Source organism: Entelurus aequoreus, linkage group LG27, assembly GCF_033978785.1.
Source record: "Entelurus aequoreus isolate RoL-2023_Sb linkage group LG27, RoL_Eaeq_v1.1, whole genome shotgun sequence".
Taxonomy (NCBI): Eukaryota; Metazoa; Chordata; class Actinopteri; order Syngnathiformes; family Syngnathidae; genus Entelurus; species Entelurus aequoreus.
Window position 1 is genome coordinate 19,242,994 of NC_084757.1, and position 144,179 is coordinate 19,387,172.

A 144,179-nucleotide genomic window follows, 5' to 3' on the forward strand; every position below is an offset into this window, starting at 1 on the left:
CACACTATAGTCCGTGTTATATGGATTTTGATAAGAACTGTTGCACTTTATATACTACAGCACTTTAAATGATGCTGCTAAAATATTGCACACCCATTTGAAACTTGCACTTTCTGTATGTATTGCACTTTTATTTAAAAAATTTTTTTTTTCATTATTTAATTTTAATTGTGTCATGTGTTTTAAAATGTGTTTTGTTATTTAAATTGTGGATGCTAAATGTGCCGAAAATTAGCATGGAGTGGTGCAGCCATCTTTTTAATATAACTACACAATGTCCTATAAATAAATAAAAACATGTAATTGTCCAAGCAGAACCATACTGTAATATGCTCCTTATTGTAATTTAATTGTAATTGTAAATCTAATTGTAATTTTCAAACATGTTCAAAATAAACCAAATCCTTACCATCACAACTAAAATGTTAAAAAAAAAAAAGAAAGTAAATAATAAATATTGTTATATACACAACATTTAGGTGTAAAGTAGGCCGGATCATGTAGGGGAAAAATGGCTCTTTTTTTTCTGCTGTACTTCTTGTACACCTCTCCACAGCGACCTCAGTCAAAGCCTCAGACTCTGTTGAGTCGAGTGGGGAAAAAAACTCCACCCACCCACTCACAGATCGACTTCTAGGTCCCTCAGAGCTGCAGACAAGATGAGAAGAAGATGATGCAAATGTCGCTGAAGGAGTTGGCGCTGGTGTTACTCAGTGGTAAGCTATATAATATACTACAATTGTGTTAAATAGGAACTAGACAGTACTGATCTAGTAATTTAATCAAGGGGACAAAATTAAACAGTAAAAAGTTGGTTAAGTAATTTATCCATGACATTAAATGTAGTTTTTAGAGACAAGTTCCTGCTTTATGTTTTTTAGCCAATCTTGCAAAATTTTATATGCATGTGCTTGTCAGGCCTTAAATTGTGTGCTAAATGTGATACATTTCTAGTCAACCTGACTTTAGGATTTAATGACAGCACCACTGTGTGTTGTACTTCTCAGGGCAACATTGTAGGGGAGAGGCGGTTCAAGGGTAGAAGAGTCTCCATTCTCGATTTAACAGATGAATTCATAGCTCGAGATTTTTCACTGTTGGTTAAAAATGGTCATAGTTGTTTATGTACTATATGTTCCATTTACGGTTCTGTGGTTATAGTCACACTTTTCATTTGCGGTCGACAGTGAAATCAAATTAAAAACATCTTTGCAGTTAGTCCTTTGATGCTCACTGAGCTAAAGTCTCGCCAGATTTGATTCAATAAGGAAGAATTGAACTCTGAGTTTTGTTTGACTTTTCAGGCACAATTTTCTAGATTTAGGTTTACCGTATTTTTCGGAGTATAAGTCGCACCGGAGTATAAGTCGCACCGGCCGAAAATGCATAATAAAGAAGGAAAAAAACATATATAAGTCGCACTGGAGTATAAGTCGCATTTTTTGAGGGAAATTTATTTGATAAAACCCAACACCAAGAATAGACATTTGAAAGGCAATTTAAAATAGATAAAGAATAGTGAACAACAGGCTGAATAAGTGTATGCTGGGTTTTATCAAATAATAAGTAATCAAATGTTTTTAATTGAACAAATTAAATAAATAAAAATCACTATTACCGGGTTCAAATCTGGTGGTGAAACTACATACCTGGTTGTGTGCAAAGTTTTTAGAAATGAGCTGTTCATAGGACTGCAGATTCTAGGTACAAAGTAAGCATTTGGTCTACAGTATTTAATTATTTGGCCACATGATGTTTTTTCACAACTATAATTAAGACTAACCTGTTTATTTCCATTACCGTATTTTTCGGAGTATAAGTCGCACCGGAGTATAAGTCGCACCGGCCGAAAATGCATAATAAAGAAGGAAAAAAACATATATAAGTCGCACTGGAGTATAGGTCGCATTTTTTGGGGAAATTTATTTCATAAAACCCAAGCCATTTTGTAGGCGGTTTTATTTACGTGCCTCCACTTTGATTGCATATTCTCCCTGCCAGCCATGTTGTAGTTTTTAGCACTTTCATAGCAAGTCTACTGACAGATATAAGTTCTAGTTATACGCTACTTTATATAAGAAATGGCAACAGCTTTTTAAATATTTGTATAGCGCCTGTCTGCCCCACAACAAGAGGATAGAGAAATTATTGACCCCCGCATCAGACTACAATTGTGGATGCGCTTCGGGTAAATATCTACCGTATATGGAGATATCCATTGACGTCACACCTGAGAAAAACTTCACCAATTGGGCAAATTCCAAACAGCTTATTTGGAGGACGTTTTTTGAATGTGTCCGCCATGCCTCCATGGTTTGATGGAAAACTTTCAAGACTTATGCAGAGACCAAATACAAAAAAACAGGTCCCAATAGGTAAGAAAAGTTGGTGTTGAATAATAGATCCTCTTTAAATCTCCCGGGCTTGTTGTTTGACACACCCAAAAGCGTCTACTGCTGAATAAAATTCAAACCACCCCCGTACGCCAATAACTTGATGTTCTGTTAGTACCGTATTTTTCGGATTATAAGTCGCTCAGTAGTATAAGTCGCACCTGCCGAAAATGCATAATAAAGAAGGAAAAAAACATATATAAGTCGCACTGGAGTATAAGTTGCATTTTTTGGGGAAATGTATTTGATAAAACCCAACACCAAGAATAGACATTTGAAAGGCAATTTAAAATAAATAAAGAATAGTGAACAGGCTGAATAAGTGTACGTTATATGAGGCATAAATAACCAACTGAGAACGTGCCTGGTATGTTAACGTAACATATTAAGGTAAGAGTCATTCAAATAACTATAACATATAGAACATGCTATACGTTTACCAAACAATCTGTCACTCCTAATCGCTAAATCCCATGAAATCTTATACGTCTAGTCTCTTACGTGAATGAGCTAAATAATATTATTTGATATTTTACGGTAATGTGTTAATAATTTCACACATAAGTCGTTCCTGAGTATAAGTCGCACCCCGACCAAACTTTGAAAAAAACTGCGACTTATAGTCCGAAAAATACGGTAATTGCATATCTTTCAATACTACTCATGTATTTGTTTTAACTTTCTTCAAATATGTCGGTTAAAAAGGTAATATTTTTTAATTGTGGTAAAATCACAGGACAAAAAAATGTGAGTATCCTCGATTAGAAATTTGGAGTTTTATGAAAATCAGCTGGATATTTATAATGACAAGAGTAAGTTTGTACAGTTAACATTTATCATTAAAAATGGTTAGAAATATGCAAATATTTTTTTACCTAATACTTTTGGTTGTTAAAGGCCTACTGAAATGACATTTTCTTATTTAAACGAGGATAGCAGGTCAATTCCATGTGTCATACTTGATCATTTCGCGATATTGCCATATTTTTGCTGAAAGGATTTAGTAGAGAACATCAACGATAAAGTTCGCAACTTTTGGTCGCTGATAAAAAAAAAGCCTTGCCTGTACCGGAAGTAGCGTGACGTCACAGGTTGAAAGGCTCCTCACATTTCCCAATTGTTTACACCAGCAGCGAGAGCGATTCGGACCGAGAAAGCGACGATTACCCCATTAATTTGAGCGAGGATGAAAGATTTGTGGATGAGGAAAGTGAGAGTGAAGGATTAGAGCGCAGTGCAGGACGCCAGGGTGTATCTTTTTTCGCTCTGACTGTAACTTAGGTACAAGGGCTCATTGGATTCCACACTTTCTCCATTTTCTATTGTGGATCACCGATTTGTATTTTAAACCACCTCGGATACTATATCCTCTTGAAAATGAGAGTCGAGAACGCGAAATGGACATTCACAGTGACTTTTATCTCCACGACAATACATCGGTGAAGCACTTTAGCTTCGGAGCTAACGTGATAGCATCGTGCTTAACTGCGGATAGAAACAGAAGAAACATGCCCCTGACTGGAAGGATAGACAGAAGATCAACAATACTATTATTACTTCTACTATCAGGAGACACCGAACCAAACCCTGGACCAGTAACCCCACGGTTAATGCTGTCCAGCCTGGCGAAGCCTAGCAATGCTGTTGCTAACGACGCCATTGAAGCTAACTTAGCTACGGGACCTCGACAGAGTTATGCTAAAAACATTATCTCTCCACCTACGCCAGCCCTCATCTGCTCATCACGATCCGTGCTCACCTGCGTTCCAGCGATCGACGGCGCGACGAAGGACTTCACCCGATCATCGGTGCGGTCGGCGGCTAGCCACTAGCGTCGGATAGCGCGTCTGCTATCCAACTCAAAGTCCTCCTGGTTGTGTTGCTGTAGCCAGCCGCTAATACACCGATCCCACCTACAGCTTTCTTCTTTGCTGTCTTCATTGTCCATTAAACAAATTGCAAAAGATTCACCAACACAGATGTCCAGAATACAGTGGAATTATGTGGTGAAAACAGACGACTTAAGCTGGCCACCGTGCTATTCCAAAATGTCTGCTTCAACCCGTGACGTCACGCGCAAACGTCATCATACCAAGACGTTTTCAGCCGGATATTTCCCGGGAAATTTAAAATTGCACTTTATAAGTTAACCCGGCCGTATTGGCATGTGTTGCAATGTTAAGATTTCATTATTGATATATAAACTATCAGACTGCGTGGTCGGTAGTAGTGGGTTTCAGTAGGCCTTTAATGCTGCCCCAAGAAGTTTTTTTTTAACTATTATTAGAACTGTTAAAAAAGAGCTACAAATTAAAACATGACCCTAACATATTTCTTTTTTTCCCCTCCTCAGCAGTTTGTGTTGCAACCGCGATGCCGTGTACCGCTGTTTTAAACGAAACACAGACAAGAGTGGTTGTTCCTGCGGGTTCCGATCTGATTTTGTGCTACCGACTGGAGAGTGGGCCTCCAAAAAGAGTCAGGCTCGCATGGCATTTTAATTCAACTGAATCGTCATTTCATGGCTCTGAGAAAATCTATGAATCATATGTTTCTAATATGTCAAACAACAAGGACAACGACACATTTCAGAGGCAACTTATACGCAACATTACATACAAGAACAGTGGATGGTACTTTTGCAGCATTACAACGGACATTCCCACACTGGAGAGTGATTACTGCAAAGCAACACAAGTGTTTGTTCGTAAGTATTTTTTGCATCACATGAAGAGAATTGACTTTGATATTTGCTGGTGTTTAAAGTCGAAACCCCAAAGTCAAACACAACAAAAGTGGTGATATTTGGATTTCTGGAAATATATGCCTTAAAAGTCAAACAAAACGTAAACGTTCAATCCATTGCTATCCAGCTTAGCTGAGTAAGCACCTAAAGTTCAGCTATTCAACTAAATTGTTCAAGGGGAGGACACATTTTCAAAAAGGCTTTACTGTACCAGACACATTTAAGTCAAGGAGTAATTGTCGTGTCTACTAACATAGACCAAGGTCAAAGATTACCATGAATTGATTTACGTGGACCCCGACTTAAACAAGTTGAAAAACTTATTCGGGTGTTACCATTTAGTGGTCAATTGTACGGAATATGTACTGTACTGTGCAATCTACTAATAAAAGTTTCAATCAATCAATCAAAGATGGCCTATAAAGCGCTTCATCTACACAATAAAAAATGTTGGGTTAAAAAATAACCCAATTTTAACCCAACTGCTGGTTCAAAAAAGGACGAGCCCCTTATTTATAATAATAAATGATAAATGGGTTATACTTGTATAGCGCTTTTCTACCTTCAAGGTACTCAAAGCGCTTTGACACTATTTCCACATTCACCCATTCACACACACATTCACTCTCTGATGGCGGGAGCTGCCATGCAAGGCGCTAACCAGCACCCATCAGGAGCAAGGGTGAAGTGTCTTGCCCAAGGACACAACGGACGTGACTAGGATGGTAGAAGGTGGGGATTGAACCCCAGTAACCAGCAACCCTCCAGTTGCTGGAACGGCCACTCTACCAAGTTCGCCACGCCGTCCCCAACTCAACATTTTGTGTACATTTTTTCAACCCAACTTTTGCATTGAATTATTCAACCCAAAAGTTGAGTTATGCTAACTCAATGTTGGTTGATTCATAACCCAACTATTGGGTTGAATTTATTTAACACACAAGCTGAGTTATGCTCACTACAATGTTGGGTTATTCCAAACCCAACTATTGGGTTGCGCAATTTAGCGCTCCTTTACCCAATAGTTGGTTAAAAATGATATATTTTACTGCTGGTTTGTCCTACTCCATCCCAACTACTGATCAAAATTATTTTTATTACATTACAATATACTCCAAAGCAAGATATGAGAGTGACATTTTTTTTTTACAAGAATTGCCGTGTATGGTCATAGTAGTTGTATACAGCATGCTCAAATATTTTCATGTACATAAGATGTGTGGTTGTAAATAATGTTAATTGGATTAATCCTTAATGAAATTCCCTTCAAGAAAAAAGTAACTTTTTAATGATAAAAAAAAAGCCTTTTACCCAAAAATGCGTTACTCATTGAAAAACAACCCAAAAATGGTTTATCATTTTGAAAACCCAGAAATTCAGTTAAAATTAAAGCTGCAAGCAGCGATGGACGGGACCGACTTTGAGGGCTCATAAAATCCAAACCGGAGCAGTAATTAAAACTCTTTCATCAACTTTTAATCACAAGGGTTCAATCTCTCTCCTGTGCTAATTTGAAGCCGACACGACAAACACGCTCAGAGGAGTTCATATGTTTGAAAAAAGGTGACTGTTTTTACACAACTTTTGTTTTGAAGGGGGAATTGCAAACTTCCTGTTGATTTAGGTCTAAGTGAGACCTACATAGAGGTTTTTGTTTCATGTCTCTACGACATTCCTACTGGGAGTTACAGGCAGTTTTGTCTGTGTTTTCTTCCTAGGGGGCGCTAGAGCGCAATTTTGAGTTTTGAGGTTTAGTTTTTCGATTAGACAGCAATTTTCGCCAGTCCTGATGTGTGTGTCCAATTTGGTGAGTTTTGAAGCATGTTAAGGGGGCCAAATTACAGCTCAAAGAGGCGGCGGTATGATAATAAAACGTTAGAAATACAATAGGGTCCTCTGTCCCAAAGGGACTCGTTCCCTAATAATACCCTTATAACCTCAAAAATGGATTGCTCTTCATAAAAGTAACTCCAAAATTTAACCCAACACTCGCAACTCATAAATTGGGTTATCAAAATAACCCAACATTTTTTAGTGTGTTATAATTAAACAATGTTGTTGGGGGACATTAGTTTTTAAAATTATGTGGGATGTTTTAAATTGTAAGTGTATACAGAATATACCTCATAGATAGAATAGAAAAAAAGAGTAGTTGCTACTCATGTCAGTTGATAGATAGATGGATAGGTAGATAGTACTTGGTTGATTCCTTCAGGAGAGTTCCCTCAGGAAAATTAAAATTCCAGCAGCAGTGTACAGAATTGAGATCGAATTTAAAAAGTAAAAAGGAAATACTGGGGGTATAAATGGAAATAAAATAGTGGTCTGAGATGTGGTAAAAAGGGATTACATTAGTGGTTTTTCTACCTTCAAAACACTTCCTTGTGGTCTACATAACATGTAATGGTGGTTCTTTGGTCAAAATGTTGCATAGATGATGTTTTACAGGCCATCTCAAGCCGCTTTCTGACAGTCGCTTCAGAATGCACTGTTTTGTGGGCGGTCTTATTTACGTGCCAAAGTCCTCCTCCAGGCCAAGCCCCTGTGACTGTGTCTCCACCTTCTCAGCCATTTTGTAGTTTTTAGTGCTTCCATATCAAGTCTAGAGCAGTGTTGTAACGATACCAATATTTTGGTACCGGTACCGGTACTACAATTATTTCGATACTTTTCGGTACTTTTCTAAATAAAGGGGACCACAAAAAAATTCCATTGTTGGCTTTATTTTAACAAAAAAATATTAGGGTACATTAAACATATGTTTATTATTGCAGTTAAGTCCTTAAACAAAATAGTGAACATACAAGACAACTTGTCTTTTAGTAGTAAGTAAACAAACAAAGACTCCTAATTAGTCTGTTGACATATGCAGTAACATATTGTGTCATTTTCCATTCTATTATTTTGTCAACATTATTATGGACAAGTGGTAGAAAATGAATTATTAATCTACTTGTTCATTTACTGTTAATATCTGCTTACTTTCTCTTTTAACATAGGTATTCTATTTACACTTCTGTTAAAATGTAATAATCACTTATTCTTCTATTGTTTGATACTTTACATTAGTTTTGGATGATACCACACATTTAGGTATCAATCAAGTAGTTACAGGATCATACATTGGTCATATTCAAAGTCCCCATGTGTCTAGGGACATTTTTCCTGAGTTTATAAACATAATATAAAAATGTTTAAATCGAAAGAAGATGTTGTGATGCTAAAAGAATATCGACGTAATCATAGTAGTATCGACTAGATACATGCTTGTACTTGGTATCATTACAGTGGATGTTAGGTGTAAATCCACCAATGGCGTTTGTTTACATTGTGACGCCGGTGAGCTACGGTGTGTAGTGAAGCATGTTTAGCTATTCCTCGTCCTGCAGGGATGATACTTGTAAGAAACTTACTTCATTTGTCTCATATGGAAACGGGGTTTGTACGAACGTTTGTACTTTGGCCAAGAATAGAACGTGCACATTCTGAAAACGTACAAATCACAAATAATCCTCTGGACAAAACACTTCAAGTTTGTTGAAAATTCTGACGAAATTGGTGTAGCTTCAAAAACACAATGAGCTTAGACTTTGTCTCAGTGTATCTACATAGCCAGGATTAAACTTTAAATCAGTGTTTCAGGGATTGAACAAAAAAGCAAATGTAAACTCTTCGATGTATAAAACACCTCCTTTGTCATGTCCACGTATCAATCCAGTGCTAACTCAACAAACCGTAAGAAAAGGAGGTAAAAACTAATCAAAAGGGTTAAGTTAACTTTTCTCGTGTTTGACAGAGACATTTTGGGGGAGCGAGGGTGCCAAATGACGATGTGTTCGAAGCAGAAGACATAAGGTTTTAAGTAGGGATGTCCGATAATGGCTTTTTGCCGATATCCGATATTGTACAACTCTTTAATTACCGATACCGATATCAACCGATACCGATATATACAGTCGTGGAATTAACACAATATTATGCCTAATTTGGACAACCAGGTATGGTGAACATAAGGTACTTTTAAAAAAAATTTATAAAATAAAATAAGATAAATAAATTAAAAACATTTTCTTGAATAAAAAAGAAAGTAAAACAATATAAAAACAGTTACATAGAAACTAGTAATTAATGAAAATGAGTAAAATGAACTGTCAAAGGTTAGTACTATTAGTGGACCAGCAGCACGCACAATCATGTGTGCTTACGGACTGTATCCCTTGCAGACTGTATTGATATATATTGATATTTAATGTAGGAACCAGAATATTAATAACAGAATGAAACAACCCTTTTGTGTGAATGAGTGTGAATGAGTGTAAATGGGGGAGGGAGGTTTTTTGGGTTGGTGCACTAATTGTAAGTGTATCTTGTGTTTTTTATGTTGATTTAATAAAATAAATAAACAAAAAAACAAAACAAACAAAAAAAATGATACCGATAATAAAAAAAACGATACCGATAATTTCCGATATGACATTTTAACGCATTTATTGGCCGATAATATCGGCAGGCCGATATTATCGGACATCTCTAGTTTTAAGTTTAATGTGGGTCGAGGAGGAGGAGGCTCTACTGTGCACCTCCTGCTTGGCCTCGGTATAAACCGTTTGCTTGCCTAAAAGAATTGCTATTGTGACATCCAGTGGACGCATTTAGAACAGTTTCTTACGTTAAAAAAAAAAGCAGCTAATTTTCATACTTGGCAAACTCATCATGCGGGCCGGATAAAACCAGGCTGCACGTTTGACTCCCCTGGTCTGGATCGTCAGTTGGACAGAATCTTAATTTGTGTCGATATTATCCTAACACACCACACACACACATACCAATCGAGATTTTGTTTGTATCGTTATGTGATGAGTCTGTTAGAGATTTAAAAAAATATCCTTACATTTGGAACATCTTTATGTGAGTACCATCCTTTACCACATGTTGCAAACGAGTTCAGTGTGAGATTTAAGATTAGTTAATACTCTCCTTGACGACCTCCATGTGTTCTTTGGCTACATAACCAGACACTAGAACTACAAATATAACTTACTAGACTATAGTTAAATGTGGGGTAGCTCAGTAGGGTAAATCCTACAAAACAACTAATAGCTTTACAAAAACCTTTTTGTTTATCTATTTATTTACAGACAGACATAGTTTTCTATTTCATTATTGTTTCTTTTGTTGATATCAGAGTCCGTTCTGCAAAATGTCATCCCTAGAAGCACACATCTTATGGACAGGGACCCACAGTTAAAATATAATATACAGTACAATATAATAGATTTCAAAATCTACCCACCAAATACCCATTTACAATTTCATTTATAGATAAAAAAGGAATCTCTAAATCCACCAAATCAGTCTCAATATCCTACTATTCAAATTTGATTAAAAGTTTGCATCTTGAGGATCTGCGATAATCTCATCATCAGTGTTAGGTTAGTTACTGAAAACCAGTAACTAGTTACAGTTACTAGTTACTTTATTTCAAAAGTAACTCAGTTACTAACTTAGTTACTTGCACCAAAAAGTAATGCGTTTCTGTAAAAAGTAACTATTTAGTTACTTCTTTTTTTCTTCTTTTTTTTTTAGCCTTCATTTCAGTACTGTTATTGCACTGGAGAATAATACAATCTGTTGATCAACTTGACATGCATTTGCATCACTGAACTCTGCTAAGCCATGTGGTCTACATACAACACACAAGACAAAGCTATGTTTCAAAGGGCCAATTTCCTTCAGGCCAGAACAAATTGACACAACTATTTTAAATAGCTGCAACATAACATACATAAGTAACAAACAGCATAATAACAACATAGTTGTAAACCTGGCTTCACCCAAGGAAGGCACACATGACATACACAAAGCCTAACGAGGCATTTTTTTCTCTCAAGGAATTGTGAAATAAAATCACGTCTTCAGGAGATCAACACTGTACTGAAGCCCAGAACATTCTACGCATTTCCCCAGTTTTAGTTTAGAGATAAGGAAAGATTGGCCTGGCCTACTAGCATCCCTCTTTATGTTTGTGAACTTTATAGTCTATACATTTAGAGTGATGTGATAATCAAACACTCTGGAAGTCTAGAATGAAAGAGTATATATGAGAATTGACAGAGTGTGTGTACCTTCAGTGCTGAATGATGAGCAGAGGTAGAGTTTGGAGAGTTTTCTTTAGCTCGCTTTCCATTTTTACGAACTCACGGTCCAGGTACGTGGAAAATGTTTTCCGTGCCATTTGCTGTTTGACTCCAGTATCATGCTAATTAGCTGCCTGAAATCGGGTGACTCCACTGTAGAAATAGCCTGCATGTCTTCTAGCACAAACGCTGCAATGGCTCTATCAATGTTGTCCTGGCTAGCAGTGCTTACGTTAAAATCCTTAGGTGGAGGTGGAGGTGGAGGTGGAGGTGAAGAGGCATCAGAGTCTGTGTCTCTCTTTACTAGCTTCGTCGAAGCATGTTGCTTTTGTAGCTGTTTCAGTAGATTTGAATTGCTGTTTTGGGCAGTAGATAGGAACTTTGATCCAAGACACAACTTACATTTAACTAAAATGTTCTTTTCTTTGTGCTCGACAAAAGAAAAGTAGTGAGAATATCTCCATATTAAGAAACTCAACTTCAGCTCCGCCATGATGTCTTGTTAGTAAACACAGACACGTCCCCCCACCCCCCCCTCACACAGTGCGCCAATAAAACAAACTCAGATCTTCTCAGTTTCTAGCCGATACTACATAAAAAATAACGTAAAATAACGCAGTAACGCATCATGTAGTAACGGTAACTGAGTTACTGAATATAAAAAATAACGCGTTAGACTACTAGTTACCGGCAAAAACAACGGCGTTACAGTAATGCGTTACAGTAATGCGTTACTTTGTAACGCGTTAGTCCCAACACTGCTCATCATACATACAGATGTCAAGACCCAAATTATGCAACTAATGTGAATTCCTCAAACATAAGGGGTGTGTTAAAAGTACTAAGCATAACCTTCTTGTCAGGATTCATCAAATGATGAGTAGCTTTGCTGTATTTTAGTTTAAAATACAGTGGTTACGCTCTCTTTACATTGACAGCTAAGAATGTCAATATGTTATGTGTCACCTCAACTATACAAGTAAAAACGTTTTTAAAAAATTCAACCTAAAAGGCCAACAGTTGTGCTCGACTTTGGAAGTTACACTTGTTTTTGTGCGCAAAGCAACTTGCATGAGTGTTTTTTTCTTTTAGAAGGTGTTTCTGTGCCTTCCACAGTTGGGGCCTCGCGGGACACCTGGTGGCTTTGGGTCTTGGTTGGAGTGTTAGGACTCGTCGTACTTGTTCTGGTAGTCCTGTGTGTGCTTCTCACCTGGCAACGTAAACACAGAGGTAGACCTTTTTTAATTACTGCACTGTTTAATGACTTTTTTTCTTATTTCTTATATATTTTTTTCTTATTTTTTATTTAGTTACACCTTATGTTCTCTTTTTTTCCCATTTAATTATTAATGACATCCAGCATCAGACATTCCTATCCATTACATCATATTTAATTACATCATATATCTATTGTCTAACCAAAATGTCAAAATATTTTTTTGTTTATATCCCAACGATGCCACCCTAGCAACAAAGTAATAATAAGTTTTACAGATAGATCAATTAAAAAATATATAATAATAATAATAATAATCAGAAATAAAATAAAACAATATAAACAGATAGTAAATAATAATTTAAAAAATATATAAATAGACATGTAGGGAGTAATCTTTTTTTTAAACAGTACAATCACTAATTTGAGAAACTAAAATCAGGCTTATGGGGCGTGACATAATTGACCCCGTTTTCCCAGTTTGAAGTACATTTCTCCAATTTATAGTTAATAAAAGCATTTTATAAATGTCCATTGTGATTTCCATCCATTGCTTCAAAGTTGGGCTCTCCTGTGATATCAATTTCCTAGTAATGATCTTTTTACAAGCCACTAGTAGGATATTCATAAATGTTTATCTTTTTTCCAGAGTTATACCTTATTTTCATCAACTATTTAGCGGGTTACCTGGGTGAAAATCTGCCTCCTAATACTGAAGCACATGGCACCCATTTCAACCTAGGATTTCATAACCAGTGTGTGACAGACACAGGCCAAGGCTGAGTGGTTGTTGTGGTTGAACTGGTGTTAAGCTGAAGTTATATAGGACACACGTTGGCTCGCAAGTGTTATCCTGTGTGGTCTTTATCGTCTACCATAGAGCAGAGAGAACAAGCTATATTTTGTGTTTGCTTCCTTTAGCAACACAGACTCACTGCAGCAACCACAGGGCTCAGTTCTCATAAAGTCACAGCATATAGTAACAGTTGTACACCACTGCAAACTTCAACCGTTTCAATTACGACCACTCAGACTTGATGGACTTGAATAGAGCCATAAAAAAACACAAAAAAAATAGCAGTACAAATATATACATATATATATATATATATATATATATATATATATATATATATATATATATATATATATATATATATATATATATATATATATATATATATATATATATATATATATATATATATATATATATATATATATATCAAAAAATTATTTTCAAAATAAGTTTTTTTTTAAATTTAAACAATAACAAATCAGTTGGGTTTTCTGGCTCTTCGAGTTTCTTTGTGTAGATTTCCATTTGTTTTCTCCATAAACACACTTTTCCCCCCAATTGATTGGTAAAGTACATTGTTCCGTTCACTTTAATATAATTGATTCTCAAGCAGAAATATGAAAATAAATCTTTATTTTTTTAATTATATTTTTATAATATTATATTTTATATTTAATGCTTTAATCAAAATGTAATATATTTTTCCCATGTTTGTTTATATATATATATATATATATATATATATATATATATATATATATATATATATATATATATATATATATATATATATATATATATATATATATATATATATATATATATATATATATATATATATAGTACAGGCCAAAAGTTCGGACACACCTCATTCAATGCGTTATTTTCATGACTATTTACATTGTAGATTGTCAGTGAAGGCATCAAAACTATGAATGAACACATGTGGAGTTATGTACTTAACAAAAAAAGGTGAAATAACTGAAAACATGTTTTATATTCTAGTTTCTTCAAAATAGCCACCCTTTGCTCTGATTACTTTTTTGCACACTCTTGGCATTCTCTCCATGAGCTTCAAGAGGTATTCACCTGAAAGGGTTTTCTCTTATGAGCTTCAAGCACACCTGTGAAGTGAAAACCATTTCAGGTGACTACCTCTTGAAGCTCATAAAGAGAATGCCAAGAGTGTGCAAAGCAGTAATCAGAGCAAAGGTTGGTTATTTGTTCAGTTATTTCACCTTTTTTGTTAAGTACATAACTCCACATGTGTTCATTCATAGTTTTGATGCCTTCAGTGACAATCTACAATATAAATAGTCAAGAAAATAAAGATAACGATATATATATATATATATATAAAACGTATCAGAATAAAAATAATACTATTTGCTAATGTTAGAAATTATTATTTTTACTTTATTATTGCCTTTTTAATTTTCTGTAGAACACTTTGAATTGCCTTGTGTTCAAATTGTGCTCTATAAATAAAATGCCTTGCCTTGCCATTGCCATTAACGTTTCACGATAAGTCCTACTTAGTTCTTGACTGTTTTTTTTCATGTTCTTCTAGAACGGAGCTCTCCAATATACATGAACACACATCCTCGCCCACGCCAACCCACAACCGCTCAGCTGAAGGTGCCTCAAAGCTCCAAGAATCTGCGCACCCCGAGTCCTGCTAGGGGCAGCAACAGCAAACAAAGCCCCAAATAGGAGCAAAGATCCTACAAATGATCAAATATTAGTATTAAGATGGCTGTGTGCTGGGATACAATATATGATATATTTAATACAGAGTAGTGATTGATTCTATTGTGAAATCAAGCAATGTATAAATACACTTCATCATGTAATCCTTTCCATCTTTTGGAGTATTATTATTCTCTATCAGAGCAGCCAATAAAAAGTGCCATTTGCTAAGTCTGCAATGATGGGAAAAATTAAGACAATTCTTTTTACAAAAAGGTGTGAGCACAACAAAACATTGTTTTCATGCAAAACGATGAAAATGGTTGATTCACCAAATGCATCACCATGCAGAAATATATAACTGTATGTTGAAACCAAGAAGAAAAACTGCCTCTTTGGTTCGAGCAAAGGTCTTTAATGTCGATTTTAATATACTAAACTGTAAAAAAATGTCTGCAGAGCTATAAACTATTTTACATTTGCCTCATTGCTCTCATCTAAAAAGCAGAAAAAAATAAAGAATAACTAAATTGGCAGTGGATAACAATTCCATTGCAATAAGAAGCTCTTGTGGCAAATTGTTGTCAATGGCAAATATTTAATGCAAATTATTTTTGTAGGTCTCAGGCAGATATATGATATTGTAAAAATAAAGTCAATGAAAATGGGTCAACAAACTTGATAGAAAAAAAATATTATATTTAATTCAATAATTAAATTTTGTTGTAATTTAGAATGTTGATGAGTTAGACATGGAATTTAGAGTTGTTGTACAAGGAGTCAGTTTAATAAAGAACATTCCAATACCTATAAAATCCTTGGTCACACAAAATATACTATTCTTGAAAAACAAATCCTTGTCTGACAAAACTTTAGAAAGATGTGGGTTTTTGTCTTAGGGGATGCACCAACATATATATGAAGAATACGCTATTAAAATAAAACTTTCCAGCCACAATTAAAGAAGAATATACACTTAAAAATGGACTAAAGTATAAATACAGACAATTAGGACAAATACTTTACATATTCAATACTTCCAAAAGTTAATGAAATACAATTTAAGATCCTTAAATTAAATTTTCTGAAGCAAGAATGTAACCTTATGGTTGACTTTTGTGGCTACTTTTTGTAATGTTAACATTGAATATGTGGATTTTTTATATTTGGAATGTGATACACTTTATTCATTTTGGCAGGAGATGAGCTGCTGGCTTCATTGACTGATGTCGGGGCATATTTGTAAAAGACAGCAACTTGAAAATGATTAAATCATGTAGATTATTTAAGGGAAAACATTATTCTTTATGTCAGACTAATGAGTTCAACATGGAACATTTCAAAAGCTAAAAACATTCCAAATATATAAATATATAAATATATAAATATATATATATATATATATATATATATATATATATATATATATATATATATATATATATATATATATATATATATATATATATATATATATATATATATATATATATATATTTTTTTTTTAAAATTTATTTTATAAACCTTTATTTATAAACTGCAACATTTACAAACAATCGAAAAATATTATTATCCAAAATAAGGTACAAAAACAGTACAAATCAGCGCCAGGGGGTTGTAAACTCATTTAAAGTAACTAAAATACAATGCAAAAAAATTAAAATAAAATACACTTTAATTTGGATTAATCATAATTAATCAAAGGTTACTTGATAGCATAATTTAAATAAAAAAACAATTATTAACAAAGGTAAATAAAAAAATTAAATTAATTTATATTTGGATGAATTAATATCTCATAAAATCCCCCTGGAGGTCCCTCAAGGCACTGTTATTCACAATGCAATGTATACACTTTTAAATCCATAAACTGTGCCAGTAATGTATATATACATATATATATATATATATATATATATATATATATATATATATATATATATATATATATATATATATATATATATATATATATATATATATATATATATATATATATATATATATATATATATATATATATATATATATATATATATATATATATATATATATATATGTGCAAAGCCATAGGCTTGTGTGAGCCTATGGCTTTGCACTTTCTTGTATATATGTATATATTTTGCATTCTATTTTAGTTACTTTATTGAGTTTACAACCCCCTGGCGCTGATTTGTACTGTTTTTGCCACTTTTATTTTGTTAGTGCAGTGACATCCGATGTGTCGTAGCGCTATTATTGTGAAACCGGAAGTGTGTGTGATTGTTTCGAGAAGAGGTATCTCTTTCTGACAAGAGACGTGACTTTTGAGCTCCTGCCAACCGGTTTACCTTTCCGATTAATTTTATCCAATTTGACTTAACTCTTTGTTACACAACCTCCTTTGAATATAATTGTTTATTATATTCTATTTTACATTTTTTGTCATATTTTATTTTAGTTATTAGCCTTTTTTTATTTTGTAAATTATTTCTTCACTATTTATGTTCTTCTGTATGAATTAATGTTGTTCTATTTTAGTATTGATACGTCAATTGTTCATCGTACAATGTGCCAGGATATCGGAATAAAAATGTTTTTTTTGTTTGTACACTAGCTATGTTCATTGTTCAAAAAGAGAAAAAGTTAGACATGGAAGTAACATATAAATGTTTGTCAACATTATTATGCTCCAGGCAAAATTGTTTCTACATAAATGTCGATTGATGAAAGTAAGGCCTACATCTTCTAATTGGCTTTTACAATTATCAATCAAGAGAATGATTAAGAGTACAAAAGCCCTTAAATTGATGTATTTGTTAAAAACATTTACAGTCATTTAGTGTCTTTTATTTTTTTAATTTTAATTTGTATTATTATTATTTATCAATATTTAATCCTTCATCTGTATTTGCTTTTGTTTCCTTTCCTTGTTGTTGAAAGTGCCTTGACTGTTGAGTGAATTATAAATGTATGTTTTTTTAATAAAAAACAAAAGTTCGACACGGAAGTAAGCGGCGTGGGCCGTGACGTCACATCCTGTTTGAGCACAACGCGCGAGACGTTAAACTAGCAACTTCTCATATTCGACATGATTATAAATTGTGTTGTTGACGTGAGGTGAAGCTACTTCACAGTGTATTGATGCTGTTAATGCTATACTTAGGAAAGTGACGACAGCAACTCTCGACAAAAGCCGTAAGTACGATAATAATGTGTTGCTATGGCGTTACATTAAAGACAGAGGATGTTGTTTAACACACAACAAACGAGCTAGCTAGTTAGCAATGTCTTCCTCTTAACACTATCAGTGAATTATAAACATGCTATTTTTGTTTCATCTGACCACGGAACTTTCCTCCAGAAGGTCTTATCTTTGTCCATGTGATGTCAGATGAAACAAAAATGTAGCTGTTCGGCCACAATACTCAGCAATATGTTTGGAGGAGAAAAGGTGAGGCCTTTAAACCCAGGAACACCATCCCTACTGTCAAGCATGGTGGTGGTAGTATTATGCCCTGGGCCTGTTTTGCTGCCAATGGAACTGGTGCTTTACAGAGAGTAAATGGGACAATGAAAAAGGAGGATTACCTCCAAATTCTTCAGGACAACCTAAAATCATCAGCCCGGAGGTTGGGTCTTGGGCGCAGTTGGGTGTTCCAACCGGAAAATGACCCCAAACACATGTCAAAAGTGGTAAAGGAATGGCTAAATCAGGCTAGAATGAAGGTTTTAGAATGGCCTTCCCAAAGTCTTGACTTAAACGTGTGGACAATGCTGAAGAAACAAGTCCATGTCAGAAAGCCAACAAATTTAGCTGAACTGCACCAATTTTTTCAGGAGGAGTGGTCAAAAATTCAAGCAGAAGCTTGTGGATGGCTACCAAAAGCGCCTTATTGCACCTAGTGTGTGTGTGACAATCATTGGTACTTTAACTTACAATGAGATAAAAGACTGTAAAAATATATTCCAATTGAACAAAATATATAAAGACAGAGCAATAAGATCATATGGACAGCCATAAGTGTTTACATTTTGCTTTATATTTATTATTTTACTTATTTTTTTGTCTGGTTTTGTATTTGTTTTGTGTCTTCCCGTGAGGTGTATATTACTTTTTTTGTTCGGTTTGTACTTCATGAAGTTTTGCACTTGTGTTTTTTTGTTTGTTTTCATTATATTTGGATGTATTTATTTGGTTTGTATGATATCCATTAAGTAAGACTACATATTATGTTGAAGGGGGCAGGAAAATATAAGATATGTCTTCATCCTGCTCCTTCTCAGGCATTGGTGTGTAAATGTGTGTTTAGTTGCTGAGGTTTAATTGTCTATCGATCAAAGATGCACATCAATGAAGGAGATAAATAAAAAATGAGAAGAAAAAAAAGAACTTTAACTTTAACAAGGGACATGTAACCAAATATTAACATTGCTGTACGTATACTTTTGACCCAGCAGATTTGGTCATATTTTCAGTAGACCCATAATAAATTCATAAAAGAACCAAACTTCATGAATGTTTTTTGTGACCAACAAGTATGTGTTCCAACACTCTATCACAAACAAATAAGAGTTGTAGAAATTATTGGAAACTCAAGACAGCCATGACATTATGTTCTTTACAAGTGTATGTCAACTTTTGACCATGACTGTACGTCACTCAATAATGAACTTCCTTTGACAGCTTCCTGCTGGTTGACCGGCTTCATCATGTCCCAGACCAACACTTCTCTCCTGGAAGAGGTGGTGCAGTGGAGTCAGGAAACATGCCGCCTACAGCTTAAGTCTGTCTTGCCTAAACTTACTATATCCTACTATAATGTTAAATAATTAATCACAGCACAGCAAAATGCACAATTTCTTTTTCTAAAGGTTTGTTGAATCACAAAAATGACACCAACTGACTACTATACTTATATAAAGTCATGCAGTTAGAAATTAGAACAGAAAAAATATTTTATGACAGTGTTTTCTTAAGGACCTGCTGCAAAAACTAGTCAAAGATCTTCTGTTTAAAGGGGTACGACACCTTTTTTGAATGTTCTTTATCGTTCATAATCCTTATATAAAACAAGGACATGTTTTTCTTTTTTTAAGCATTCATTAAATGCGATCATAAGTCTGCTTACAATGGAGCCTATTGGAGTCGCTCTATTCTGTCCATAAAACCCTTAAAAAACATCCAAACACCTCCATTAAGGTTTTATATACATGCTGTAAGTATATATGTTATGTGGTAACAGGCACATTTATGATATTTATTATTTATGTATTTTGATCATTTTAAGCATGCTTTGCATTCATTTGATAAAATGCATCAGAACATTCTTTTTTTTTAAAACATCACTCACTCTACAGTGTCTGCTGTCATTAGGATGTCGACTGATAGGATGTTATGTTTCCGTTTAGATGAAGAATGATTCACTGAGACATGACTTGGCACTGGCGCACCTCTTCTCACCAAGGCTTCCCCACCAAATTTTAACTTTATATTTTCCACTGAAGGGGGCAGAAGAGGAGGTGTGACTGCATCAATTTGATATAACTTACTGACATTAATTGCAGTGTATTTTAACTTAGACAAACATTATTGATTCACAAGGGAAAGTTCCTAACAGTAGCTCAGTTACAAAGGATGGAAAGAATAATACAGGTATAAAGTAGGCTAAAAATGTACCATAGTAGCAAATATAACATATATGTAATATTTACATATTATGTATACAGTATATAATATATACTGATATGTTATTATATTGTATTATATTTTTATATAATATATACAATTTATAACAAGTCCCAATTACCAAGTACAATATTACAGTATATGTAACAGCTGCAGCAAAAAAAGGGCAACATAAAATAAAGAGTACATCCACCAGAACATATACATTATAAACAAAGAGAAGTAGCTAACATAGAAGCGGTCAGGTAATAGACAGTAATAACAACACTTACACATCATTTGAGCAAAGCGGACTTAAATTTATGTTTATTCACGAGTTTGAATGCATTAAAAAAAATACATCCGTTGTCTTGTCTTTCATAATGATTGTGAACAATAGGCAACATTCCCCCAAAAGCTCTGTTCTTTAACAGAAGTGATTTGCTGTTTTTAAGGATCTACTGCAAAAAAAACACTAGTCAAAAATGCTATATAGGACAGAAGCATGTTTGCTGGTTTTAAGGACCTACTACCAAAATGCTAATTATAGCTTCTTGATATGACTAGTGCTCTGGAGATTTTAGGAATGTGCTGCAAAAATTTTAGTCCATCCCCATTTTTTAACTTAACTCAAGGGAAATTATTGTGTTTGTCGGATTTGACTTGCGTGCTGCCAGTTAAAAAAGAGATTAAAACATGCCTAGTAAAAGCTATGGTCTTCCAGCGACATTTTTATTTTTGCCTTTGAGCTTCCTGCCAGAAAACATCCCAAGTTTTTATAAATATTTGCACTGGCCAAATAATAATATACCAGATTGTAATCTGTCCTGTAACTCATAATATTAATAACTCAGGTTTTCAATTTCAGCTGTTGAGATTTTGTTAATATTTCCATAAACAGTAGTGTGTTTAAAACATGCAAATTATATGCTCATGATTTTCCTTAACTGTTCACACTCTTTACATAACAAGTCTGATGGTTGGGATGATCATATACGTAAGTTCTACTTTCAATAGTCTTTATTTGCAAATTTTAGATCTGTTTGTGATTATTGTGGATCGTTTATTACATTATTTTCCCACAGGTGTACTGAAGATAATCATAGACTTGTTCCTCCCTCATATTGCTCTAACAGACGTGGAGAATGAATGTTTCTCCAAGATCCTACCAAAGGTTGCCTTTGTATTAACTTTGTAAATCCAGTTGCATATTCTAAACTGAAATTTGAGGTTTAGAAAAGGTATTTTTGTCTTTGTGATTGGTTTTTCGTCTTTATAACGTTTCCAGGCAGTGACGATTTTTGACAGTATGAGGAAAGACATTTTAATCCAAGTTGGAGGCCTGTCGAGTCAAAACACAGAGCTGTGTTCCTTACTAAGGAACATTTTGAAGGTATATTACTGTATATTTCACCAAATCTTTTTGAATGACTTTCTCTCGTTCTCCCAATGTGTTGACAAGTGCTTATGCCTTATTTTTAGTCAATGATGCAGATCATTGATGCTTTGTCTACATGCGTGCGTCATGTTGGCACATACGAAGTCCTAGACCTTGTGGCTATTCGCACCTTACCAACCTGCATTCTGAAGGTGTTGCGAGACACTTTCCAGCACTGCAAGGTGAGTTTAATTGCCAGTGCAACACTACACTGCCAATGAAACTAAACACTTTATAATTGTGGTTCTGTTTATTGATATGTCCCGTGGTTTGCATTTTGATACACAGTACAGTACAACCTTGATTTACGAGCTCAACTGGTTCTATAACCAAGCTTTTAATTAAAAATACTCAAATCAGTGCCAAATATTGAAATTAGTTGAATCAATCAATTTAATCGGGGCTTTGCCCCCCCCAAAACACCACCATTTTAAAATGTAACATGCTTTTTGAAGAAAAAAGGACAAACTTTTAAATAACAAATATTGTTTTAAATGCAATACAATGTACTATAAACAACTACAGTGAAGTAATGTACGGTAGTAAAAATGTACAGCATTTATCTCTTCCAGCAGACTGAAGGACTTAAAAATAATTTTTTGACTGTTCTGATTGTCATCTTGCGATTTTATTAGATCCAACATGGATGATGAGTTACCAAGGAGGGAAGAATGGTCAATAAGGCAGGGAGAGTATTGACAATGCCCAAAACTTTGGATCCCGGGTAGCAGCAAGTAATACTGTTGAAAAAGCGGATACATGTTTAGGCCTGGACCGATAACACATTTTGCTAGACGATATATTGATCTACAAAAAATTGCAGATAAACAATATTATTGACATTCTTTTTTTGAGACCAAATTAACCACTGATATAATACATCCATCCATTTTCTACCGCTTATTCCCTTTGGGGTCGCGGGAGCCTATCTCAGCTACAATCGGACGGAAGGCGGGATACACCCTGGACAAGTTGCCACCTCATCACAGGGCCAACACAGATAGACAGACAACATTCACACTCACACACTAAGGCCAATTTAGTGTTGCCAATCAACCTATCCTAATAATAATAATAATGCATGTATATCCTTTCAAATGAAATTAATGTGTATTTCTCGTATATTTCAACATTGTAATTGGAATGTAAACTTTTAAATATCCAAGTTAAATAAAACAAACAAATGATACTAAAAAATATACTTTGTTAGCCAAATGTTGCACTTGAATAAAAATCACAACCAAAAGCAATTAAATATGTTAAGGAGGGGGTTGGGGGGCCCGTAAATATACACAACCAAAACAATAAATAAAATGGCTAAATAAAGTGTTGACAAAGTTGCACTTCAATTTTGAATATGTAGGTAGAATTGTACATTACTAAACTGACAATCAAGTTAGGACCTTCTTAAACAAAAGTGCAGAGTAACAATATAAACATGTCAATATAAGCAGATGTGTTAACAGGTCTTTAGTCTGGCAGGTTTCAAGTGAGGAACGCTAGCATGACATGACAACATGACAAATGTCTGCAAACGTTTGCAGCACTTTTAGGAAATGCTAGTTTTTCAACAGTACTAAATGGTACAACGTATTTAATCACACTTTCTGTGGGGCGCAAACAATTTTGCACGGTTTGGTTTGCACTCGCCTTGTTCACTAAACGCAAAGTGAGTGTGTACTGTCAGGTGGTTGTGTTTCAAGTCATGTGCAGGTTTGTTGTATTCGCGTATATTCGGGTAACTGCTTCCACTGGGTTGTTACATCTTGTTCCAAAGGTTCAAACTTAAACATTCCCACATTGTTGCGGTGCCATTTGGTTTTGTGCTCATTTTGGCCATGTTCGCTACTACGTGTTGGTTGCCAGCGGCCCCGGCTTCCCCACAAAGACTCAAAGACACCTAAGGAAGGACAAGAGAATTTACACCCTTCTTTTCATTATGCTATGGTACAAACGCGCGCAGCTGCTGAAATTGACGAAAAGCGTGAATGCTCTTGTTTAGTTTAGTTTATTAAGGATCCCCATTAGTCTACACCGCAGTAGAGGCTAGTTTTCCTGGGGTCCAGTCAAAAAACATCACACAATCACAAAACAAAAGATTACAATGCAGTATAAAATGATCAATAATAAAAAATTGTAATACAAATCTTTGAAGCGCGCACATGACTATTTATTAACGCAGGAAAACTTACAGACTTAATTTTCATTTATCGTCTGTTAATTGACTTACTGAATATCGACCCAGGTCTACTAGTTTTGCTATCTCCCACAATCAGAGTAGTGGGGTAGAAGTGTGGATGCTTTTCAGGCAATGTGCTGAAAGGGTCACTATCCCTGGGAGCAGCCAACAAGCCTATGCTGGGCAACAGCAGGACTGGACAAGTAGGACATCACCAGTTCTGAACGTAGCGGAGCGACAGACCGCCTGGACACAGCTTCAAACGTGAGCAGTAAGCAGAGTCGTGGGTAGAAAAGCAAGCGGCAATTTCGGAGAGAAGACTCGAAGCTAGACTGCTGATAATAGTTTTCAATAGTTGGAAAACAAAGTTATTGTGTTGTCCTGATACCAAAATGTATTTCGGTACTTTTTGGTACTTTTCTAAATAAAGGAGACCACAAAAAATTTTCATTATTGGCTTTATTTTAACAAAAAGTCTTAGGGTACATTAAACATATGTTTCTTATTGCCAGACTGTCCTTAAATAAAATAGTGAACGAACAAGACAACTTGTCTTTTAGTAGTAAGTAAACAAACAAAGGCTCCTAATTTAGCTGCTGACATATGCAGTAACATATTGTGTCATTTATCATTCTATTATTTTGTTAAAATTATTAAGGACAAGTGGTAGAAAATGAATTATTAATCTACTTGTTTATTTACTGTTAATATTGGGTTATTTTCTCTTTTAACATGTTCTATCTACACTTCTGTTAAAATGTAATAATGACTTATTCTTCTGTTGTTTGATACTTTACATTAGTTTTGGATGATACCACACATTTGGGTATCAATCCAATACCAAGTAGTTACAAGATCATACATTGGTCATATTCAAAGTCCTCATGTGTCCAGGGACATATTTCCTGAGTTTATAAACATAATATAAATTTTAAAAAATGAAAGATTTTGTGATGCTAAAAATATCGATGTATTCATAGTAGTATCGACTAGATATGCTCTTGTACTTGGTATCATTACAGTGGATGTTGGGTGTAGATCCACCAATGACGTTTGTTTATATTGTAGCGTCCCAAAATTTTTGGTGGTGCAGGGAATTCTGGGAATTTGGTCTGTAGTGTTTATGTTGTGTTGCGGTGCAAATATTCTCCCAAAATGTGTTTGTCGTTGTTTAGTGTGGTTTCAGTATATAGCACATGTTTATGACAGTGTTGGTGTTGTTCATACCGCCACCCTTAGTGTGACATGTATGGCTTTTGACTAAGTATGCCCTTCATTTAGTTGTGTATAGTGTGTTCAAAGTTAAGAAGATCCTCTTGATAGTCAATCGGTTACAGTGAAACCTTGTCTTGACTTTGTCAATTACAGACAACATTTAACACTTCCAATGGTGTGCAGTGAAGCATGTAACGCAATCACTCATCTTACAGGGATGATGCTTGAAATAGATGTGCTTGATTTGTTGCCATGGAGACAAGGATTAGTGATTCAGAAGCAGTTACAACACTGCTGATTGCGGAGGGATGTTAGTCGCTAACTAGATAGCCATGTCGTAAAGCACCTCTTCCCAAGGGCGTTTTGGTGTTATAACTTCACCTTTATCTTTAGCTAATAATCCAAAATTCATCCATTCTCCCTTTTCAGTCCACACACATTTTCTGCTTGTAAGTACTCTGTGATTGTGCGCTGCCGAACATGCTCGTCTGCATGACACGACGTGACGATGACGATGGGTGGGGGACCGGTACTTTTTAGAAGCGGTATAGTACCGAATATGATTCATTAGTATTGCGGTACTATACTAATACCGGTATACCGTACAACCCTACAAAGGTATGTTGATTTCTAGCTATGAAACTATTGCATGCTCGTAAGATCGGATGTTTTGGGGCGGAACTTATGGAGTTCATTCTAACAATCGCTATGCCTGGTAGCAGCAGGGAGGCTCGTAACTCACATTCATGCTGACAACTTAAAGCATAACAAAAAGCTAAGTAAGTTTATATCTCAAAATACTCGTAAGTTGAGGTACCACTGTAGTACCATCTCATTAGTCGTGAGAAACTGCAAAAACCCTGTTTGAGAACAAGCAAATAAAAATGTTTTTTTGTATGTTATCAATAGGAGAGTGAGGCAGTCTACTGTGGGCGCCTGTCCCTGGTCGCTGATCTGCTACAGGGACTCTTCAAGGAGGCCTATGCACTCCAAAAGGGTCTGTTGGAGCTGCTGGACAAAATCTCCCTTGATAGCGCTGCCTCTGAGGAGGAAGTCAATGACATCGTCACAGGTTTGCTGCGCAATATTTGCCCACAATAATACTTATTTACTTTTTGTTTTACTAAATTTAAAACATTTTTGCCATCTTTTCAGTGATCCACAGCCTCTTGGATATTTCCTCGGTTATTTCTAACCTGGACATGGCGCTTCATGCAAACACCTGGAAGTTTCTAATCAAGTCAGTCTAACAAACTCCGACACAAAGCCATGTCTACACACTCATATACTGTACATACCGGTAGTTAGGCGACTCATTTGGCTGCAGAGCGACCTATTGTAAATCATCACCACTTTGCTCAGGCAGAGTCTGAAATACCAGACACTGGTGGAGGAACATCTGCATCATGGTGACATCAGCACGAGCCTGTGTAACAACCTGTTGACTTCTTTCCACAACGCTGTAGATCTGGCTGAGCAGATCAACCGTGCTAGTCTTCAGGTCTGTGGCTGCATACTTAGCAAGTATGTTTTGAACAAAGAGTATCTTAACCCTATTAGTTGTTGTCGTTTAGGAGGCAACTCAGAGCGCCGAACACAAGCTGTTTCAGAAAACTGCAAAGATGTGCAGATTTTTTGCCAACACCTTAGTTCATTACATCAAGGTAAGAAAAAAAGCTTCCACTAATTTTGTATTTAAAAATGTGCTATTTAAACACTATCCCTTACATTCTTTGTACAGGAATTCAAGACTTTTTTAACAAAGTCTTGCAGGCACTTTCATCAACTGTACCTCCAGATCGTCAGGTGCATTATTGTCTAATTTATTTTCACATATCAAGTATTATTGACACATTTAAACAATGTGGGATGTCTGTTCAGTAAGTTCCCTCCTAGCTTGTGTGCGCCAACGTTGCCCCCCACTCTTTATGAGGAGCTTAATGTGGCAGCTCTGGTGCCCATGGATGCGCTTCTTGTCCAGCTTCTACCACTCAGGCCTTTTGCTGAAGTGGTTCTCCAGGAGGACTTGCGTAGGTTTACTTGACCAAATTAAATGTACAAATTTTTTGATTTTTGACAATATTCTTTCGCCACCTTGTGCAGACATACCAAAGGAGCATGAGCTTCCTCAGTGCCTTTTGCTCATGAACGTCTTGAGTCAGTTGCCCTCCCAGCCAGAGGAGGAGGTGCTGCAGCTTTGGCACACGGGCAGTCAGTTTTCTGAGGAGACACCGAGGTAAAGTTCTCCCAGTCTTTACTTTGTGCGCATATAACTGTGTTTTTTCCACAAAACAGGAGTACTGTATATCTGTGACGTAGGGGCCTGATGACATTTGCGTAATTCGCCAAGTTTAAAAATATTTTTTTGTGGACAAAACTAAGCTTTTTGGTTTGTGTCGTAAGAATTGTGTGACATTGACTCATGTTTTTACTTACCGTATTATAAAGTTAAAGTTAAAGTACCAATGATTGTCAGACACAAGGTGTGGTGAAATTTGTCCTCTGCATTTGACCCATCCCCTTGTTCACCCCCTGTGTGGTGAGGGGAGCAGTGGGCAGCAGCGGTGCCGTGCCCGGGAATCATTTTTGGTGATTTAACCCCCAATTCCAACCCTTGATGCTGAGTGCCAAGCAGGGAGGTAATGGGTCCCATTTTTTTATAGTCTTTGGTATGACTCGGCTGGGGTTTGAACTCACAACCTACCGATCTCTGGGCGGACACTCTAACCACTAGGCCACTGAGTATATGTCGCAGTTTTTTTCATAGTTTGGCCGGGGGTGCGACTTATACTCTGGAGCGACTTATGTGTGAAATTATTAACACATTACCGTAAAATATCAAATACCATATTTTTCGGAGTATAAGTCGCACCGGCCAAAAATGCATAATAAAGAAGGAAAACAACATATATAAGTCGCATTTTGGGGGGAAATGTATTTGATAAAACCCAACACCAAGAATAGACATTTGAAAGGCAATTTAAAATAAATAAAGAATAGTTATATGAGGTTATATGACGCATAAATAACCAACTGAGAACGTGCCTGGTATGTTAACGTATGGTATGTTAATATTATGGTAAGAGTCATTCAAATAACTATAACTTATAGAACATGCTATACGTTTACCAAACAAACAATCTGTCACTCCTAATCGCTAAATCCGATGAAATCTTGTACGTCTAGTCTCTTACTTGAATGAGCTAAATAATATTATTTGATATTTTACGGTAATGTGTTAATAATTTTACACAAGTCGCTCCTGAGTATAAGTCGCACCCCCGGCCAAACTATGAAAAAAACTGCGACATATAGTCTGAAAAATACGGTAATATTATTTATCTCATTCACGTAAGAGACTAGGCGTATATCAGCAATCGTCACACACACACACGTCAACCAATGAAAATTTGGCGGGGGCGAGTCATGGCAGAAGTGCATTGTGAAAAAAAAAATGCTACCTGCTACTACTTCCGTACCTATGAAAATTGATCAGGAGTGACAGATTGTTTGGTAAACGTATAGCATGTTCTATATGTTATAGCTTTTTGAATGACTCTTACCATAATATGTTACGTTAACATACCAGGCACGTTCTCAGTTGGTTATTTATGCGTCATATAACATACACTTATTCAGCCTGTTGTTCAATATTCTTTATTTATTTTAAATTGCCTTTCAAATGTCTATTCTTGGTGTTGGATTTTATCAAATACATTTTCCCAAAAAATGCGACTTATACTCCAGTGCGACTTATATGTTTTTTTCCTTCTTTATTATGCATTTTCGGCCGGTGCGATTTATACTCCGGAGCGACTTATACTCCGAAAAATACGGTACTAACAGAAAATCAAGTTATTGGCGTACGGGGGTGGTATGAATTTTAATCAGCAGTAGACGCTTTTGGGTGTGTCAAACAACAAGCCCGGGAGATTTAAAGAGGATCTATTATTCAACACCAACTTTTCTTACCCATTGGGACCGGTTTTTTTGTATTTGGTCTCTGCATAAGTCTTGGAAGTTTTCCATCAAACCATGGAGGCATGGCGGACACATTAAAAAAAACGTCCTCCAAATAAGCCGTTTGGAATTTTCCCAATTGGTGAAGTTTTTCTCAGGTGTGACGTCAATGGATATCTCCATATACTGTAGATATTTACCCGAAGCGCATCCGCAATTGTAGTCTGATGCGGTGGTCAATAATTTCTCTATCCTCTTGTTGTGGGGCAGACAGGCGCTATACAAATATATAAAAAGCTGTTGCCATTTCTAATATAAAGTAGCGTATAACTCAAACTCGTATATCAGTAGACTTGCTATGGAAGTGCTAAAAACTACAACATGGCTGGCGGGGAGAAGATGCCGTCAAAGTGGAGGCACGTAAATAAAACCGCCTACAAAACGGCGCATCATGAAGAGACGGTCAGAAAGCGGCTTGAAAATGGTCCGTAAAACATAATCTTTGCAACATTTTGACCAAAGAACCACCATAACCTGTTATGTAGACCACAAGGAAGTGTTTTTTTAAATGTAGGGGATAAAAAAAGATGAAAACGATAATTTAACATATGTGGTTGTGGTTAGGGGCACAGTTACGACGTCACCTACTGTACGGTGTTGGAATGACCTGTTGCACAGACAGTCCCATCATAATGTGTTAGCGAGTGAGGACGAACGCGCCAAATCTTAAAAATTAAAATCTTGTGGGGGTAAAATTTTCATTGTGGCATGCCACTGCAAATAAGTGAAGGTATGTGAAACACTGTTTTATCATATATTAGGTTGGTATCAAACTGGTGATTGGGCAGTGTATTATTATGTACATAGATTGAGGAATATTCGGGCATCTGTCTCCAGGCTGCCTCTCTACCAGGCTGTGTTCACCAGTTTCCGGTGTTGTTATGTTGAACGGAAGGTCCCGGTGTCGTTGCCCGGGGTGATGATGAAAGGTCAGGCCCAGGGTCAGGTATCCCTGCACCATCACGTCTGCGTGCAGCTCTGTGCCAGCGTGGCTGTGCTTCCGACACGATACTTCCCTGTTCTGGTGAATTCTACACACAACATAACATTCCTTTTTGGGCAAAATGTGGAGTTGTTTTAGTAAACATATTCTAGGATTTGTCAGTTAAAATTCCATTGTACTGCGTTTTTCTAATTTCATTCTAACATTTCTGTCCGTTTCCCTCTTTCTTTGTCCCAGGAGCGGTGTTTAGTGGAGGCCATACTACAGGCTGACAATCACACAGCTCTTTTGGCCACAGACGTGTGGTGCTTTACTGCTCGGTGAGAAGTAACTATACCCTTTGTAGAATAGCATGTGTGGTCAGTACTAAACATTAGGCTTACTAGGTACAGTGACACACTGCTCAAGTGTCCTCCGCACACAACAAATCTATGCAGCGCTTAAAATAAGTCCAACCTGAACTCTAAACAAAATAAACAACATTGTTTTCTGTACCATTTTGCAGTGCAACTCTGAGTGACAGGTAACAACACATAATCGTGTGGTAAAAGGAAGGGGTCCAACAATCACTTAGCACGCACAAACAGAAGAACTGCAAGAGAAGCAACTAACAATTTGCGGTGATGTTGTTACATTAGGCTATACATTAAATGACAGTTAACATTACCTATGCAAATTGCTATTATTAGCTAATTAGCTATCCATATTGCTATCGTTCGCTAACACGGAAAGATAATGCACGTGTTAAGTACGAACGTAGTTACAGTAGGTAATTATGTGCTGAAAACTAAGAGAGTGGGGATCTAATGCTTAAACCACAGTAGAAAGTCGGCACCCTTTAGGCAAAAGTTGCAAACAGCTTCTTTAACTATCCATCCATCCATTCTCTACCGCTTAGCCCTCTCGGGCTTGAGCGGAAGGCAGGGTACACCCTAGACAAGTTACCACCTCAAAACTAGAGGTAGTGAATTTATAACTTTGACATAGTTTAAGTCAATACACATATTTTAGTCCATCCTCTTCACCGAGAGATGCAAAGGTCAAACTGAGGACATTTATATTCATAGCAATGACAGAAGAACAAAATGTGTCAAATGTCGTCAGGCGCTTGCAAAGGAATCCATGAAGTCAAGACATTTTATTTTACAGTAAGTTCTAACAAAACCCCAAAAAACTTCATGATGCTAAAATTACGTTAGGTTAGGTTTAACTGTTTTAAAACTATGGAACAAACTGGACTTACAACACAAGCAATGCCAAACTATGAATCGATTTAAGCTATTATACAAACATGGGGTCTGGTTCAAATATAGAGATGAGGGTCTTTAAATTGACTTGCTGATGTACTCTGTCTCAAAGTGTTAACATGTGCTCAATGTTTCCTTACCATTATTGCTAAATTGTCTATTATCATTGTTGGTATTTTGTCTATTACCATTCTTCCTACATTGTTAATACAAATTATTGTTACAGTGTAATAATTATTGTTACCTGTGGTAATGCCACCATGATACAACATTTGTATTATATGGGGGATGGCGTGGCGGGGGGACGGCGTGGCGGGGGGACGGCGTGGCGAAGTTGGTAGAGTGGCCGTGCCAGCAATCGGAGGGTTGCTGGTTACTGGGGTTCAATCCCCACCTTCTACCATCCTAGTCACGTCCGTTGTGTCCTTGGGCAAGACACTTCACCCTTGCTCCTGATGGCTGCTGGTTAGCGCCTTGCATGGCAGCTCCCGCCATCAGTGTGTGAATGGGTGAATGTGGAAATACTGTCAAAGCGCTTTGAGTACCCTGAAGGTAGAAAAGCGCTATACAAGTATAATCCTTGAACAAAGTAACAGTGGAGCTCAATGTATTAATCACTGAATGGAAAACTGGGGGTGGGATTAAATAACTTATCTTCTTCTCACTCCCTTTCAGGCAAAATTGGATCATCGTGCTTACATACTGTACATTACATTAATAGATAGTTAATAGTAATAGTATTATGTGTTGTCTACCTTGTACTTTTATGTCATTGCCTGAAATAAATGAAAAATTTGAAAAATACAATGGGTTTGTTCAGACTGTTCCAGTCTAGTTATTTTTTGTAAGCTTTATAATTTGTTACTTGAAAATTTGAATTTAAGTAAATTTTTTTGTCCTTATAGTTTGAGTCACGGTCAATGTTGATTTAGAAAAGAAAAAAAAAGCTTCCTCAACCCCTTTTAGTGTATAAGTAAAGAGTACATGGCTATGTACTGCTGCTTACATGTGACTTTTTGTTCTGTATTAAACCCAGAACTTGTCTTTTCTTGCAGTTATGGCACGGCCGAACTCTGTCTACATCATGTCCTTTTAATTGCCCACTTGGTGCGTATTATTTAAAGACCCTGTGCAGTTTGGGGGGTGTCGGTGCTTTTCTCAACAGGCATATATCGGAACAACAATGTTATTACTGCCAAAAATGATTGTGCTTTATATCATAATATATACTCTCTTCTATTTCTGCATCCTTCCTCAGGTGAAAACCTGTCCAGCCGAGTGCTACCAGTCTTCCCACCTAGGCCTGCTGCTCAGACGCATGCTTTTCCTCATGACACCCACCCACCAGGTGAAGGACATGTTTGATCAATGCTTACTAACAAGTTCATATGCCAAGATGATTAAACATGAGTAATAAACCAGATGGAGCTGCTAGAACGCTTCCCTACATCCAAGTCAGAAAATCTCCCCGTATGGCGCCACGTCCTCTTCCGAGCCCTTTCAAATGACGCCCGTCGGCGCGTGGAGGTGGATGTCATCGCTTTAACTCAAAAAGCTCTGACCGACTGGCAGAGTGGAGGTTACAAACTGGGCCAAGTGGACAAAGTGGTGAGGACAGTAACACACTTGATGCATTGAAGGAAAATGCACAAGTGTCATATTATTGCATGTGGAAAATAAATGCTGTACTACTGTAGTGTTTTTGTCTTTCCAGAATGCTGTGTTACAATGCCTCCTAGTGGTGGTTCGAGGAAAGTCCCCTTCCGAGGCGTCTATGTCGAAGATAGTCACACAACTGTGGGCGAGGATGAGCCCACATCAGGTGAGCAGGGTATCATCTGCGGGGTCTCAAAAAGACTAAAATCTATTTATTTGAATTTAGGCCTTAAAATTTCAAAAATTATCTTAAAATGTAATAAAATCTTGATTTGGGAAGGTCTTCAAATGTGGTACATGCATCTGTGTGGGAATTTTCCAAAATAAAGCGAGCTAGGGCTGCACGATAGGGCTGCACGATTTTCATAAAAAAACATTATTGCAAATGATTGTAATTGTAAATCCAAGAACAATCTTTTCAGATGTTTTCCTCTCCGGTCTCTCTCACCTCTTTCTCCTCCGCTGCCCGCTCACTGTTAAAGACAACAGATGATTAGATCACCACGTACCACCTGTGAAATCTAATCACCTGCCAGCTGTGTCTCGCCGTCCAGCACATGCCCCGCCCCTAGCCGATGGTGCTCCGCCCTCAACACCATTGACAGAGGCGTTGACCTTTGCTCCTGCAGGCGCGCTGATCGCACCCTCCCTCCACAAATGCATAAAACTGTTCAAATCGGCTCAGATCCCACATCAGGGCAAGAAAAAACTCAACCCAATGGGAACGACGGGAAACCTTGGAAGGGACCGCAGATGTGGGGACCCCCGCCCGGTGACCGGTGCAATGGATGCCGAGTGGATACAGTTACAGCCTTATTCCAAAATAGAATACATTTAACTTTGTCCTGAAAATTAAATACACAATACCCCCCGATGCAACCGGATATCCTGCTCGAGAAGTGGCCGGTTAGGCTACGCCGGTTGTAGCTCCCTCAATCGTTAAGAAATTTAGCTGTGAATCCTTAAGTTAATCGAGCGCAGACACATAGACTTTCCTGGCTAACAGTGCAGAACTCTAATATTGTTCAAATCATTAACCGGTAGTAAAACTCCTGCTTTTCTCATGGCCCAAATAGTTCACAGTAGCACTATACATAATCATAATACCAGGGCGTCTAGTGAGGGGCATTTTGTACTCCCTCGTCCCAGGAAGAATGCTTTGCGGAAATCTTTTATTTATAGATCTGTATCACTCTGGAATAACCTGCCTCAAATTCTCACTGGCATTGAAAGTAAACAGGTTTTTGAAAAGAAAGTAATATTTTATCTGAGTCTTTAAATTAGTTTGCTTGTTGATGATTTTGTTTGGTTTTATATTGTGTAGTTATATTTATATGGTAATTATTATTCTGTGACTGTAAATTGTTTGCTTGTTTTCTTATTGATGCTTTTATTTTTTTCCTGTATTGTGTAGTTATAATTATATGCTTTTACTTGTAATTGTATTGAGTTTGTGGACCCCAGGAAGACTACTGGGTTGTTGTGGCAACCAGCTAATGGGGATCCTTAATAAAAATCAAATCAAACCGGTTATCGCGCCAAACTACAAATTAGTTGACGTTTTTTGTCTTTAAAACAAAAATTACTCCATGGTGACGTTATGGTACATTTACGAAACAAACACCACAAAAACAATTAGGTTTATAAGACTAAATAATACTAATACTAATACATGCTTAGCTAAAACTAATTTCTACTCCAATCTTGTCCGCCTCAATAAAAACGGTCCTTAATATTTGTTCAGCACAGTAGCATCGCTAAGCCAAGAAGGGACTCCACCCAATCGGCTGCTGACTTTATGAAATTCTTTAATTAGAAAATGTAACTCATTAGAAAGGAAATCAAAGATAACATGTCCCAGCTCTAACTGGGATCTATTAACTTAGATACGGATGTATATACGCCGGATATTGCTCTCCAATATAATCTCTCTTTTTGAAGAAATAACGTGTTTAAATGTGGAAAAAGTGAAGCGTTGTGAATATTTCCCGGATGCACTGTACATTGCAAGCAATTGGGCCTTATTTCCCCTCATATTTTTTTTTACTGGTATAGTTGTAAAATAAATTACATTTTATTCATCATGGTTCTTAAATCGGACATGTTGATACTTGCAGGGACCCTGGTGAGACACACAGCTGCACCACTTACTGTATGTATCTATTGCACAGGTGCAGACCCATGATGTGCTGCAGTGTACTCTGCAGCTCCTCTTGTCAATGACGGCAGTCTTAGTGAAAAGCATAGAACCTCAAGTCATTCTTCAGGTAAATGTGGTTTTAAAGACTGTTTGCATCGAGAACACACTGGAGATTGTCTGGGATTAATTTTGTGGTGGTGTGTCCTAGGCTCTGGTGTGTGTGGAGGCTGTCGTGTCCCAGAAGTGTGCAGACCAACTTCTCTTGACTGTGCTGGAGTTCCTTTCGTCACTCGGGAAGGTGTTCATCCCTCCTAACAGCCAGGTGCTGACACTATTTAACAATACTATTATCAGCGATGGGGAGTAACAAGCTACCTAACTTAACCACATGTTCCAGTAGCTTGGTGATAGCTTAGCTACTTTTTTAACAAGTCGCTTTTCTTGTAGCTTAGCTACTTTTAGAGCCAAGTGGTAACTTACATCAAAGCTACAAAGAGAGAAACCGGACTGCAAATTCAGGCCCACCCAAAATATGGAGAAAATACAATGACCTGGATGAATGAGAACATCCATACATACGGAGAAAATCCCATGATGATTGGTTGGTGTTTGTGTGATTAGTCACAATTGATTAAGTGTCCTGGGCATGACGTTAAAGTGCATCCGGCAGTGGAGGCTCCTCTATGGGGGTCTTGGGGCACTAGGAGGTTAACCCCTTTACTACTGTTACCCCATGTGGCCCTTGGCAAAGGCCTAGTACCTGACTGCCCCCTAGTCAGGGATACGGTTAAGACCTCAACGGCGGAGCAGGCGGAAGACGGTAGATTTAAGAACTACCACAACGGCTGCGATGGCGGAAGAAGGCTGCAGCAGAATAAGGGTCCCCAGTCATCTTGGTCTCCATGCCACTGGACCCTGACCTGATTCTGTCAAGGATCGTGTGGTGACTGTCTGTGCACCAGTCTCCCCACCTTAAACTAAGTCACGCACAGGCATCCTCCATAAAGGGATACCATATTTTTCGGACTATAAGTCGCAGTTTTTTTTATAGTTTGGCCGGGGGTGCGACTTATACTCAGGAGCGACTTATGTGTGAAATTATTAACACATTACCGTAAAATATCAAATAATATTATTTAGCTCATTCACGTAAGAGACTAGACGTATAAGATTTCATGGGATTTAGCGATTAGGAGTGACAGATTGTTTGGTAAACGTATAGCATGTTCTATATGTTATAGTTATTTGAATGACTTTTACCATAATATGTTACGTTAACATACCAGGCACTTATTCAGCCTGTTGTTCACTATTCTTTATTTATTTTAAATTGCCTTTCAAATGTCTATTCTTGGTGTTGGGTTTTATCAAATAAATTTCCGCCAAAAATGCGACTTATATATGTTTTTTTCCTTCTTTATTATGCATTTTCGGCCGGTGCGACTTATAGTCCGAAAAATACGGTACACCCCTACCAGGAGGATCGTCATACTCGTTCGAGTGACCGCCGCCGATGAGTCACAATTGGCTAAATCAGAGGCAAGATAAGGCGGGTCATTGAAGTCAGACACAGGATTTAATAGTAGCCAATAACAGTACTGGCCTGAATATAAGACAATATGATAAAACTCCTATATTAGCAGTCAACAGATTTAAACACCCAAACCAACATGCCGTCATTGTATTGTGCTTTTTCTTTTTTTAACCCCGCTAGAGTGAAATTGTGCTTTTTCTTTTTTTAACCCCGCTAGAGTGAAATTCTGCCGAGGTTGAGCAGCCTGTTTGGCTCGCTGCTGTCAGAAAGTTCTTGGCTGCTCCATCAACACACTTTGGAGGCCTTTGCTCAATTTGCCGAGGTACAGCTGCCACTCTGCTTCTACTACGCTCTCCTCAACCCTAACTTTCACACACCCTGTTGATGTTTCATTCAGATAACAAACCACGAAGAGGTCATTTCCCAGAGTTTGTGTGTAGAAGAAACCAAAAGCAAGGTGGTGAATTACCTCAGCAAGGTCAGTGAAGAAGATGTCTCCATAGGGCGATGATTGATGTAAACCTGCCTGTGTCATGTTGCAGACTGTCAACGCTCATGAGGGGGCGGAGTTACGGCTAGAACAAATCAAGGCAGAGAAGATGGTTTTAGAGCAACACAACAAGCATCTGGAGGCCAGAAGAGATGTTTCTACTCAGTCTGTGGATGATTCAGAGGTCAGAAGACTTTACTTCATTTAAAAAAAAATATATCAAAATTGGATTTTGACCCACCTGTTATCACCCAGCCTCAGCCTAAACGAGCTCGGCAGGAGAGCCATGCAGATGAGGAGTACAGCCGCTACATCCAGACTGCTCAAAGTGCGTTGAAGGCCGTCCATGCGCTCGCAGACACTGAAGCAATGCTCCCTCCTACCTGGCTGCCATCAAGACTACAGGAGCTCCAGCTGCTGATAAGTGAAATAACCTCAACAATATCCCAAAACTAACAATTGTATTTTTTGTAAGGGGAAAAAAGTATTTATTTGTCTTATATTTTTAATGCATCAGCTTTGATTAAATGTAATTGAATTGTTTTCAATAATCCTCATTCGTAATCATTGTGTATTCATATTTTATTAGAAAAATGTTTAGCACTATTTCAAACTAAATGAGATGGAATTGATCAATTTCCCCACTAGGTGGCACTATTACACATTAATTGTGCTTTAATCCATTGATGGCCACTAGCATACATTTTCTCCACAACCATGATACAAAATCATATTTCCCCCCCACAACCAAAAAGCCACAAATAAATTATTTCATACTTCACATTCATTCAAGGTGCAACCATTCAGGCTATCAAACCTCTTGCCATAAAAATGGAGATCTAGATCCTCATTTGTCCTTGGTAACCATGGCACCTTTCACCTCCACTTCCTGTAGAAATCAGCAGCTTCTACTCACTTGGCAAGCAATTAAAAATGGCTTCACTAATGTCCTCCACTTGGAAATCACTTGGACTTGTGAGAATGTCTTAAGAACCAACACACAAATACACTCCTTCAGAGTCATGTGGGCAAGGGGAGAGAAGCTGTTAGGTACTTGAAGTCTAGCACGGCTGCTTCCTGATTGTCATCCCCAACCGTTCTCATCCTCCCAGTTGAGGTCCTCGCCATCGTCCCAGCCGTCTGCTTCAGTCTGGAAGAAAACATTTCATGCTTTCATTGGCGGATTCAGTTTATTTGGCCGCAACTTCCTGACTAAAATTTTAATTTTGAATATTGAAATAATTTCACTATATTTAATCAATAACACGACTGGATCGTATCAGATCTGCAAGGTCTGATCCGATTTGAGCATTTGGCAGAAAAATCAGTAGCAAAACCTCATTTAACATGATCACACTTTACATATTTATATAATACAAAGCTGACAGCTAAAGGGAGTTTATTCCAGATTCACATCCTTTAGTGAAGTGAAGTGAATTATATTTATATAGCGCTTTTCTCTAGTGACTCAAAGCGCATTTACATAGTGAAACCCAATATCTAAGTTACATTTAAACCAGTGTGGGTGGCACTGGGAGCAGGTGGGTAAAGTGTCTTGCCCAAAGACACAACGGCAGTGACTAGGACGGCGGAAGTGGGGATCGAACCTGGAACCCTCAAGTTGCTGGCACGGCCACTCTACCAACCGAGCTATACCGCCCCACAATCCTATAAAAGAGGGGACTCTACTCTAGATAGTGCCTCACCTTAATAAATGGCCAGATGTGTAGTAGACTAAATCCAATAACTGCCTCACCTCAGTTGAAAAATAACCTTAGTGGGATGGATCTCTACCATTATTAAAGGCCTACTGAAATGAATTTTTTTTATTTAAACGGGGATAGCAGATCTATTCTATGTGTCATACTTGATCATTTCGCGATATTGCCATATTTTTGCTGAAAGGATTTAGTATAGAACAACGACGATAAAGATTGCAACTTTTGGTATCTGATAAAAAAAAGGCTTGCCCCTACCGGAAGTAGCGTGACGTAGTCAGTTGAACATATACGCAAAGTTCCCTATTGTTTACAATGATGGCCGCATGAAGTGAGAGAGATTCGGACCGAGAAAGCGACAATTTCCCCATTAATTTGAGCGAGGATGAAAGATTTGTGGATGAGTAAAGTGCAAGTGAAGGACTAGTGGGGAGTTGAAGCTATTCAGATAGGGAAGATGCTGTGAGAGCCGGGGGTGACCTGATATTCAGCTGGGAATGACTACAACAGTAAATAAACACAAGACATATATATACTCTATTAGCCACAACACAACCAGGCTTATATTTAATATGCCACAAATTAATCCTGCATAAAAACAACTGCGTGTTTGTTATGCTAGCTCCTAGCTCCTCTGCTAGCTCCTAGCTCCATAGAACACGCCAATACAATTCAAACACCTGATCAACACACACCATCACTCAGCCCAAAAGACCGTTTACCTAACCCAAGGTTCATAAAGCTTATATATTTTTAAAAAGTTACGTACGTGACGCGCACATACGGTCAAGTTATCGAATGTTTAGCAGCCAAGGCTGCATACTCACGGTACCTGATATTCAGCTGGGAATGACTACAACAGTAAATAAACACAAGACATATATATACTCTATTAGCCACAACACAACCAGGCTTATATTTAATATGCCACAAATTAATCCTGCATAATAACACCTGCGTGTTTGTTATGCTAGCTCCTAGCTCCTCTGCTAGCTCCTAGCTCCATAGAACACGCCAATACAATTCAAACACCTGATCAACACACACAATCACTCAGCCCAAAAGACCGTTCACCTAACCCAAGGTTCATAAAGCTTATATATTTTTAAAAAGTTACGTACGTGACGCGCACGTAGGTACGGTATGTGTTATGCTAGCTCCTCTGCTAGCTCCTAGCTCCATAGAACACGCCAATACAATTCAAACACATGATCAACACACACAATCACTCAGCCCAAAAGACCGTTCACCTAACCCAAGGTTCATAAAGCTTATATATTTTAAAAAAGTTACGTACATACGCAAAAAAAAGCCAAAGCTGCATACTCACAGTAGCACGTCTGCGTCTTTGTCATCCAAATCAAAGTAATCCTGGTAAGAGTCTGTGTTGTCCCAGTTCTCTACAGGCGTCTGTGTATCCAAATCAAAAGTCCTCCTGGTTAGAGTCTCTGTTATCCGAGTTCTTCCATCTTGACTGCATCTTTCGGGAATGTAAACAAAGAAGCGCCGGCTGTGTACTGTTGTGGCTGACTACGTTCGAAAAATACGTCCATTTCGCACCGACAACTTTCTTCTTTGCTTGCTTGGCTTCCTTCTCCATAATGCAATGAACATGATTGAAACAGATTCACGAACACAGATGTCCAGAATACTGTGGAATTATGAAATGAAAACAGAGCTTTTTCGTATCGGCTTCAATGTGGAAGGCATACCCGTGTTCGCCGGGCTACGTCACGCGCATACGTCATCCTCAGAGGCGTTTCGAACCGGAAGTTTAGCGGCAAATTTAAAATGTCACTTTATAAGTTAACCCGGCCGTATTGGCATGTGTTATAATGTTAAGATTTCATCATTGATATATAAACTATCAGACTGCGTGGTCGGTAGTAGTGGCTTTCAGTAGGCCTTTAAATAAATGCGATCAAAAGTCCACTTACAATGGAGCCTATGGGAGCTGCTCTATGCTGCCTATAAAGCCCTTAAAAAGACCTCCAATAAGGTTTTATATACATGATGTAAGTATATATGTAATATAGTAACAGGCACATATACTATAAGATGTAATATTTACATATTTTGATCATTTTAAGCATACGTGGCGCATTAATTTCAAGAACGCATCGCAGCGTTTGCTTTTTTTTCCCACAGCATAACTGATTACCGCTCACTGCCGACCGACTTCATGAGAGCCAACAGACGTAATAAAACATCACCCGGGCGCGGCGCCGCTGCTGCCCACTGCTCCCCAAGGGGATGGGACAAATGCAGAGGACAAATTTCACCACATCTAAGTGTGTGTGTGACAATCATTGGTACTTTAATCTTAATTAATCTTTAACTTACTGTACAATGTCTGCTATCATTAGAAAGCTGACTGATAAAATCATGTTACATTCCGGTTTAGATAAAAAATTACTCATAATCTCATAAAGAACTACAAGAAAAGGGAGGTGGAGCCAAGCGTGTTTGTGTCTCTCAGCATTTCCCGGGTCTAAATTGGCTGTCAAAATGTACCAACTTGTTGGAATTTGTCTCAGCCTTCTTCTATCCAGGTGAGATACACAATTTATGATCTACAATAAACTTCCAAGGAGCAGGGAAGCGACGAGACGGCTGACCACTCGATGTAAACATAGCAGCATAAAGTGGTGATCACGTGGCTGCCTATAAATAGTTTGTCTGGGTTAGCGCTTATATTACCAATGTCACTAATACTTGGCTAATATTCTAGTCACGAAATGTAAGTGGAGTATTGTTGACACTTTTTGAATTGTTATTTATTGTTTTTTTTGGGCAGAATAGAGGACCTCCGATTGGCTCCGCCGTAAGCTGACATATATTGACGTTTATTTACAAGTTAGAATGCATTAAAAAAAAAAATCCATCTGTCATCATGCCTTTTTGAAAGATTGTGAACGATAGGCAACATTCCAAAAAAGTGCAGTTGCCCTTTTGTGAGACAAATGTTGTTTATTTGGCCAGGTTATGTCATTTTGCCACTGTGGTTTTAGTTAAAACAGTAATTTATCCTGTGCTGAAAAGTCTCCATTAGAGTATATATTATGGTGTTTATTTATCATTATTTTTGTTTTACTGCTTTTTATTTCATTTGTTTCCTGTGTTTTTTCCCTTCTTTTGTACATGTTACTCAATTTAAAATATATTGTTAAAAAGCCAGACAGAGAAAATGTTTCTAGCTAGTGTTTATTTTAATAAACAATCAAACTAAGCATTTTTTCCTCTTGTATGGTGGAGAATTGCACATTAAGTTATATATTTATATAATGTAGCAAGCTACTTTTGCCGCATAGTTTGTTACAATTATCTATTACCCTGTAGCTTAGCTACATCTAATCAAGAGTAACTTGTAACTTAGCTTACTACATTTCCCAAGTAGCTTGCCCATCGCTGTACATTGATTGATTGAAACGTGTATTAGTAGATTGCACAGTACAGTACATATTCCGTACAATTGACCACTAAATGGTAACACCCAAATAAGTTTTTCAACTTGTTTAAGTCGGGGTCCACGTAAATCAATTCATGGCAGTAGAGATAATGTGGCGTGTGCACAGCATGTCTGGGAACGCGACTGACAGATAATCCTTGAAATCACTCGACAAATCTTATTTTGATAGGGATAGATTCCATTGCATAGTTTGATTTTTTGCTCAAATCTGCTTTAATGGTAAGATCTAGGCCCCTTGCAAACTCAGATAGATCACACTTTGTTTGCTGCACAACAACCATCTTGGTTTGGAGGCCCACTACTTCCTTCACGTGACTGAATACAACCTATTGTTTGTGCTATGGTGCCATCTATTGGACGAGTTTGCTCACTACAGGTGCCGCAGGTTGAAAATGTACTTCCTGTTTCGTTCCCTGAACTGGAACTATGTCTCCATAGCGTTTCTGCTCAAAAGGATTCTTTATTCATCACTCCAAGCAACGTTTTAAAATAGAACAATCCCTGTGGAGTTATTGAGTCTGTTTAGCTGATTGAAAAGCTTGCTTCCGCAGCTAGAGGTTCCTTGACGATGACTTCTGTTTTGTTTGACCAGCTGTTTTACTGCCGTGTGACAGGCACCGTTTGTAAACAACTAAAGTATGTAAATAAACACTTACAAAACCTTTCATACTGGTATATATATGCGGCTTAATATATGTAAACATTTTTATTTTTTCTTCTAAAATTTGGTGGGTGCAGCTTAAATACTATTCTATAGCATGAAAAATATGGTAATTATTTTAGAATGATGTTAGTTATAAAAATGCATTAAAGAAAAATAAATCCTTTTATAAATGCTTGGTTCTTGAGTAAGAGTACACAAATACCGGGTAAGTGGTTAAATTTACAGTACAGACCAAAAGTTTGGACACACCACCTTCTCAGTCAATGCATTTTCTTTATTTTCATGACTATTTACATTGTAGATTGTCACTGAAGGCATCAAAACTATGAATGAACACATGTGGAGTTATGTACTTAACAAAAAAAGGTGAAATAACTGACACAAATGTTTTATATTCTACTTTCTTCAAAATAGCCACCCTTTGCTCTGATTACTGCTTTGCACACTCTTGGTATTCTTTTGATGAGCTTCAAGAGGTAGTCACCTGAAATGTTTTTCACTCCACAGTAGAGATGCGCGGTTTGCGGACACAACCGCGGAGTCCACGGATAAACCGCGGGTCGGGCGGGTACATGACGAAAAAAATAGATTTTAAATAGATTCGGAAATATATATACCGGTACATAGTGAGTGAGCGCTCCTTCATTTTAGAGGCCAGGCGCTCTCGCCTGAATCCTGGCACTGTAGATGCCATTTTATTCCTGCATAGTGCTAACAAAAAAAAAAGTAAGTAGACATACGGTTGGATATGTTTAACGAATTTAGTTAAACGTTACCTAGACTATACCAAATAAGCCCAATGTCTAACCTATATTGAGTTCGGTCAGCTGAATAATTTTGATGGTTACGTGTTGTTTGGGCGCACTACAATGCAAAGGAATTAAGGCAATTGAGTTGTTTATTGTGGGTTTTTTCTATTGGAGATATACTACTGTGTGTTAATTATTTGGCCTCGCTTTCAAGTGAAGCGCATCTCCGATTGGCTACGATGTAAGGCCATTTAGCCTGCTTTGTTTGCCGCGACCGTATATTTTCATTATAATTCAAGTTTGATGATAAAGTGCAGTCTGATGGGTTTGATTTCCCCCCTTCAGCTATTTGCCTTGGCCAATAAGTTGCAGGTAATTTATTATTATTATTTATTTAATTTATTTTTGTTTAAATAGGGATGACATACATATGTTATTGTATAATTTAAGTTTGTGCGCGTGATTGACAGCCTAAGGCTTATGAGGCACATTTTTTTTTTTTTTTTTTTTTTTCAACTTAAAAACATATGAGCCTATGCCTATGCCTACAACATAGGCTATGTGTTTATCTTTATTTTCCTGCCTGTCGTTGACAATGGAGATTGTCTGATATTTTGTCATGGCTGCAGATCAATCAATAAAGGTTCATCTTTGTCGCAAAATTGTTCACTGTTTCACTGTGCACCCCGCCCTCGTCCCTATTTCAGTATTATAACGTTAACAAGTTAATATTGATTGGAATAAATTCAGAACATTTTTTTTTACCTAACGAAAATATAGGCCTAGTCTTTCTAAAACTTCTTAAAAGCATCGTTCTGCTTGCTGCAACTGCGCACACAAAGTGTGAGGAACGCACTTCTGATCTGAGGGCATTGGCAACAATAGTCAACACTTTCTTAATGGAAATGACAATAATATTATAATGATAAATAATATTATCACGCATTAATATATCTTAGCCACTAATGCGTGGCACGCATTGAATGTCTCTGCTGCATTGGATCAGTCTCCTTTCTTTAATAGGCAAAAGCTTCTAACCTCACTAATGCCTTACATCGTCTATATTAGATATATAACAACGGGCGGATGGCGGGTGGGTGTGGTTTTGATAAAATGTGGGTTCGGGTGGATGACGACTTTTGTGATGCGGTTGCGGATGAAATAATTGCCTATCCGCGCATCTCTACTCCACAGGTGTGCTTGAAGCTCATCGAGAGAATGCCAAAAGTGTGCAAAACAGTAATCAGAGCAAAGGGTGGCTATATTGAAGAAACTACAATATAAAAAGAATGTTTTAGTCATTTCACCTTTTTTTGTTAAGTACATAACTCCACGTGTTCATTTATAGTTTTGATGCCTTCAGTGACAATCTACAATGTAAATAGTCATGAAAATAAAGAAAACGCATTGATTGAGGAGGTGTGTCCAAACTTTTGGCCTGTACTGTATATATTAAAGCGTACAAAAAAACCAGGAAGACTCACCTCGGTCACACTGGCAGCTGCAAACTTGGCAGAGAGCGTTGTTGTTGTGTCAAAGGCTGAGTTTTCTGCTGTCCGTCCTGCATCACCTCTGTCTCCTGGTGTCAACAGAGCCGGGGACGACAACTTGATGTCCGGCACCATGTCCGCAAACAAATCCAGCTCTGGGTCAACTTGTGGCTTCTTCTTCACTTTAATGGTGAACTCCTCCCCAAGACCTCCGACATTTCTGTGTTTCTGAGGCCCTGCCGGGTGAAGGTCAGCGGTGCTCTCCTCTTGAGTCCAAATAGTGTCAAATGACGATGCCGTCTTGCTTTGATTGGACGGTCGCGTCATTGAGCTCAGTTTTAGATGTTTGGACAATCCCAGTCTTAGAGGTTCGGTGGCGTGTTTCACGGGTGGAGTTGTAAACATGACGGGGTCTGATGGTGGAGCGGCAGGAGAGGACTCGGAGGTGGCTTCAGTGTCCTCAAAGTCATCCCAAGGCTCGTCTTCTTCCGCGCTTTGGTGTGTTCTGATGACTGGTGCCGGTCTCCCCGAGGCCTCAATGAGGATCTGGACTGGCTCGCTTTTTCGGTCCTCGCCCTCGTCTGCGTCACTCCAGTCGGGCCAGTCCGCCACAGGGCCTTTGAGGGTGTGTGCTGGCTCCTCTGTGCTGTAAGACTCCATGTCACCGCCCTTACGGAAGCCATTCAAAGGCAGCGACATATCTTTACTGATGCCTGTAAACAAAAAGATAGGAAATCAAATTATAAATGTAAAATAACTTTTTGTTTTTGGAGGAATACCTTAAAATGATGATGTTGAAAATGAACAAATTGTCATTAAAACCGTGAAACAGATGCATTGGTTTTGCCAGGCTGGAGAACAACACTGCATTCAGTAGCCCAAAAAGGATTGTTACGTGTTCTTGTTAATATACTTTTTAATTTCTTCTAGAGATGTCCGATAATATCGGGCTGCCGATATTATCGGCCGATAAATGCTTTAAAATGTAATATCGGAAATTATCGGTATCGGTTCGGAAATTATCGGTATCTGTTTCAAAAAGTAAAATGTATGACTTTTTAAAACGCTGCTGTACGGAGTGGTACACGGACGTAGGGAGAAGGACAGAGCGCCAATAAACCTTAAAGGCACTGCATTTGCGTGCCGGCCCAATCACATAATATCTACGGCTTTTCACACACACAAGTGAATGCAATGCATATTTGGTCAACAGCCATACAGGTCACACTGAGGGTAGCCGTATAAACAACTTTAACACTGTTACAAATATGCGCCACACTGTGAACCCACACCCAACAAGCATGACAAACACATTTCGTGAGAACATCCGCACCATAACACAACATAAACACAACAGAACAAATACCCAGAACCCCAGCACTAACTCTTCCGGGACACTACAATATACACCCCCGCTATTCCCCCCCCCCCCCCCCCCCCCCCCCCCCCCCACCAACCTTGCCCACCTCAACCTCCTCATGCTCTCTCAGGGAGAGCATGTCCCAAATTCCAAACTGCTGTTTTGAGGCATGTTAAAAAAAAATAATGCACTTTGTGACTTCAATAATAAATATGGCAGTGCCATGTTGGCATTTTTTTCCATAACTTGAGTTGATTTATTTTGGAAAACCTTGTTACATTGTTTAATGCATCCAGCGGGGCATTATAACAAAATTAGGCATAATAATGTGTTAATTCCATGACTGTATATATCGGTATCGGTTGATATCGGAATCAGTAATCAAGAGTTGGACAGTATCAGAATATCGGCAAAAAAGCCATTATCGGACATCTCTAGTTTCTTCTAGTCAGTTTTGTATAACCGAAAAATATTAATTATGTATATTTCCTATAAAATATAGGACCCTTGTAAACCTGCACAAGACTGGAATGCACTGCAAGACCATTAACATGAAGCTTTTTGAGAAAGCGACCACGGTTGGCGTAATAATTGATAAATGGAAGAAATACAAAATAACAGTCAATCGGCTTCGCTCTGGAGCATCTTATAAGATTTTATTTGGTGAGCTAAAAATGGTTGAGAAAGGTGTGGGACCAGGCCAGAACTACAAGGGAGATTCTGGTAATAATGTCAACAGAGTTAGAAGTAGAGATGTCCGATAATGGCTTTTTTGCCGATATCCGATATTCCGATATTGTCCAACTCTTAATTACCGATTCCGATATCAACCGATACCGATATATACAGTCGTGGAATTAACACATTATTATGGCTAATTTTGTTGTGATGCCCCGCTGGATGCATTAAACAATGTAACAAGGTTTTCCAAAATAAATCAACTCAAGTTATGGAAAAAAAATGCCAACATGGCACTGCCATATTTATTATTGAAGTCACAAAGTGCATATTTTTTTTTAAACATGCCTCAAAACAGCAGCTTGGAATTTGGGACATGCTCTCCCTGAGAGAGCATGAGGAGGTTGAGGTGGGCGGGGTTGGGTGGGGGGTAGCGGGGGGTGTATATTGTAGCGTCCCGGAAGAGTTAGTGCTGCAAGGGGTTCTGGGTATTTGTTCTGTTGTGTTTATGTTGTGTTACGGTGCGGATGTTCTCCCAAAATTGTTTGTCATTCTTGTTTGGTGTGGGTTCACAGTGTGGCTCATATTTGTAACAGTGTTAAAGTTGTTTATACGGCCACCCTCAGTGTGACCTGTATGGCTGTTGACCAAGTATGCATGGCATTCACTTGTGTGTGTGAAAAGCCGTAGGTATTATGTGATTGGACCGGCACGAAAGGCAGTGCCTTTAAGGTTAATTGGTGCTCTGTACTTCTCCCTACGTCCGTGTACCACTCCGAACAGCGGCATTTTAAAAAGCCATACATTTTACTTTTTGAAACCGATACCGATAATTTCCGATATTACATTTTAAAGCACTTATTGGCCGATAATATCGGACATCTCTAGTTAGAAGCAAAGTGACCGGTGAAAATGCATTAGTAACCAGTGTTCTACAAATGACTTACCTTATTTTCCGGACTATAAGTCGCACTTAAAATATTTTTTTTCCCTCGAAACTCGACAGTGCGCCTTATAACCCGGTGCGCCTAATGTAAGGAATAAGTTTAGTTTTGCTTACCGACCTCGAAGCTCTTTTATTTGGTACATAGTGTAATGATAAGTGTGGCCAGTAAATGGCAGTCAAACATAAGAGATACATGTAGACTGCAATATGACTCAAGTAAACAACACCAACATTTTAAATGTTCCGTTGAAAATATAGAACATTACACACGGCGCTCAAAAATCCATCAAAATGTTTTAGTACGACTTTGGTAAGCTATGAAGCCGCACCGCTTGATGGATTGTCGGCGCATTAAACATACGAGTATTATTATGGTGTGTGTATAAGGTAAGACATATTATCTGGCGTTTTTTTTAATGTTATCTGTCTGTGTTGGCCCTGCGATAAGGTGGCAACTTGTCCAGGGTGTACCCCGCATTCCGCCTGAATGCAGCTGGGATAGGCTCCAGCACCACAAAAGGGACAATCTGTAGAAAATGGATGGATAATAATTAGGGCTGCGATTAATCTGTTGATTATTACTTCGATTAATAATCGGATAAAAGAGACAAACTACATTTCTATCCTTTCCAGTATTTTATTGAAAAAAACCAGCATACTGGCACCATACTTATTTTGATTATTGTTTCTCAGCTGTTTGTACATGTTGCAGTTTATAAATAAAGGTTTATAAAAAAAATAAATAAAATTTTTTTTTTTTAAAAAGCAATAAAAAAATGCCTCTGCACATGCGCATAGCATAGATCCAACGAATCGATGACTAAATTAATCGCCAACTATTTTTATAATGGATTTGAATCGATTAGTTGTTGCAGCCCTAATAATAATAATACATTGTATTTTTTATGCACAATTCATTTAAATAACTCTGCTACAGTATAAGCCAATATTTAAAACAATAAAAGCTTTGTCATTAAAACAGATAAAATACTAAGACAAAGCACTATCACTGGATTTTCGAATAGTGTGTCCATTTGTTTAAGTTATTTAAAAAGACAATCAAAAGATTTCAGTGTGTGCATAAGTACTTTGTGAGCACATTCAACAAAAACCGTGATATGAAATTTTCATATCATTAAATACCTAATTAGTATTTTCCCCGCTGTATTTTATGGCCATCCTTTGTCATACCTAATTTTGGTTCCAGCTGGTAATTTATTTTCCCCAAAAAGCTTCCTGTGTTGCCTTTGATGGGGTTTCCAGTTCCTGGTGGTCTGGGGAACAAATTCAAAACTTTTGATGGTTGTGCCATCTGAGGGTGTGAGTCTCCAACAATATGGATGGGTGATGCTGCAAAAAAATAAAAGCAATAAGTTCAAACCCATTTCTGCTTTGTGTTGGTGTCCGTTCATGAACTTACTTTCTGGGGTGGCCTCAGCAGATCTGGTAAATTTGGGGGTGGTGCGTTTAAAGACCTTAGTTCTCTCTCCTCCAACCACCACGTGAGCTCCGAGCAGAGGAACAAGCACAGCCAGACTCTGCAGCGTCATGGCAACCAGAGCATCGTTTGTGTCTCTCATTCCGAGCAAAATCTGCAGCCAAACAGGAAACGACAAACAGATTGACTCAAGTTACTTTCCTATGCACAAAATCATACTTGTCAAATGTAGAGTGCATGTATAACATCCACATGCCAGAAAACATGTATTTATTCTCAGTACATTGATGGCGACTATTGTTCTTAAATGCTTGACTTTATGATATAGACACATGATTTTTACATTAATTCTGGGCATCTAAAGTGTTTACAGTAAAGATACAGTGGAACCTCGATTGACAAACTTAATGGGTTCCTAAACATGGTTCGTAAACCGAAAAGTTCATATAGTGAAGCAGAGTTTCCCATAAGAAACAATATAAACATGAATAATAGTTCTAGCCTTGACAAAAGTTTAGTGAAACCGACATAAGGGGGTAATGGCTCAACAATCTATTTTTTATCCAACAACACAACAACATTACAGCAAGATTAAAGGCCTACTGAAATTAAATTTTCTTATTTAAACGGGGATGGCAGGTCCATTCTATGTGTCATATTTGATAATTTCACGATATTGCCATATTTTTGCTGAAATGATTTAGTAGAGAACATCGACGATAAAGTTCGCAACTTTTGGTCGCTGATAAAAAAAGCCTTGCCTGTACCGGAAGTAGCGTGACGTCACAGGTCACAGCGCCTCACATCTGCACATTGTTTACAATCATGGCCGGCAGCAGCAAGAGCGATTCGGACCGAGAAAGCGACGATTTCCCCATTAATTTGAGCGAGGATGAAAGATTTGTGGATGAGGAAAGTGAGAGTGAAGGATTAGAGGGCAGTGGAAGCGATTCAGATAGGGAAGATGCTGTGAGAGGCGGGTGGGACCTGATATTCAGCTGGGAATGACTAAAACAGTAAATAAACACAAGACATATATATACTCTATTAGCCACAACACAACCAGGCTTATATTTAATATGCCACAAATTAATCCGCATAACAAACACCTCCCCCCTCCCGTCCATATAACCCACCAATACAAATCAAACACCCGCACAACACACTCAATCCCACAGCCCAAAGTACCGTTCACCTCCGTAAAGTTCATACAGCACATATATTTCCCCAAAGTTACGTACGTGACATGCACATAGCGGCACGCACGTACGGGCAAGCAATCAAATGTTTGGAAGCCAAAGCTGTACTCACGGTAGCGCGTCTGCTATCCAACTCAAAGTCCTCCTGGTTGTGTTGCTGTAGCCAGCCGCTAATACACCGATCCCACCTACAGCTTTCTTCTTTGCTGTCTTCATTGTTCATTAAACAAATTGCAAAATATTCACCAACACAGATGTCCAGAATACTGTGGAATTTTGCGATGAAAACAGCCGACTTAATAGCTGGCCACAATGGTGTCCCAATATGTCCGCACAATCCGTGACGTCACGTGCAGACGTCATCATACCGAGACGTTTTCAGCAGAATATTTCGCGGGAAATTTAAAATTGCACTTTACTAATCTAACCCGGCCGTATTGGCATGTGTTGCAATGTTAAGATTTCATCATTGATATATAAACTATCAGACTGCGTGGTCGGTAGTAGTGGGTTTCAGTAGGCCTTTAACACAGGCAGACACACACTTGAGTCTCGTTGGTGCGCTCCAAAACGTTAACCACCACGTTGCTGGAAAAAACAAACATTTTTACCGTGTGTCTGTGAATATTTGTGGGATTGTTGAGCTCTCTGGGAGTTTCTGAGTGATAAAAGAGCAGTGGCTTCATGTAATCACCGCTTGCGTTAGCACAAACTAGCAGTGTGAGGCGATCCTTTATCGCAGGGCTACTCAACTACATAATGAAGAGAGACGTAGCTTCAAGAGCCAGAGAGCTCAGGGGCCGGACATCGAAATGTGGATGTTTCGTCAGTAAATGCCTCCGCAAGGCATATTCCTTGGGGACTGCGTTTACTTTTACCAAATTAATACATACGCTCTCACACTGTTCTGTCAATAAATTCATTATTATGCCCTCGCTACTCAATTCCAGCGTGTGCAGCAAAACAAGTAGTTAACAGCACGAAGAAACAGATTGATGTTCCTTCTTTTGAATTATTTTTCTTCCTCAGTTGTATTTCTTTACAATTCTTCCTACATTTAGTTTTGTAAGACTGAAAATATAAACAAACCAAACATTACAAAAGTACGAGGTCTATTGTGCATTTTACATGATTAAAATAGAAAGTTTAGTGTTAATACATTCACACAATAAAATACAGATGTTTATGCATTGCATATAATGTATGTGACTCATCACAATTAAACCTAAGGTGTAGCGTTGTCGCCCTCTACTGATCAAATTTAGCGCTGCATGTATTGAACGGGCTTTGATCGCTAGAGCTACTCTCAAGACAAAAAACACGACCACGAATACAAAAGACTCCACAAAGAAAGCAATTTCAATACAAAACTAAATATCTTGATGCACAATATTTACTTAAAGATCTGACCAAGTTTTGTGATGAAGCTTACACGCTACGATTTCTACCGTTGTTGCAGCTTGTCTGGCACCCAGTTTCCGTCACTTAAAAGGTCTGACAGGAAACAATAACTCATGCATTTGCTCAGGGCAGAACATTTATACTTTGTTTTACAGTCGTTGTTAAAAGTCAGCTACCAAAGAATGTACAACAATTCTTCTCAACTAAAGAGGAGAAATATAACCTAAGAGGAAAAAAATATTTAAAACATTTATATGCACGTACAACACTTAGAACTTTTAGCATATCAGTATGTGGAATTAAATTATGGAATGGATTAAGTAAAGAAGTTACAAATTGTACTGATATGATCCAGTTTAAGAGGTTGTTCAAAATAATAGTGCTTACAAAGTACAAAGAAGAAGAATTATGATAAATACTTCCAACCTTATTGAAAATAAGATATTCTTCATCTCAGTATGTTAATAATGACTGAATTAATTAATTACATATTACAAAACTGTTGTGTATACTAATTCATAGATGTTATTTTATTATATAAAAAGGTCAGTAAATTATTCTATATATTTGTAAACGCTTTGAAGTGGGAAAGGGGTAGGATTAAATAAGCTTTGCTTCTTCCTACTCCTTTTCGGGCATGATGTAAAATGAAATGATATGAAATTGTGTGATGTATTATGATGTAAGTGTGTTCATGTTCGAAATAAACTAAAGAAAGAAAGAAAGATATAAGCAGTCTTCTTCTACTGAGCCCACATATGCTGCGCTTTTGCCCCCTGCGGGGTGGTTGGAGTACTGCCTACATGAGCAACCCCAGTTTGAATGGTTTCATCCAGCTTATTTGGGTGATGTTCGACGAGCCAAATGAAAAGCTCTGACACGCAGGATGTGGCCTACGGGCCGCCTGCTGTAAAAGCCTGCTTTATCGCTTGTGTCCCGGTAGTGCCTTCTCCTTGGCTGTAATAAAGGTCCGCTGTGACATATTTTTCAATCTCATCATAATTAAAGAGATTCTGCAGAACAAAGCCGCTGATAAAATCCTCAAACTGAAGGTGCCACAAGCCGGAAGCTAACGAGCTAAGACGCTACACTGCAAAAAGTCAGTGTTAAAAAAAATAAAAATAAAATAAAAAATCCAAAAATTATCCGCCAATAGAACAATAAAATTCGGCTTGTCAAGACTTTCCAAAACAAGTAAGATTAGCTAACCTCAATGAACCCAAAAATACCTTAAAATAAGTATATTCTCACTAATAACAAGTGCACTTTTCTTGGTAGAAAAAAAATGAGACCTTTTTGCTCAATATGTTGAAAAATATTCTTAAATTAAGTAAATGCTAGTGCCATTATCTTGACATAATGACATGCGCTCGGCATCATGATTATATTTTTCATGCTTGAAGTAAGAAATTATTACTTTAAAAAAGTAGTTTTGTGAGTGTTAATGACACAGCTTTGCATCAGTTGATATTCTAGTTTCAAGCATGTTTTACTCAATATAGGTCATAAAATCTCAGCAACAAGCTGTAATATCTTACTGAGATCATTTAGGATTAAAACCCTTAAAACAAGTAAAACACTAACATAAAATCTGCTTAGTGAGAAGAATTATCTTATCAGACATTATTTTAATGCAATGATTGTGTCTCGTTTTTATTATTGTACAACATAGGGACGGCGTGGCGAAGTTGGTAGAGTGGCTGTGCCAGCAATCGGGGTGTTGCTGGTTACTGGGGTTCAATTCCCACCTTCTACCTTCCTAGTCACGTCCGTTGTGTCCTTGGGCAAGACACTTCACCCTTTGCCTCTGATGGCTGCTGGTTAGCGCCTTGCATGGCAGCTCCCGCCATCAGTGTATGAATGTGTGTGTGAATGGGTAAATGTGGAAATACTGTCAAAGCGCTTTGAGTACCTTGAAGGTAGAAAAGCGCTATACAAGTATAACCCATTTATCATTTATTATAACATGTTGTTCGCAGGCAAGCAAAATGACACCAAGGCCATTGGAAAGTTTGCACAAACAATTGCTCAAAATCCTTGACTGAAAACCACAACACCACCATCACTGTTTAGTTCTCCAAAAATATAGATTCTTAAATTTAGCTAACATTCAAAGATTAGCATCAATACAAATGGCCCATCGAATCCTAAATAACACTGCACCAGCGCCACTCAAGCACTTTGTCCAGTTTACATCTGCTGTGACAACTAGAAACACACGAGCCTCCACCAGGGGGCAGTGTAACGTACCCAGATGTAAAACATATTTTGCACAATCAGCCTTTTCATATAAAGCCATATAGGAATGGAACGACCTCACAACAAACTTGAAAAGTCCAACAGATTATTCTTCATTCACAATTGAAGTTAAAAAGTGGCTTTGGAGAAATCACAGCTGCTCACACGGTCACTAAGGTGGGCACTATGTTTGACACATCAACTTAATGTGTATTATATTTATCCATGAGAGCATTTTTGTTGTAAATTGTATGGTGTGTCTGTTAAAATCATGGTTGTTTTTACAAATGATGACAGATGTGAACAAGAGCATGTATTGTCTTTGTGATGATGTAAATGAGGTGTGGTTGTATTGTATATTAAGTATGTGTCCATGAAAGGGCTTTTTATGACTTTTCTTAATTTGATTACATGCTATAGTATGATTTTATTGTCATAAGTTTATTGCATGATTTTTGTATCCCTTTGATTTAGGTAGCCAGGGACTGCAGATGGAAATTAGCTATTTAGCTATAATCTGGTACAGAACATATCGGTCTTTGAACTTAAAGTTTCTGTGCATTGTCCCTTCAAATAAAGACTAAACTAAAAACTAAAATAAGCAAATATCACCCTTATTTGAGATATTTAATCTTACTTAGATTTCAGTTTTTGCAGTGTAGCTCAAAGCAGTTGTCTAGCAACCAGAATCTACACAGTTTGGACACATTTTAAAGCATTCCTGATCACACAAAGTGATCTCTAAGACAGGCTGACACAGCTCTGACCGGCGCAAGTTGTGACAATTGTGGAAATAAACATCAGAAACTTCGAAAAGGCTGTGCCCTTGTGTACAGGATGTAAACAGGATGTGACGTAGGGAGACCTGCCTCTTCAAAATGGCCGTGCCCGCATGCACAGGAATGATGTCATCATGTCTTCAAGCGGCATGCAAAATGAATGAATGCAGAGTGAAAATGGATGGATGGATGGATGAATGAAGCATTCGTACGCCGAGACATGGTTCGCACACAGACATATTTGGCGGTAGGTAAAGGTTTGTAAGGTCGCAAATAGAGGCAACATTAGGTACACATTTTGTGGCGCAAGATGCCAAATCAATCAAAAAAATATCTACTTTTACTAGCATTGATCTCACTTAATGTCTCACGTACTGCGCACATGCCGCAGTTTGATGAAAATAACACTTCATCCTACGATTCGTACATTCTTTCGTGGTTCCTGAAACCAAGTAGTAACGTGACTATGGTGGCCTCTTTTTTTTTCATCCGGGTTTAGCAGCTAATCCAAATTGGTCAGGGCTGTACTGTGCGACAAATTTACTTTCAAACGCGCCTAAAAATAGACTTGAAAAACAACAGCTGTCGCAAGTGCGAATAGTAATTTCTACCCTTTCATCACATTTTGCACCTAAAATCCATTCAAATTTGATGAAATAATAGTAAAATTTCCGCCCAGCTGTATAGCATGTTTGAAATAAATAAACCACAACCAAACGGACAAGTGATTGACGCAAAAGTGTCACTGATCACTCCTTTGTAAATAGAGGTTTTACTGTACTTGCCTGAGGTAGGATCTGAATCTTCAGCTCATCGTAGGAGAAGAACTGTGCGTAGATGTGCAGGTGGGCTAAGAGCACAATCCTCATGTGCTCCTCGTTGACTTTGAAGAGTTTGAGGAGCTGGGGGATGACGTGTTTGCGGTAAAGAGCCACAGACAGCAGGCATTCATCGCTACCAGTATCTGTGCGAGCACACATGAAGAGAAGCTTATGTACTAGGGAGTTTTTTTGTCGTGTCACGCTGCTGCCGGAGTCCACTTATCTTACCCTTCTTTGGCTTCAGGAGATGTGGCAAGAAGCTTTTGACGGCCATTGGCTCGGCAAATACCAGGGAGTTGAGGAGATTGGGGACAAGACGTGCAGCAATTAGCTCCTCTGGGAGGTTCTGGACTCGGTCGAGGAGAAACCTGCGCGCACACAAAAACAGATCCAAGTTACTATAAAGACCGATGTTTGTAAGTCCTCAAGTAATGGCCTGTATTCCAATAGACGCTTTGACCATAATAATCCCTGCGTCAAGCTTCCACATGATTAAATAAACACCCTCGAGTGGCTGTAATTACTTGTAAAATGACTGACACTGACCACTACCAACCAAAGAAAAAGTGCCACTGCATGGAAAATACACTTAACATTTCAAGATTGACAAAAGAATGTTAACAACTGGAAAATAATAATAATAGGTCATAAAATATTATACATTACCAGGGCTTCAATTTAACCACGGCAACTCACCCTCGTCAATTGCCGTAAGCCCTAAAAAAATGACCAACATCTGCGGCAAGAACACGCCGTGACCGCCCTTGATTTTTTTTCTTGTTAATGGAGGAGGGATATAACAGTAAACGGTATAATGATAATTTGCGATAAAATTCCAGACTGTCTAATGTAGAGATGTATGCGTTAAAATGTAATATCGGAAATTATCGGTATCTTTTTTTTTATTATCGGTATCAGGTTTTTTTTTTTGTTTTTTTTTTTATTAAATCAACATAAAAAACACAAGATACACTTACAATTAGTGCACCAACCCAAAAAACCTCCCTCCCCCATTTACACTCATTCACACAAAAGAGTTGTTTCTTTCTGTTATTAATATTCTGGTTCCTACATTATATATCAATATATATCAATACAGTCTGCAAGGGATACAGTCCGTAAGCACACATGATTGTGCGTGCTGCTGGTCCACTAATAGTACTAACCTTTAACAGTTAATTTTACTATTTTCTATGTAACTGTTTTTATATTGTTGTACTTTGTTTTTTATTCAAGAAAATGTTTTTAATTTATTTATCTTATTTTACTAATTTTAAAAAAAAGTACCTTATCTTCACCATACCTGGTTGTCCAAATTAGGCATAATAATGTGTTAATTCCACGACTGCATATATCGGTTGATATCGGTATCGGTTGATATCGGTTTCGGTAATTAAAGAGTTGGACAATATCGGAATATTGGATATCGGCAAAAAGCCATTATCGGACATCCCTAGTCTAATGTTTTAATTACCGAAAAACGCATTTTAGGCAACACGAAGTAAGGCGCATGCGCACTAGCGTCGTTTGGCTTGATAATCATGGACAAGGACGTTGCTCCGGAGATTTCCCCTCGGAGTAAACGGAGCCAAGCGCTTGGTTTAACGTCATTTTCCCTCGCTTCCCGCCGTCCGTTTAAGAGCACACTGCGCTCTTTAGATGGAGACAGGTGTGGACAATATCGGAGACAGGCGCACTTGTCCCCACACTAAAAGTATACAGCGAAGGAGAAAACTATTTGATTTTTTGCAGCAGGCGATGTGTCGTGAACGTTGTCACAACTTGTTTATAAAGTCTTTAGTCCGTTGACTGGGATGTTCACTCCTCCTTTATTTAACTGCAAACTGTATCAGTGTTCAAATAACATCAACACTAGCTCAAATGTTTTGTCATCTCATCGAACTGAACGATTGATGTGAGGTGTCATATTAAAAAGTAAACACAAGGTTTTTATACATTACTTGTGTTTTTTTCATGTCACAAATGTATTACTTCAAAAACCAGCATTGTGTTAATGTTTTATTGTGTATAGTTAATTCCTATATGACATATTTCTGCTCAAACTCTTAATGGATCTGTCCTCGATACAGCATCTTAAAAAGTTAAAATTCGAGGCCTGCATTCCTTTTCACACATGTTATTTCCATACGTATTATTACTTTCCAGGGCATTGAACCGATCGCAAATGGACTGTTCAGATTGCCTCTCATCCAAGCAGGCTTCATCAGTCCATACTCACAGACTTAGGACTGCTCCAGTCTGAGGGTCTGTTGCAGGATCCAAAGTATTTATCCTCTACAAGAGGGGACCTGCTCAGACATGCTCTACCATTGTTCAAGGGGGCACTTAAAAGGTATCATGTAATACAACTAAATGAAACGCTAACCAGGGTGATTCCATTTTAACAACTGTTGTTGTACTGGTAGAGGTGCCACTTCTGTCGCTTTACACCACAATATGGCCAAACTGTTATTGTCTGGGCATGTGCCCTTTTGTAGAGGATAAATACAATAAATACTGCACCAGTCCAGGGGTCCTGATAATACAATGAGCTGGATGAATGAGAATAGTCACAGGCATAAGCATTATTAGTATTTTTTGCATAAAAATATATGAAAATATTAACCTTTTTAAATATCATGCTTATGTACAAACACAAAAGATAATTTAGAAAATATGTAATAAAATTTAACAATTACTCTCTGCAACTGAGTAAATAATGGTAACTATGTGAGAATATACTTTATCACAACGACAACAAAGGTTTTCTCACTTGAAAAACTCGTTTTTTTCTTCCTCTGTCTTCAGAGTAAGGCTGGTCAGAAAGTTGACCACATCCAGAAAGTCGTTCCTGTGCACATGAACATGCGTGCTGTGTGTCACAACAAATACGTTTGCAGCCTGATCTGACGACGGCAAATAAAACAAGCACTCGCACCTGAAAAAATCATGAGTCAGCAGGGATCTGAGGGGAGGCCGACATACGGGGTCAGAGTTCAGCGGGCCCGCCTGCAGGGTCTTTATCAGACTGTCGGACAGCTCCTGTGACACTGCACAGAGAAACAACTTTAGGATAAGACGTACGTAGTCTTTATCAACGCCACTTTTACTCACCATAACCATTTAAGAGAGGAAGGAGGGCCTCCAGCATGGAGCCGAAAGAGTAACAGTCTCGAGAGTGAGCATGTTTGTCTGGAAGAATTTTAAAGCCGTCCACCTGTTAACAATACATTGATCTTTCATTCTAGAACTTGTCAACAACACATTTATTTTTATTACGAGCTTAGTACGCTAACCTGCTCTTCTGGAGGAACAAAGCCAGCCTCTCTCACATTCTGAATGCTTGCAAGAAACTGAGAAGAAAAGCATCAAATGTCATAAGAGCCTAAAATCTTTTGAGTCGCACAAACAAAGATTTATATATTTTGACAGATCACAGAAAACTGACTTAACCATTACAGTTTTATGTATTGCATCATAATGAATATTCATTGTTGCAACCACATTCCTGGTAATCACAGAGAGGTGGGAATAAGTTGGTACCAAGTTTGAGTGGCGCGCTTATTCTTGATAAAGCGCTCTCAGATCCAGAGTGCAGTTGAAGGGAATTTGATAAAAACTTGTTCTCAAAGTAAGCAGATGTGATAAATGTGATGGTCAAAAGAATTAAATCATTATTGAAATATTTCTTGCCATCTTATGTTGCATATTTTTATGAGATTTCCAGTTAATTTTATCATCTATTATTACACCCAAAAATCTAGTTGCTTTTACCCTTTCAATGTCTACTCTGTCTATTTGTATTTGTGTATGATGCTCTTTTGATGTGCGCAAATGGAAGAGAATGGAGTTATGCTGAACGAAATGTGGCGGTAATTTTACTTTTGGCCTTGGCTTGCCATCAAAGCAGGCCTATGCAATATATAATATATTATTAAACATAATATATTTCCATGGTGGTCCGTGCGGTCAAAGTAGACATTTTAGCAGAGTAATGCCAACAATCTGTCCCGACTCCCGACTAAAATATTGCTGCGTAACTATCCATCCATCTATTTCCTACTGCTTGTCCCTTTTTGGAGTCGTGGGGGGTGCTAGAGCCTATCTCAGCTGCATTCGGGCGGAAGGCGGGGTACACCCTGGACAAGTCGCCACCTCATTGCAGGGCCAACACAGATAGACAGACAACATTCACACTCACATTCACACACTAGGGCCAATTTAGTGTTGCCAATCAACCTCGACAAATACAATTGGCTAATCGACATTAGTAAAATGTGGCATAATTACTTAGTAAACCATCTTGCAAGAAGCATAAACAAGAGAAACCTACGTATTCTCTCGCGTAGGATTCGTCGATTGCCATTTGAAGTTCCCTGGAGTAGGATTCGGATTCGTAACTGGCAACCGAAGTCATGGAAAGTACTACAGAATTTGGACCGTGATTGCACATTTCTGGCCACATTACTACATGTGGCACATTTAAGACATTTCGTATTGCTACTAAATTGTTTCTGTGATACAAAAATATTTCTGTGCTACTAATTTTTGTCATTTAGTGGCACCGGTCCTACTACTGAAAATGCTAAGCATAGAGCTCTGTTGGTACTTACTGGTCCATGTTGACAAAACAGTCTTGTGTAAAATGTGGACTAATAAACACTTAAGTACTTATTCTATAGACATTAGAGCAGTTGGGATGGCCTGAAACGAGAAAGAAGAGGGGCAAGATGCTGGCCGACAGCAGATACCAGAATGCCCACATACTGTAAGTATGTCCGTCTCTAATGCAGGCGACCCAGGTTCGAGTCCCGGGCAGAACAAAAAGAGCACTGACTGAACTAGGCGGGTTACACAGGAACCTTATGATTTGATGCTTTGGCATTCTTTAACAGGAGTATTCAACAGTGTAACAACATGTATAAGTCAGAACAGAGGAACATTATCAGACAGCTGCTCCCCTTTAAAGTGCTGGACACATGTTTTGAAGATGTTTCTACCAAACAGTGCAGCTGGGAAATGGCTAGAGGTCATCAATTTATCAATCAATTGAAGTTTATTTATATAGCCTTACTTCTGGGGTTGCTTCAGAGAACTTGCAGACCGTCTCCATCCCTCCTAGCTTCCAATGTCCATCTTCACTGACAAAAACGGACGAGATGCACACATTGTTGTGGCTCGATTTACCCTGAAGGATGAGGATGACAGATCAGCAACAGTAACAAGGCTAATCCAGCCGTCACTAGCATGGGAGGATGCGTGTAATATCACTCACCCTCTCGTGCAGGAAGACAAGCGCCTGCAAGAGGTCGTAGATTCCAGCACAGATTTCTTCAGGGGAGAGGCTGTCCAGCAGTACTTCCAGAGGTTTTACACGCTCAGTCACCAGGTGGATGCTGCCCTCCTGCACTGAGCAGGACAGGAAGCGCAGCAGGCACGGGTGCCGTAGGGTCTTCAGGTGCTGCAGAAGGTGTGCGTGCCATTGTATTAGCATAGCAAAGAATGCTAAACACACACTCTAACAGTAGCTATACCCTATAAAATACCGAACATCAGAGCTATTCAACTATTCCCATTTTCAGAACACTAAGCACTGTGGGCCAGACTTTTTCCTTCAATATTATTCTCATTTTGAACACAATGTTGAATTTGAGGTGAATTAGATTTTACCTTTTTGAAAATTAAATTTTGATGAACAAAAATTTAAAAAAAAAGTGCATTGAATTTTATAACTTCCTTAAATCAACACAACAACAATTGAGAGTAGGCCCTACGACTGGACGATTATGGCAAAAATAATAATCACTATAATTATTTTTGATTGATATTGTAATCACGATTAATTACACGATTATTCATTTTTGAAAACATTAGTATTTATTGTCCCACTAAAACTTTAAATAGTATTAAAAACAGATTAAAAAAATAGTAACAATTAAGATAATAATAATAGTTACAATACATTTAAATAATAGCAATATAAAAAAAACAATAAAATTAAGTTTTTCCGTTTTGTTTTCAATTCAGTTTTTTACCATTTACACTTATTTTACCACCATATAGTGTGTGCTTTTTGTGTCAAATAACATTTTATAAAATGTTTCTTAATTAAAGTCAATGCAAAAATCCTCACATTTATTGGCGCAATACATCTTTGGAAAATTTTGACTGATATTTTATGTCAAAGCAGAACAAACTGTGTAAATGTATCTATAAGTGCTTTAAGTATATTATAGTAAGTGTTGCAAAGGCTAGTCCGTCCCAATTAATATCGCTACTGCTGTGACTGAACAACTCTTTCCAGGACCCACACTTCCTCGACCGCATGGGCTGGGACACAACAATTGACGCCATGAGGCACAAACTAATGCTTCTGGGATAACATAAGCGATCTCATTGGAGACCAAACATCCACTCAGAGAGTACATTTATCCAGTTCTCTGATTGGTTGCCTTTTTGACACAAATATAACAGTGCAGAAATTTGAGTGAGTGTAAAAAAATAAAAAAAAAAGAAGCTGAATACGCATGGGATAAGGTTGAGAGAGCGGAAGAGAGGGGGCGCTACAGAGCGTGTCGGTCTGACTGCAGACAGCAGTAATTATTGAGTGTTATCATGGATAACAGCAAACAAGTAAACACTTTTATTGTGCACAAAATACATTTATATTCGCTCAAACCTTTTTTTTTTTGTCACTTGAGTTTAATTTTGCGCTTGCAAAACATATCTTTCTGTCCTCAAAATCTCCCTTTGCGACCTCAACATTAAGACACAAATTTACTGCCATAGATTAGGGCAGGGCGATGGAGTGTGTCGGGGATCAATGAACACTAACGGACACATTATTTTTCCTAACAACTGTCCCTCTTCCTCACATTGACAACCTTTCACTTAAATCATTGTTAATTTCCGGGATATTCCGTGGATTATATGACTCTGTCCGGGGTCATGTAACCGTGGAAATCATATGTCTTATACTTTTTTTGTTGAGTTTAGAGATTATTAATTAGGCATACTAGCATTATGCCAAATAAGTAGCAACTATGGTGACATCCCAAACTTCTAGCAGACATGCTCTTTTTTCACTCATTTGCTCCTCATCTGTTTCACCGTCACAAGTTCAGGAATTTGCATGCACTTTTTTTTGATCATCAAATTTTTATAATCGAAATCGAAACCAAAATCCAATTAATTGTTTAGCCCTAAGAGGGGCATTAGCCGCTAACAAGGACGCTATAGAGCACATGTGTCAAACTCAAGGCCCGGGGGCCAAATCTGGCCCGCCACATTATTTTATGTGGCCCGCGAAAGCCTGGAAATCATATTTGTTAATAAAATGCTTAATCTTTTCTTACTAAATATATTTGTTCTTTCCCTTTTGACATTAAAAATCATGCACTGCATGCAATTGCACATCTTTTAAAATTCTATATTTTCAAAATGTAAATATTATCATGTATTCCAAAAATATAAAAAAATAAAATAAAGATAAATATTGTACTTAAATATCTGCTTGACTTATAATTTCAAAACAAATTGTTAATCAAATTGTACACTGTAAAATTTACAATAGATTTTACTGTTAAATTCCAAGTTTTTTACCGTAAAATCAACCTTGGTACTGTTTCTTTTCCATATACAGTAAGACTAAAACATAAAAAAACAAACAAGAAAAACATTAAAACAACACGATTTTACGGTAAAAAACAAAACAAACTGGCAGCTCTGTTGCTTGAATTTTACAGCTAAAAACAGTGGTATTGTTTTTCCATTCAGTTTATTTAAATTTTTTAAGTCACATTTAAATATTTGTTTTGCAGCTTATGTAAAAAATTATATTTTAATGTATTATATATATATATACACATGTATATTCATATATTACTCATTGTTAAAAGCGGCCCTCTGAGGGCAGCCATAGTTTGACACCCCTGCTATAGAGCATTGAGGACCGGATGTTTTTTTTGTTTGTTGCTGTCAAATGTGTAGGACACAGCTAGAATGTTTTATCAAATACATGATCGCGATATAACAATAGTAACGGTATTAAAAGCTCTACCGTAGGCCAAACTTATATCATTCATATCGTCTATACTTTATCGCACAACCAAACACGGTGCCTAATCGGGTTTATCGGGATCAACTCGAAAAAAAAAAAGAAAATCGTTCCAATTGATCGTTCCAGGTAGATAACATACCTGACAACTTCATACGATGACGTCACAATTATATACGCTTATATGCGCTCCCAACTGCCTCACTACACTCTGGCCCTTCTTTCTAACTGGTCTGGCTGGTTGAGTAGCTGCTTATCTTCTTGCTGTAGGGCAGTGACATAAGCATACAATAGCATGCTAAATCTGATGTTGTCTTCATCAGGAGCTCCTGCCATGGTGAAAGTCCTCAATGAATTGAGCAAGGACCGTACATCAGCCCCTTCAATATACCAGGGCCCTCAGGTAACAAGCTTGCATACGCACAAAAACCTGCCATATGCCCTTTTTCACGGCAAAGTTTAGATATATCAAGACTGACGGACATGTGCGCTGCCTCCCGGCAATTTCATAGCACATTTCTACAGGCTGTGGATACTTCAGCTACACACAGAGGTGATGCTGGGTAACAGTTAAGATTAAAAAGCAAACCTTTATTCTTCAGACTGATTGATGTGCTCATCAGAGGACATATGAACAAGTATGTGTGAATGCCTTGTGGCATTCCACATTAAACTTTAATGTAGCTCATGTGAGCAGGCTGTATAAACACATTTCGAAATAAGTAAAAAAATATTTTAATCAGTCACCCACCTCTTTTAATGTTTTATGACTCATTGTAGCGACTATCATTTCAAACGTGTAGCACTAATCATGTAGCACTAATTTCTCCATGTTTTGTCCACAGACATCTAACTTCTTCTTCACCTTCTTCCTAACACAACCATTTCTTTTTTATTTCAGCCTGCGTTCAGTTCTCAGTTGTCAAGCTGACAATCGCTCTGCAGTTTGCTCCATACACGAAATAGAAGCACCTCTTACTGACTTGTGATTGGTTAGACCCTGCCGAGCTCATGCGCATGGCTTTTTTCAATATGACTTAGTTATGTACAAGGGGGCGTGTTCTGGGCGTGCTAGGAATTTCAAGTTTTTTGGAATGCAACAATGAATCGTGCTTGAATTTGTGCGTGCGAACACTATATTACATCAGAATTTTCTTTAGTAGGAACCACACGCAACTCTCTTTACATGAAAACCCAGGTTTTCCAATTGACACCCAAAATTATTTCTAATCGCAACGGAACGAATTGAATCTGCAGTCTCTTCCAAGCTTTCTCGTTGTTCTCATTACCATGAATTGATTAACATGGACGCCGACTTAAACACGTTGAAAAACGTATTCGGGTGTTATCATTTAGTGGTCAATTGTACGGAATATGTACTGTACTGTGCATTCTACTAATACAAGTTTCAATCAATCAATTAATTGGTTAAATTTTTTGTTGCCCTGATGTGAAATTTGAGCGGAGGATGTTGTTGTGGCTTGTGCAGCCCTTTGAGACATTTGTGATTAAGGACTATAAAGGTTAACTTTGATTGATTGATAATTGATTTAACGTACTGATCCAGTGAACTTCTGCATCACCTCTGAGTTGGCAAAAGTTAATTATAGATTCTAAATCATGCCTCTCACTTGTATTGTAGAAGGTTGTGAAAATAAATCGAGAAGTTGGATAACTTTGGTTAACATATACCCAAAGATGGCTAGAAAAACTCGAACGGACGCTTGTTTGCGCCTACTTTTTTTAAAACTTTTGTGAGCATTATTATTAGGAAGATATGAACATCCCATCAGTCGACATCCCAGTAAGAGCACACCTTCTACAATAAGTGAGTGTTTTATTTTGTTCGTAGTTGGTATTTCTTGTTTAGCACTTAGCAAGAGTGCTACTTGCTGGATCTGCTTATCACTCCGCTTCTAAAACTTGTAGCTCACCCTGCATATATTCAGGCTTAAAGGCCTACTGAAACCCACTACTACCGACCACGCAGTCTGATAGTTTATGTATCAATGATGAAATCTTAACATTGCAACACATGCCAATACGGCCGGGTTAACTTATAAAATGCAATTTTAAATTTCCCGCCACACTTCCGGTTGAAAACGTCTATGTATGATGACGTATGCGCGTGACATAAACGGTTGATACGGAAGTATTGGTACCCCATTGAATACAATACAAAAAAGCTCTGTTTTCATTTCAAAATTCCACAGTATTCTGGACATCTGTGTTGGTGAATCTTTTGCAATTTGTTTAATGAACAATGGAGACTGCAAAGAAGAAAGTTGTAGGTGGGATCGGTGTATTAGCGGCGGACTACAGCAACACAGCCAGGAGGACAGAGATGGATAGCAGACGCGCTAGCCGCCGAACTCACCTTAACTTCCTCCGTCTCGCCGACCGCATCTGTGATCGGGTGAAGTCCTTCGTCGCACCGTCGATCGCTGGAACGCAGGTGAGCTCTGGTGTTGATGAGCAGATGAGGGCTGGCTGGCGTAGGTGGATAGCTAATGTTTTTAGCATAGCTCTGTGAGGTCCGGTTGCTAAGTTAGCCTCAATGGCGTTGTTAGCAACAGCATTGTTAACCTTCGCCAGGCTGGAAAGCATTAACCGTGTATTTACATGTCCATGGTTTAATAGTATTGTTGATCTTCTGTCTATCCTTCCAGTCAGGGATTTATTTATTTTGTTTCTATCTGCATTTGAGCCCGATGCTATCACGTTAGCTCAGTAGCTAAAGAGCTTCGCCGATGTATTGTCGTGGAGATAAAAGTCACCGTGAATGTCCATTTTGCGTTCTCGACTCTCATTTTCAAGAGGATATAGTATCCGAGGTGGTTTAAAATACAAATCCGTGATCCACAATAGAAAAAGGAGAGTGTGGAATCCAATGAGCCAGCGGTCAGAGCGAAAAAAGATATGGCTTGCACTGCATTCTAGTCCTTCACTCTAGCTGCATTGAAAACAATGGAAAATTTTGAGGAGTCCTTCCTCTGTTGACGTCACGCTACTTCCGGTACAGGCAAGGCTTTTTTTTTATCAGCGACCAAAAGTTGCAACTTTATCGTCGATGTTCTCTACTATATCCTTTCAGCAAAAATATGGCAATATCGCGAAATGATCAAGTATGACACATAGAATGGATCTGCTATCCCAGTTTAAATAAAAAAAATTCATTTCAGTAGGCCTTTAAAAATTTAACATTCTGCATCATCATTTATCCCAAAGTAGTTATTGTTGGCTTTCATGAATCTCCCATGACTAGTAGTTATTGTTATTGTTGAAGGAATTAGCTAATGTTGTGATGCGTCTGTGAAATTAATGTGCCGTCGTATGCTTAAAATGACCAAAATAAGATAAATATTCCATGTTATTATGAATGTGCCTGTTACTACATTACATATTTACAGCATGTATATAAAACGATAATAAAGGTTTTTGGATGTTTTTAGAGGGCTTTATAGGCGGAACAGAGCAAATCTCATTACCTCCATTGTTAACTGACATTTGCTAGCGTTTGTTTGCGAGTTAGAATGCATTAAAATAAGAAAAACATGTGTGTATGTGTTCTTCTCTTACATAAGGATTGAGAATGATAAGCGAAAAGTGCAGGTTCCCCTTTAAGTGGCGCTGCACTAGAAAGTTAGGTTAGGAGGAGGGTCAGCAACCCTCCCTTGACCTCTTTCAGAGATGTGTGAAAATGGAAAAAGATGAAGAACTTTTTTTTTTATATATATATTTTCTGTAGGAGGAAAAAAATGACATACACCTTCCTAATTGTTAGAAATCCCACTGTATGTTATACATGCTTCACTGATGAGAGTATTTGGCAAGCAGCGTTTTGTCCTACTAATTTCAGTGATCCTTGAGCTCATCGTAGTTTGTTTATATGTACAACTTTCTCTGATGCTTCCACAGAAAGACGTGTTTTATGCCACTCCTTCTTTGTCTCATTTTGTCCACCAAACGTTTTATGCTGTGCGTGAATTCACAAAGGTGAGCTTTGTAGATTTTATTGATTTGCTGGAGTGCCTAACAGGCATATTTGGTCAATCCATGACTGCAAGCTAATCAATGCTAACATGCTATTTAGGCTAGCTGTATGTACATATTGCATCATTATGCCTCACTTGTAGGTATTTTGAGGTCATTTAATTTCCTTTACTTATGTCCTTTATGTATTTAATTTTTATGTGCATTTCTCATGACACATTATCTGTATGTAATATTGGCTGCATTTCTCATAGTTGTTTGTGTGCCATGTTGTTCCAGACTACAGCAAACGTTACCCAGCTCGCAAAGATTGTAATAAATCCATTAGAAGAAGACAGCCTGCCACTTCCTTAAACTTGGACACATACATATATACCTTTGGCCATTCTGAGCCAGTAATTTCCAGAAGTTGGACCTGCTCAGTGGCCTTGTGGTTGGACTGTCCGCCCTGAGATCGGTAGGTCGTGAGTTCAAACCCTGGCAGAGTCATACCAAAGGACCCATTACCTCCTTGCTTGGCACTCAGCATCAAGGGTTGGAATAGAGGGTTAAATCACCAAAATGATTCCAGAGTGCGCCCACCGCTACTGCTCACTGCTCCCCTAACCTCGCGGGGTGTGGAACAAGGGGATGGGTCAAATGCAGAGAGTAATTTCACCACACCTAGCGTGTGCGTGACTATCAGTGGTACTTTAACTTTAAGTTATCTCATCCTGTGAGACGCCTCCATTTTACTAATGATTTCCAATGTTGCAAAAATGTGTAGAATAAAAATTTAAATACATCATTTCTGTCAACGAAGATTTCGTCAGCCTTTGATCGTACGCTAATATAGCTAATATAGACACTTACATCACGAATTGGGGGTTAAATCACCAAAATGATTACCGGGCGCGGCCACCGCTGCTGCTGCTCACTGCTCCCCTCACCTCCCAGGGGGTGATCAAGGGTGATGGTTCAAATGCAGAGAATAATTTCGCCACACCTAGTGTGTGTGTGTGACAATCATTGGCACATTAACTTTAACTTAATGTGTTGCCTTCATTATAAGACTTATATAAGGCTTTTAATTTTTCCAATATGGCTTTTTCAAAATTTTGGGTTGCCGACCCCTGGGTTAGGAAGTATACCGTATATATTTTTTAAATGATTGTTGCCTTTATACACCATCACAACGGATTCTAAATTACACAATCAAGGTGTGATTAAAGTGTGAAAGAGCGTTTTCTGAAGTTTTATTCACAGAGTACTTCCAAGTGATCTGAATATAAACACGGGGTTTATGTGATCGGACCGGAAAAGGGTGTAGTGCCATCTCCGGGTTGGGGAGGACACCCTGCCACAAGTGGAGGAGTTCAAGTACCTCGGAGTCTTGTTCACGAGTGAGGGAAGAGTGGAATCGTGAGGTCGACAGGCGGATCGGTGCGGCGTCTTCAGTAATGCGGACGCTGTATCGATCCGTTGTGGTGAAGAAGGAGCTGAGCCGGAAGGCAAAGCTCTCAATTTACCGGTCGATCTGCGCTCCCATCCTCACCTATGGTCATGAGCTTTGGGTTATGACCGAAAGGACAAGGTCACGAGTAGACACTGCAAAAACTGAAATCTAAGTAAGATTAAATATCTCAAATAAGGGTGATATTTGCTTATTTTCTGTCTGATAAGATAATTCTTCTCACTAAGCAGATTTTATGTTAGCGTGTTTTACTTGTTTTAAGTGTTTTGGTCCTAAATTATCTCAGTAAGATATTACAGCTTGTAGCTGAGATTTTATGACCTATATTAAGTAAAACATGCTTGAAACTAGAATATCAACTGTTGCAAAGCTGTGTCATCAACACTCACAAGTATAAAACTGCGTTTTCAAAGTAATAATTTCTTATTTCAAGCATGAAATAAAAAAAATCATGACTTTGACACAATTGTGTCTCATAATTAAAACAGATGACAGCCAAATGGACTTTGCTGTTTTAATTTCAATGAAACAATAGAAAATAAGTACTCATATAGTAGTACAGTTGGCACAGTACAGCAAACTGACAGTTAATATTTAAACATGTAACATGTGAAATTTCAAACTATTTTGAACAGAAATAGTTCATGCAGAAGAATTCTTAAAAATTACAATTAAAAAAAATGTGGCCGGGGGCCGGGCTGTAAGTAAATATATATACATATATATATATATATATATATATATATATATATATATATATATATATATATATAGTAGTGTATATATACGGTAGTGTGTATATATATATATATATATATATATATATATATATATATATATATATATATATATATATATATATATATATATATATATATATACACACTACCGTTCAAAAGTTTGGGGTCACATTGAAATGTCCTTATTTTTTAAGGAAAGGCACTGTACTTTTCCATGAAGATAACTTTAAACTAGTTATAACTTTAAAGAAATACACTCTATACATTGCTAATGTGGTAAATGACTATTCTAGCTGCAAATGTCTGGTTTTTGGTGCGATATCTACATAGGTGTATAGAGGCCCATTTCCAGCAACTATCACTGCAGTGTTCTAATGGTAAAATGTATTTGCTCATTGGCTCAGAAGGCTAATTGATGATTAGAAAACCCTTGTGCAATCATGTTCACACATCTGAAAACAGTTTAGCTCGTTACAGAAACTACAAAACTGACCTTCCTTTGAGCAGATTGAGTTTCTGGAGCATCACATTTGTGGGGTCAATTAAACGCTCAAAATGGCCAGAAAAAGAGAACTTTCATCTGAAACTCGACAGTCTAGTCTTGTTCTTAGAAATGAAAACTATTCCACAAAATTGTTTGGGTGACCCCAAACTTTTGAACGGTAGTGTATATATATATATATATATATATATATATATATATATATATATATATATATATATATATATATATATATATATATATATATATATATATATATATATATTCCTTGCGCACTTATTGACTGAAAGAGCACGCACTTGGCGTGATGATGTCATGTTATCGATGGGAAAATGCATTTTTAGATAATATGATTTGCCTGAGCGGCTAGGAGACCCCGAGAGTAACAAGCGGTTGCCTTGTTGCCTTTCCATTAAGAAAAATAAACTAGTTTTTAGTGTAAGTTTGCTGGTTTCAAGAAATGTAATGCCGAGCGCATATCATTATGTCAAGATAATGGCACTAGCATTTACTTAGTTTAAGAATATTTTTCAAAATATTGAGAAAAAAGGTCTCATATTATTTTTTTCTATCTAGAAAAGTGCACTTGTTATTAGTGAGAATATACTTATTTTAAGGTATTTTTGGATTCATTGAGGTTAGCTAATTTTAGTTGTTTTGGAAAGTCTTGACAAGCCAAATTTTCTTGTTGTATTAGCAGATAATTTAGCTTACCGTATTTTTCGGACTATAAGTCGCAGTTGTTTTCATAGTTTGGCCGGGGGTGCGACTTATACTCAGGAGCGACTTATGTGTGAAATTATTAACACATTACCGTACAATATCAAATAATATTATTTAGCTCATTCACGTAAGAGACTAGACGTATAAGATTTCATGGGATTTAGCGATTAGGAGTGACAGATTGTTTGGTAAGCGTATAGCATGTTCTATATGCTATAATTATTTGAATGACTCTTACCATAATATGTTACATTAACATACCAGGCACGTTCCCAGTTGATTATTTATGCATCATATAACATACACTTATTAAGCCTGTTGTTCACTATTCTTTATTTATTTTAAATTGCCTTTCAAGTGTCTATTCTTGGTGTTGAGTTTTATCAAATAAATTTCCCCCCAAAATGCGACTTATACTCCAGTGCGACTTATATATGTTTTTTTCCTTCTTTATTATGCATTTTCAGCAGGTGCGACTTAATACTCCGAAAAATACGGTAGTTCAAGTAAAATACTCCTAATTTTTGTATTTTTTTCCCGTGTTTTTGAACACTGACTTTTTGCAGTGCAAGCTGCCGAAATGAGTTTCCTCCGCAGGGTGGCGGGGCTCTCCCTTAGAGATAGGGTAAGAAGCTCAAAGTAAAGCCGCTGCATCTCCACATGGAGAGGAGCCAGATGAGGTGGTTCGGACATCTGGTCAGGATGCCACCCGAACGCCTCCCTAGGGAGGTGTTTAAAGCACGTCCGACCGGCAGGGGGCCACTGGGAAGACTATGTCTCCCGGCTTGGCCTGGGAACGCCTCGGGAGGAGCTGGACGAAGTGGCTGGGGAGAGGGAAGTCTGGGCTTCTCTGCTTAGGCTGCTGCCCCCGCGACCCGACCTCGGATAAGCGGAAGAAGATGGATGGATGGACACCACAGGGTTGATGTCAACAGCTGGAGCGTGTGTAAAAATGCACCGTGACACCTCATGCAAACATACCTTAGCCGCTTTGTTGACCTTATCTTCATTGCCACGCTCGTGAACAAACACGGAAGCGGCTCGTCCGTCCTGCAGTACCGCAGAGAACATGGTGAGTCCGAAGGGCAGACTCAGGAGCGGCTCCTCCGGCGTGCAGCTCCGCACAGTGCTGCTCTCGGCGCCCATGGCTCCCTCTCACCCCACGCCTGTGGGCACAGCGTGTTAGTCCACGGACTTAGATATAAAAAAACACTTGAGTTGTGACCAGCCTGGCGGTTACCTGTCAGTTGGCTGCTAATGGGGGTTAGCCAGCGTTTTAGTTTCCTGGCTGCGTTGCCATTGCTACGTTTCACCGCAGCCTAACCGCTCCCAAAGAACCATAAAGCGCTTTAATATAATTTCATTTTAAGTGAATAACAAAAGTTGTCAAATATTATGCTTATTAAAAGCAAGAAAGAAACTACCTCGCATGGCTTGTCAAATAGACTGCTATGCTAGCGTGCTGTAAACACGAACACTTCCTGTATGGACGAAACCATAGTGAAAGGGGAGTAACTGTTAGATAATTGTTTATATTTTTAATGTACGGTCGGTTTTTTAAAAAAATTATTTCTGATTTATAATTATACAACAGACATAAACTCTAAAATGCTCTCAAACACTTTTTGTGGTTAAATAAATACAAGAACAACACGAGAAACCCCTGTTTTTAGTGTTAATGGTCTCGCCTCAAGTGGTGTGAGGTTGTGACGTAGAGCAAGTGGCTTCCATATGTTAGCTGAAAATAAATGTCATTGTGTGACTTACTCAAATCAAATCCTAATTTGTTGTTCATGTATGCACTGAAGCCTTTCAAACTATTCATGTTTAAATCTGGATGTACCCATTCTTTTTTATTTAAATGAACTAATTTTGAGATGTAAATAATCAAATGTAGACACTTTTTCTTATAATTTCTGATCTCTCTCTCTGTGTCAACTACTTGCTGTACATATCCTACCAAGTCAGTACTACACTGTTCTAATGTCCATTTCTCTGATGATGCAATTGTTGATGACTGAAGTGTTGATACCAACCAAACCTAAACACTCCCCCCCTCTCCCCCTCCCCTCCATATCCCACACCCCGGATTGTAAATAATGTAAAAAATTCAATGTATATACTCTGATGTTTATCTTGTGTGATGACTGTATTATGAAAATAGTATATATCTGTATCATGAATCTATTTAAGTGGACCCCGACTTAAACAAGTTGAAAAACTTATTCAAGTGTTACCATTTAGTGGTCAATTGTACGGAATATGTACTTCACTGTGCAATCTAGTAATAAAAGTTTCAATCAATCAATCAATCAATGGCCAGTATAAGGGCAGCCGTCGCAAATAATATTCATGTGTTTATAATTGTGTGAATGCGCCAAACTTTCACACATATGGTTTTCTACACCAAAATGAATCCATTTATTTTTCTTCTTCTCCAGATTTTGCCGCGCGCTACCTCTACAGTTCCAACTTCAAACTGTTCAGCCTATTCGGGTATCGCAGGCTTTCCTTTGACAAATTCCAAAAATTCCCAGAATTCCAGGTTTTCCAGGACATTTTTCCCATTCAAAATGAATTGGCCATTTTTCAAAGTTAAGTTAAAGTTAAAGTACCAATGATTGTCACACACACACTAGGTGTGGCGAAATTATTCTCTGCATTTGACCCATCACCCTTGATCACCCCCTGGGAGGTGAGGAGAGCAGTGAGCAGCAGCAGTGGCCAGTAAACCTTAAAGGCACTGCCTTTGCATGCCGGCCCAATCACATAACATCTACGGCTTTTCACACACACAAGTGAATGCAAGGCATACTTGGTCAACAGCCATAGGTCACACTGAGGGTAGCCGTATAAACAACTTTAACACTGTTACAAATATGCGCCACACTGTGAACCCACACCAAACAAGAAGGACAAACACATTTCGGGAGAACATCCGCACCGTAACACAACATAAACACAACCCCCCCCCTACCCCCCCACCCCGCCCACCTCAACCTCAGGGAGAGCATGTCCCAAATTCCAAGCTGCTGTTTTGAGGCATGTTAAAAAAATAATGCACTTTGTGACTTCAATAATAAATATGGCAGTGCCATGTTGGCATTTTTTTCCATAACTTGAGTTGATTTATTTTGGAAAACCTTGTTACATTGTTTAATGCATCCAGCGGGGCATCACAACAAAATTAGCCATAATAATGTGTTAATTCCACAACTGTATATATCAGTATCGGTTGATATCGGAATCGGTAATTAAGAGTTGGACAATATCGGAATATCGGATATCGGCAAAAAAGCCATTATTGGACATCTCTAGTCTTTGTCCTTTGTGATCTTTAATGTTTCTCTCTTGTTTTCATACCAAGATGGCACTGAAAAGATGGCCGTCACGGTAGTGCACTCCTTTGCGTTTTTCTTTATTTCTTACATTGAACAAAGAGAGCACAGTCTACCAAGTCAAATTCCGTATTTGGCCAAAAAAGCTGATTCTGATTCTGACATGCAAACCCTATTGAATACATATCGTGGCAGAGTTAATCGATAAATAACAAGGCAAAAAAAAGACAATACAAGTAAGTGTAAGCCAACCGATTCAGCACCTTCTGCATCCTGACCAGGGCTAGAACCTGAGTCCTCGGAATGAGAGTGCGAGAGCCTATAGGCATCAAGCTAAAAGCCTGAGCTGTCTAATTTTATTCTTAAATTAATGAAAAATTGGGTTCCAACATGTCACCAACAAATAAAAAATGAGCTGCGGCCTGCAAATGGCCGCCAGGCCTCATATTGGACATTACACATATAAAACCCCCTCAAATTAAATACATTTATGAATAAATTAAAGAGAACTATCCATCCATTTTCTATATAAAAAAGTATGTACAAACAGAAATGTATTGAACAAAGGATTGCTGGAATTAAATTAAAAAATGCGGCAATATTATTGTTTATCCCTCCTTAAACGACATTAGTGGGATGAGCTGGCAGCATTGCTTGCAATTTGACCCCAAGATGCAGAGATGGCAAGCGGCGGGCAAGTAAAAAGTTAATTTATTAGCACACAAACCTAGTGCAGCTAGGGAGTGCACAGAAAGCAAACGCCTCAGTAGCATAGCCACTAAACACTGAAATGTGAATTGGACCACCGTATACAGCATCCTGATCAGCAACCAGGGACAGGTGAGGGAGGCAGCGTTCAGAACAGAGAAAAAATGGCAGGAAATGAAAACACACAGGAAGTGGAAACAAGAAAAAAGGGACAACAGAAATAACACCAAGCAAAGACAAATAACTGCCATGGAAGATCATGATAATTAGCCAATTATTTGCAGTAATAGTGAGCGGATGTAGGAATAAATAATACTGTAGTACTTGCATTCCAAATATTTGGTAGTGGGTGTAAAAGTCGTTATATTAGTGTACAATTCAAACACAGTTTTGAGTCAACATAAAAGTGAATCTTATGACACGCTTGTTACTAAAATACAAAAAAATTAGATCAGCTGATCCTTCCGTCTCGACCAGTGATCTCATTTTGAATATGAACGCTTCTTGAATCAGCAAAAAAAACTGAACTTTTGTCAGAGGAAGTGAAGACATGACACGTGGTCGTTACCTTGGTAACAAAGCAGTTGCGGGGCGGAAAACAATCTTCAAACACATTGTTTTTCAAAGCAGAAGGTAACATGGATGAGCTCGGTAAGGCTACTTTTTCGTGCTGCATTTTCTTGATTATTGTCAAATTGATCCGCTGACTTCATATTCTAAAGCAATAGATGCTATTTACTGTAGAAGAGGTGAAATAACAGTGGTCATGCACTAAGAAATAGTACAAAAATTATGTATTTTTAAGGATAATACACTACACTATGGTCTTAATTTAACTGTGTTTATAGTTGTGGTTGTTTTCTAAAATAAAATGTCTAATATAACCTGTTCATGAGAAATATTAGTGCGATATAGTTGCTCACTGCAAAATAAAATCACAACAAAAAATCATGTGAATATCATCCTTTACAGGCGCGAATGGCTTTCATGTATTTGTCACACGAGTTTTACTTCTGTAAAGATTGTTACACCACTTCCTGAGGAAACAGTCTTTGAACACGTCTACTTAAAGGAAATGTAATCACGCAAATTATTTAACTGTTAACACCAAAAAGTGGAATACATTTTTACAGGGTAGAAAAATAGCACACATTCATTTCAGCAAGTGTTGCTATGTTGTTGTTCTGTCATAGATTTGCTGTTGGAGGAGATAGCCCGTAATCCAACTGCTTCAACAAGCACTAATTCAACTGCCAGTGAGGTAAACATAAACCACAAACACAAACCACAGCACAGTGAAATACGGTAATAAGGTATATTGTGTTGGTGTTTGGTTATAGGTGCAAGCTGCAGCCAACAATGGACCTAGGAAGAGATCAAACCTAAAAGTGTACAGGTATTCATAAACACACTCAAAAATGGTCCCACCGAGTTGTTTCACATTACACTAAAGTGGCTTCTGTGGAGAATGCATATATTTTTAAGAGTTCTTTCTTTATTCATAGTCATGTTTAAAGCAGCTAACATTTTCCCATGTGTACTCTTTTTGCTTGTATCTTATGTCCGCAAGTAAACTCTGTGCTTTACCTTGAAGGAGATGAAATGTGGTAGTATAGCATACTCCCTTTTTACCTTATCAGTATTAGAACAAAGAGGCTGTATTCCTTTCTGAGCAGGGTGGGGGCTGTTTTCGTATTCAATATGTTGTCTCTTCCCGTTTCATTTTCAGACCACTTCTGGATGCTGGTATTAGCGCATTTGTAAGGACTGGTCTCCTAAAACTTTAGTAAAACTTGATAATATTCCTATTCTGTCTTGATGGTCCTTCTTACTCAACATATATGTCATCTGAAAATAATTTGGGATTGACCAGTGACTTTTATTCCCTGAGAGGAAGACTGGTCAGACGCAACAATTTGGGGGCTGGTTGCGAGATCCCTGTGGCATTAACGTGTGCACTAAAATTAAGGCAAAAGAGACACAATGGACGGGGAGTTTGACACGGAAAAATGTGATGGCGGTTGGGGAAAATGTGATGACTGGTTACCGTTTAATGATCAATTGAATGTGTTGTTGGTGACAATGGAATCCCGGACAAGCCCCCAAATTGTTGCGTCTGACCAGTCTTCCTCTCAGGGAATAAAAGTCACTGGTCAATCCCAAGTTCTTTTCAGATGACATACTGTATATGTTGAGTAAGAAGGACCATCAAGACAGAATAGGAATATTATCAAGTTTTAGGTTATAGGTTTTTAGGTTAGTTTTAGCTTTGGGAGACCAGTCCTTACAAATACGCTAATACCAGCATCCAGAAGTGGTCTGAAAATCAAACGGGAAGAGACAACTTTTTTGAATACGAAAACAGCCCCCACCCTGCCCAGAAAGGAATACAGCCTCTTTGTTCTAATACTGATAAGGTAAAAAGGGAGTATGCTATACTACCACATTCCAACCCCTTCAAGGTAAAGCACAGAGTTTACTTGCGAACATAAGATACAAGCAAAAAGAGTACACATGGAAAAATATTAGCTGATTTAAACATGACTATGAATAAAGAAAGAACTCTTACAAATATATGCATTCTCCACACTTACCATTTTTTTAAATAAAACATTTTTTTTTTTGGATTCACAAATTTAATGCATTTTCACACTGACCTCTTTCAAACTCACACAATCAATGATTGCACGTCCGCAAGGCGAACTAGTTGCCACCTATCCATGTTATGTTATTTATTATTTACAATAAAGGGGCGGCGTGGCGAAGTTGGTAGAGTGGCCGTGCCAGCAATCGGAGGGTTGCTGGTTACTGGGGTTCAATCCCCACCTTCTACCAACCTAGTCACGTCCGTTGTGTCCTTGGGCAAGACACTTCACCCTTGCTCCTGATGGCTGCTGGTTAGCGCTTTGCATGGCAGCTCCCGCCATCAGTGTGTGAATGTGTGTGTGAATGGGTGAATGTGGAAATACTGTCAAAGCGCTTTGAGTACCTTGAAGGTAGAAAAGCGCTATACAAGTATAACCCATTTATCATTAATTTATTTATAATTAGGCTAGTATGTGTTTCACACTTAAAATAGCTGTGTTTGGCCCATTAGCACATTTTCACTTTGGTCCTATACCACAAACTAAAGGCCCGGGGGCCAGTTCTGGCCTAATATAGCGTTTTCTGTGGACCGCGAAAGCTCAGAAATAATGTGCGTTAATAAAGCACTTAATTTTTTTTATTGTTTAATGTCTTTGTTCTTTCAATTTTGACAGCAACATTGTATGTACTGCATGCTGTAGCTTTGAACTTTAAATTTTGTGAACATGCAAAAACATTACATTTACATTTATTTATTTTTTCCTGTGTTTCTTCCCTCATTGTGTACATGGTACGCAATGTAAAAGAAATGTTGAAATTCCAGACAAAAGAAAGGGTATGTTTCTAGCTAGTGTTTGGTGTTCGGGTCTTTGGGACCCGTTTTCTTTTTTTATAAAAAAAAAATGATACAATTAATTAATTTTTCAAACTGAGACTCACTGACTTGGCCCATTTTCTGTGAAGAACATATATCAGAATACATATTTAATGACCACACACCATACACCCCCCCTACACATTTCTATTACATATAAGATGTCCGGGTCCACTGGACCCGCACATCGGAATTTATGTTCTGTGTACCACACGCACCCACCCACCCACCCACCCACCCACACACCCACCCACCCACCCACACACACACACACACACACACACACACACACACACACACACACACACACACACACACACACACACACACACACACACACACACACACACACACACACACACACACACACACACACACAGCAGGCCTAGACAGGAGGAGGACAGAGTGTAGGTACACAGAATGACATCAGAGGGTCAAATGTGCGAGAAAATGAGAGCAAACAGTGTTGACAAATAATGTTGCAACCTTGTGTGGGAACCGCAGATGCAGAAACACGAAAGAAGAATCCCAGTGGGATGCAGAAACTGGCAGAGAACTTTTCCGTGCAACGTTCATATTGTTGTTACTCAGCCAGCGTTTGTGGGTCTGATGGACACTTTTACTTTAAAATACTGAACAGATGTTTAACTTATCCCAATAAACATCTGTTCAGTATTTTAACATAAAAGTGTTTGATTGTGAGGCATTAAAAGCCACAAAATGCAATGGGTCCATCAGACCCACAAACGCTGGCTGAGTAGCAACAATATGAATGTTGCACAAGGGTCAATAAACAAGGTGGAAAGTAGTACATTAAGTTATATATTTTTATAATGTAGCTTTAATGTAGCAAGCTACTTTATGTAGTGTAGCTTGACACAATTCTCTGGGGATAGCTTCCCCTGTAGCTTAGCTACATTTAACCAAGAGTAACTTGCAGCTTAGCTTACTAAATTTTCCAAGTCGCTTGCCCATCACTGCCTAGTGGTTACATCAAATCAAGGGCATGACGCAAAGACGTTTGTTCGTGGACACTTTCTCATAGTAAGGATAATATGCAAGTATACCCAATTGTCTGATACTTCTTTATATTGACACGTTACTTATTTCAGCAATATTGTTCAATCACGGACATTTATTATGTGTGACGAGCTTGATTGTTTAGTTAGACTTAGACTTCTTTTTATTGTCATTCAAATTTGATCTCTACAGTACAGATAAGAATGAAATTTCGTTGCATTAGCTCGTTGTAGTGCAGGATAAATGAGCAATAATGTGCAGATATAAATAAATAGATTACTGTACAGACAAATGTATTGCACTTTTACATATGCATCCATGTTTATGGATGTATGTTATATTGTCTTTATATTCCAGCAAGTTCATCCGTTTTGGGGGGGAATTGAGGGGATTATTATGATGCATTCAAGAGTCTTACGGCCTGAGGGAAGAAGCTGTTACAGAACCTGGAGGTTCTGCTACGAAGGCTACGGAACCTCTTTCTAGAGTCCAGCAGTGAAAACAGTCCTTGGTGGGGGTGTGAGGAGTCTCTGCAGATTTTCTGAGCCCTGGTTAGGCAGCGGCTTTTTGCGATTTTGTGGATAGGAGGAAGAGGAGTCCTGATGATCTTTTCCGCCGTCCTCACCACTCTCTGCAGAGACTTCCAGTCTGAGGCACTGCAGGCTCCAGTCCAGACAGAGATGCAGTTGGTCAGTAGGCTCTCTATAGTGCCTCTGTAGAATGTGGTGAGAATGGGGGGAGGGAGCTGTGCTCTTTTCATCCGACGCAAAAAGTGCATGCACTGCTGAGCTCAGGTCATATTGTCAGTTATCTGCACCCCCCGGGAACTTGGTGCTGCTTACGATCTCTACTGCTGTGTCGTTGACGAAGAGTGGAGTGTGGCTGGACTGGTGCCTCCTGAAGTCGACGATGATCTCCTTGGTCTTGTCGACATTCAGGACCAGGTTGTTGGTTCTGCACCAGTCAACCAGATGTTTCACCTCCTCCCTGTAGTCCATGTCGTTGTTGTAACGGATGAGGCCCACTACTGTTGTTGTGTTCAGTAATTGCTAGTGTAACCCATGTGGTTCAGACCCATGCCTTTATTCCATTCCGCACGGGGACGCAAACCCTAGTCCTCCGGATGAGAGGCGAGCATGCTGACCACCAAGTTAAAATCCTGGCGAGCATGCTGACCACCAAGTTAAAATCCTGGGCTGGCTAACTTGGCAGCCAGCACACTATTGAAGTTGTCAGAGAGTGAGATTTAAACGTATGCATGGCTGGCCTCCGTTACACAAGCTATAGTAGCCTATAACCTACTATGTTTACCTTTTGTAAATCACTTCATTAAAATCACAATACGAAGGTCCTGAGTAGTCGTGAGTTTAATCCCGGGCTCGGGATCTTTCTGTGTGGAGTTTGCATGTTCTCCCCATGACTGCGTGGGTTCCCTCCGGGTACTCCGGCTTCCTCCCACCTCCAAAGACATGCACCTGGGGATAGGTTGATTGGCAACACTAAAATGGTCCCTAGTGTGTGAATGTGAGTGTGAATGTTGTCTGTCTATCTGTGTTGGCCCTGCGATGAGGTGGCGACTTGTCCAGGGTGTACGCCGCCTTCCGCCCGATTGTAGCTGAGATAGGCTCCAGCGCCCCCCGCGACCCCAAAGGGAATAAGCGGTAGAAAATGGATGGATGGAAAATACAAGGAAAGATCAAACTTGTGTTCTTATTGGAGGACATTTAGATGGGAACCCCCTGGCCAGCTTTGCTCGAATAAACACGATGCAGGACTGCTTGTATCGTATCGATACTTGTTTATTTGCTGTTATTACACCGATATTCAATATGAATATTTGATCGGGACACCCCTACTTAGAATATGCCAAGGGCCAATAGAAAAATGCGCTGTGAGCCATAAAATGCCCCAGGAGGCCACATTTTGGACACCCCTGCTTGCTTTCAATGCCTACTGAACTGAAGCCTTGTCAATGTCACATGTGAAGACCGTTCGAGAGCCAAAGTTTTGTGCCAATTTTTTGTGGTATTTGTCCATAAAATTCCAAATTGTACTAATTTAGAGGATTCAACGTGCAAATATGTGTTTACCATAGACGAGTGATTTTCAACACATTTTTTTCATAAATAAATACGGAGGCACACCACCAGCAGAAAAGGTTAAAAAATGAAACTCCACCAGGTTGTCGTGCCTTAATTTGAGTTTGTTGTTGTTTCCTGTGTGTCGTGCTTTAGTTCCTGTCTTGCGCTGTTATTTTGGTGACCCTTCCTGTTTTATTGGTGTTCTCCTGTAGCAGCTTAACGCCTTCCTTTGAGTGCTATTGCCCGCACCTGCTTTGTTTTCGCAATCAAGACTATTTAAGTTGTGCTATCCTTCTTTGTGGGGGCATTGTTGATTGTCATTTCATGTACGGATGTGCTTTGTTGACGCCGTCTTTGCTCCACACGCTGTAAGTTTTTGCTGTCGTCCAGCATTTTGTTTTTGTTGACTTTGTAGCCAGTTCAGTTTTACTTTTGTTTTACATTGCCATCCCTATGCTTCAGTGCTTTTCATCATCATCATCATCAATCTTTATTGCAGACCTTAAGATCCATTTAAACATATAAAAACAGAATATAATACATTAAAAAACAAAACAATAAAAACATACATTAAAAACAAAACAATAAAACATAAAAACAATAAAAACATAAAACCCAAATGTCAGTTTCTGACATACAAACATGTGTGCCAATGATTCCACAGTCCAGATGAGTACTTAACAGAACTGCGGCCAGAGTTCGTTATCACAGAGATTGTCATTTTCCTAGCGGGACTTGCCTTTTGGTAATTTTTGGTTTAACCGTTACATACCATTTTACCTCCACGCTGTCTCCCGCTGTGCTCTGCGTATTGGGATCACGACAAACCATCCTTGACGCGTTCCGACTTCTACAAAGCAATGAACTACCTGCTGCCACCTACTGATATGGAGTATTACAAGATTACCCTGCCAAGCTTTACACAGCACAGGCACTAGACAACGACACATTATTATGATTATTGATTTGCCAAAAATATTTTTTGGACCAATTAGGTGAAGTTGCATGATTTCCCACGGCACACCAGACAATATCTCACGGCACACTGGTTGAAAATCACAGCCATAAACGACTACTAAAATGCCTTACCTCAGTTTCTGGTGTTTTTGCCCCTTTTGTTTTAGTGACCTGACTCCTCCCGTGGAAGCATCCCAGGATGACGATTCTCCCACCAAAGAGCTGGATTCTATTTTACAAGATCTGATGAGTCTGGGATCTCAGGTCAGTTTTATTCAGCCCATAACTTCAGAAAGTGCACTGCAAATTATTTGCCTCTTGCCAAACATATTTTATAGAAACCTAGACCTAGAAATGTCCCTAGTTTTAAGAGCTATATAGTTATTTTTAGTCGTTGACTTTGGACGATAATCTTAATTTTAGCATGAATAATTATATTTTGTCTATTTTAGTTTAAAAATGTTAAAATTAGAAAATGCTTTTTCCCACATAGAACATCCTGAGGAGACTTAAATTAAGAATTGCATGGTGTATAATGCTTTTTTTCAGAATAAAATACATACTTCTATCTTAAACGTCCTGCTAATTTCTGGATATAGTGTACAAATCTAGGATAACTTATCAAGTACAATTAACTAGCTGCACAGACAGATAATTTCACTAGTTTTTAGTATTTTCTCCCTATAATCTAGTCTTTTTTAACATTCTATCAGCTCTGTTTTGCAGTGTGGCCTTAAAGACCAGCAGAGAGCAGCATTGTTTCAATAAGCATTCTGATGTTACCCAAGAGCCTTACCTCGCTGACCTTATCTCTATGTAGGATGCAGAATCTTCCCCACTTTTACAAGAGACAACAGAAGATGGCCAACAGGGAACCGTCAGTAATTTGGATTTAGATGCAAAAGATTCCGCAGGGAGCAAAGATGCAGACAGTATAGACAAACTTCTTGGAGGGCTGACGACTGACCTGGAAAAGATCGGTGTCCGCACCACAACCAAGGGTCACTGTGCCGCCTGTAACAAAACCATTGCGGGGAAGGTATTAAAAGGTTACACCAACCATCAGTGAAGTGTAAACATGAATACATTAATCGTCCCTTTTTGCTGTATTGCTTAGATGATCACAGCCATGGGTGAAATGTGGCACCCGGAGCACTTTGTGTGTGCGGCGTGTACGACAGAACTGAGCACCACCGGCTATTTTGAGAGGGAAGGACGTGCGTACTGCACTAAGGACTACCATCAGCTCTTCTCACCACGCTGTGCTTACTGCGGAGGGCCCATTGTACAGGTGAGAGAACTTTGTTTTATTCATATTCATCACTGTGATTTACAGCAAATGTTAGTCATGTGTAATGGTCTGTTGACATCTTCAATCATGGATTTGGTTTTGAAAGCGAGCCTTCAGGGGAGGTGATGCAGCTTGAAAAAATAAAGAAAAACACACATACATACTGTATTTATATATACATATACAGTACAGGCCAAAAGTTTGGACACACCTTTTCATTCAATGTGTTTTCTTCATTTTCATAACTATTTACATTGGATTGTCACTGAAGGCATCAAAACTATGAGTGAACACATGTGGAGTTATGTACTTAACAAAAAAAAGGTGAAATAACTAAAAACATGCTTTATAGTCTAGTTTCTTCAAAATAGCCATCCTTTGCACACTCTTGGCATTCTCTCGATGAGCTTCAAGAGGTAGTCACCTGAAAGGGTTTTCACTTTACAGGTGTCATAGTTTTGATGCCTTCAGTGACAATCTACAATGTAAATAGTCATTGAAAATAGAGAAAACGTATTGAAATTAGGTGTGTCCAAACTTTTGGCCTCTACTGTATGTACTGTAAATGCTCCTTCTGGCAGTTATTAATGATAACAGCCACTTTGAACAATAGAAATAAACCAAATGAGTCAAAATAATCCACAAAGTCAAGAAAGTTGCAGTAAAAAAAACCAAAAAAATTAAAAAACGCTTAAAGCCTGAATGTTGTTGAGAAGTATAAGTGAAGGACAGAAGGATCAGATATTTTTCTTCATTGGCAGCTTAGTCACGGATGACCATGCTAATTTATAGAGATGTCCGATATTATCGGCCGATAAATGCTTCAAAATGTAATATCGTAAATTATCTGTATCGGTTTTTTATTATCGGTATCGGTTAATTTTTTTATTTTTTTTTAAATAAATTAACATAAAAACCACAATATACACTTACAATTAGTACACCAACCCAAAAAAAACTCCCTCCCTCATTTACACTCATTCACACAAAAGGGTTGTTTCTTTCTGTTATTAATATTCTGGTTCCTACATTATATATCAATATATATCAATACAGTCTGCAAGGGATACAGTCCGTAAGCACACACGATTGTGCATGCTGCTGGTCCACTAATAGTACTAACCTTTAACAGTTAATTTTACTCATTTTCATTAATTACTAGTTTCTACGTAACTGTTTTTATATTGTTTTACTTTATTTTTTATTCAAGAAAATGTTTTTAATTTATTTATCTTATTTAATTTTTTTTTATTAAAAAAAGGACCTTATCTTTACCATACCTGGTTGTCCAAATTAGGCATAATAATGTGTTAATTCCACGAATGTATATATCGGTATCGGTTGATATCGGTATCAGTAATTAAGGGTTTGGTCAATATCGGGATATCGGATATCGGCAAAAGGCCATTATCGGACATCCCTACTAATTTACGCTCTTGAGTCAGACACTTATTTTAATTTGATGTTTAATTTTTAATTGTATTTATTTATTTTTCTCTTTTTTAATGGTACTTTATTATTAATAGTTTATTGTTTTTATTTAAATAGTTTTGTCATCCTATTTTATTTAATTATTAATAATATATTTTCAGTGATAATGAGTGTTGTATTGTAATACAATGTACTTATTTAATCATAATTTTCACATTTTAACTTGTTTTGTTGATACGGTACATTCATGTTTGTTGACAACGCCTAACATGGCTATACAAGCCAATTCTTGAGTGACATTCCCTGTTGCACGTAGTGCAAACATATGGAGAGACCTGCCGTGCGATGGTAGTTGCAGTACGTTTCCTAACCACTAGGCCTACTCAGTGGTCTAGTGGTTAGAGTGTCCGCTTAAGTAGGTTGTGAGTTCAAACCCCGGCCGAGTCATACCAAAGACTATAAAAATGGGACCCATTACCTCCCTGCTTGGCACTCAGCATCAAGGGTTGGAATTGGGGGTTAAATCACCAAAAATAATTCCCGGGCGCGGCACCGCTGCTGCCCACTGCTCCCCTCACTTCCCAGGGGGTGAACAAGGGGATGGGTCAAATGCAGAGGACAAATTTCACCACACCTAGTGTGTGTGTGACAGTCATTGGTACTTTAACTTAACTTAACTTAACTGTCTCTCTTCTCCTCTGCGAGCTGGCCTCTCCTCAAATCAGCCTCTGCAATACTCCGTTTAACCGCTGTATCTCCCAGCTGTCTGGAGGAATGTTACATTTTAGATTTTGAAACATAAACCGCTCTAAGCCTGAATGTTGTACAGAAGTATAAGTGCAGGACAGCAGGGTCAGATATTACACATTACATAAACAGCATACTGTACCGTACAGTAAGAAGTTGATGTTTTAGTCCACATGCAATACTCAAACCCACAGTACAGGTATACAGGACTGTCTCAGAAAATTAGAATATTGTGATAAAGTCCTTTATTTTCTGTAATGCAACTAAAAACATGAAAATGTCATACCTTCTGGATTCATTACACATCAACTGAAATATTGCAAGCCTTGTATTATTTTAATATTGCTGATTATGGCATACAGCTTAAGAAAACTAAAAAAATCCTATCTCAAAAAATTAGAGTATTTCCTCAGACCAAGTAAAAAAAAAAGATTTATAACAGCAAAACAAAATCAAACATTTGAAAATGTCTATTAAAGGTCTACTGAAATGAAATGTTTTTATTTAAACAGGGATAGCAGATCTATTCTATGTGTCATTCTTGATCATTTCGCGATATTGCCATATTTTTTCTGAAAGGATTTAGTAGAGAACAACGACGATAAAGATCGCAACTTTTGGTATCTGACAAAAAAAAGCCTTGCCCCAACCGGAAGTAGCGTGACGTAGTCAGTTGAACATTTCCGCAAAGTTCCCTATTGTTTACAGTGATGGCGGCCAGAAGTGAGAGCGATTCGGACCGAGAAAGCGACGATTTCCCCATTTCCCCATTAATTTGAGCGAGGATGAAAGATTTGTGGATGAGGAAAGTGCAAGTGAAGGACCAGTGGGGAGTGGAAGCGATTCAGATAGGGAAGATGCTGTGAGAGCCGGGGGTGACCTGATATTCAGCTGGGAATGACTACAACAGTAAATAAACACAAGACATATAATATACTCTATTAGCCACACCTAGGTGTTTGTTATGCTAGCTCCTAGCTCCTAGCTACTAGCTCCCGTCCATATAACCCGCCAATACAATTCAAACACCTGCACAACACACACACTCACTCAGCCCAAAGGACCGTTCACCTAACCCAAGGTTCATAAAGCTTATATATTTAACCAAAGTTACGTATGTGACACACACATACGGGCAAGCGATCAAATGTTTGGAAGTGCGCGGGTGGGACCTGATATTCAGCTGGGAATGACTACAACAGTAAATAAACACAAGACATATATATACTCTATTAGCCACAACACAACCAGGTTTATATTTAATATGCCACAAATTAATCCCGCATAAAAACACCTAGGTGTTTGTTATGCTAGCTCCTAGCTCCCGTCCATATAACCCGCCAATACAATTCAAACACCTGCACAACACACACACTCACTCAGCCCAAAGGACCGTTCACCTAACCCAAGGTTCATAAAGCTTATATATTTAACCAAAGTTACGTACGTGACACACACGTACGGGCAAGCGATCAAATGTTTGGAAGTGCAGCTGCATACTCACGGTACCGTGTCTGCGTCTGTGTATCCAAATCAAAGTAATCCTGGTAAGAGTCTGTTGTCCCAGTTCTCTACAGGCGTCTGTGTATCAAAGTCCTCCTGGTAAGAGTCTCTGTTGTCCGAGTTCTTCGATCTTGACTGCATCTTTCGGGAATGTAAACAATGAAACGCCGGCTGTGTTGTGTTGCTGACTTCCCTCGCAAAATACTCCGCTTCGCATCGACAACTTTCTTCTTTGCTTGCTTAGCTTCTTTCTCCATAATGCAATGAACAAATTGCAACAGATTCACCAACACAGATGTCCAGAATACTGTGGAATAATGAGATGAAAACAGAGCTATTTTGTATTGGCTTCAATGGGGGAGCCATACCTCTGTTTCACTGGCTACGTCACGCGCATACGTCATCCTCCAAAGGAGTTTTCAACCGGAAGTTTAGCGGGAAATTTAAAATTGCACTTTATAAGTTAACCCGGCCGTATTGGCATGTGTTGCAATGTTAAGATTTCATCATTGATATATAAACTATCAGACTGCGTGGTCGGTAGTAGTGGGTTTCAGTAGGCCTTTAATGCACTCAGTACTTGGTTGGGAATCCTTTTGCACGGATTACTGCAAGCATGGAAGCATGTAGCCGTATTCCCATGGTCAAGCCACTCCTGAACTCAAGACAACGGAAGAAGCGTCTGACTTGGGCTATGGAAAAGAAGCACTGGACAGTTGCAGAGTGGTCCAGAGTCCTGTTTTCAGACGAAAGCAAGTTTTGTATTTCATTTGGAAGTCAAGGCGCTAGAGTCTGGAGGAAGGCTGGAGAGGAGCAAAATCCAAGTTGCTTGAAATCCAGTGTGAAGTTCCCACAGTCAGCAATGGTTTGTGGAGCCATGTCAGCTGCTGGTGTTGGTCCACTGTGTTTCATCAAGTCCAGAATCAATGCAGCTGTGTACCAAGAGATTTTAGAGCACTACATGCTTCCATCTGTTGAAAAGCTCTATGGAGATGATGATTCTATTTTCCAGCATGATCTGGCACCTGCCCACAGTGCCAAAACCACCAGTAACTGGTGTACTGACCATGGCATTACTGTCCTCGATTGGCCTGTCAACTCCCCTGACCTGAACCCCATAGAGAATTTGTGGGGTATTGTGAAGAAAAAGCTGAAAGACACCAGACCCAATAACGCAAATGAGCTAAAGGCCGCTATTGAAGCATGCTGAGCATCCATAACACCTCAGCAATGCCACAGGCTGATTGCCTCCATGCCATGCCGCATTGATGCAGTAATCCGTGCAAAAGGATTCCCAACCAAGTACTGAGTGCATTAATTGACATTTTCAAATGTTTGATTTTGTTTTGCTGTTATAAATCTTTTTTTTTACTTGGTCTGAGGAAATATTCTAATTTTTTTGAGGTAGGATTTTTGAGTTTTCTTAAGCTGTATGCCATAATCAGCAATATTAAAACAATAAAAGGCTTGCAATATTTCAGTTGATATGTAATGAATCCAGAATGTATGACATGTTCATGTTTTTAGTTGCATTACAGAAAATAAATGACTTTATCATTCGTGCTGTTTTATATTGTAAGATGAGTCAAAAGTGGCCTATTAATTTTTTGGGGGGTTATTCCTTGTTGCAGAACATCTTGACAGCTTTGGACCAGACATGGCATCCCGATCACTTCTTCTGCACACACTGTGGGGACTTCTTTGGAGATGATGGTAGTCAAAGGTCAAACTTGTAATGAAATTAAGTTGGTTGTTATTGTTAGCGGGAATGTGTTTGAATAGGTTTCCTCGAGAAGGAGGGGAAGCCATATTGTCGCAAGGACTTCTACCAACTCTTTGCCCCTAAGTGTGCGGGCTGTGGGGAGCCAGTGATGGAGAAGTACCTGACTGCGGCTAACGGCACATGGCATCTGGAATGCTTCGTCTGTGCGGTGAGCTTCTGGTCCTCACATCGAGCGTGATCTCTTCCAACCTCCCGTCCATGTGTCCAACTCTGTAGGACTGTCTGAAGCCCTTCTCCGACGGCCGCTTCATGGAGCTGGACGGGCGGCCGCTCTGCCAGACGCACTTCCACTCCCGGCGGGGCACTCTTTGCGGCAGCTGCCGCCAGCCCATCGTGGGTCGCTGTGTCTCGGCCATGGAGAGCAAATTTCACCCCGAGCACTTTGTGTGCACCTTCTGTCAGAAGCAGCTCAGCCAAGGAATCTTCAGGGAGCACAGAGGCAAACCCTACTGCCTGGCCTGCCATCACAAACTCTTAGCCTGACAAGGAAATATGGAAATCAATCATTAATACACTATACCTAATGAGCAAAATAACTTGGCCATAATCTTCAATCCGTGAATTTCCTTACTTTTTTCTACATGGGATCTAAAACTTAAAAAATTAAGAATGTGGGGGCATTGATAGCTTTTCTGCAATGAAGATGGTAAACATGTCAGCAAAACATCAACAGCTTTGTGTTAAGAGTGACAAATTAAGCCTATTAATTAGGGCAGGGGTGTCCAAAGTGCGGCCCAGGGGCCATTTGCGGCCCGCAGCTAATTGTTTATTGGCCTGCCACACATTCTGCAAAAATTCCAAAATTGATAGTATTGCAAAAATAAAATAAAACTTTTAAAAAAGTGTAATGAGGTGAAATCTAACGAGAAAAAGTTGCAATGTTGACACAAAGCTGCCATGCAGGCTGTTTTTTTTTCTTTGTCTTTCTTTATTTTTCTTTTTTTTGCCATTGCTCCAAAAAAAAAAAAAGACAAAAAAATCTGTTATAATGAATTATTGACCTATTCAAGGCTCCAATTACATCAAAAATGTCACTTTAAAATGTTTTATGTGGAAAAAATATTGCATATATTGTGTGGTTGCCATATAAAAACATCAAAGATGTATTTGACAAAAGAGCATAAAAACAAGCAAAATAATAGTTCATACGTAAAATCGACAGATATATCTGAAGTTGATCTCGTAACTTAAGTGTTGAAAGTAAAAAAAAAACTAATAAAAATGTATCACTTTATGAGTGGGGGACCTTTTGGATCCCAAATATATTTAGTGGGATTTTATTAATATTTTCACTGATTTCTCAAAAATATTAAAGAATTAAAATCAATGGTGTCCTGCATTGTTGATCTTTTAGAGCTCTAATTACTAAATACTGCATATTTCCAGTTTTGCTATAAAAAACAAAGTTGTCTTTGACAACCTGAAGTTGATATAGAGATTTACTGTAAGCGTTAGATAATAGAAAATAATAATTTGACTCATTTTTAACGTTTTAATGACTGAGACCCCTTATGGTCCCCGGGAGCCCTAAAGGGTAAAAAAAAAATCCATATATTTTAATATATTCAAATGACCCCCGCTTGCTTAAATTTTTCCATGTGCGGCCCTCAGTGGAAAAAGTTTGGACACCCCTGAATTAGGGTGTGTCATGATCCGTGGCCCGGATAATGTTTTTGTTATTTTCTGTTAGTTTTGGACTCCCTTATTTCCTGTTGTTGTGCACCCTTGAGTTTGTTTAGTTACTAATCAATCAATCAAACCTTTGCAACTTATTATTTTCACCTGCCTCTGATTGGTGTTCGCGATGCTCACCTGTTCCCCGAGCACTAATCAGAGGCATTATTTAAGCCTGCTTTTGCCTGGCTTCTTTGTTTGCTTATGCTACAGTTAGGTGAGTATTCCTTGTCTTTTTGCCTATGCTAAGTGTTAGCGTTTGCTTCGAGTGCGATCGGCACATTTTTCCTCTGGCTTGTTTTCAGTTTTTGGTACTTGTTTGAGTTCTACAAATAAATCATGTTCCTACCTGCACGTCCTGTCCGGAGTGGTCCGTTTTCAGCCCGGGGGAACGAACCTCGCAGCAAGCTGCAACCCCCCCCACGTTACAGGGTGTGATGATACACCTTTCTCACAGGACGAGATGATACACGATATTGGGTACATGAGAGACAAACAAGATCAGATTTTAGTTTGTTTTCAATTAGATGTGCAGTGTTGGGTTGGAACAATTCTAAGGTCCCCTGACTTGCAGCTGTTGAGTGTGCGTGTGGAGGCAGTGGCGGGCCGTGTGTTTCCCACCTAGGCTTTCAGTGATGTCCGTCTTAAATGATTACTTCTCAAAATACCATAATTGATGTCACCACATGACCATTGCTGGAGAAATACTATAAAGGAACACACTTACGCACCACTGGCTATTGAATCAGATCAACAGTGTACAAAACGGGTTATTTGCTGGCGCATTTAAAAATCATAAACCCGCATCAGCAATTAAAACATATCTTATGTGGTACAGTCAGAATTAAAATTGCCCCAAAAATATTAAACGTGAAAAAATCAAATACAATATTTGAACTCACAATTTGTGGAACCTATTAGACGCCGTGTAAGCCAGTGGTACCGCTCGTAGTCGGGTGATTCAAGTGGCGGGCATTTCCCCACTACGAACAATAAAACACTGAATATTAACAGCATAAGATCGTTGCTCTTTTACAGCTCCATATAGACATCTGGACAATGGAATTTTTTTTTTTTTTACTGAGACCCAGAATGTACACGAAAATAAAGAATGTGGGATTTACAATATCAACTATGAACGATAAAACACTGAATATTGACAACATAAGAATGTCACACCACCGATCGACATATTTCTCAATCAAGCGAAACGCAACAAAAATGCAACAAACAAAGCGAAATATGAACGCGAAGGGTAAAGAAAAACCCCACCTACTATCTGATATATCTGATATATCACTAAGCTTTAGAACTTTGTTGTAAAAATCTCCTTCCGCATCTGTCCCTGACACCCGCATTTCAGGCTGGCCGCTCTGGAAACACTCTGTGGAAACACTCTGTGGAAACGCTCCCCACCCACACTGCTTGGTGCCTGGTCTGACTTAGATTACCATAGTAACTCAAGAAATTACCATAGTAACTAGTATATCATGCAAAAGCGCAGATTTCAGCCATTGAAATACTTTGTATAGTTCAAGACTTACGGTCATTTGAAAACATCACTGCACATCATAATGGCAGCTACAGTTTCCATTTTAAAGATCTAAAAAAATTATTTGGGAATGTCCGGCGGGCTAGATTGAAAAGCTTGATTTGGGCCTTAATTTGCCCAGGTCTGTTCTAGGGAAAAGGTTATGTTTCGAACCTATAAAAAAAACCTGCCAAATTGAAATACATTTGAGGCTACCATCCTGGATGACATGACATTGTACTACTAAATGTAAAAACCCCGTTTCCATATGAGTTTGGAAATTGTGTTAGATGTAAATATAAACGGAATACAATTATTTGCAAATCATTTTCAACCCATATTCAGTTGAATATGCTACAAAGACAACATATTTGATGTTCAGACTGATAAACGTTTTTTTTTTGCAAATCATTAACTTTAGAATTTGATGCCAGCAACACGTGACAAAAAAATTGGGAAAGGTGGCAATAAATACTGATTAAGTTGAGGAATGCTCATCAAACACTTATTTGGAACATCCCACAGGTGAACAGGCAAATTGGGAACAGGTGGGTGCCATGATTGGGTATAGAAGTAGATTCCATGAAATGCTCAGTCATTCACAAACAAGGATGGGGCGAGGGTCACCACTTTGTCAACAAATGCTTGAGCAAATTGTTGAACAGTTTAAGAAAAACCTTTCTCAACCAGCTATTGCAAGGAATTTAGGGATTTCACCATCTACGCTCCGTTATATCATCAAAGGGTTCAGAGAATCTGGAGAAATCACTGCACGTAAGCAGCTAAGCCCGTGACCTTCGATCCCTCAGGCTGTACTGCATCAACAAGCGACATCAGTGTGTAAAGGATATCACCACATGGCTCAGGAACACTTCAGAAACCCACTGTCAGTAACTACTGTTGGTCGCTACATCTGTAAGTGAAAGTTAAAACTCTCCTATGCAAGGCGAAAACCGTTTATCAACAACACCCAGAAACGCCGTCGGATTCGCTGGGCCTGAGCTCATCTAAGATGGACTGTTACAAAGTGGAAAAGTGTTGTGTGGTCTGACGAGTCCACATTTCAAATTGTTTTTGGAAACTGTGGACGTCGTGTCCTCCGGACCAAAGAGGAAAAGAACCGTCCCCCATACCATCTGTGATGGTATGGGGGTGTATTAGTGCCCAAGACATGGGTAACTTACACATCTGTGAAGGCGCCATTAATGCTGAAAGGTACATACAGGTTTTGGAGCAACATATGTTGCCATCCTAGCAACGTTACCATGGACGCCCCTGCTTATTTCAGCAAGACAATTCCAAGCCACGTGTTACATCAACGTGGCTTTATAGTAAAAGAGTGCGGGTACTAGACTGGCCTGCCTGTAGTTCAGACCTGTCTCCCATTGAAAATGTGTGGCGCATTATGAAGTCTAAAATACCACAACGGAGACCCCCGGACTGTTGAACAACTTAAGCTGGACATCAAGCAAGAATGGGAAAGAATTCCACCTGAGAAGCTTAAAAAATGTGTCTCCTCAGTTCCCAAACGTTTACTGAGTGTTGTTAAAAGGAAAGGCCATGTAACACAGTGGTGAACATGCCCTTTCCCAACTACTTTGGCACGTGTTGCAGCCATGAAATTCTAAGTTAATTATTATTTGCAAAAAAAAATAAAGTTTATGAGTTTGGACATCAAATATCTTGTCTTTGTAGTGCATTCAATTGAATATGGGTTGAAAATGATTTGCAAATCATTGTATTCCGTTTATATTTGCATCTAACACAATTTCCCAACTCATATGGAAACGGGGTTTGTACTTTATTTCTAACATTGTTGACTCAATGAATACAGATTTTTGGCATTGACTTTGTGCTGGCCTGTTTTCATGACCCAAGAAGCTGCATACTAGCCAGTAACCACCACTGCCACTGGACTCTGTAGAATAGTGGAAAGTTACCAATCATGCATCTCTATCAAAGTGTCTGGATGGATCTTAGCGTTGTGTCAGATGGAGCAATAACAAATCTTATCTTGTGGAGACGAACCCTTATCAAGCAAGTAGAACAGTGATGGTGAACAGCAGGGACCTCTGACCTTATAATTGGTCAAATCCAAAATCTTCCAGTATTATTTTGAGTAAGTGTGTTTACTCTTGCGTTGGCTCAAATTTAGTCAGGTGTCTTGGAAACATGGTCATGGTTTTATTTTGTTGTTTTGAACATTTCCAACAAGACAGAGAATAACACGAGCACTTGCATAATTCCACATGTTCGAAAAGGAGTAGGTAGAAGCAGAGTTTTATTCAATCCTAGCCCTTTCTCCATGTGTCAGAAAATACTTTGCTTTTTATTGTTTTAATGTTTTAATGGTGAGAGAAAAGAATAGAGTATGTGTACGTCTGGACTAGGGTTGTACGGTATTGTACTAATGAATTATTTTCGGTACTATACCGCCTCTGAAATGTACCGGTCCCGCACCCCCCCTTTCCCCCGCCGTCGTCACGTCGTGTCATTGCTGGTTTACGAGCAGACGAGCATGTTCGGCAGCGCACAATCACGGAGTACTTACAAGCAGACACAGTGTGTAGACAGAAAAGGGAGAACGGACGCATATTGGTGTAAAAACTAAAAATAAAGGTGAAGTTATAACACTGAAACGCCCTCAGGAAGAGGTGCTTTAAGACATGGCTAGCTAGCTAGCGGCTAACGTTCATCCGCAGTCTGCAGTGTTTTAGCTACTTCTAAATCACTAATCCTCGTCTCCATGGCGACAAATAAAGTAAGTTTCTTACAAGTATCATCCCTGCAGGACGAGGAATAGCTAAACATGCTTCACTACACACCGTAGCTCACCGGCGTCAAAATGTAAACAAACGCCATTGGTGGATCTACACCTAACATCCACTGTAGTGATATCAAGTACAGGCACGCTATGATTACGTCGATATTTTTGGGCCTCACAACATCTTTTGTTTTTTTAAAATTTATATTATGTTTATAAACTCAGTAAATATGTCCCTGGACACATGAGGACTTCTAATATGACCAATGTATGATCCTGTAACTACTTGGTATCGGATTGATACCTAAATGTGTGGTATCATCCAAAACTAAAGTAAAGTATCAAACAAGAGAAGAATAAGTGATTATTACATTTTAACAGAAGTGTAGATAGAACATGTTAAAAGAGAAAATAAGCAGATATTAACAGTAAATGTACAAGTAGATTAATAATTAATTTTCTACCACTTGTCCTTAATAATGTTGACAAAATAATAGAATGATAAATGACACAATATGTTACTGCATAAGTCAGCAGCTAAATTAGGAGCCTTTGTTTGCTTATTTACTACTAAAAGACAAGGTGTCTTGTATGTTCACTATTTTATTTAAGAACTTAACTGCAATAAGAAACATATGTTTAATGTACCCTAAGATTTTTTTGTTAAAATAAACCAATAATGCAATTTTTTTGTGGTCCCCTTTATAATTTTAGTACCGGTACCGGTACCAAAATATTGGTATCGTTACAACACTAGTCTGGATCCCGGGATGCAGAGCAGAGCCCTATTTATCAGGGAAAATGCAGGTAACTAAAAAAAAAAAAACGACGCGCTGCTGGGAACCTCACAAAGAGCAAATACGTGTAAAAGCGCAAAGCAAACAAAATAAAATGATCCAGGTCTGTCCAGAGGACAAGAAGCATCCCGATTGGCAACCAACGACTGGTGTGTCCTGATTGCCAATCAGGAAAGAGTCAGTGCTCAGACCAGAGGAATGGTGGTGAATAGAGGCAAACAGGAAGTGGAATGAAAAATAAAAGTGCTGCACAGGAAATAATACAAAATACAAGAAACTTATAACTGTCGTGTTAGATCATCACAAGGAGTGTGTAGCAAATAACTGGATAGTTTATGCATAGATGAAAGGAATGGAAACAATACAGATAAGTGCTATTTAAAATAAACACAAAGCTAAAACATACAACATGATTATCAGATAGAAATACAAAATGAAAAAAAAAAAAATAATAAAAAAAAAAAAAAATATATATATATATATATATATATATATATATATATATATATATATATATATATATATATATATATATATATATATATATATATATAAAATACTTTCTGAATTGATTGATGATCAATTATTTTAATTTGCATGTTATATTTTAGAAGAAGTGTGTTGCTGACACAAACTTATTTCTAAATGCAGGTTCCAAAATTTGAGTTTCCAATATTCTCGCGGTCACGTGGCCTGAGAGCTTGTATTGGCAGAAGTTGGCGAGGAGTCGCCATGCCAACCAGAGTTTTCTCCACACTCTTGACAGACCATTTTGGCTGCAGGCGCTGAATGAACTTCATCCATACGGCCAACCTCATCCTCCACCACACAGTCCTCTTTATAGCAGCTCATGGAAGATTGATGATGGAGGGGCTCAAGTCAACAAAGTGGGTTTGACTGTAGAGGGAGCTTCCAAACATCACTTCAGCTCTTAAACAACTCACTCCGGGCGATGAGAGATAGGTCAGCCCTAAAGTGCTCTTGTGTTTTGGGAGGGAAATTGTACTTGCACACATACTTTGAGTTGAGTTGAGTTTGTGTTGATTTGGAACATGCACGCATACAACATGATGCATCACAATTTCCAGTTTCTCTATTCAACATGTTCGAAAAGGAGTAGGAAGAAGCGGAGCCTATTTAATCCTACCCCTTTTCCTTTACATAGCAGTTGCTAAAACTTTTGTTCACTTCCTGTTCTCAATTTATCCACAATATACTCCATAAGTAATAACATTACAAATAAATAAAGAATAATTTGTGAAGTAAGTTACATTTCATATGGTGAGATGAGTAAGATTATCTCGAAAATGAATGGATGAATGAAAGAAATTCAGAATGTTTATCATGGTTCTTCTTCTTTGTACTTTGTAAACACTTTAAGTTTGAAGAGTTTCTTGAAGTGGATCATGTTGATACATTGTTTGATTTATTTGCTTAGTCCATTCCGTAGTTTAATTCCACATACTTAAGTGTTGTACGTGCGTTAGAGATGCGCGGTTTGCGGACACAACCGCGGACTCCGCGGATAATCCGCGGGTCGGGCGGATGTATGACGAAAAAAATAGATTTTGAATAGATTCGGGCGGGTGGCGGTTGAACCAATTCGGAAATATATATACATAGATAAATGTTGTTACCCACATACGAAAAACGAGCGGCACTCTTTGAAACAGGCAATTATTCATCAGGCACTGCTGCAGCTGTCACGCCAAATTTCTTCCCCCCTACAAAAACCTGCGTCCAATAAAGTCACAAAATTGCCGGGGGTCCTTAACCGGCACGCGACTGTCCTGTTTCGCGCCTGTACAAAAAAAAAACAATAATCGATTTCTTCGGATTCCAGCAGCTGTCAAAGACGAAGTATCCTTCCAGCGACGGGCAGTCAAAGCCGAAGTGCTATCGATCGCTGTCAATGACGTAAGAGGAAACATGACCACGGAAGTAAATGGGGGGGCGGGGAGGTTTTTGTAGGGGGAAGAAATTTGGCGTGACACAACACAACAGAAGAAGAAGAAAACAATAAAAAAGATGGCATCGCCGGCAGCAAACATGGGAATACTAAAGACCAGGTAAAAAAAATAACAATAATAGTCAACACTTTCTTAATGGAAATGAGAATAATATTATAATAACGATAAATAATATTATCACACATTAATATCTCTTAGCCTCTAATGCGTGGCCAAGAGATATTAATGCCACGCAAGAGATATTAATGCCTTGCATCGTCTATATTAGATATATAACAACGGGTGGGTGGCGGGCGGTTGTGGTTTTGATAAAATGTTAGTTCGTGTGGATGGCGGGTGGATGATGACTTTTGTGATGCGGTTGCGGATGAAATAATTGCCTATCCGCGCATCTCTAACGTGCGTACACTGTAAAAAAAAAAAAAGTTGAGAAAACGCAAATTTTCAAGGCAACATGATGCAACAAGATTTTTGCGTTTTCTCAACTTTTGACTACTATTGTTGACTGAACTAAGATTTACAAGTTGAGAAAAGAGTTATGTCAACTCGGATCTTCTTGTTCGCCCTTACCTATCTCCACTCCTCGCCGTTTACGCCAACAGGAGTATTTATTAAATGTAAAACAATGTTGGATGTTTAATCGTCCATTTATACAAAAAGCTTTGATTATTCTCTATAAAATGGGTTTTGTGTTAATATTTGTAGTGTCTGGAACAGATTAATTGGACTTACTTTTTAATATGGTGAAATAATAATTTGGTGAACAAGAAGATCCGAGTTGACATAACTCTTATCTCAACTTGTAAATCTTAGTTAAGTCAACAATAGTAGTCAAAAGTTGAGAAAACGCAAAAATCTTGTTGCATCATGTTGCCTTGAAAATGTGCTTTTTCTCAACTTTTTTTTTTTTTACAGTGTACAAATGTTCTAAATACAATTTTTCTCTAAGGTTCTATTTCTTCTCTTTTGTTGAGAAGAATTGTTGTACATTCTTGGGTAGCAGATTGTAGTTTGCTTTGTGTCCAATTTTAGCTGTTTGCAAATTCACTATGTCGTGGAATTTCAGTTTTTTCTATTCAATAAATAAAGGGTTTGTATGTTCTCTATATCCAACATTATGTATTATTCTAACTGATGTTTTTTGTAACACCGTTAATGAATGAAGTGTACTTTTGTAATTATTTCCCCATATTTCTGCACAATAACTCCGATATGGTAACACTAGTGAGCAGTAGAGAATATGAAGTGATTTTTTGTCTAGAACATATGTAGCTTTATTCATTATTGACGTGTTTCTTGCTACTTTATGTTGTATATTTTTTATATGAGCATTGGTTGACCAATATTATCATCCCTAGTTAAATAACATGATTGTGTCACACCTTTCTTATGGCACAAACCAAAAAGTATTGCTTGTCAAACTTGTCGTTCGAAAAAGTCCCCAAAAACTAGTGTAGCAGCCTTCAAAGCCCGTATTGACACATCTTTTTAGCAATATAGAATGAAAGTAGCAGTATGTTTTGTTTAAACTAGGGCTGTCAAAGTTAACGTAATGATAACGCCTTAACTATAATTACCGTTAACTGCGGTAATTTTTCCATGCATAAACACGCATGCGTCCTACTCCTTATTGACCCTCTGGCCATTCCGTAGCGTGGGAAAATGTAATAGCGTCCTGCAGTTGCTGTTGCGCCACAAGCGGGAAAATAGTGAGCAGAAATGCACAAGGAAAAGGGTACATTATGGAAATCCCATTTTGACCTGCGCCGAACCCCTGAGCCCGACTCACCGAACCCCTAGGGTTCGATCGAACCCAGGTTAAGAACCACTGGTATAGGAGGACACCTTGTGGCAGATTGAAAGTGTATATGCTTTTATAACATGTTCTGGTTGATAGTCTTTAATTACAGAATGTTTGGCAGGCTGAAAGTTATACTTTATTAATAAATAGACAAAGTTAAGACAATATCATGCAGCAACACACATATAATTAACTTGTACAACACGTAATATTAGAAGCATTTATTCAGGCAGAAATGTCACAGCTTACGTTACCAACCATCTTTACGTTACCAATCCACATTTTGAAATGAAGTGAGGTGTGAAGTGAATTATATTTATATAGCGCCTTTTCTCTAGTGACTCAAAGCGCTTCACATAGTGAAACCCAATATTGTTTAAGTTACATTTAAACCAGTGTGGGTGTCACTGGGAGCAGGTGGGTAAAGTATATTATATTTATATAGCGCCTTTTCTCTAGTGACTCAAAGCGCTTTACATAGTGAAACCCATTATCTATATTGTTTAAGTTACATTTAAACCAGTGTGGGTGTCACTGGGAGCAGGTGGGTAAAGTATCTTGCCAAAGGACACGACAGCAGTGGAAACAGGAATCGAACCTGGAACCCTCAAGTTACTGGCAAGGCCGCTCTACCAACCGGGCCACGCTTCCCCACTTCACTTCACTTCACTTCAAACATATTTGACAATCAAACCATGATTGTAACAATCCACATTTTGAAGTGAAGTGTGAAGTGAATTATATTTATATAGCGCCTTTTCTCTAGTGACTCAAAGCGCTTTACATAGTGAAACCCAATATCTAAGTTACATTTAAACCAGTGTGGGTGGCACTGGGAGCAGGTGGGTAAAGCATCTTGCCAAAGGACACACCAGCAGTGACTAAGGATGGTGGAAACGGGAATCGAACCTGGAACCCTCAAGTTGCTGGCACGGCCGCTCTACCAACCGAGCCACACTTCCCCACTTCACTTCACTTCAAACATATTTGACAATCAAATTATGATTGTAGCAATCCACATTTTGAAGTGAAGTGAAGTGTGAAGTGAATTATATTTATATAGCGCCTTTTCTCTAGTGATTTAAAGCACTTTACATAGTGAAACCCATTATCTATGTTGTTTAAGTTATATTTAAACCAGTGTGGGTGGCACTGGGAGCAGGTGGGTAAAGCATCTTGCCAAAGGACACAACAGCAGTGACTAAAGATGGTGGAAACGGGAATTGAACCTGTAACCCTCAAGTTGCTGGCACGGCCGCTCTACCAACCGAGCCACACTTCCCCACTTCACTTCACTTCAAACATATTTGACAATCAAACCATGATTGTTACAATCCACATTTTGAAGTGAAGTGAAGTGTGAAGTGAATTATATTTATATAGCACCTTTTCTCTAGTGACTCAAAGCGCTTTTACATAGTGAAACCCAATATTGTTTAAGTTACATTTAAACCAGTGTGGGTGTCACTGGGAGCAGGTGGGTAAAGTGTCTTGCCAAAGGACACAACAGCAGTGGAAACAGGAATCGAACCTGGAACCATCAAGTTGCTGGCATGGCCGCTCTACCAACCGAGCCACGCTTCCCCACTTCATTTCACTTCAAACATATTTGACAATCAAACCATGATTGTTACAATCCACATTTTGAAGTGAAGTGTGAAGTGTGAAGTGAATTATATTTATATAGCGCCTTTTCTCTAGTGACTCAAAGCGCTTTACATAGTGAAACCCAATATCTAAGTTACATTTAAACCAGTGTGGGTGGCACTGGGAGCAGGTGGGTAAAGGTAGCAATCCACATTTTGTGTTATTATCGCGTGAAACTGGAATCTGAACATGGTGTAGCTCCTCCTCTGAATGCAAGTGCACCTACAGTAGGACTACAAATTCTATATTCCTACAAAATACAAGACACCAAAGCACTGCCGGTAACAATCAAAAAGCATAATTAGTTTAATTAAAACAAACTAATTGTCCCGTCATGTAGTATGTCAGTATTAAAAACTTGATAGGGAACACTTATTAACTAGGAAAAATGATATGTATATCTGCGATTAATCGTGATTAATTAGTTAAAGCGTTTGACAGCTCTCGTTGAAACATATGATACGTCCTCTTAGTGTGTTTAAAACCACAAAACCAGTGTTTGCCGTTGTATGATGGAAATGACGATTGTGATGTCATCAGACGAGGATGAGCCATAAGTCTCTGCATAACACACGCATATGCTAAATGCAGAACTTTAAAACTCTTCACCCTAGCCATCGTTTTGAAAAGTGTGAGTTTGCGTGTGGATAAGATGCCAAAACACATATAAAAGTCAGAGTTTTCAAAGTATCCATGTTCGTGTGGACACGGCCTAAATGTAACGGAATGAACCGACAAACTCCAACTCCACATGCTGTGCTTGTACTGATTACTGATTCGGACCAGCTGCGACTGGCGGTCTCCTCAAAAAGTAGTCAGGGAAAGTCAAAAACACACAAAAGTGTAAACAGATATACAAATGAGAGCAGACCACCGGATATAGGGCTAAAAAAGATTGATGTTATTAATGTCTGCCTTATCTTTTCGGTGTCCCTCTTGGGAGCCCACATGATCTGCTGACAATCCTCACATCCCGGTTCTGTTACATAAAAAAAATCATCTACAATTTACGGCAACATGTTTTCTCCAGTCGGAGGTGGATTACCGTATTTTCCGGACTATAAGGCGCACTTAAAATAATTTTTTTCTCTCAAAACTCGACAATGCGCCTTATAACCCGGTGCGCCTAATGTACGGAATAATTCTGATATTGCTTTCCGACTTCGAAGACATTTGATTTGGTACATAGTGTAAAGATAAGTGTGACCAGTAGATGGCAGTCAAACATAAGAGATACGTGTAGACTGCACTATGATGGCAATATGACAACACCGACATTTTATATGTTCCATTGAAAATATAGAACATTACACACGGAGCTCAAAAATCTACCAAAATGTTTTAGTACGACTTTGCTAAGCTATGAAGCCGCACCGCTTGATGTGCTTCAACTTACGAGTATTATTATGGTGTGTATATAAGGTAAGACATATTTTCGGACGTTTTGTTTCGCAACATTATGCAAAAGCAACTTTTCTTACCTTCTGGTACCTGCTGATCTGTATTTGGGTTCTGCATCAATCCTGAAAAACTGTGCGCTTCCGCCTTTGTAGTTCGTGCCAACCCCGTAGTCGATAAGCTTCTTCTTTTTCTCTATCTTCTTGTTATGGGACATTCATCTTCCGCTGTTGCCATTTGTAATATAAAGCAGCGTAAAGTTCTTACTTCTATCTGTCAGTAAACTCACCATGAAAGCGCTAAAACATACCGGTGTAGTGAGTTTACATTATTCACCCAAGGAACTTTAGTTATTAGAGAGTTCCGGTCGGACGTTTTTTCAGGGGACACATTTCCGGTGTTGTTGTTTCCGGATGAGGAGATGCTGCTCCGTTATTGATTTAAGTAAAGTCTGAATGTCATTTCTTTAATACGCCCTATAATACGGTGCACCTTTAATCTGAAAAAAGATCAAAAATAGACCATTATCACTACTACTACTAGTAGGTATATTACCAATACTAATACCACATGCTGAATTTCCCCCAGGGATCAATAAAGTACTTTCTATTCTATTCTATTCTATTCTAATCCGGTGCGCCCTATGGTCCGGAAAATACGGTAACTGTAGGCTGAAACGTGAACATTTCTACTGACACAGATGTTGCTTTTTACGGCGTGTACCTAGGTTCCATTCTAGAGGCTAACCTTTCCTGTGACAAAATGGCAACCAAGGTAATCAAAAAGGTTAACCAACGAACGAGATTTCTCTACAGAATTTCCTCTCTGGTCAACAAAAGCACCTTGAGGATTCTGGCGGGAACTCTCGTTCAACCCTTTTTCGATTATGCATGCACCTCCTGGTACCCTAGCACCTCCAAAACCCTCAAATCTAAACTCCAAACATCTCAGAACAAGCTAGTCAGGTTACTTCTAGACCTCCACCCCAGATCCCACCTCACTCCTACCCACTTCTCTAAAGTGGGCTGGCTCAAGGTGGAGGACAGAGTTAAACAACTTGCACTGAGCCTAGTCTATAAAATCCGCTACACCTCCCTGATACCGAAGTACATGTCAAATGACCGCCATAACCACAACACCAGGGGGTGCTCCACTAACCACGTTAAACCCAGATTCCGAACTAACAAAGGTCTTAACTCATTCTCTTTCTATGCCACATCAATGTGGAATGCGCTCCCAACAGGTATAAAAGAAAGGGCATCTCTATCCTCCTTCAAAACCGCAATAAAAGTTCACCTCCAGGCAGCTACAACCCTAAACTAACACCCTCCCCGGATTGCTAATAATCAAATGTAAACAATCAAATGCAGATACTTTTTCTTTTTCTTATGCCTTCTGATCTCTCTCTCTCTCTCTCTCTCTCTCTCTCTCTCTCTCTCTCTCTCTCTCTATGTCCACTACTTGATGTCCATACCCCCCGCCCCCTCCACACCCCGGATTGTAAATAATGTAAATAATTCAATGTGATTATCTTGTGTGATGACTGTATTATGATGATAGTATATATGATAGTATATATCTGTATCATGAATCAATTTAAGTGGACCCCGACTTAAACAAGTTGAAAAACTTATTCGGGTGTTACCATTTAGTGGTCAATTGTACGGAATATGTACTTCACTGTGCAACCTACTAATAAAAGTCTCAATCAATCAATCAATCAATCAATCAATGAGGTCACGGGACTGGGAGGCTCTGTTTGATTGGTGAAATGGAGTGAATGTCAGGCAGCTACAGCTTGTTCAGAACGCTGCTGCTAGAGTTCTAACAAAGACCAAAAAATGTGAGCACATTACACCAATTCTTAAATCCTTACATTGGCTCCCTGTACATCAGAGAATTGATTTCAAAATCCTCCTGCTCACATATAAATCACTACATGGTCTAGGGTCGAAGTATATCACTGATATGCTCCCACTATATAAGCCCTCTAGATCACTAAGATCTTCTGAGACCAATCTGTTAGCGGTTCCCAGAGTAAACTCAAATCAAGGGAGCGCATCATTCAGTCACTATGCAACAAATAGCTGGAATAAACTTCCTGAAGATGTCAGACTCTCCCCAACTCTGACTACTTTTAAAACTAGACTGAAGACTTTTATGTTCACCTTAGCTTTCAGCTAAATCTTTTAATCTTTTAACTTTTAACGTCCGCACTGTTTTTATTTTTATTGTCTGCATTTTGATTTTGCTTTTATTTTCTTTCATTTCACTTTGTTGTCTGTGAAGCACTTTGAGTCTGCCTTGTTTATGAAAAGCGCTATACAAATAAAGTTGCCTTGTCTTGAATTGTCACTAGTGCTTGCGTTGGATTGGTGTAACAGAGTCATGTGACAGAAGAAGTACCTTAACATACGGGGTGTGGGAGAGGGCGTACTAAAATATGATGAAGCTGGAGTAGCGCTTGGCTTCACTGTGACTACGGTGGAAGACAAGGAAAGACCAGTGTATTGTTTTCTTTAATGATAGTAAGGATACAAAAGTAGGGTTGTCCCGATACCAATACCAAAATGTATTTCGATACTTTTAGTTACTTTCCGATACTTTTCTGCATAAAGAAGACCACAAAAAATGGCATTATTGGCTTTATTTTAACAAAAAAATCATAGAGTACATTAAACATATGTTTCTTATTGCTAGTTTGTCCTTAAATAAAATAGTGAACATACAAGACAATTTGTCTTTTAGTAGTAAGTAAGCAAACAAAGGCTCCTAATTTAGTCTGCTGACATATGCAGTAACATATTGTGTCATTTATCATTCTATTATTTTGTCAAAATTATGAGGGACAATAGGTAGAAAATTAATTATTAATCTACATTTACTGTTAATATCTTCTTACTTTCTCTTTTAACATGTTCTATCTACACTTCTGTTAAAATGTAATAATCACTTTTTCTTCTGTTTGGATACTTTACATTAGTTTTGGATGACACCACAAATTAATCCGAATAAAGTTACTGAAGTAAATGTAACAGTAAATTTAACTTGTTACTACCCACATCTTCAGTTTTACACATATGGCTGTGGTCCAACTTGTTATTTTACACAACCCAAAACCAGTGAAGTTGGCATGTTGTGTAATTCGTAAATAAAAACAGAATACAAGGATTTGCAAATCCTTTTCAACTTATATTCATTTGAATAGACTGCAAAGACAAGATATTTAATGTTCGAACTGAGAAACTTAATTTTTTTTTGCAAATAATCATTATCTTTGAAATCAATTAACACGTTGCAAAAAAGTTGGCACAGGGGCATGTTCACCACTGTGTTACATGGCCTTTCCTTTTAACAACACTCAGTAAACGTTTGGGAACTGAGGAGACACATTTTTGAAGCTTTTCAGGTGGAATTCTTTCCCATTCTTGCTTGATGTACAGCTTAAGTTGTTCAACAGTCCAGGGTCTCCGTTTGTGGTATTTTAGGCTTCATAATGCGCTACACATTTTCAATGGGAGACAGGTCTGGACTACAGGCAGGCCAGTCTAGTACCCGCACTCTTTTACTATGAAGCCACGTTGATGTAACACGTGGCTTGGCATTGTCTTGCTGAAATAATCAGGGGCGTCCATGATAACGTTGCTTGGATGGCAACATATGTTGCTCCAAAACTTGCATGTACCTTTCAGCATTAATGGCGCCTTCACTGATGTGTAAGTTACCCATGTCTTGGGCACTAATACACCCCCATACCATCACAGATGCTGGCTTTTAAACTTTGCGCCTATAACAATCCGGATGGTTCTTTTCCTCTTTGGTTCGGAGGACACCACGTCCACAGTTTCCAAAAACAATTTGAAATACGGACTTATCAGACCACAGAACACTTTTCCACTTTGTATCAGTCCATCTTAGATGAGTTCAGTCCCAGCGAAGCCGGCGGCGTTTCTGGGTGTTGTTGATAAATGGCTTTCGCTTTGCATAGGAGAGTTTTAACTTGCACTTAAAGATGTTGCGACAAACTGTAGTTACTCACAGTGGTTTTCTGAAGTGTTCCTGAGCCCACGTGGTGATATCCTTTACACACTGATGTCGCTTTTTGATGCAGTACAGCCTGAGGGATCGAAGGTCACGGGCCTTGCCGCTTACGTGCAGTGATTTCTCCAGATTCTCTGAACCTTTTGATGATATTACGGACCGTAGATGGTGAAACCCCTGAATTCCTTGCAAAAGCTGGTTGAGAAATGTTGTTCTTAAACTGCTCGTCAATTTGCTCACGCATTTGTTCACAAAGTGGTGACCCTCGCCCCATCCTTGTTTGTGAATGACTGAGCATTTCATGGAAGCTGCTTTTATACACAATCATGGCACCCACCTGTTCCCAATTAGCCTGTTCACCTGTGGGATGTTCCAAATAAGTGTTTGATGAGCATTCCTCAACTTTCTCAGTCTTTTTTGCCACTTTTTTGAAACATGTTGCAGGCATCAAATTCCAAATAAGCTAATATTTGCAAAAAATAACAAAGTTTGCCAGTTTGAACGTTAAATATCTTGTCTTTGCAGTCTATTCAATTGAATATAAGTTGAAAAGGATTTGCAAATCATTGTATTCTGTTTTTATTTACGATTTACACACCGTCCCAACTTCACTGGTTTTGGGTTTCGTACAATAGTGCTTTTATTCTGAAGGCCTGACCAGTCTCCCTGAGCGGACTCGAAGGGTGCCGGTTGCTTTGGGTTGTCAATAAGGCTTGCATGTGATATATGACTCGCCGTACGTTTGAACCCCTTCAGTCACTGAGAGTTAAACGCACCATCCAGGACAACGCAAGATTTGTCCATAAAACACCTAAAACCTGTCCTTTTCCTTTCACCCTATACAGAAATTGTTTGGAATAAACACAAAAGAGAGTGTTTAACTGCAGAGGTGCTAACTAACATGGAGCCACAGAGCTGACATAAAACTAGCCCTTTTATGAGTGTAACGTCACTTTAGGAAGAAGAACAACCGTCTAATAAAGTGCATTTAATTAGATTCTCTCACGGTGTACCGCACTAATATGGCTACGTTTATCTTTAGCTGCATGGCGGTTCTTGTTTTTGTTGGATCTCGGAGAAGCTTCTCCGTGTTTTCCTCCGGACAACTCGCTTTTAAAGCCTCGCTGTGTAAAGTTGCTTTGTGAGTGTTTGCGAAGGTAGGCATTAATCATGCTGTCAACGCGCTCCTCTTATAGTCTGTGCACCACATGAGCCTTTGCATCATGGAAGAAATGCCAGTGGATTATGTTCTGTCTCCAAAAATCACAGATGATTTTTGCTGAGTATTACCGGGTAATTAGATGAGGAAATTCCTGAAGGAATTGGCGGGTGAATGCTCCAAATCTGAAGTTGAACTGAAATCCTGGAATTTTTTTTAGAATTGTTGAAACAGAGCACACAATTCCCAAACAGGCTGAATATTTTGAAGTTGGAACAGTTTGAATCAGATGAAAAATGTGGGAGTTGTGGAACTTTGAAGAATGTCCCATTGATTTGAAAGGGAATTTCAGAAAAAATTGGGAATTTTGGGAAAAGTGGAATTTTCTTTGAAAATGGTAAAAAAAACAACTTGAATGGTCTGAATGGTTGGTGTTGAAATTTTTCAAATCGGTCGAGAAATGTTGAAGTAGTAACATGTTGAATTGAGAAATGGTATTACGGAAATCCTGGAATTTCGGGAGAACCGGGAATTTTTCCAGTTCCAAAAACAACTTTGTTTTTTGTCCTGATTAAGAGGAATGTTTTTACGAGGAAACGGTTGAAATGTGTTGGAAAATGTGGAAGGAGTAGTCGCCAGAAAAAAGGGTTGAAAAGCAGAAATTCTGGAAAATCCTGGAATTTTTTTGAACTTGGAAAAAGGGTAGTTTGAATTTCCAGAATGGTGGAATGTGTTGAAGGTGGAATGGTTTGAATAGGTTGAAACATTTGGAAATGGTGAAAGTTTGAAAAATGGCCAATTCATTTTGAATGGGAAAAATGTCCCGGAAAACCTGGAATTGTGGGATATCTGGGGAACTTTGATGTTGGAACGGTTTGAATCGGGTGAAAATTGTGGAAGGTAGAGCGCGCCAAAATCTGGAGAAGAAGAAGAAGAAGAAGAAGAAGAAGAAGAAGAAGAAGAAGAAGAAGAAGAAGAAGAAGAAGAAGAAGAAGAAGAAGAAGAAGAAGAAAAAGAAGAAGAAGAAGAAGAAGAAGAAATATATACATTTTGGTGTAGAAAACCATATGTGTGAATGCTTTGGAGCATTCACAAAATTATTTCCATTGACTGAGTCTTAACAATGCAATTTTGCACTCACAGTACACATAGTCAAAGTACAAGCAGTATGGAGAAAAAAATGATAAAATGTAACAGTTACAAATAAAAAATAAAAATCATACATACATACCTACATACGTACATACCTTAACTGTGAATGGTTATATCCACGGTTAAAGGCCTACTGAAACCCACTACTACCGACCACGCAGTCTGATAGTTTATATATCAATGATGAAATCTTAACATTGCAACACATGCCAATACGGCCGGGTTAACTTATAAAGTGCAATTTTAAATTTCCCGGCAAACTTCCGGCTGAAAACCTTTCGATATCAATCAATCAATCAATCAATGTTTATTTATATAGCCCTAAATCACTAGTGTCTCAAAGGGCTGTACAAGCCACAACGACATCCTCGGTGTCGAGTGGGTCTGACATAATATTGTGAAAGTCCAACACATCAGCGAAAGTCCAGTCCATGGTGGGGCCAGCGGGAACCATCCCGAGTGGAGACGGGTCAGCAGCGTAGAGATGTCCCCATCTGATGGACAGGCTAGCGGTCCACCCCGGAGCAGAGTAGAAAAGAAAAGAAAAGAAACGGCAGATCAACTGGTCTAAAAAGGGAGTCTATTTAAAGGCTAGAGTATACAAATGAGTTTTAAGATGAGACTTAAATGCTTCTACTGAGGTAGCATCTCTAACTTTTACCGGGAGGGCATTCCATAGTATTGGAGCCCGAATAGAAAACGCTCTATAGCCCGCAGACTTTTTTTGGGCTCTGGGAATCACTAATAAGCCGGAGTTCTTTGAACGCAGATTTCTTGCCGGGACATATGGTACAATACAATCGTCAAGATAGGCAGGAGCTTGACCGTGTAGTATTTTATACGTAAGTAGTAAAACCTTAAAGTCGCATCTTAGGTGCACAGGAAGCCAGTGCAAGTGAGCCAGTATAGGCGTAATATGATCAAACTTTCTTGTTTTTGTCAAAAGTCTAGCAGCCTCATTTTGTACCATCTGTAATCTTTTAATGCTAGACATAGGGAGGCCCGAAAATAATACGTTACAGTAATCGAGACGAGATGTAACGAACGCATGGATAATGATCTCAGCATCGCTTGTGGACAAAATGGAACGAATTTTAGCGATATTACGGAGATGAAAGAAGGCCGTTTTAGTAACACTCTTAATGTGTGACTCAAACGAGAGAGTTGGGTCGAAGATAATACCCAGATTCTTTACCGAGTCGCCTTGTTTAATTGTTTGGTTGTCAAATGTTAAGGTGGTATTATTAAATAGATGTTGGTGTTGAGCAGGACCGATAATCAGCATTTCCGTTTTCTTAGCGTTGAGTTGCAAAAAGTTAGCGGACATCCATTGTTTAATTTCATTAAGACACGCCTCCAGCTGACTACAATCCGGCGTGTTGGTCAGCTTTAGGGGCATGTAGAGTTGGGTGTCATCAGCATAACAGTGAAAGCTAACACCGTATTTGCGTATAATGTCACCTAGCGGCAGCATGTAAATACTAAAGAGTGCAGGGCCAAGAACTGAACCCTGGGGAACTCCGCACGTTACCTTAACATAGTCCGAGGTCACATTGTTATGGGAGACACACTGCATCCTGTCAGTAAGATAAGAGTTAAACCAAGACAAGGCTAAGTCTGACATCCCAATACGCGTTTTGATACGCTCTAATAAAATATTATGATCAACAGTATCGAAAGCGGCGCTAAGATCAAGAAGCAGCAACATAGATGAAGCATCAGAATCCATCGTCAGCAATAGATCATTAGTCATTTTTGCGAGGGCTGTCTCCGTAGAGTGATTTGCCCTGAAACCGGATTGAAAAGGTTCACAGAGATTGTTAGTCACTAAGTGTTCATTTAGCTGCTGTGCGACAATTTTTTCGAGAATTTTCGAGATAAACGGTAGGTGGGACACCGGCCGGTAGTTCACCATGAGGTCAGGATCGAGGTTAGGTCTTTTGAGTAGAGGATGAATAACCGCTTTTTTGAATGCTAGAGGAACAGTACCAGAGGAAAGTGATAGGTTTATAATATTTAACACTGATGGACCTAATAAAACAAAAAGCTCCTTGATAAGTTTCCCAGGAATTGGGTCAAGTAAACATGTTGTTTGTTTTGTCCCATTTACACATTTTAACAATTCCTCCAATGTTATTTCATCAAAGAGAGAGAAACTATTTTGGAGGGCAATGTCCGTCGTATATACAGTCATATTTGTGTTAATAGAACCCAGTTGTGGCTGGGATGCATTGTCTTTAATCTCTTTTCTGATGAGTTCAATTTTCTTATTAAAGAAATTCATAAAGTCATCTGCTGAGTGGGTGGAGCTACTGGGAGGAGTCCCTTGTTGGGTTAGCGATGCTACTGTACTAAACAAAAATTTAGGATCATTTTTGTTGAGGTGGATGAGATTTGAGTAATATTTAGCTTTAGCTGAGGTAAGCATGCGTTTATAAGTTATTAAACTATCACTCCATGCTTGATGGAAAACCTCAAGTTTAGTCGCACGCCATTTGCGTTCCAGCTTTCTACATGATAATTTCTGGGCTTTAGTTTCTTCTGTAAACCATGGGGTACGCCTTTTAGGGGCCCTTTTTAGCTTTAGCGGTGCTACAATATCAATGGTGTCGCGCAGGGCGTCGTTAAAGTTGTTAGTGAGGTTATCAATAGAGCCCACATAATTTGGGAATGATGCCATTACTGAAGGCAGTAGGTCAGTAAGAGTCGTCGTTGTGGCAGTATTAATGTTGCGGCTGCTATAGTAGTTATTATTATTATTATTAGTTTGTTGATAATGAGTCAGAACTTCGAATTTTATAAGGTAATGATCGGACATTACTTTAGTGTACGGGAGTATCGTAACTTTAGAGGTGGTGACACCCCTGACAAGCACTAGATCTATCGTATTACCGTTGCGATGCGTGGGTTCATTTATTATTTGTGTAAGACCACAGCTATCGATTATAGTCTGGAGCGCCACGCATGGAGGGTCCGATGGGGTATTCATATGGATGTTAAAGTCTCCCATTATGATTATATTGTCGGCGTGCGTCACTAGATCAGCAACGAACTCTGAAAATTCATTGATAAAGTCCGAATAGGGCCCAGGGGGGCGGTAGATGACAGCCAGGTGGAGAGGCAGCGGTGTGACAAACCTCATAGTGAGCACCTCAAACGAGTTATATTTATTATTTAGGTCCGAGGTAAGGCTAAAGTTTTTGTTGTATATTAGTGCAACACCCCCACCCCTTTTAATGGGGCGGGCAATATGCGTTCCCGCATAGCCAGGAGGAGACGCCTCACCCAGCGCAAAAAATTCGTCTGGTTTGAGCCAGGTCTCGGCTAAACCAACGACATCAAGATTGTTGTCTCTGATGACTTCATTAACTAATAACGTTTTGGAAGACAATGACCTTATGTTTAAAAAGCCCATATTATAGGTAGTGGGCTGTTTTGAGGAGTTTTTGTTGAAAGTATCCGTAGTAGCAATATTAATAATGTTACGTTTATTATGCATAGTGCACTTTAAATAATTTCGACCATATCTAGGAATTGATATGACAGGAATTTTTAGATTGTTTGCCACCTCAGTAAAATGCATGTCCACCTCTGACGCAGAAAAAACATTATGTGAGTTGTATATTATTCTAGAAGAATTGCTATGTGTGCAGGGATTATCCAGCCTGGCGCTGGCTAGTTCTAGCTTAACAGACTCCTTATTAGCGCTTCTTTGTGGATTAGCATTTAGCTTTTTCGTTAGCCCCGCTAACAACAAAGCATTTAGCTTTGTTGTTAGCCCCGCCCGACACCCCCGCTTCTGCTTCCGAGCGCATCGCTTACGTCTCTTTCGCTGACCGTCTCCGCTGGAAGTCGACGCCGCTGCTTCAAAGGCCACTGCTGGATGTAGCTCGCGAAGAATTCCCAAGCTAGCGAGCAGGTCCATCGTACACGCATCTATCAGCCCAAAATGGCCCGATCTCTCCACATCCAGAATCGTAAGTCGGTCGTAAGTGATCACGGAGTGAACACGCTGTGAGCCAGCCATGAAATTGACTGAATTGAGGGGTATTTTTGCCCTCACTTCCAGGAGCGCTCGCACGAAGCCGCTGCTCTGAAGCGCAGCCATCTTGGATATGATGACGTTTGTGCGTGACGTCAACTGTGGAAGCGGAAGTATTCGGAGCCCATTGAATCCAATACAAAAAGCTCTGTTTTCATTTCAAAATTCCACAGTATTCTGGACATCTGTGTTGGTGAATCTTTTGCAATTTGTTTAATGAACAATGGAGACTGCAAAGAAGAAAGCTGTAGGTGCGATCGGTGTATTAGCGGCGGACTACAGCAACACAACCAGGAGCACTTTGAGGATAGCAGACGCGCTAGCCGAACGACCCCACCTTGACTTCCTCCGTCTCCGGGCCACCAACCGCATCGGTGATCGGGTGAAGTCCTTCGTCGTACCGTCGATCGCTGGAATGCAGGTGAGCACGGGTCGTGATGAGCAGATGAGAGCTGGCGTAGGTGCAGAGCTAATGTTTTTAGCATAGCTCTGTCGACGTTCCGTAGCTAAGTTAGCTTCAATGGCGTCGTTAGCAACAGCATTATTAAGCTCCGCCAAGCTGGAAAGCATTAACCGTTTATTTACATGTCCAGAGTTTGGTAGTATTGTTGATCTTCTGTCTATCCTTCTAGTCAGGGACTTATTTGTTTTGTTTCTATATGCAGTAAAGCCCGATGCTATCACGTTAGCTCAGTAGCTAAAGAGCTTCATCGATGTATTGTCGTGGAGATAAAAGTAACTGTGAATGTCCATTTCGCGTTCTCGACTCTCATTTTCAAGAGGATATAGTATCCGAGGTGGTTTAAAATACAAATCCGTGATCCACAATAGAAAAAGGAGAGAGTGTGGAATCCAATGAGCCAGCTTGTACCTAAGTTACGGTCAGAGCGAAAAAAGATACGTTCTGCACTGCACGCTAGTCCTTCACTTTCACGTTCCTCATCCACAAGTCTTTCATCCTCGCTCAAATTAATGGGGTAATCGTCGCTTTCTCGGTCCGAATCTCTCTCGCTGCTGGTGTAAACAATAGGAAAATATGAGCAGTCCTTCCTCCGGTGTCGTCACGCTACTTCCGGTAGGGGCAAGGCTTTTTTTTTATCAGAGACCAAAAGTTGCGAACTTTATCGTCGTTGTTCTATACTAAATCCTTTCAGCAAAAATATGGCAATATCGCGAAATGATCAAGTATGACACATAGAATGGATCTGCTATCCTCGTTTAAATTAAAAAAAATCATTTCAGTAGGCCTTTAAGGTATGGAGGCTGTGCGATCAAAATAATTTGAGTGATTAATCATTGTTTAAACATGATTAATCCATCAATCGATGTGATAAATCGATGAATTATCAGAGGAGATTAATAAAAAGAACTGAAATAACATCTGCATCAACCTAAAATGATGTCCATGTTAAGATTACAAAGTCAAAAAAAGTACAAATGCTTACTGGGTTGTGCATTTGTATAAACTTAACACAGTAGCATTGAACATGTTCTAAAACTGTAACAATTGGTAATTTTTCAGCTTTATCAGCTTATTCCTTTTGATTTCTCTGTTTTTGTTTGTGCAATATTTTCAGCGATATTACTTATATTGTGGCTTAACAGAATGGATACAAGTGCATTATGGCATTTACTTTCCCTAAACATATTATCTCTTAAACTGTGAAAGAGCGTTTTCTGAAGTGTTATTCACGGAGTACTTCCAAGTGATCTGAATATAAACACGGGGTTTATGTGATCGGACCGGAAAAGAGTGTAGTGCCATCTCCGGGTTGCGGATGAGACCCTGCCCCAAGTGGAGGAGTTCAAGTACCTTGGAGTCTTGTTCACGAGTGAGGGAAGAGTGGATCGTGAGATCGACAGGCGGATCGGTGCGGTGTCTTCAGTAATGCGGACGCTGTATCGATCCGTTGTGGTGAAGAAGGAGCTGAGCCGGAAGGCAAAGCTCTCAATTTACCGGTCGATCTACGTTCCCATCCTCACTTATGGTCATGAGCTTTGGGTTATGACCGAAAGGACAAAATCACGGGTACAAGCGGCCGAAATGAGCTTCCTCCGCAGGGTGGTGGGGCTCTCCCTTAGAGATAGGGTGAGAAGCTCAAAGTAAAGCCGCTTGCTCTTCCACATGGAGAGGAGCCAGATGAGGTGGTTCGGGCATCTGGTCAGGATGCCACCCGAACGCCTCCCTAGGGAGGTGTTTAGGGCACGTCCGACTGGTAAGAGGAGACTATCTCTCCCGGCTGGCCTGGGAACGCCTCGGGATCCCCCAGGAGGAGCTGGACGAAGCGGCTGGGGAGAGGGAAGTCTGGGATTCCCTGCTTAGGCTGCTGCCCCCACGACCCGACCTCGGATAAGCGGAAGAAGATGGATGGATGGATGGATGTTCATACGTCAACTCATTGGTGTTAATTTTCAATTTATCAAGATAAAAAAATAATATCAAAATCATATTACAGGATGTTATATATGTAGTTTGCTCATTTTCCTCGATTGATGTACTAACATCATGGGGTTTATTTTGTACATATGTAGCATCATCTACAAAGATACAAAGAATTGCTATTGCGACATCCAGTGGACACATTTAAAACAGCTGTTTCTTTCATTCAAAAATCCTGTGGGCTGGATAAAACCTGTTCGCAGGCCTGATCCGGCCCTCGGGCCGTACGTTTGACACCCCTGGTCTATTCAGCAATGTAATTTTATAATTTTATAGCTGCTGGATGACCTAAGGTGCTGATTAAAATGAGTTCAATTGATGCAGTCTGGTGTCCACTGGCGTTTTTTTTAAAATGCCATTTATTTTTTCCTTTAGGAAATACATTATTATACCGTTTTTCGGACTATAATCCCCTACTTTTTTCCTACGTTTTGAACCCTGCGGCTTATAAAATAGTGCGGCTAATTTATGTTTTTTTTTTGTATTCAACAAATAGCTTTCAACACAGACAGAGACACTGGAAAGGTGTGTTATTGTTTGTGCTATGGCGCCATTTTTGGACATGTGGGTTGAACATGTACTTCCTGTTTTGTGACTTCAACTGGAAATATATTCCGTTGAAGGTCTATAGCATGGGTGTCAAACTCTGGCCCGCGGGCTAAAATTGACCCGCCGTGTAATTTCACTTGGCCCTTGAGGCGATATCAAACTAACACTAGAGCTGGCCCGCCGATTATATACAGCGGCGGTGCCGCGGTAACACCGCATTCACCGCTAATTCTCATACTTGCCAACCCTCCCGGGAGACTCCCAAATTTCAGTGCCCCTCCCGAAAATCTTCACGTCCGCTTTTCATCCAGTCCAACGAGTGGGGGTGTATATTGTAGCGTCCCGGAAGAGTTAGTGCTGCAAAGGGTTCTGGGTATTTGTTCTGTTGTGTTTATGTTGTGTTACGGTGCGGATGTTCTCCCGAAATGTGTTTGTCATTCTTGTTTGGTGTGGGTTCACAGTGTGGCGTATATTGCTAACAGTGTTAAAGTTGTTTATACGGACACCCTCAGTGTAAGCTGTATTGCTGTTGATCAAGTATGCGTTGCATTCACTTGTGTGTGTGTGCGCGCACAGAAGCCGCACATATCTTGTGACTGGGCCGGCACGTTGTTAGAATGGATGAAAAGCGGACGTGACGACAGCTCGTAGAGGACGTTAAAGGCAGTGCCTTTAAGGCACGCCCCCAAGACTGTGGTCCAGGTGGACTACGAGATATAATGACTGATGAACGCCTTCGTTCGATAATGAGGGTTGCCTCAGCTCAAAGCCTGAGCCCCGACATTAATGAACTAGCATCTAAGAAAAGATGGCAGGTATCTGGCTTGGGCACATCAGATTAGATCAGTGTGTTGCAAACTGAGCAGTTTAAAGTCCTGAATGGTTGTTTTATTCATTATTTTATTTTCAAATGTATTAGCCTGTGAAAAAAGTTAATGTTGATATTTACCTCAGAAGGCTGCAAATAGAAAAGAGGCATTCAATTTTTATTCAAATTGTATTTGACATGCCATTGATATTTTTTAATTATTATTATTATTATTTGAAACTCGATTTTGCATGTCACTATAAAGTTATATAAGCCTTGCTTGTTCAATATTCAATGCAAAACTTGTTTGGGTCCCTATTAAAAGGTTAATTTGTTCAACCTTGGCCCGTGGCTTTGTTCAGTTTTAAATTTTGGCCAACTCTGTATTTGAGTTTGACACCCCTGCCCTATAGAGTTTCTGCTCGAAAGGTATCTTCATCATAACTTCCAGCAACTTTTGTAAGTTTTACAATACACCCAAAACAATTCATACTTATTAAATAGTCCCATGTGTGATGTCTGTGGGAGTATTTTCATGCATATTTGTATCGTAATCTAATCAAGCTAGCGTCGTTAGCATAGGGAATATGCTAACACGTTTACACGTGTCTGTATTAGTTTTATAAACTTACAATGGCATTCTTTTTATATTGTTTTAGTTTTGTAAATTCACCAAAATGTCATCATGGAGGTATTGAGTCTGTTTAGCTGATTGGAGAGCTAGCTTCCGCAGCTAGTGGGTTCATGACGATGACTTAAATTTAGTTTGATTAGTCATTTTACTGACGTTTAGAAATAATTAATGTATGTAAATATACATTTACAAAATCTTTCGTACCCGTATATATCTGCATCTTATGGTCCATGTGCGGCTTACATATGTAAAATTATTTATTTTTGTTTATATACTACAATTTGGTGGGTGCGGCTTAAATACCGGTGCACTCTGTAGTCCGGAAAGTACGGTAATTTATCTCCTATGTAAAAAAAAGTCTTGTAATATGCATTTTCCTGCGTTTGGATCATTCCAGCCGCAACTCTATATTGCACAAAATGTGTTAGACAGTTGAGTGTTGCTTGTTTAACATCACACGCAGGTCGGAGAGCATAATAACATAAAATTGAAGAGTAATGTGTGTTTCCATGGTTACAGCCAGTAGTACCCACAAAAACCTGATTTAAATAGGACTGTCTGCACCACTTTTGCACTTGTTATCATTTGTGCGAGGAGATCACATGCAACACGCCCAATAATAGTATATATTGTATAATAATATTGTACATAATATATAATAGTTTACAGTTTGCACACGCTGTTCAGCATGTGGTATTTGGATCTTAGTAGATCAAGTCCTAAGTATGCATCGTCGTACTTCTACGTCTTTTTATTCTGGTTATCATCACTTGTTTTCCTTGTCCTTTTTTCTTTTCATTACTCTAACAAACTTCTCCATACCTCTTGCCTGTGTTAGCTTTTTACACAAGTGTTCTTGTGCACTTTCTACTTCTACTAAGTAAAACAGGGAGCCTGTTGATTGGATTAAGCACTGCTGCCACCTTGCTGCAGGCTTGTGTATCGTTCTCACGTGAATACTAGGGTGTAGACACAAATTACGACAATCTCTCCTTGACTAACTAAAAAAAGGTTTAAAATAAAAATATTATTGTTGACCGAAAATACACAAAACTGCGAGGACACAAATGCTGAATTGTGAATAACTACTATAGTACAGTATCTGCGAATAATTTACAGTGTAACAAGCTAGCGTCTGCCAACACTGTGCCGCTTGCAGAAGATACTTTTTAACCTTCATCCTAAATTCACCAAAATGACTGTCTAATAGGGTTGTCGCGACCAATATTTTGGTACCGGTATCAGTAGCAAAATGTATTTAGATACTTTTCTTTACTTTTCTAAATAAAGGGGTCCACAAAAAAATCAATCTATCAATCAATCAAAGTTTCTTTATATAGCCCTTAATCACAAATATCTCAAAGGGCTGCACAAGCCACAACGACATCCTCGGCTCTGAACCATTAAAGGCATTATTGGGTTTATTTTAACAAAAAATCTTAAGGTCCATTAAACATATGTTTATTATTGCAATAAAAAAACGATTGTGTCCTTAAATAAAATAGTGAACATACAAGACAACATGTCTTTTATTAGTAAGTAAACAAACAAAGGCTCCTAAATTAGCTGCTGACATATGCAGTAACATATTGTGTCATTTATCATTCTATTATTTTGTCAAAATTATTAAGGACAAGCGGTAGAAAATAAATTATTAATCTCCTTGTTCATTTACTGTTAATATCTGCTTATTTTCTCTTTTAAAATGTTCTATCTACACTTATGTTAAAATGTAATAATCACTTATTCTTCTGTTGTTTAATACTTTACATTAGTTTTGGATGATACCACAAATTTGGGTATCAATCCGATACCAAGTAGTTACACATTGGTCATATTTAAAGTCCTCATGTGCCCAGGGACCGTATTTATAAACATAATACAAATTTAAAAAAAGAAAGATATTTTGTGATAAAGAATATCAATGTAATCATTGTAGTATCGACTAGATATGCTCTTGTACTTGGTATCATTACAGTGGATGTCAGGTGTAGATCCACCCATGGTATTTGTTTACATTCAGGAGAGAAAACCTGTTAGCGATGAGCTATTGCATCCTCCTACGGTGTGTAGTGAAGCATGTTTAGCTATTCCTCAAATTTCCTGTTAAGAAATGTACTTTTTTTGTCGCCATGGAGGCGAGGATTAGTGATTTAGAAGTAGCTAAAACACTGCCGACTGCGGATGCACGTTAGCCACTAGCTAGCTAGTAGAGATGTCCGATAATATCGGACATATTATGCTCGGCCGATAAATGCTTTAAAATGTAATATCGGAAATTATCGGTATCGGTTTTTTTATTATCAGTATCGTTTTTTTTTTTTTGTTTGTTTGTTTTTTTTTTTTTTTTTTAAATTAAATCAAGATAAAAAACACAAGATACACTTACAATTAGTGCACCAACCCAAAAAACCTCCCTCCCCCATTTACACTCATTTACACTCATTCACACAAAAGAGTTGTTTCTTTCTGTTATTAATATTCTGGTTCCTACATTATATATCAATATATATCAATACAGTCTGCAAGGGATACAGTCCGTAAGCACACATGATTGTGCGTGCTGCTGGTCCACTAATAGTACTAACCTTTAACAGTTAATTTTACTCATTTTCATTAATTACTAGTTTCTATGTAATTGTTTTTATATTGTTTTACTTTCTTATATTCAAGAAAATGTTTTTAATTTATTTATCTTATTTTGATAATTTTTTTAAAAAGGACGTTATCTTCACCATACCTGGTTGTCCAAATTAGGCATAATAATGTGTTAATTCCACGACTGTATATATCGGTATCGGTTGATATCGGTATCGATAACTAAGAGTTGGACAATATCGGAATATCGGATATCGGCAAGAAGCCATTATCGGACATCCCTACTAGCTAGCCATGTTTTAAAGCACCTCTTAATGAGAGGCGTTTCAGTGTTGTAGTTTCACCTTTATAGTTAGTTTTCAAGCCAAAATGCATTAATTCTCCCTTTTCTGTCTACACACTGTCTGCTTGTAAGTATTCCGTGATTGTGCGCTGCCGAACATGCTCCTCTACTCGCAAAACCATCAATGTCACGACATCATGCCTGTAAAAAAAAAGAAAAGAAAAAGGAAACGGTACTTTTTAGAGGCGGTATAGTACCCAATATGATTCATTAGTATCGCGGTACTTTACTAGTATCGGTATACCGTACAACCCTACTCTCTAATACAGTGAGATATTGTCTGGTGTGCCGTGGGAAATTATGCAACTTCACCTAATTGGTCCTAAAAATATTTTTTGCAAATCAATAATTATAATCTACAAATAATGTGCCGTTACTTAGTGTCTTTGCTGTGTAGAGCTCGACAGGGTAACCACGTAACGCTCCATATCAGTAGGTGGCAGCAGGTAGTTAATTGCTTTGTAAAAGTCGGAATGTGTCGGGTGAGACGAGGATGATTTGTTGTGATCCCAATACGCAGACCACAGCGGGAGGCAGAATGCGGGTAAAAGGTTATCTAATGCTTAAAAACCAAAAATGAACAAAAGGAAAAGGAAAAGGCACTGAAGCATAGGGATGGCTATGCAAAACAAAAGTAAAACTGAACTGGCTACAAAGTAAACAGAAACAGAATGCTGGCCGACAGCAAAAACTTACGGCGTCCACAAAGCACATCCGTACATGACATGAAAATCAACAATGTCCACACAAAGAAGGATAGCAACAACTTAAATAGCCTTGCTTGCTAACACAAAGCAGGTGCGCGGAATAGCGCTCAAAGGAAGACGTGAAACTGCTACAGGAAAACACCAACAAAACAGGAAGGGCCACCAAAATAACAGCGCAAGACAAAAACTAAAGCGCTACACAGGAAAATACCAACAAACTCAAAATAAGGCACGATGACCTGGTAGAGTTTCATTTTTTAACGTTTTCTGTTGGTGGTGTGCCTCAGGGATTTTTTTTTATGAAAAAAACCTGCCTTGCCTCAAAAAAGGTTGAAAAACACTGCTCTAATATACTGAAACATTAAAGGCCTACTGAAACCCACTACTACCGACCACGCAGTCTGTTAGTTTATATATCAATGATGAAATCTTAACATTGCAACACATGCCAATACGGCCGGGTTAACTTATAAAGTGCAATTTTAAATTTCTCGCGAAACTTCCGGTTGAAAACGTCTATGTATGATAACGTATGCGCGTGACGTCAATCGTTGAAACGGAAGTATTCGGACACCATTGAATCCAATACAAAAAGCTCTGTTTTCATCGCAAAATTCCACAGTATTCTGGACATCTGTGTTGGTGAATCTTTTGCAATTTGTTTAATGAACAATGAAGACTGCAAAGAAGAAAGCTGTAGGTGGGATCGGTGTATTAGCGGCTGGCTGCAGCAACACAACCAGGAGGACTTTGACTTGGATAGCAGACGCGCTATCCGACGCTAGCCGCCGACCGCATCGATGATCGGGTGAAGTCCTTCGTCGCTCCGTCAATCGCTGGAACGCAGGTGAGCACGGGTGTTGATGAGCAGATGAGGGCTGACTGGTGTAGGTGGATAGCTAATGTTTTTAGCATACCTCTGTGAGGTCCCGTGGCTAAGTTAGCTTCAATGGTGTCGTTAGCAACAGCATTGTTAAGCTTCGCCAAGCTGGAAAGCATTAACCGTGTAGTTACAGGTCCATGGTTTAATAGTATTGTTGATTTTCTGTCTATCCTTCCAGTCAGGGGTTTATTTATTTTGTTTCTATCTGCAGTTAAGCCCGATGCTATCACGTTAGCTCCGTAGCTAAAGTGCTTCGCCGATGTATTGTCGTGGAGATTAAAGTCACTGTGAATGTCCATTTCGCGTTCTCGACTCTCATTTTCAAGAGGATATAGTATCCGAGGTGGTTTAAAATACAAATCCGTGATCCACAATAGAAAAAAGAGAACGTTCGGAATCCAATGAGCCCTTGTACCTAAGTTACGGTCAGAGCGAAAATAGATAGGTCCTGCACTGCACTCTAGTCCTTCACTCTCACGTTCCTCATGCACGAATCTTTCATCCTCGCTCAAATTAATGGGGTAATCGTCGCTTTCTCGGTCCGAATCGCTCTCGCTGCTGGTGTAAACAATGGGGAAATGTGAGGAGCCTTTCAACCTGCGAGGTCACGCTACTTCCGGTACAGGCAAGGCTTTTTTTATCACCAAAAGTTGCGAACTTTATCGTCGTCGTTCTCTACTAAATCCTGTCAGCAAAAATATGGCAATATCGCGAAAGGAACAAGTATGAAACATAGAATGGATCTGCGATCCCCGTTTAAATAAAAAAAATTCATTTCATTAGGCCTTTAAATATTGTATCCATTGTATACCATGAATTGATTTACGTGGACCCCGACTTAAACAAGTTGAAAAACTTATTCGGGTGTTACCATTTAGTGGTCAATTGTACGGAATATGTACTGTACTGTGCAATCTACGAATACAAGTTTCAATTCAAATTCAATTCAATTCCAAACATAAGTACTAAAGGCGAAAACGTATATCTGGTATCCCGCAGAGACATCTTTAAAAAGTATGACTGTTGTCGTACAGCTAAATGATCAGGTAAAAGACTCGTGGTAAAAATGAGCAAACATGAAATGTGAGCGTGCTTCTTTTTTTGTTGTTGTTTTAAAGGGATCTGAATAAAAGGGCCATGTGTGCACAGCAGAGAGAGTGTAACTCAGGTGACATTTACAACAGTGAACCCGAGGAGGAAAAGTTTAGGAGGGAGTGCATTGGTCCTTGGGATGCTTAGATGAAGGGAAGGGGATATAACGGACATTGTGGGACACCAAGTGAGAAGGGCAAAAAGGTGTAGTTGAAACCTTTGCTTGACACTGAAAATCAACACTTACCGCCTGTAAAAAAAACAAAAGAACCATCTGTGTTCGCTCGGCAACCCGTGATGAGAACGGTGGAGGCCCATGCACAGAAGTCCCACCATGGGTCACATCCTGCTGGCCACACCCTTCCCTGTAAAACAGCAGTTTCCATCAATAATGAACCTATAACTGTCCAATGCCTCTTCTCTACTGACTGAACCATTGCTCTGCAAACAAACAACAAAATCAAAACCTCACAGGTCCTGTAAATTTTAGATTGATCAGTTGACTGTGGTATTAATCTGACAACTGAATGAGATACTTAACAGGAAGAACATACCACCAAAGCAGAATTATTACTGTACAAATAAAGTCCTATTGTCCTCAGGGGTGTTTTAAAGTTCGATATCACCTACACACACGCATGGCCAAAATAAACTGCGGTGTCGTTCTGCTGGTCACAATAAAATCTGAGAGAGCGAAACACCTGCAAAAATGAATGAGTGAACTCATATCTTTACAACTACGGAAACAGGGAAAGAAACAAAAACAAAAATTACCGCGTAATCTGATGAGTTTGAACATGTTTGACCCTGTTTTAGAATGATTACATTTGAAAAAAATACAAATAAATACAATAATTAAAAGGTATTTATTTGTTTATGAAATCAATTAATTTAAGTTTTATGCATTATAAATACCCAGGATTTTTTTCCACAATATATGTTTTTCCAGATGATCTTAGGCAATTAAAATTATCTTAGGCAGTTATATATCAAAAAGCAAATATATATACAGTACATGAACAAAAATATATACATATACATAAATATTTACATATACTGTATACATATACAAATATATACATATACATAAATATTTACATATATACATATACAAATATATACATATACATACATATATACATAACAAATACATACATATATACATAAATATACATATACTGTATATACACATATAAACATACATATATATATATATATATGTATATATATATATATATACATACATATACATACATACATACATACACACACACACACACACACATATATATATATATATATATGTATATATATATATATATATATATATATATATATACATACATATACATACATACATACATACACACACACACACACACATATATATATATATATATATATATATATATATATATATATATATATAAATATATGTTTATATGTGTATACACAAACCCCGTTTCCATATGAGTTATGTGGAATTGTGTTAGATGTAAATATAAACGGAATACAATGATTTGCAAATCCTTTTCAACCCATATTCAATTGAATGCACTACAAAGACAAGATATTTGATGTTCAAACTCATAAACTTTATTTTTTTTTTTGCAAATAATCATTAACTTAGAATTTAATGGTTGCAACACGTGCCAAAGTAGTTGGGAAAGGGCATGTTCACCACTGTGTTACATGGCCTTTCCTTTTAACAACACTCAGTAAACGTTTGGGAACTGAGGAGACACATTTTTTAAGCTTCTAAGGTGGAATTCTTTCCCATTCTTGCTTGATGTACAGCTTAAGTCGTTCAACAGTCCGGGGGTCTCCGTTGTGGTATTTTAGGCTTCATAATGCGCCACACATTTTCAATGGGAGACAAGTCTGGACTACAGGCAGGCCAGTCTAGTACCCGCACTCTTTTACTATGAAGCCACGTTGATGTAACACGTGGCTTGGCATTGTCTTGCTGAAATAAGCAGGGGCGTCCATGATAACGTTGCTTGGATGGCAACATATGTTGTTCCAAAACCTGTATGTACCTTTCAGCATTAATGGCGCCTTCACAGATGTGTAAGTTACCCATGTCTTGGGCACTAATACACCCCCATACCATCACAGATGCTGGCTTTTCAACTTTGCGCCTATAACAATCCGGATGGTTCTTTTCCTCTTTGGTCCGGAGGACACGACGTCCACAGTTTCCAAAAACAATTTGGAAATGTGGACTCGTCAGACCACAGAACACTTTTCCACTTTGTATCAGTCCATCTTAGATGAGCTCAGGCCCAGCGAAGCCGACGGCGTTTCTGGGTGTTGTTGATAAACGGTTTTCGCCTTGCATAGGAGAGTTTTAACTTGCACTTACAGATGTAGCGACCAACTGTAGTTACTGACAGTGGGTTTCTGAAGTGTTCCTGAGCCCATGTGGTGATATCCTTTACACACTGATTTCGCTTATTGATGCAGTACAGCCTGAGGGATCGAAGGTCACCGACTTAGTTGCTTACGTGCAGTGATTTCTCCAGATTCTCTGAACTCTCTGATGATATTACAGACCGTAGATGGTGAAATCCCTAAATTCCTTGCAATAGCTGGTTGAGAAAGGTTTTTCTTAAACTGTTCAACAATTTGCTCACGTATTTGTTGACAAAGTGGTGACCCTCGCCCCATCCTTGTTTGTGAAAGACTGAGCATTTCATGGAATCTACTTTTATACCCAATCATGGCACCCACCTGTTCCCAATTAGCCTGTTCACCCGGGGGATGTTCCAAATAAGTGTTTGATGAGCATTCCTCAACTTTATCAGTATTTATTGCCACCTTTCCCAACTTCTTTGTCACGTGTTGCTGGCATCAAATTCTAAAGTTAATGATTATTTGCAAAAAAAATTTTTTTTATCGGTTTGAACATCATCTATATATCTTTGTAGCATATCCAACTGAATACGGGTTGAAAATGATTTGCAAATCATTGTATTCCGTTTATATTTACATCTAACACAATTTCCCAACTCATGGAAACGGGGTTTGTATATATATATATATATATAAATATATATATATATATATATATATATATATATATATATATATATATATATATATATATATATATATATATATATATATATATATACATACATATGACTTCTACAATATACAATATTATCAGTTTCAAAAATAGATTATTTAGTGGAGGCTTTAGAGGTTTTTTTTGTGTAATTATTATTATTATTTTTAAAAGCTAAGATCTTAATGTTATAATTCTTGTTGACGGTTTAAGGAATTATTAGTAAAGAAAGATCCTCTGGTCCCATTGGTCTCCATTATTGTATATTGCTTTTTTCAGGCTTTCCAATTAGAACCAAATTGCAAGCTAAATGTTTAGCGTCAGTGTTGGTCCAAAAGCCTTCAGTCAACCAAAAGTGTTTTCTGTGTACGAGTTCAACTAAGCGAGTGTTTAACCACAAATGAAAGGTGACAACTTCAACACCTCAGTAATAACTTCCATGCAGGGCGAGGGTCTCCCCTTTAGATGTGTTTTCTCTGGCCATGGACTGTCGCTGGTGCAGGTACATCACACCTGATCCATGACTGGCGCCTCTATCTGCAGGAAACTGTTGCCTGCCAAACATTGAGTGCTCTCTGCCACGACACATCCACTGAACAAATTCTCTGTGTGCTTGATGATCCATAACTAATGGATCTACTCTCTGGTTTTTGAGGGTTAAATGGAGTCAGAACCCAAGGGTTGACACTTTGGGAGGTTCCTAAAAAAACTGAAATATGACATTCCTCTCTGCTTTTGTCCACTCTTACTAACCTCTTTCATAAAGAAAAGCCGCAAAATTGGCGCATAAAGCTGCAATGGATCCGGCATTGATTAATCTGTGCATGTCATACAGAATCTAAACAAAGTGGAACCTTGCCCTTACGGGGTATATATATATATATATATATATATATATATATATATATAGTCGAGGTTACTGTGGTTTATCCGTTATACAGTGCTCAATACCGGGGTAGAGCAGAATATACGTTAGGTCAGGAAAAAACACAGTGGCTATTTCATCCCTACAAGCCTGTTTCGCATGTTTCCCTGCTCTTCAGTTCTCCAGGGACTCCCCTAGAGAAACCTGTGAAACAGGCTTGAAGGGATGGAATAGCTTGTGTGTTTTTTCCTGACCTAACATATTATATGTATATATATATATATATATATATATATATATATATATATATATATATATATATATATATACACTACCGTTCAAAAGTTTGGGGTCACCCAAACAATTTTGTGGAATAGCCTTCATTTCTAAGAACAAGAATAGACTGTCGAGTTTCAGATGAAAGTTCTCTTTTTCTGGCCATTTTGAGCGTTTAATTGACCCCACAAATGAGATGCTCCAGAAACTCAATCTGCTCAAAGGAAGGTCAGTTTTGTAGCTTCTGTAACGAGCTAAACTGTTTTCAGATGTGTGAACATGATTGCACAAGGGTTTTCTAATCATCAATTAGCCTTCTGAGCCAATGAGCAAACACATTGTACCAATCGAACACTGGAGTGATAGTTGCTGGAAATGGGCCTCTATACACCTATGTAGATATTGCACCAAAAACCAGACATTTGCAGCTAGAATAGTCATTTACCACATTAGCAATGTATAGTGTGTATTTCTTTAAAGTTAATACTAGTTTAAAGTTATTTTCATTGAACAGTACAGTGCTTTTCCTTCAAAAATAAGGACATTTCAATGTGACTCCAAACTTTTGAACGGTAGTGTGTATATATATATATATATATATATATATATATATATATATATATATATATATATATATATATATATATATATATATATATATATATATATATATATATATATATATATATATATATATATATATATATATATTATGGGGGTGTGGGAAAAAATCGATTCGAATTCGAATCGCGATTCTCATGTTGTGCGATTCAGAATCGATTCTCATTTTTTAAAAATCTAATTTTTTTTTAGATTTTTTTGATTATTTAAAAATATATATATATATTTTTTAAATTAATCAATCCAACCAAACAATACACAGCAATACCATAACAATGCAATCCAATTCCAAAACCAAACCCGACCCAGCAACACTCAGAACTGCAATACACAGAGCAATTGAGAGGAGACACAAACACGACACAGAACAAACCAAAAGTAGTGAAACAAAAATGAATATTATCAACAACAGTATCAATATTAGTTACAATTTCAACATAGCAGTGATTAAAAATCCCTCATTGACATTATCATTAGACATTTATAAAAATAAAAAAAAAGAACAATAATGTCACAGTGGCTTACACTTGCATCGCATCTCATAAACTTGACAACACACTGCGTCCAATATTTTCACAAAGATAAAATAAGTCATATTTTTGGTTCATTTAATAGTTAAAACAAATTTACATTATTGCAATCAGTTGATAAAACATTGTCCTTTACAATTATAAAAGCTTTTTACAAAAATCTACTACTCTGCTCGCATGTCAGCGGACTGGGGTAGATCCTGCTGAAATCCTGCTGAAATCCTATGTATTGAATGAATAGAGAATCCTTTTGATTCGGGAAAAAATCGTTTTTGAATCGAGAATCGTGTTGAATTGAAAAAAAATCGATATTGAATCAAATCGTGGGGCACCCAAAGATTCACAGCCCTAACATATATATATATATATATATATATATATATATATATATATATATATATATATATATATATATATATATATATATATATATATATATATATATATATATATATATATATATATATATATACTGTACATATATTTAGTCGAGGTTTTTGTGGTGTATTTGTTATACAGTGCTCAATACCGAGTAAAATCCAACTGAACTCTGCGATTTTTGTAAATAAAATGTTGAAAATACATTTTTAACAGACATTTTTGAGGCCATCACTATGCATAAGTCAAAAGAAGCCAAGAGAAGAGAAGAAAAAAAAGGATTTTAAGTGTGTTTTATAGTTTTGTATTATAAACAAAAAAATTATATATTTTACATACATATCAACATACAGTATATTATCAGAATGCTTTCATTTTATGTACTTTTGGTAGCAGAATTCGTAAGGCACAATCCAAGCCCAATAGAAATTTACTAAACATCACCAAAGGTCATTTTACTACTTCTATGAAGAGCTCAACTGCCCCACATAGCGGAAAAAGGACAGAAAGATAAGGAAACAAGCTTTTGTCACCATCTTCTGGTTGTGGTTGCAGATGCATAACAACTGTTGTTTATTTACTGTATGCAGCATTGAGACCTTTTGCCGTAAACCAGGCCTGGGCAATTATTTTGACACGGGGGCCAAATTTAGACAAAAATCTATCTGGGGGCCGGTATATCTATTTTTAGGAACACTAATACACAACCTTACAATAATGTCTGATTGAATGCTAAAAACGTTGTGCCAGACCGTCTTAAAAAACGGAATTAAATTTGTAATTTTCTACTGAATGAGACACCCAGAAAGTACATGACAATATAAGGGATTTACGATATTAACTATGAACGATAAAACACTGAATATTGACAACATATGAACGTCACACCCCCTATCGATCGACATATTTTACAATCAAGCGAAAGGCAACAAAAATGCAACAAAAACAGTGAAATATGAACGCGAAGGGTAAAAAAAAACCCCACCTACAATCTGATATATCTGATATATCACTAAGCTTTAGAACTTTGTTGTAAAAATCCCCTTCCTCGTCCGTCCCTGACACCCGCATTTCAGGCTGGACACTCTGGAAACACTCTGTGGAAACGCTCCCCACCCACACTGCTTGGTGCCTCGTCTGAGCTGCTGTGACTTAGATTATCAATCAATCAATCAATGTTTATTTATATAGCCCCAAATCACCATAGTAACTAATTAGATTACCATAGTAACTAGTAGGGATGTCCGATAATGGCTTTTTGCCGATATCCGATATGCCGATATTGTCCAACTCTTTAATTACAGATACCGATATCAACCGATACCGATATCAACCGATATATACAGTCGTGGAATTAACACATTATTATGCCTAATTTGGACAACCAGGTATGGTGAAGATAAGGTACTTTTTAAAAAAATGAATCAAATAAAATAAGATAAATAAATTAAAAACATTTTCTTGAATAAAAAAGAAAGTAAAACAATATAAAAACAGTTACGTAGAAACTAGTAACTAATGAAAATTTGTAAAATTAACTGTTAAAGGTTAGTACTATTAGTGGACCAGCAGCACGCACAATCATGTGTGCTTACGGACTGTATCCCTTGCAGACTGTATTGATATATATTGATATATAATGTAGGAACCAGAATATTAATAACAGAAAGAAACAACCCTTTTGTGTGAATGAGTGTGAATGAGTGTAAATAGGGGAGGGAGGTTTTTTGGGTTGGTGCACTAATTGTAAGTGTATCTTGTGTTTTTTATGTGGATTTAATAAAAAACCAAAAACAAAAAAAAAACAAAAACAAAAAAACCCGATACTGATAATAAAAAAACCGATACCGATAATTTCCGATATTACATTTTAACGCATTTATCGGCCGATAATATCGGCAGACCGATATTATCGGACATCTCTAGTAACTAGTATATCATGCAAAAGTGCAGATTCCAACCATTGAAATACTCTGTATAGTTCAAGACTTACGGTAATTTAAAAACATCACTGCACATCATAATGGCAGCTCCAGTTTCCATCTTAAAGATCTAAAAAAAATATTTGGGAATGTCTGGTGGGCCAGATTGAAAAGCTTAACGGGCCGCGTGTGGCCCCCGGGTCTTAATTTTCCCAGGTCTGCCGTAAACTGTAAGCTGCACTACATCCTTCAACATTTTGCACCAGAGAGTGACGCCACAATCAGGTGAAACAATGACCGACAAAGTCCAAATGCAAAATCAGCGTATCCGAGCGCACTGGTTTAGGTCTATGGGAAAAGAAAGATAGAGAGAGTTTGTTTTTGTGCTGTGTCAGAATGATAAATGATTTAATAACACTGCAACACTGTGTGGGTGAACAGTACAGTGTGCCAGGGTGGTAAACATCCATGGATCGCCTGGGATCGGTGGCGCTGGTCGGGAGAAAATTAAACTCTTCTTGGGCTGATTGGAGCCGGTTTTGAAAGTCAGGCAAGCCAATACAAAATTGGGTGTTGGTCTTTTGGCACCAGTAAACCTGGATTTAGGTGCGATATCTCCCCAGAAAGGGAAAATGTTACCAAGCATTTTTTGCTTGGGTTGACTACGTGATTGACAAGTACCGCAGAAGCCTCAAAACCGGATCAGGTGGCAAGACTGAGGTTGCGCTAAGAGGGGGTCGGACAATGAGCAGAGCAGTTTTAGGACTGGGACAACGCCAGTTGTAGATACACACTTCTTATCCAAATCCACTGCCTGTGTGGCCGCCAGAGTACACATCATTATGGGATTTGCAGTAAAGAGTAATGGTTCCCAGTAACGCCCAACAGAACCGAGCTGCCTCTTGGGTTTTTAACCGTCTTGTGGTTTGTGAAGGCTGGGCAGGCCTGCAAGGAGCAGATCGGGGTTAACGGTTTGATAAATTAGTCACACTGTTGGATTTTCATGAGATTATTTTGCAGTTTCACACATAAAAACAACACCCTCAGGGTAAATATAGTGTTCAGTTTCTGTCTTTTTTCCCCCAACATCTACAGCAGCGATAATCAACAAAGTTGTTTTAGGGGCCACATTTCCAGAAAGCTAAGCTTTTTGTATTTTATATATAGTGTCAAGATTGGACATTTGATTTTAGTCTATTTGTTTTGTCAGAGTCACAGGTGTGCACTGCTGTTTTTCAAGACCTTGTGCAAAAAAAGCAGGTCAAATATCATCTCTATGACAGCACTCCAGTGTTTTTAAGAATCTGCCGCAAAAATGTGAGTCCTTCACAAGTTTTTTTTTTTACTGAACTCACGGCCCACCGGTTGAATAGCTCCAATGACAAAATAAGAGAGGACCTAAAATGGAACCTTGAGGAACACCACTAGTATTATGAGGAGCCCAACCATTCTGTTGCCCCGATCTGAGGGCCATACTTGCCAACCTTTAGACCTCCGAATTCGGGAGATTGGGGGGTGGGGGTGGGCGGGGCTGGGGGCGGGGTTAAGGGGGGAGGAGTATATTTATAGCTAGAATTCACTGAAATTAAAGTATTTGTTATATTTTTATATATACATATATATACATATATATATATATATATATATATATATATATATATATATATATATATATATATATATATATATAGTACAGTACACAGTAATAAAAACACAGTTGTTCTACTAACTGTACTGTACTTGCTGCTTATTTAAAAAAATAAAACACTTACCTTTCACTATTTGAGTAGCCTTTGTTCTGCAATTTGAGTACTGGCGAGCGATCTCTGAATCCGGGAACATATCCTTCACGGATTTGTTGAAAACATCCGCAAATGAGAACGGGATGTTGCTTGCAAGGTGGCCCATAATACTGCGTTACCGCCGCCTTGTGCTTCTCTGACCGTTCATGAGTGACTATATCCATTCGGCCACCGTGTTATGGGTTATAGATAAACCTATGGATAACAGAGATATTTATAATAGTCTCCTTTTCAGGTGAGAGATGACGCTAAAGGCAGTGCCTTTAAGGCACGCCCCCGATATTGTTTGTCCGGCTGGAAATTTTGGACATTACTACTTGCCGTAGTTTTGAAGCAATACATGATGGGAATACAGATGTTGTGTGTCAGTGTATTAACGCTGAGAAATAGCTCCGTGCCTGCCTACTTTATGGGTTATAGATAAACCTATGGATAACGGAGACATATATTATAGTCTCCTTTTCAGGTGAGAGACGACGCTAAAGGCACGCCCCCAATATACTTGTCCGGCTGGAAATCGAGAGAAATTCGGGAGAATGGTTGTCCCGGTAATTTTCGGGAGAGGCACTGAAATTCGAGAGTCTCCCGGAAAATTCGGGAGGGTTGGCAAGTATGCTGAGGGCAGGGAGCAGGAATACCGAGAAGTCATCTCAAGCCCCTTCTACACTAAGCCGGTTAAGGTTATCCAGGGTATATCCCACCTAACCTTATCCTTGTCCACACACACACACAATGCCACCGTTTAAGACTCCCTGCCCCCACCGGGGCAACGCGACCTAGTACGCATGCGCAAAAAAAAATGCGTCACCGCTGATCTGGAAGTGTATCCTTACCCTGTGTTTCAATGTAGACTATTGCCACATTTCTTTTAACAGGAAACCTTGCCTGCCTCACCATCAGCAGCTGTTGTGAGGCATTATTGTATTGAATCACACCTGAGCCATCATACATGAATCATATCTTTAATGGACGTGTGAAAGTAAACAGTGGGATAAAGAACATTTTACAACAATCATAGATATCTGTTCAGGACACTGTGCTTGTAGGCTGAAATTGGTACTTGACGTACATGGCTTCACAATAGTTATGAAGTACAAAACTAGACGTTGAGTAATTGCTCGACATACATCGCGGACAATAACTGATAGTCTGCTTTGCCAGTCCAAATGCATTCGCTATTTTCCGTAGTCTTCCCTCGTCCACGGGAGCCCGCATTCTTGTTATCTCCTCTTCGACAAATGGCCTTATCCAAAACCGTCGGTCAACATTGCTAAGTTGCCGTCACAGATGTGTTGTATCCAAAATAGCTGCAATCGCGCGTTTCCTTCTCTTAAGGCAGGGGTGTCCAAACTTTTTCCACTGAGGGCCGCATTTTGAAAAATCAAAGCAAGCGGGGGCCATTTTGATATTTTTTATTTTAAAAACCAATACAATATATGTATAAAAAATATACATGTAGGCCTCCACTCAGGCTTGATCCCGGGGACCCCAAAGGGTTGTGGTCAAAAAAATATTAAAAATGTGTCATTATTCAGTATTATTATTTTTATTATTATTCGAGTTTTAAATCTCTAGTTCAACATTAGGTCTATCTGTCAATATAACGGTTTTAAAGATTTAAGTTGTATGCTCTTGTTGTCAAAGAAAACCCAGTTTTTTTATGGAAAAAATACAAAATATGCAATATTTTCACACAATAATTTTTTTATGTGGAATATTTGAGATTATATAATAATTGGAGCCTTAAAAAGGTCAATAACTCATAACAACATTGATTTTAATTCATTATTATTTTTTGAGCAATGACACTTAAAAACAAATCACACTAAAATTATTGGGGATCCAAATAATTATAGTGTTAAAAAATAAATTATATATATTTTTTTTACTGTTTACTTTTAACACAATAATCTCGAGATCAACTTCAGATCTATCCGTCAATTATATGTTTTATTGTTGTTTACGTTTTTCGTTTGTTCGTTTTAGGCCCTTTAAAAAAAAAAAACAGCTCAGTTTGTTATATGGTAAACACAAAATATGCAACATTTTCCCCAAAAATATCTCAAATGTGACGTAATTGAAGACCTTGAATAGGTCAATAATTCATAATGATATTGATTTTGATTCATTATTATTTTTTAAAGAAAGAAACAGCCTGCATGGCAGCTTTGTGTTATTAGAGTAAACATTGCGACATTTTCTTGTTACATTTCACCTGGTTGCTCTTTTATACCACTTATCATGTTTTTAATTTTTTTCAATCGTATTTTTAAAATGTGCCGTGGGGCCGTTAAAAAATGACCTGCGGGCCACAAATGGCCCCCGGGCCGCACTTTGGACACCCCTGTCTTACGGTATTCATGTGTGATTTCCACAAGCATCTGCACACGTAGAAGGAGAAACTCGGGCATGTCTGGATGACTCGCCTCCATATTTCCAGCGGTTACCTCCAAGTTACGATACCGCTTGTTAAGAAGCTGGCTGTGGCTGTTACTTCCTGTGTGGGGCGCCGTCTTTCTGGGGTCACTTCCTCTCCGAACTCAGTTTGTAAACGATCAATGAGTCCATACAAAGCTAAGAGCCGGATATTCAAGAAACACACACGGGCTGCCCACTACCACTTACCCCGTGTAAAAAATTATCCAAGGAGGGGAACCTTAAACGCTGGTTTAGTGTGGCTGACACATGGCTTAGGCTAAATAATTATTTGTTTAAGGAGTTATCTGGCTTAACGTAGACAGGGCCACAGGCTTCGTTGACTGGTGTGCACGTAATCACCTGCACTTGAACACCAGTGAAATAGAAAAGCTTGTGATTGACTTCCGGCGGTCAGCTCCACCACCCACACCGGTGAACATCCAGGGATCAGATATATAGAAATAGTGGACTGAGTTAAATACCTGGGTGTTCACCTCAACAATAAACTGGACCGGACTCACAATTTAAACGCCGCGTACAAGAAGGGTCTAAGTTGCCTACACCTCTTGAAGAGACCAAGGTCCTATCGGGGTGTGTGGGTCACCGTTGCGCTCCTTTTACCACACTGGGGTGGCTTCTGCGGCTGTCTTTATAATTGTATCTAAGTTACCACAAAACTTTGTGTTGCCATGAGTTCCCGGCGAGAAGACAAAAGCTGTCTTTGATCCTACCAAGAAGAAGGCTTGTAAAAATGCATTGTGTACACTGCAAAAAGTGTTAAAAAACAAGGAAAAAAAATACAAAAATTAGGGGTATTTTATTTAAACTAAGCAAAATTATCTGCCATTAGAACAAGACAATTTGGCTTGTCAAGACTTTCCAAAACAAGTTAAATTAGCTAACCTCAATGAAGCCAAAAATACCTTAAAATAAGTATATTCTCACTAATAGTGTACTTTTCTTGGTAGAAAAAAAAAGAGACCTTTTTGCTCAATATGTTGAAAAATATTCTTAAGTTAAGTAAATGCTAGTGCCATTATCTTGACATAATGATATGCGCTCGGCATTACATTTCTTGAAACCAGCAAACTTATACTAAAAACTCATTTATTGTTCTTAATGGAAAGGCAACAAGGCAACATCTTGTTACTCTCGGGGTCTCCTAGCCGTCTAAAACTGCATTTTTCCATCGATAACATGACATCATCGCGCCAAGTACGTGCTCTTTCAGTAATTAGTGCGCATATATACAGCCCGGCCCCCGGCCAAAATGTTTTTAATTGTAATTTTGAAGAATTTATCTGAATGTGCATGAACCTTTTCTGTTCAAAACTGTTAGAAATGTCACATGTTAAATGTTTAAATATTAATTGTCAGTTTGCTGTACTGTGCCAACTGTACTACTATATGAATACGTATTTTCTATTGTTTCATTGAAAATAAAAGAGCAAAGTCCATCTGGCTGTCATCTGTTTTAATTATGAGACACTATCGTGTCAAAATCATGATTTTTTTTTTCATGCTTGAAATAAGAAATTATTACTTTAAAAAAGCAGTTTTATACTTGTGAGTGTTGATGACACAGCTTTGCAACAGTTGATATTCTAGTTTTAAGCATGTTTTACTCAATATAGCTCATCAAATTTTAGCAACAAGCTGTAATATCTTACTGAGATCATTTAGGACCAAAACCCTTAAAACAAGTAAAACACTCTAACATAAAATCTGCTTATTGAGAAGAATTATCTTATTAGACAGAAAATAAGCAAATATCACCCTTATTTGAGATATTTAATCTTACTTAGATTTCAGTTTTTGCATTGTAGGATGGGAAGCAACATGAATGTGTTCTGTTTCTTTGATGTCTTGTAATCCACGGAAAGACAAAGCGGAGAGAAAGCAGGATCTGCCCAAGTTCCAGGCACCTCTTCTTTGAACTGTTTTACGACCTCTTCTTTGAACTCTTTTACGACCTCTTCTTTGAACTCTTTTACGACCTCTTCTTTGAACTGTTTTGTAATTAAAGGCGATGGCTGTTTACGACCCCCGGTCCCTTTAGAAGCAGCTGTTGCCATGTAATCAGGGAAAGTCCAAATAAAAGAGGAGGCGTACAATCTTTCGGCAGAGCGTGGTGGAACTGTTCAAAGAGTACAGTCCAGACGTTTCTCCTCACTGAGCCAAATTTAATTATGTCTCTGTTTGATTCCTTGCTTCTTGTCTTGTTTAATAGATGTCATCAGTGTTTGAACCTGACAGCGGGGTTCTGTGCTGTCGTTCGCTGGGATGGAGGCAGGAACAGACTTAATAAGCTGATTAAGAGAGCTGTCTCCGTCCTAGGCTGCGCACTAGCCAGCATTGAGGAGGTGGCTGACAGAAGGATGTTGACCAAGTTGACATCGATAATGTCCAATCCAGTGGCGTGCCGTCACTAGAGGCAGGGGAGGCGGGGCCTCACCTGCCATCATGGAAAGAAAAAAAAAAGAAAAAAATAATAATTAAATTGTTATATGTATCCAGTGATTATACTAAAGTTATTTTCCATTTAACTTCACCAGTTTTAGATTATTTTTATTTTTATTTTCACATTTGCCGTTCAAATACTGAGAAGAGACGGTGCGGTGATCAGCAGCCAGTTGAGGCACGTCACTGCGTTGTGCCTCAACATGGATTGTGCGCAATGACTCGGCTAACTGCTAGCCTGCTGTGCAGTGAGACCGTATTGCTATATGAATTATATTATACATTTCCATAGTTTAGTTAGCTGAGGTATATAATGTACAGTGTATTTTGTCAACAACTGTATGTGTGTAACGTATTTTTAGTGCTGAGCGATCATAAATCTGCTGCGGAGACACACTGTGTGAGGCTCGTATCATAACTCCGCCTCCTGGAGCCAAGCATCTCCGCCACAGAATGCACTGCCCGACGGGAGCGCCGCGGCCACACCAACCAAAGCCCACACCCAAACCCTCCACGTGCAAGACCGAATCCACCCCAAAAAAGTCACTTAACAATAAGCCAAAAAGTGCAAAAACAACAATGCTCGCGCTGCAGGAGCCGCGAACGACCGCAGGGACACAACATTAGGTACACCTGCACTGCAGGTTCATATGTTTTTAAATTTGACTGTGATGATGCAGTCGTGCCTCACCAGACATTAACCTCACCGCACGCCACTGGTCCAATCCCTCTCATCCAATGCACGACACTGCGGAGACCCTGAGTAGCTCCTTCAGCATTAGACTGTGACTTACAGTGCAAGAAGGAGCGCTACAGCATGTCCTTTCTAAGACTTTACAACTTATGTGATTACTGGGATCTTCTTTCTTGGTGTGCAATACGGATGTTAGTGTTTTTTGCTTTCTTTTATTTTTTATCTATATACTAGTGTTGTCCCGATACTAATATTTTGGTACCGGTACCGAAATTATTTTGATACTTTTCGGTACTTTTCGATACTTTTCTAAATAATGAGGACCAACAAAAAATGTCATTATTGGTTTCATTTTAACAAAAAATCTTAGGGTACATTAAACATATGTTTATTATTGCAATTTAGTCCTTAAATAAAATAGTGAACATACAAGACAACTTGTCTTTTATTAGTAAGTAAGCAAACAAAGGATCCTAATTTAGTCTGCTGACGTATGCAGTAACATATTGTGTCATTTTCCATTTTATTATTTTGTCAACATTATTAAGGACAAGTGGTAGAAAATTAATTATTAATCTACTTGTTCATTTACTGTTAATATCTGCTTACTTTCTCTTTTAATGTGTTCTATCTACACTTCTGTTAAAATGTAATAATCACTTATTGTTCTGTTGTTTGGATGCTTTACATTAGTTTTGGGGGGGTCCCCACATCTGCGGTCCCCTCCAAGGTTTCTCCTTGTATCCCATTGGGTTGAGTTTTTTCTTGCCCTGATGTGGGATCTGAGCCGAGGATGTCGTTGTGGCTTGTGCAGCCCTTTGAGACACTCGTGATTTGGGGCTATATAAATAAACTTTGATTGATTGATTGGTTTTGGATGATACCACAAATTTGGGCATCGATCCGATACCAAGTAGTTACAGGATCATACATTAGTCATATTCAAAGTCCTCATGTGTCTAGGGATGTATTTACTGAGTTTATAAACATAATATGATTTTTTTTTTTTAAATGAAAGAAGATTTTGTGATGCTGAAAAATATCAATGTAATCAGTAATATCGACTAGATACGTTATTGTACTTGATATCATTACAGTGGATGTCAGGTCTAGATCCACCCATGAGATTTGTTTACATTACCGTAAAACCCTACTATACATATTAGATATGTCGTATTTATTACTAATTTTGTTTTTCATTACGTTTTACTTCTGCTGATGTATGTAAAAACCTGCACTGCAACAATGTAATTTCCTTTTTGTAGGATAGTTAAAAGTCTATCCTATCCTATATCCAAATAAGTTGATCAACGACTGACTGCATCTAATGTAAACAAGCACCTTAGTTACATAAATCACACTGTGAAAAAAATGTGTATCTGCCAAAAAGGAAAGGACTTAAATGGGTACCTTGAGGAATGTCTCAGTTATGTAAACCCAAGTTTGGTCCGCGGTGTTGTATGGTTGTACGGTATACCGGTACTAGTATAGTATCACGGTACTAATGAATCAAAAACGATACTATACTCTGTTTAAAAAGAACCGGTTTACCATATTTTTTTTTAGTTTTAACAGAAGTATAGAAAGAACATGTTTAAATGGAAAATAACCAGATATTAACTGAACAGGTTATATCCGGCCCGCGAGGTGAGTCAGTGTAAAATTGAGCTGCATTTCTAACTTAAAGAAACTGTTTTTGTAAATGTGTCCACTGGATGTCACGATAGAAATTCTGTTAGGCAAGCAAATAGTTTATACCGGGGCGAGCAAGTATACCAAGCAAGAGGCAAAGCTGCGCTGCGACTCCTCCCACTAGACCCAACAAGTGATAGATTGCGTTTTCTTCCTGATCGTGGCAGTGGCAAAACTGTGCCATGCACTTTATACTTACGAAACACACAGGAGTAAAATAAACAATTGGTAACCCCACTTAAAATGCTGCATGAGACACTGCACATTGATATAGTTCTGTGGAAATGATTGTCTTCTGTGCAAATTTAAAGAAAGTGAACAGCGGAAATGACAAATTAGGTTATTTGACACATTAAAATAATTGTTATTTATGCTTTGTTTTTTGTATAATACTAGAGGGGCTGTGACCTGAAGTTTAATTGCATTGTGGATACACTGAGATTAAGTTTTAGTCCATTGTGTTCTTCATGGTGTTTTTGAAACTGCACCATTTTTTTCCTTTAGAATTTTCAACTAACTTGAAATGTTTTGTCAGTGTTTCATAAAATATGCTTGTTCTATTTTGGGCCTGAGTAAAACAAAGAAAACAATCTGAAGTTGCCGTAGTTCTATTTTTAAGTTATTATGCCATGATTTTACCCGTCCAACCTACGTGGGAATAGATGGTCCTCCATGCGGCCCCTGAGCTAGAATGAGTTTGACACCCCTGCTCGACTACTTACCAGTCAATCACAGGGCAGTTGAGGCGAGAACAGACAGCTATGTGAACCGCTACACTACCAACATCTTATAGTGTTGATGTATCTACATGGTGATCAAAAAAGCCAAGGCAAACAGCATTTTTTATATTTGATCTTTTCCTCACCAAATGTCTGTCTGTGGTTAAACAGTTAATTCTCCATCTAAGGGATTAGGGCTCAAATTACTGACTCCGTGGCTCTTTGACGCTCCCGATCCAAGTTGCTGGTGGACATGTTCGGTGATACGATATTAACATTAAATGTGAAACACATTTTAACAATAAGAAGACGCTTTCCTGTTTGGAACGATCGAGGCTTTTATGTGCAAAACTTGATATTACATTCGTGTCAAGAATGCGAAGGACAATATTGAGACGAGTGAGTTTGCCCGAATGATCAGAGTGTGAAAGTATGTGCCGGTGATACTGTGTCGTGAATGATATATCATCTTTCTCTTGGAGAAAAGAGCAAGTCAGCGAGTGACTGATTTTGATTAATGAGTACATTTGAGAAGCTCCTCCCCCTCTGGCTGAGAGATGTACTTAATGTCTAAATGAAAACATCCACCTCACTGACTTCACTACATCGCCAAAGCAGTGTTTCCTTTCCCATATATTTATTTTCCTTGTAGCGGGCCGCCACAAGTAAATTTAAGGATGCCACAAATAATATATATATGTATATACAAATATATTGAAGAAAAGAAAAAAGAAACATACTCTAAATTCTAAATCAACTTATAATATAGAATAACTTTAATAACATTGTTTTTAGCCAGTAACAGAAAATATTTAAAGTGCATCTATTTGCCAGAAATAATGACATGTGTATATATATATATATATATATATATATATATATATATATATATATATATATATATATATATATATATATATATATATATATATATATATATATATATATATATATATATATATATATATTAAGATTAAGATTAAAGATTAAAGTTTAAAGTACCAATGATTGTCACACACACACTAGATGTGGTGAAATTTGTCCTCTGCATTTGTCCCATCCGCTTGGGGCGGCGCGCCCGGGAATCATTTTGGTGATTTAACCCCAAACTCCAACCCTTTGTTGCTGAGTGCCAAGCAGGGAGGTTATGGGTCCCATTTATATATATATATATATATATATATATATATATATATATATATATATATATATATATATATATATATATATATATATATATATATACATGTATATATATATATATATATATATATATATATATATATATATATATATATATATATATATATATATATATATATATATATATATATATACAAACCCCGTTTCCATATGAGTTGGGAAATTGTGTTAGATGTAAATATAAATGGAATACAATGATTTGCAAATCATTTTCAACCCATATTCAGTTGAATATGCTAAAAAGACAACATATTTGATGTTCAAACTGATAAAAAAAATTTTTTTGTGCAAATAATCATTAACTTTAGAATTTGATGCCAGCAACACGTGACAAAGAAGTTGGGAAATGTGGCAATAAATACTGATAAAGTTGAGGAATGCTCATCAAACACTTATTTGGAACATCCCACAAGTGAACAGGCAAATTGGGAACAGGTGGGTGCCATGATTGGGTATAAAAGTAGATTCCATGAAATGCTCAGTCATTCACAAACAAGGATGGGGCGAGGGTCACTTCTTTGTCAACAAATGCGTGAGCAAATTGTTGAACAGTTTAAGAAAAACCTTTCTCAACCAGCTATTGCAAGGAATTTAGGGATTTCACCATCTACGGTCTGTAATATCATCAAAGGGTTCAGAAAATCTGGAAAAATCACTGCACGTAAGCAGCTAAGCCCGTGACCTTCGATCCCTCAGGCTGTACTGCATCAACAAGCGACATCAGTGTGTAAAGGATATCACCACATGGGCTCAGGAACACTTCAGAAAACCACTGTCAGTAACTACAGTTGGTCGCTACATCTGTAAGTGCAAGTTAAAACTCTCCTATGCAAGGCGAAAACCGTTTATCAACAACACCCAGAAACGCCGTCGGCTTCGCTGGGCCTGAGCTCATCTAAGATGGACTGACACAAAGTGGAAAAGTGTTCTGTGGTCTGAGGAGTCCACATTTCACATTGTTTTTGGAACCTGTGGACGTCGTGTCCTCCAGACCAAAGAGTAAAAGAACCATCCAGATTGTTATAGGCGCAAAGTTGAAAAGCCAGCATCTGTGATGGTATGGGGGTGTATTAGTGCTCAAGACATGGGTAACTTACACATCTGTGAAGGCGCCATTAATGCTGAAAGGTACATACAGGTTTTGGAGCAACATATGTTGCCATCCAAGCAACGTTATCATGGACGCCCCTGCTTATTTCAGCAAGACAATGCCAAGCCACGTGTTACATCAACGTGGCTTCATAGTAAAAGAGTGCGGGTACTAGACTGGCCTG

General features: G+C 38.4%; 4 protein-coding genes across 6 annotated transcripts; 3 read left to right on the top strand and 1 right to left on the bottom strand.

Annotated features, from left to right (window-relative positions):
* Positions 1-618: 618 nt before the first annotated feature.
* On the top strand, positions 619-15,219 carry LOC133644646 (uncharacterized). Of its 3 annotated transcripts, none has more exons than XM_062039317.1 (4): positions 619-716; positions 4,747-5,100; positions 12,369-12,506; positions 14,862-15,219. In XM_062039317.1, the coding sequence occupies exons 1-4, from the start codon at positions 671-673 to the stop codon at positions 15,002-15,004; spliced, it is 681 nt and encodes a 226-aa protein (XP_061895301.1). In that variant the 5' UTR covers positions 619-670; the 3' UTR covers positions 15,005-15,219. The 3 variants fall into 3 exon arrangements, with proteins under 3 accessions (XP_061895301.1, XP_061895302.1, XP_061895303.1); XM_062039318.1 differs by having other exon boundaries at positions 12,393-12,506; XM_062039319.1 differs by lacking the exon at positions 4,747-5,100.
* A 2,749-nt stretch (positions 15,220-17,968) lies between these two features.
* Positions 17,969-38,038, top strand: firrm (fignl1 interacting regulator of recombination and mitosis). The gene is made up of 25 exons (XM_062039275.1): positions 17,969-18,157; positions 19,647-19,768; positions 21,585-21,624; positions 21,713-21,801; positions 21,916-22,020; positions 22,110-22,247; positions 26,369-26,531; positions 26,615-26,699; positions 26,822-26,960; positions 27,034-27,123; positions 27,201-27,265; positions 27,341-27,489; positions 27,563-27,695; positions 30,317-30,503; positions 30,660-30,742; positions 32,725-32,776; positions 32,928-33,017; positions 33,092-33,277; positions 33,384-33,491; positions 35,497-35,592; positions 35,674-35,787; positions 37,217-37,321; positions 37,397-37,477; positions 37,542-37,673; positions 37,745-38,038. Exons 2-25 carry the CDS (start codon positions 19,673-19,675, stop codon positions 37,943-37,945), a joined length of 2,727 nt encoding a protein of 908 aa, XP_061895259.1. The 5' UTR covers positions 17,969-18,157; positions 19,647-19,672; the 3' UTR covers positions 37,946-38,038.
* A 4-nt stretch (positions 38,039-38,042) lies between these two features.
* scyl3 (SCY1-like, kinase-like 3) lies at positions 38,043-73,392 on the bottom strand. Its single transcript, XM_062039276.1, has 14 exons — positions 73,147-73,392; positions 72,888-73,072; positions 61,715-61,900; positions 61,514-61,627; positions 59,736-59,792; positions 59,554-59,656; positions 59,378-59,489; positions 59,213-59,290; positions 56,668-56,807; positions 56,404-56,582; positions 49,984-50,155; positions 49,755-49,913; positions 45,574-46,292; positions 38,043-38,639 (listed from the first exon to the last, which is right to left on the bottom strand). Exons 2-14 carry the CDS (start codon positions 73,050-73,052, stop codon positions 38,574-38,576), a joined length of 2,250 nt encoding a protein of 749 aa, XP_061895260.1. The 5' UTR covers positions 73,053-73,072; positions 73,147-73,392; the 3' UTR covers positions 38,043-38,573.
* Positions 73,393-76,551: 3,159 nt separating this feature from the next.
* lpxn (leupaxin) lies at positions 76,552-92,269 on the top strand. Its single transcript, XM_062039277.1, has 9 exons — positions 76,552-76,603; positions 77,146-77,213; positions 77,293-77,348; positions 83,638-83,734; positions 84,291-84,509; positions 84,588-84,761; positions 90,074-90,155; positions 90,225-90,373; positions 90,442-92,269. Exons 1-9 carry the CDS (start codon positions 76,591-76,593, stop codon positions 90,706-90,708), a joined length of 1,125 nt encoding a protein of 374 aa, XP_061895261.1. The 5' UTR covers positions 76,552-76,590; the 3' UTR covers positions 90,709-92,269.
* Positions 92,270-144,179: the final 51,910 nt, after the last annotated feature.

Bases quoted from the DNA above. Each gene is read 5' to 3' on its own strand.
- LOC133644646 (XM_062039317.1), top strand. From the start codon at position 671: ATGATGCAAATGTCGCTGAAGGAGTTGGCGCTGGTGTTACTCAGTG. The intron at 717-4,746 runs GTAAGCTATATA...TCCCCTCCTCAG, and splicing joins GGCGCTGGTGTTACTCAGTG to CAGTTTGTGTTGCAACCGCG. The intron at 5,101-12,368 runs GTAAGTATTTTT...TTTTTCTTTTAG, and splicing joins AGCAACACAAGTGTTTGTTC to AAGGTGTTTCTGTGCCTTCC.
- scyl3 (XM_062039276.1), bottom strand. From the start codon at position 73,052: ATGGGCGCCGAGAGCAGCACTGTGCGGAGCTGCACGCCGGAGGAGCCG. The intron at 59,490-59,553 runs GTGAGTAAAAGT...TTCTCTGTGCAG, and splicing joins TCCTCTCTTAAATGGTTATG to TGTCACAGGAGCTGTCCGAC. The intron at 56,808-59,212 runs GTGAGAAAACCT...GTGTGCGCGCAG, and splicing joins GAAAAAAACGAGTTTTTCAA to GTTTCTCCTCGACCGAGTCC.
- lpxn (XM_062039277.1), top strand. The intron at 83,735-84,290 runs GTCAGTTTTATT...ATCTCTATGTAG, and splicing joins TGATGAGTCTGGGATCTCAG to GATGCAGAATCTTCCCCACT. The intron at 84,762-90,073 runs GTGAGAGAACTT...TCCTTGTTGCAG, and splicing joins GCGGAGGGCCCATTGTACAG to AACATCTTGACAGCTTTGGA.
- firrm (XM_062039275.1), top strand. From the start codon at position 19,673: ATGTCCCAGACCAACACTTCTCTCCTGGAAGAGGTGGTGCAGTGGAGT. The intron at 27,490-27,562 runs GTAGGTTTACTT...CACCTTGTGCAG, and splicing joins GGTTCTCCAGGAGGACTTGC to ACATACCAAAGGAGCATGAG. The intron at 30,504-30,659 runs GTGAATTCTACA...TCTTTGTCCCAG, and splicing joins CACGATACTTCCCTGTTCTG to GAGCGGTGTTTAGTGGAGGC.